Source organism: Brachycentrus maculatus, unplaced genomic scaffold, assembly GCF_059751285.1.
Source record: "Brachycentrus maculatus isolate JH-2025_06_01 unplaced genomic scaffold, ASM5975128v1 h1tg000386l, whole genome shotgun sequence".
NCBI lineage: Eukaryota > Metazoa > Arthropoda > Insecta > Trichoptera > Brachycentridae > Brachycentrus > Brachycentrus maculatus.
This window is the reverse complement of record NW_028281135.1, coordinates 812,847-957,025: the sequence shown is the minus strand read 5'-3', so window position 1 is coordinate 957,025 and position 144,179 is coordinate 812,847. Positions and strand designations below refer to the sequence as shown.

Here is a 144,179-nt window from a genome sequence, read left to right as displayed (position 1 = left end):
AATCGAACCCGGGACCTCCAGAACGGTAGCCGAGCGTGCTGACCATTAGACTACGGAGGCGGACGAAGTGCCAGTGTAGGCAATATAAAATTTATGAAGTTGAAACCTAAGAAGGGCCGGGCCACCTTGATTTCAGTCACTCATACGTTAGGTAATTAAAAATTCGCTGTTGACGAATTGAGGGCTCGCCACTGCCCTCTGCCCGCTAACATCCACGGCATTATGCATTCGCAGTGGGGAGTTATTAGACCAATAAACTGCACTGAAACAATGGATTTCTAAATATTTATGAAGTGAGACACTAGCGAGCCGCCACACCGCCACACCGCCACACCGCCACACCGCACGAGGCACCGCATGCTCAGTCATTGTTTACTTAATACAGTAAAATAAATTACAATCTATAGCGTAACTTTACAACTCTTGTCCGCCTCTGTAGTGTAATGGTCAGCATGCTCGGCTACCGTTCTGGAGGTCCCGGGTTCGATTCCCAGGGGGGTTTAATAAATATAAGTGATTTTAGCTGTTTGCAATCAGAAGGTAGATAGTACTTGAACATTTAGAAAACATAGATTATAAATTGATGATGATAAGGAAAGCAAAGGAAAAAGGAAGTTAAAGGAAGGAGGTAGACGGAAAAACGAATGGAAGAGGTTTGGTGGACAGTTAGGATTCTAATCATAAATAGTAATGTCTCAGGCGTTTCTTAAAAGTTTTATATTATTTTTATTTGTCCGCCTCCGTAGTGTAATGGTCAGCACGCTTGGCTACCGTACTGGAGGTCCCGGGTTCGATTCCCAGGGGGGGTCGAATATATATATAAAAGTGATTTTTTCACTCTAATATTTATTCAATATTACACTGGACTGGTACCTGAAGTGGAGGGCTGATCACCTTTCCTTCATGTGTAATCGATCGAGATAACACTGCGTTTATATGAAGCAGTGCCCTATGCACCATTGGGATGCGGTAAGGGATTTATTATTAACTTTACAACTAAGAAAATAAACGCACGCATTAATACAAAATGCCGGTAACTAACTTATAAAAAATTAAGGGTTTCTGATTTTGATCATGTGTAGTATTAGTAATTCACATAGGTAAATTAATTTTTTTCTAACCAACAGAAATATCGTTTAAGTAAAAATTCTAGATTTTTTTTTAAAAAATGTCAGAAATTTGTGAATGAATTAAAATGGATATTCTCAATATTATTAATATTTAAAGCATTTACATACTTTGTGGTTGGTCATTTTTACTTTTTATTTTTTTTTACAAAATTTTTAATAAAATAAGTATGTAACCACTCACCGAGATTTTTACGTCTACCGGTTTCGAGACGTACCCGTCTCTTCGTCAGGACAATCTTTTTTACAGGACAGGATTTTCTAGGTTACATCTCATATTTTCTAACAGTAAATTAACCAATGATATAGAAATACGTATGGAAATACGACAACGAAGAAATAGGATACAAAATGACTTATGACACATATAAACATAATGGCACGCATTTTACAAATTATTTTCTTGTTCTATTTTAAGGATCAAGTAATCAAATTTATTCCTGTTCGCGACCAAGTAATTGTTTGATCTAGGTACCTACTACAATATCTGACATTTGAACCCTTTTAGGTATCTGTGTCAGTAAGACATAGGGTTCCTTAACACTGTCGAGTAATGAACACTTCCCACTCATCGAACACAATAAATAAACACAAACAAGTACCTACAAGAAGTATATACAGAAAAACAAAGATATGTTTTGAGAATATAAAAAAAAGTTGTAAAATACCAGTTTTGAGTTTATTAATGTAAGACTTGTTTTGAGAACTGATTATAAGTCAATTTAACACTTAATAAGTATTTTCACCCTTCGAGGAGAACATGTGCAGAACTTATTTTGGAAACTGCAAATGTTTTTTGTCAACATATGGAAATATTTTGAAAAATCTGTTGTTGAGAAAAATCTGTAGTTCTCAAAATTAGTCGTGTTTACAATATTCATCTCAAAAGCAGTCTTATACAAGTGTTTTTATCCTGAAAAAAATTGAAAATCTCTCAAATTTTCCAAGTAGAATATTATTTACCAACTCGTATTTTTTAAACGATTTTTGCTTTGAAGGATGGTAATAATATATTGTCTTTTTACTGGCAGTTTTGTCAATTATATAGCTACTTTTTGACTTACTTTATTATTTAAAAGGTCACCTAAATTTAAAACTATTTTACAAAACTCATAATTATATTAAATTATGTACATTAAAACCACTTATTAAAAGTGACACGTGTTTCGATGCACGCAATTTCATTATCAACCATTTAATGATAATAAATGACCTTTTAATATATATATATATATATATATAATATATATATATATATATATATATATATATATATATATATATATATATATATATATATATATATATATATATATATATATATATATATATATATATATATATATATATATATATATATATATGTATATATATATTATATCTACTGCCAGTAAAATGACGATATTTATGAATAACATTAAACTATGTTAGTGGTAAATTCTATCGAAATTGAAATGAACCTACCTCCTTTTTAAATAATCCATTTCATGTTATTGCTGTGTAAAGTTCCGTTTAAAAGTTCCATAAGCCGATCCAACTGCAATCACATTTCACATTATATACTTTCCGTTCGTAGTTCCACGACAATAGTTTGTGTGTTTGAAAGAGATAAGAAACATTTTGTATAGAGATGTTCAGAAGGAAGAGGAATGCGACAGAGAGAAAAGAGTGTTATAGAACTTTGTAGAACCCACCACTAGAATGAAATTGTTATAAATAATTGTTATAAATAACTGCCATAATATGGATTGCGATGTTACTCAAAAGTAAATTATAATTAAAACAGTGTTTTTTTACCACTCGAGTATTATATTTTAAGGACTTGTTTCGGGAGCTGCGGGTTTGAATATACAATAAAAACTAATTTGAAGTTTGAATATATAAGTTTTATTTCATATTATAAACCGTAGATGGAATGCATCTGTAGCTTCTGAACTAGTTGTCAAAATATGATACTCAAGTGGTAAAAATAAAGTGTTTTATTTATAATTTAATAATGTCTTACCAAAAAGTGAATGCTGAAACAATAAATAGCATTGCTCAAAATTAATACGACTTCAAATGATCAGCATTGTTTTTTTTCGGTTTTGATATCAGGTTGTTTTTTAATTTGAATTATCTATAATTTTCAGGTATGTGAAATACGGTCGGACACTGATTTTTGAGTACACCAAAGAAAAAATGACAGTTTGATTATAAAATATTGACAACCACACTACTCAAATTCTAGGAAGTAATACTTCCAAGAATTTGAGTAGTGTGGTTGTCAATAATGGGTAGAATTGGTGAATGTTACACGTGTTAAAGTGATCACTTAAACCAGCCTAAGACGGTCGTCATCCCCGTAAATGCCCAGACTTCCTTATTCTTCTTCATCTTTGATGAGATGTCAAAAAATAATATGAAAATAACTCCTGTAATTGGAGATAATCCAGATTTTGTGAACAAGTATTTGGACACACTCAAAATTTTGTGAATTTATTATTATTATTGTTTATTTTAAAATTAATTATATTGTAAATTTATGTGTTGGTCCCGTGGTTAGTGTCGCGGACTCTCAAGTCAGAGTTTCTCGGTTCAAACCCATTCCACCACAATCTGATACCTATTTCTAATAATGAGCCGCTGAGGCTCACAGAAATAGTATGAAATTGAAATATTTGTGTAAATAATAAAAACACAAATATTTCTTTTTTTTATTTAAAATTAATTTAAAATTTAATCAAACGCTGGATTATTCACCCTACAGACGATATACGAAAGAGTATGAAAATCTGAGCTTTTCAGAGCTTACGACCTTGCATTTAGCTAGCTAAAGTGATTACTTTATGCACGTATGTTTAGAAACCATAGATGCTTCGTTCAGTCAAAACATATATAATATGTATGTACATATAAAAATATTAAAAGAGAACTTGAAGACGAAAAAAATCTAAATTTAAATATTATTTGATGTGGCATTAATATGAGAAAATTTTCAATATTAATGGTAATTTAAATTTAAAAAAAACAGTTTTTAAAATATATACATAATATTTACGCCTTCTCGCGGTAGATTTACAAAGGTAGTCAGTCGGTAAAGTTTGGAAATCACTGATATCGTATGCCGTTGTAAATAGATTGACGTACGTTGTGAAATCTGCATAATTGTGATTCAAATAACCTACAAATTTCTAGAGAAATTTAACAAAATGAAAAATGACATTATTTGTCACGATCTTCACTTTTATATTTGCCTGTTAAAACCAACAGATCTAGATTTTAAATTAAAGTAGGTGAAATGCCATGTCATCTAGATACGTACACTAGATACATGTGATAATTCTATAATGTCCGCCTCCGTAGTGTAATCGTCAACACGTTCGGCCACGAGCTCGGAGGTCTCGGGTTCGACTCCCAGGGTGCTAATTTTTTGACACCATTTTGTGGAAAATTACCCATTCTTCTTCTTCTTCTAACCCTTGTCCGCACCCAATTCATAGGGCACTGCATCGCATTGACGCAATGTTATTTTGATCGTTAATTATATGAAGGCAAGGTGATCACTCCTGCGCTTCAGGGACCAGTCCAGAGTAATATTAAATTAATATTTTAGTGTAAAATCACTAATATTTATTCTCACCCTCTCTGGGAATCGAACCCGGGACCTCCAGTCATATAAACGCAGTGTTATCTTGATCGTTTACACATGCAGGAAAGGTGATCAGCCCTCCGCTTCAGGTACCAGTCCAGGGTAATATTGAATAAATACAACAGTGAAAAAATCACTTATATTTATTTCACCCCCCTTGGGAATCGAACCCGGGACCTCCAGAACGGTAGCCGAGCGTGCTGACCATTACTCTACGGAGGCGGACGAAAAGATAACAGATAATAGATATTTTTTTATTTTAATGGTTGTTTTAAACGTTAAGTAAATCCTACTGGAATTATTCCAGTTAATTGATTCTATTTAGAAATATTGTTGCAATGATATGATACCAATCAATTTTGAAATGCAGTGTCCTATGCGCTTATGAGGTACTAAGTACGAAACGTGGTCATAAAATTAGACCATTTACAAAAAAAAAAAAATCTTTAAGACTTGAATGATGAGACAAGAAAGAAACCTGAAATCTAAGCAATACTGCATTATATGAAATAATTATTCCTTACAAATTTCATCAATATCAATGTGGCTTATGTATGTAATATGTTTTTTAAATAAATAAATAAAAATAATACATCCTTTTTTATGTTAGAAGAAACAAAAATCTACTAAATGATCTATAAACCTTGTACATAATCAGCAAGGTAAATTCATTCATTCGAACGCTTATCCACACCCCAATGGTGCATAGGGCACTGCATCATACAAACGCAGCGTTATCTTGATCGTTAACACATGAAGAAAAGTTGAACAGCCCTCCACTTCAGGTACCAGTCCAGGGTAATATGGAATAAATATAAGAGTAAAAAAATCACTTATATTTATTTGACCCCCCTGGGAATTAAACTCGGGACCATTACACTACGGAGACGGACACATACTATCATACTCCCAATACTATCGATAATTGTAATCGTAGAAAAATTATTGTTAGCGTTCAAATACATTTTCTGATCGTGTTTTTTAATTGTCACGGATCGGAAAGTGATCAATCGGCGCAATTAGTAGTAGCGTTCGTGAAACGTCCGATCGGTGCGACATCTCTCGGCGCGAATCCAGAGCGGCGAAGTGGGACACGCTGTATCCGGTAATATCGCCCGTATTCAAATTGGTTTTTGCACCAGTTACGGAAGTCGGTAAATAATCATATTAATGTCACTTGAATACTCACGCAAAACGGTTTATTTTTTGCATTTAAATGAATTCCTCAAATTAGTGGGTGATATTACAGTTAGGAATTCTTGAATACGTGATATTTTTCCAATCATTTGTAATCCCTACCGTCATAACTTGTTCATTTATCTTTGTTCCAAACCTTAAGGTCTTACAAATTACATTTTTAATTTTTTTTTAATTTTTTTTTTGTATACTTACATTTGTTTCAATCACAATTCATACATATTTAGAACTTTTTTTGCAGAGACCCACCAAGCCACGTTGTGTGTCTTGTCGGTGGAGTTCTTTTTTAATACATTTTTATTGTTTTGACGATTTTAACCTAATATAGACACAAAAAAGAGAAACAAATTAAGAATATAAACATTTTACAATTTTCATAAAATTAAGTCTTGTTTATTTACCCATTCCTTTATTTTGCCTTTGTTTCATATTTTATTTTGACCTCTAACATCCGTCGGCAACAAATTAAAAATATTGTATATTGCACGATATATTGGACGATATATTGCAGTGTATATTTATTGTCAATTCTTGGGACTATCCTTAATAATCCTGAATAACCTTAATAATTCTTTGGTTCAAGTATGTATAAGAGTTTAGAAACTAAAGGGTTGAAGGATTGCCTTAATTTTTGGCAGCGTTATCTTTTGATAATGTAATACATATATACACACTTAGTCATAGATTTTTGATGTCGATCCAAGTCAAGTAAGTACCAACGTGTTAAATCATATGATTAAGGTTAACAAGACTGGAAAACAAATAATAAGGTTACAAAAATGATTTTTTTTAAATATCCAAAACTAATACATGGCTAAATATAAAAACATTAAACAGGTATAATAAATAGGCATTAGAAGCATATTTAAAAAAAAAACCAGTCTGATGATGTCGGTAACGACGAAACCCGGTCGCTGGTCAAATAAAAATAAAGTGGAAAAGCTAAAAATATTGGTTTTAATCTAATAATATATTAAAATGCAATTCCATCACGAAGTGTCAGTGGATAATATAAATATATTATTTAAAAGAAATTAACGAGTAAAACATAAGTTTGAAGCATATTTAAAATAAACAAATGAGAAAATATAAAAAAATATTTATAATTATAATTTTCTTTAAAATTTATTTTCGCTTTATTTATATAATTTTTTGACATCTCAACATAGATAAAGAATAATATGGAAGTCTGGGCATTCACGGGGCTTAAGACCGTCATAGGCTAGTTTAAGTGGTCAGATTACACACATGCAACATTCACCAATTCTACCCATTATTGACAAACACACTAATCGAATTCTTGAGAGTTCTATATATATGATCCAATTTCGAAATATCGTCCGTGAATCACTAGAACTTCACTAGAGACATCTATTATCGTCCTTGAATCACTAGAACTTCACTAGAGACATCTATTGGTGAGATGAAAATAAGTTTAAGTGATCACTTTACACACGTAAATTATTTGGACATACTCAAAATGTTGTACTCCTATCAACATTTTGTATTTAAATAATAAACGAAATATTCTTCTTTGACATCTCATCAAAGATGAAGAAGAATATGGAAGTCTGGGCATTTACGGGGCTGACGACCGTCATGGGCTGGTTTAAGTGATTACTTAAATCAGCCTTTGATGGTCTTCAGCCCCGTATTTACGGACTAACATATTCTTCTTCATCTTTGATGAGATGTCAAAAAATAATATGAAAATAACTCCTGTTATTGGAGATAATCCAGATTTTGTGAACAAGTATTTGGACACACTCAAAATGTTGTAAATAAACGAAGTATTTATATGGTCTAAAAATCTTTGGGTCATATCCATGTTATTTAAGTGTGGTCTCGGGATTAAGAGATAAAAATGATGATTGTAGACCATAATCGCAACAGTGCTTTAGATAACATACAACATTAAGTTTATTTTATATTTTCCTTAATATCAGCTAATTTTTATTATTGTTGTTGATTTTTGTCCTGCTATCTCTATCTCGTCTTATATTCTTTATTTATTATCCTTACAATATATTTTGTTTGTGAAAACTTACATCACTCGTAATTGAGTGGAGGCTTAATAAAAAATAATAATAAAAACATACAACTGAATCTGAATAACGCAGTCGTTGAATCATCCGCACTTCGGGGTAAATAAATAAAAACATTAATAATAAAATCTGGCGATATATTTCGATAAAAATTTCTAGGATCAGAAGATTTGTGGTACATAATAGAATTTTGGAAGACGAGATCTAGCGATGTATTGAGACATCTGTACGTATCTGGGATCATAAGACATATGGTACATAACAGAATCTTGGAAGATGAGATCTAGCGATGTATTGAGATAAAATATCTGGGATCATTATACATATGATACATAACAGAATCTTGGAAGATGAAATCTAGCGATATAATGGGATAAAAATATCTGGGATCATAAGACATACAAACAGATTCTTAAAAGATGAAATCTAGCAATGTATTGAGAACAAAATATCTGCCCTGGATTTCCAAAATATGGAGAAAATGAATCAGCAAGACCCCAAGAAGCCCTCACAAGAGTTCCACATATGTTTATGCTACACAGTACTGAAGACCATGAAGGAGAAAGAATGAATGCATCAGTTGAAGATGCGATAAGGATGCTGCTTATATCTTAAGCTGATCACTAAACAAAGCCTCTATATCTTGGTAACTTCGTGTGATTTTAGCATATTGTAAACTCTAGAATCCTCGGGTAGTATGGATGTCAATGGCCTAGGAGAAGAATCCATGGAACAATTAATGTTTAAGGCAGAATTACAGACTCCAAGTTGCGTGGTCGCTCTCCCATATTCTGGACGGACCAAGTAAAGAAGTTTTATATTATTTTTTGACATCTCAACATAGATGATGAAAAATATTGAAGTCTGGGCATTTACGGGGCTAATGACCGTCATAGACTGGTTTAAGTGATCACTTAACACACGTGTAACATTCATCAATTCCACCTATGATTGACAACCACACTACTCAAATTCTTGGAACTTCTAAATATAGTATATTGTTCAAATTCGAAATATAGTGCTTGAATTCACTATAGACATCTGTGGTGAGATGAAAGACGCCTTTAATTGAGCAGAAACTCTTTCGTTTGGAAAAAAACTCTTAATTGGAGATAATCTAGATTTATGAACAAGTATTTATACACACTCAAAATGTTGTATAGAAGTTTTAGTTTCTGATCTGAACGAGTGGGAAAGACAGACCACGAAACTCGAAAGAAAATTATAATAATAGAATTCTTGGGCATTAACTGGGCTATTTTCTGGCATCGGCTGGTTTAAGTAATCACTTTAAATACTAGTGAAAAGTTCAAGATTTTTCTTCCTTGTTCGCTATTCTATACTTACATATCCCCTTCTCAACTTTTTCGTCTAAACAGATGTTTATAATGTCATTTCATTACAACCCCTCTGCGTATAAATCCAATAACATTTAAACGTAATTGCTAACTAACTAACTAACCATCACGCCGCACAACTGTAGGGGTAGGCAGAGAGAATAGAACGCCATACTACTCTACCTTACTACCGCGGTATGTATAAGGAGATGCATGGATGTGATGAATTCGTAATTGCAATCTTGTTAATATATCTGTCTATCCGCCTCCGTAGTATAGTGGGTATCGCGTTTGGCTACTATACTGGAGGTGCCCGGGTTCGATTCCCAGGAGAGGTCAAAATAAATAAAAGTGATTTCTCTCTCTAAGATTAATTTCATATCGCCTTGAGCTGATATATCTGAAGAGAAAATGAATATTTAATACCTTTTTAGAATATGGAGGTTTGGGTATTTACAGCGTTTACGACCGTTCATAGGTTGGTTTAAGCGATCACTTTATGTCTATCCACGATTGACAACCACACTGCTCAAATTTTAGGAACTTATGTATGTTGTTTATCATTCAATTCACACGTCGGTTCATGTGTGAGTTCGCGGCCGTATCTATGGTTGATATGAGTAAGCTTTTTTAATTTAGCATAGACCCGAATTTTTGCGTACGTTACATGAGAAAATTTAACGCGATTATCATAATTTTAACGTTCAAAAACAAATCTTAAAAAAATAGGCAGTATTGACTAAGGCAGTATTTCAAAGGGTTAAATCATGCAGTATAAGCATAGGGTTAGTGCAGGAGTAAAATACGTGCAAAGGGTTAATAATGAATACAGAAGACTGTCCACTGAGTAAAAATTATAACAAAAATATGGCTACTTCCATTATATATATATATATATATATATATATATATATATATATATATATATATATATATATATATATATATATATATATATATATATATATATTTATATGTATAATATATATATATATATATATATATATATATATATATATATATATATATATATATATATATATATATATATATATCGTGGATATACTGGCAAAAAACGTCCACTCGAAAGTATGAAATTTTGACTTAATGATGCATATTATAAAGTTTTCAACGTTCTATAAACTGACAAAATACACTAAGTAGTTTGAAATGCTATATTTATGTGGTTTTAAAAGTAAATTCAACTTTAAGTTCAATAGCGGGTATTTTATTCAGGCTAAAAGCTTTAAAGAACAGGGATTATTCAAACAGGGTATTTTATACCCACGATATATTATTATAAAGGGTGATGAAATCTAATATTACATTTTTTTATTTATTGATTTGGCGTTTAATTTTTAGAACTCCATTTTAATTGATGCATTAATTTTAAATCAAAGACAGATTTTTTGAGTCTACTAAGTTGTATTTTATTAACAAAAACACTTAAAAATAATTATATCGTGACAATTTTTGAATGTCACATTTTTTGCTAATTTTAATGGAAATTTCATTAGCCATGTTATTCGTTACACTCAGTGTCCAATGAATACAAAGATTTAAAGAAAAAAAGTACTCACAGGAGGATTTTTGTGATAGTGGCTTCGACGAAGTTTAGGATTTTGACGGTTGGGGGTGGCGGACGAGGGGAGGGGGTGTGTATAGGGGTAGGTAGGAGCTGGCAGAAGAGAGGGGGAATGATAAACTTGCAAAGTTTAGCAGTGGAAGAGAGTAGAGAGATCAAGAGAACCTCGCTGAGAATGAGGGTATGTAGAAGTAATAGCTCTCTCTCGCATCTAGGTCAGTGTGATACTTGCGATGTACAGTCATCACAATGCACTCCACTCGCGCTGGGTGTACGTTTTACATTTCCCGCACAAACTCACACACGGTTTTAATATGTACAGATCTAATTTATATTAACTCTGATTATACATATATACACTGATTCGCGATTTCAAGTGTCGTGTCCTTGGTCAATTTCCCACTGTTATTTTGCATGCTATGCCCGACAATCGGGTTCAGTTTCAAGATACTGTTTCAAACAGGGCAACCGATTAAACTGTTCACACGCGCACAATCCAAACAAATCTACAAACAGTTTGCATTGAAAATTTGATCACAGTAGCGCCTCGTTCACGTCCGAATCAGAAAAAAAAAAGAAATCCAATTCGTGTTCCACTTTAAAAAAATCAATCCGTGTTTATTTTTTTAAATCACTTTTTTTCAGTAATAGTAATATGTCACTCGATCACAAAAAATCACATTAATCCTTGTTAAATAAAAGTGCGATAACTAATAAGCTCTATAGAATATTTTTCTCGACTGGCGAAACCGCGATGAATATTTTTTCTCGACTGGCGAAACCGCGATGAATATTTTGCTCGCCTGGCGAAACCGAGTTTCGTGTTCGATTTTCGAAAATGTGGCGCGGAAGCGGACCGCTTCCGTATTGGGCGGCGGGAGGAAGGACCGTGGCGCTCCCGGCGAGCGACGAGAGGTGACTGAGCCCGCTGAGGCGCTGCGCCGCCACAGAGGAAATCAGTGCCATCGGGTATTCCGTACTCCGCATGGATCGCGCTCTAGACGGAGAAATGGGATGCTTTTTAAATTAAATACAATGTAATCATAACAAATAACATTGCTTGATTACTTTTTGTGAATGAGGAAAAACAAATTATTTCCGATTTAAGATTTAACTGAAAATTAAAAAAAAAACAGATCTAAGTAGCTTCTTCTTTTAATTTATAATTCATAAAGTATATGGATACTTATTGTTAACTTTTTTCATTTTCATTTTTTGTTTTTGTTTCCTGTTAAAATCAAATATTTGTATTTTATTTTAGAACTTTTTGTCTTTATATATTTTGTATTCTTTTCAGTATACTTTAATAAAACCTAAAATAAAATGTATAGGTACCCACACTCGGACCATGCCTTTGTGGGATCTTTTTTATATTATTATAATATAATATTTTGTACTTGTAATTATAGGCCAATGTAGTTCACATATATTTTAAAGTAACGACTTGCTCCTCGTAATCTGCTTATAAGTAAAACATTTAACTTTCTTTTTACGAAGTTTACATATATAGAGCAAATATTTTTTTTATGGAAACAAAATAAAATTTATTTAAAGAATTGAAAAACCATGTTTATTTGAATAAATATCACTTTGTTTATATTGATTAATACACTTTAAAAAGTTAAGGAATTATATTTATTAAATTTATATCGTTTCTTTAATTGATTTGTCATTTTGATGGTGTTAAGTTATCCAGTATTAGTTAAAGTCTTTTGTGACACGTGTATCGATGCGTTCTGCATCCTTTTTTCGCTTTTCACTGTATTAGAAAACATACGTCCCAATAGATATTAAGAAATACCAAAAAAAAAAATAGATTAAATTGTAATATTAAAGAAAAAAACTAAACATTTATTTATAAAAAAATATATATTTAAAAATATATTATATTATTTACAATAAAAAGCATTTCTCCAAGCTATTACTTGCAGGGTACAGACTTACCAAACTGTCTTCGCATTTCTCCGTGGCCCCACCCCGCTCACTTCCTCCCACAGCATACTTCCTAAAGCCTTGAAACATCAACACTGGGTCAAGCCGCAAACCCGAACCGACAAAAGGAACAAACCCACCGTAATGCAAGCCCCGAACCACCCATACAAACGACCAAACCTTTATACTACTTGTCTCTATTTTACTTGCATGTATTGTGCGAGTTGGTGAATTAAGTCATATATCATTTTCCAAGCGTTTCTCATCAGATGACTATGAATTAAAATGCATTTCTAAGTTTAGAAAACCCGTGGCATAATGGATTACAAGATGTGTGTGTGAACATTGTAGTGTTTTTCTTTTTTCTGCGTTACGACGTTTTGTCTTGTGACCGCGATTCGTAAATAATTGATGATTGACTTGTAATTTACTCCTGTTTGTATTGTAGAGTTTGGTAAAAATGTAATACACACTTAAATAATACTAATATGCTCTTTAAAATATTAATCTTTTATGTATTTCTTGAATGTTTTCCTCAGATACTTTGTGGCACATTTTATAATATCTTTTAGGATTTTTCACATTTAGGATTTTTACGGAGTGTGTGGAAGTTTTTGGTGAGAGTATTTTAACGTGTTTAATGTTTTTGATTAAAAATTAACCCTGATGATGACAAGGTATACTTAAACCGGTTAAATTGTATTTATAAAAAAAAGTGGTGAAAACAAAGTTAATTAATTTTATAAAGATATTATTTGTATTTTATTATACTCTATTAAGTAATTATTTCTTTATATTTTTGACATCTCAAATACATGAAAAAAATATGGAAATCTGTGTCTTTACAGATTCTATGACTTGCCATAGGCCGGTTAAGTGATCACTTTTTACACACGTGCAACATTTGCCATTCTACCCATGATTGACAACCACACTACTCAAATTTTCGGATCTCCTGGGTTAGAACTCATATCGCTGACTCCTTTCAAGAACGTCATAAATCAAAAAAACTATCAAGTAAAAAGTAGCAAGCCACTTATTGAACTATTTACTGTGCAACAGACCTTTTTAGGTAAAACCTGAAGGTTTTTTCTCCATTTGAAAAATTTTTAGTTTATTTAAAAAATAATTAAACTACACATTTTCTTCAAAATGCAAAAACAATACTTTCTTCCCTGTAGCGGGTAAATGTTAAGTTAAAAATAGGCATTACATGACATTCATTTGAAAATGCCATAACTAGGCGAAACAAAAACTAACTAACTAACCATTACGCCGCTTCTCCGCAGGGGTAGGCAGAGAGAATAGAGCGCCACACCACTCTGTCCTTGCAAACATTCTTCGCCTCTTCCACGTTCATGCATCTCCTCATACATACCCGCCGATTGTTACGACTCCTAACCTGACCACTTTCAAGTATTAGGCATACCTGATCGTACCATGTTTTTCTCGGTCTTCCTCTGCTTCTTTTCCCGCTAACATTCGCCTCATAAATTTGTTTTGCCGTTCTGTCCTCACTCATTCGTTCTACATGTCCAAACCATCTCAACACACCTTTCTTGATTTTATCGATAATGCTTATCTCAGCTTTGCATTCCTTCCTACTATGTACTTCCTACTATGTACTTCCTATGATGTACTATTCGTACATCTATCATTCATCGTTTTGTCGCACATTCTTCTGAGAGATCGCATTTTGACTCCATTCAGTCTATTTTCATCCTTCCATAACTAGGCGAAACAATTGTCACATTATTTATTTTTATGTGTTTTTTTAACAATAAAATACAACTTAGTAGACTCATGATATCTGTGTTTGATTTGACATTTAATACATGAATGAAAATGCAGTTCTACAAATTAAACGCCAAATCGATAAATAATCTCATTTTATTTTTTTATTTTATGTTCTAATGTTTATGTATTTTTCATTGCATTTTATGTCATGTCTAAGAGGCTTGCCACAAAGATAAAATAAATTAATAATAAACAAGTACAATTGTGGTTTATTTACTTAAATTTATACAAATTGAACTGCATGTGATTTATGACGAATGAATAATCTAGATGGAATTTTCAATTATCATTTTAGAAATGAAAGCTCCCAAACACATTAGGACGGTTCACACATTATAAAACCTATTTACCTTATCAAACATACCCTTTATTATTGTATATGTACATATAAACACTACATGTGCAGTGAAGGCTTCCAAAATATCATGTGGTTCTTGAAAGACATGAGCATTCGAATTAACAATCGAATGAAAAATAAGTCGTTTCATACTTCTATTTTTGCAATCGATCATTTGAAACTAATCAACAACTAATGAGTATTTCTAGCTCCTGTGATTACCGCGTTTGGCTATCGTACTGGAGGTCCCCGGTTCGATTCCTAGGAGTGGGTTAGATCAATACAAGCGTTTTTAATTTAAATTTCACTTGGTTAATACCACTTTTTCTTATAATCTACTGTGACAGGCGTTTTGATGCATTTCGCATTATTTTCAAACTAAAGTAGTATTTGGTTAGAAGAATATATTTGTCATTTTGACATAAAAAACTTACTTTTTTTCAGACTTCCATAACTTCTTCATCTATGTTGTGATATCAAAAAAAGATGGAAAAAAATAACTCCTAATGGGAGATCATCCAGATTTGTGAACAAGTATGTGGACACACTCAAAATGTTGTATCAAAAAGTTAAACTGGAAAGAAATAAACCGAGTAAAAGTAACGAATGCCATCCAATCGGGTACTTGAATATATAACGATTATTCGTAAGTCACATCTCTAATTCCTACCCAAAATAATCATTAACCTCACAACCGAAAGAAAGTCGACACTTATTAATTTTGCTCAGCACTCATCACGCTGTTTCTCCGCAGGGGTAGACAGAGAAGTCAAAACTCTACACCATCCAGTTTCTGCAAACATTATTCGCCCCTTCCACATTCTTGCCTCTTGTATACATAAGAATGTATACATTCTTACCCTTATCTGATCCCATAGGCGCATACAGCACTGCTTTGTTTGAAGCAGTATTATCTTGGTTAATAAATATATAATAATAATAATTTTTGATAATTTATGTAGCGCCATTTTCTAAAAAAAACTACCTCAAGGGCACATAGACATGAATTATATTATGATATGAAAATCATAATAATAATTTTTAGATGACCAACTATGGTAGGTCATAAGCCCTGTAAACACCCAGACTTTCATATTCTTCTTCATCTATCTCGAAATGTCAAAATGTACAAAATATACTTACACTTATTAGTTATTATTAAAAAAATAAATTAGATCACAACATAGACGACGAAGAATATGGAAGTCTGAAAAAAAATTTTCATGTCAAAATGACAAATATATTCTTTTTTTGACATCACAACATAGACAAAGAAGACTATATTGTACTACTTTATTTAAAAATAATGCGAAATGCATCGAAACGCCTGTCACAGTACATTTAAAGTACATAGTATTTAGAAGTGAAATTAAAATATTTACACTTATTCACAAATCTGGATAATCTCCAATTATTGGAAATATATATTTTTTTCATGGGTGGAATTGGTAAATGTTACACGTACGTGATCACTTAAACCAGTCATGACGGACGTAAGCCCCGTAAATGCCTAGACATCCACATACTTCTTCACATAGATGTAAAAAAATAATATAAATTTTAACCTGCTGCTAAATTTTAACTTTAACCTTTGTTGTTCTCATCTAATTGATGGAAAACATTCAAACAATTTGTTTTGCACTGTATTTCATTTATTGTATTATTTTTATTGTTTGTGAACCATAAGTAAATAAAAAAAATTAAAAAAACGAACATAAATTTTAATGAAAAATATATAATTTTATTGTTTTAGGTACCTTATTACAAATATTATTAAAACGACGTCATATCCACCTTTTAGTAGCCATATAGAATATTATTGATGGTAAATGAGATGACTAATACTCACATGTACCTCATAATACCCAAATAAGTATCAAATGGTGTCTTTTTGTAAGAAATACAATAAATAAGTATGTAGACACTTGATGATTTTTGTACTTACCCCTTTTGTCGTGTTTCCTAATCGCTACTTCCGAATTTACCTTGTCACAATAATGACGACACCGGAATAATAAGAATTCAGTAGGTACCAACTAATGCTGGTATATGATCACACAAAAATCATGACTCTTGTTACTTTAAAAAAAAAAAAATTGGTTTATTTTTTCATTCGAATTTTCGTGTAAGCTTTTGCTTACTTGTAAGCTTTTCATTAATTTTATTAAGCAAACGAGAGGTTTACGTAGTAATAAAATAACAAGAAACTAACTAACTAACCATCACGCCGCTTTCCCGCAGGGGTAGGCAGAGAGAATAGAACGCCACGTCATTCTGAAAAAAAAATAAACACATTTAATTCAACATTCTCAACATCTTTAATTCAACATATCGAGAATAGATTAATGTAACGGTATATACACGGGTCTACCAAACAATAAAATGACTCGACTGCAATCAGTGTTAAACGCAGCAGCGAGATTAATTTTTGGAATTTCTAAATTCAGTCACATCACCCCACTACTTCACAAACTCCACTGGTTACGCTTTCCCGAAAGGGTTGAGTATAAACTCTGCCTACTCATACACATAATAAATATAATCAATACACAATATGGCTCCAGAGTATCTTAAGGAGCTAGATGAATTGGTTGATAGACGTCTCACGCTTCGATCGGCTACAACATCTGCAATGGGCAAAGTTATCTTACCAGCTCGCAACCAACGCACTAAATTTGGCGAGCGTGCCTTTGCTGTTGCAGGACCGACGGCGTGGAATGCTCTTCCACCAATGGTTAGAAATAGTGAAAGTGAGATGATCTTTAGAAAAAGACTAAAAACACATTTGCTTGCTAAATCATTTCCACCATAATATTTTCCCCTATTCATTCACCGTGAAGCGCCCTTTAGGTATTTTTTTACGAAAAAGGCGCTATATAAGTTATCCAATTTTATTTTTTTTTATTATTATTCTTTCATATTAATATTTATTAAAAAAATAGAACCTTTTCTACGGCTTATAAAGTTTTTTTTCGTGTTCTTTTTACTGATAAAACTATTTTCGTGCCTAGGGCACTTCATCACATCTATGTTTTTTTTTTTATTATGTGGCAAAGCATGATACAAAATCAATAAAATAAATAAAAAGTTTACAAAACATGTTTATTTTTCCACATTAGTCATCGAAATTTTACACTTTTTTTAATAACTTGTAAATATTTCAAATTGAAAAAAAAAACAATGAACATGATTTTTGTGCCAACCTGTACGGGCGTATTTCCTAGAAAAAAGGTTTTAATAATATATTTACAAACTTTATGCGGTATTCATAATATGAAGTGACATTGTTTAAAATTGAAGGTCCTATCTCGTAATATCTGACGCACCTAAGTAAAAATTTCCATTTTCAATAAGAGTTTTACTCAGTAAATACCACTATTTCTCAAAATGTATTTCGACACGTGTTTCGATGAATTCAGCATCGTTACCAAACACCGTATCGTATGATGAATGATGCTGCATGATTTTAAATAATAACAAAAAAACTTACTCAACTCAATCTTAGATGGTGCCTCATATGTGAAAAAAAGTGTCAAATAAAGGATATATCTGGATAGCCACACCTTAACGACAGGATTTAATTGATAACACGATACCACCTAATGGATCTTTGTCAGACGGGAGGAATATCTAATTTAACATACTCAACATATAAACGATTGTATTAGACTCGTGAAGTGTTTATAACAGCCGATTTAATTTATATTTTCATTCATCATTTTCTTTTGGAAAATTCGCCTTCGAAAAAACGTTATTTTCGTAAGTTGGCAATGAATGAAGTCACAGAAACGATGGAGTTATTTTAATGTTGGTGTCATTGCTAAATTATTGGGGTCTCTATTTGTTGATGTCTATGGTCCACCTTCCCACCCCTCCCCCCTCCCCTCATATTTTTTTAACACAAATGGTAGTGTAGTGGTAAACAAACGATCCACACTATTACTATTACAGCTTTACAAACCATAGACAATAAACCATATGACATCATTAAACGTTCGGTGACGGAAATTTGATGACGTATGCGAACGCACGTTTTTCGTTTTATAAAAATATCTAATTCCGTATATCTAAATACGTCCGCCTCCGTGGTGTAATGGTCAGCGTGTTTAGCTACCGTGCTGGAGGTCCCAGGTTCGATTCCCAGAGGGGGGGGTGAAAATAAATATTAGTGATTTAACACTGTAATATTTATTTCATATTACCCTGGACTGGTTCCTGAAGCGCAAGAGTGATCACCTTGCCCTCATGCAAGTAATGATCAAGATAACACTGCGTCAATTTGATACAGTGCCCTATGCACCATTAGGTGCGGATAAGGGTTATGAGTAATAAGTAAGTAAAAAATATCTTGAGTTGAACCTTCATATATCCCTTATTTCTCTACATATTTCAATAATAATGCTACCTATTATTTTTTGACATATCATCAAAGATGAAGAAGAATATGGAAGTCTGGGCATTTACGGGGCTGACGACCGTCATAGGCTGGTTTAAGTGATCACTTTACACACGTGTAACATTCACCAATTCTACCCATTATTGACAACCAAACTACTCAAATTCTTGGAAGTTCTATATATATGAACCAATTTGGAAACCTTGTTCTTGAATCACTAGAACTTCACTAGAGACATCATTGGTGAGATGTAAAGAAGCTTTTTATTAAGCAGAAACTCTTATATTAGTATGTGAGATCCGAATCCTGGATTATAATCACACACATGAGAAACGCCAGAAAATACCATTTTCATTTTTATTATTAAGCTTATAATTTGACCAGATAATTTATTTACAACATTTTGAGTGTGTCCAAATGCTTGTATTTGGACACACTCAAAATGTTGTAAGAATGCTACCTTGTGATATTTCATATTATTATATTAGCTAATAATCACACATCGTGATATTTATCCATTGATTTAATAGTAAAAAAAAACGTGATAATACCCCATCATGAACTATATCATGTAGATTCTAAATACTAGACAAGCAGTGTAATGCACTCAACCCGACGCGTGCACACATGTAGTAGCTGGCTGCATTATCACTTCAGTATATGCAGTCGAGCGAATAGTCGCGTGCTATGCCATACCTACCTATGTAAAAACTAGTGCTGTTACGGAAATATGATTACCTTTTGAGAATTACTAAATTCCTGCTAGCGAAAATTAATATAGTATGCAAAAATCTTGGAAAAATATATTCTAATTTTTCAGAAATAAATTTATTGATGTAACCTTAACCACTTTTATTTTTGGTACCTTTCTCGACCGATTTCAACAACCACCTTGACATCTTCAGGGATGAATATGTGCCAAACTTTAAACTGTAAAATATTGATAGTTAGGTAAATGGTATTGCCCATATCGCTCACTCCTTTCAAGAACGTCATAAATAAAAAATCGTCAATTTTGAGTTGTGCATGTTTTCGTAATGCCCAGAAAATGTTCTATATCCCAGCAAAAGCGGCATATTTTAACTTAATATCTACCCGCTACAGGGCAGAAAGTGTTATTTTTGCATTTTGAAGAAAACGTATTGTTTAATTATTTTTTTAAATATACTAAATATTTTTCGAATGGAGAAAAAATATTCAGGTTTTACCTAAAAAGATCTGTTGCATAGTAGAAAGTTCAATAAGTGGCTTTATATTTATTTTTAAAACATTGTGTTATATTTTTAAAGTTTAAAAACGTTCTCCAGAAAAATCAAGTTTTTTGATTTATGACGTTCTTGAAAGGAGTGAGCGATATGTCATCTAAAGTTTTTTACAAATAAAACACTTGTATAACACTTCTATTCTAAACCCTGTAAATACCAAGTCTTCCACATGCTTCCTCATCTATGTTGAGATGTCAACATGTTAAACCATATAATTAATACATCACTTCAGTTAATAGTTCACGGTAGTGTCAAAGTTTGATTTAAGTAAGCTTTTCATTTAGCAGAGAATTAAAAAAAAAACGTATATCGTAGTCGTACAGAAGAAAGTGACCAACTAACAAAAGGTAAAATGTTCAGGAGGGCCACTTAAATCACTTTTGCTTGCCAAGAAAATAAAATTCAATGCAGTTAGTCATTTTCAACAAGTCAATATATTATACTTCCAAGTTAAAAATCCTTTGGGATGTTTTCAGGGCAATATTAAGCTAGTAAGATATCAAATAATCAATGATCACGTTTTTGTAAAAAATTCACTTGGTCACGTTCTCCTGTATTACTACGATACGTTTGCAAGAATGTTTGAGGGACAAGACAGTTTGGATGCCAACCCCTAAACGTTACGTTTTTCTTACATACGTCATGATTTCAGATTTCAGACCGGAGTAAAAGCGCTTGTGCACTACACGGAATTTTACTGTCCGGCAGTCCAGTTTTTTTCCCCTCTAACATTTTTTTGCACCCTGCTTATATATGCAAGGTCATGTTACGGGTACGGGATTCTTGCACTTTTGCTTTAGTGCTTTCGGGTATGCATTATTTGGGAGAGAAAAAAAAGAGGTTAGAGCAGCGTTCAGCCGCTTCACTCCACTGCATTGAGTTCCGTAAGTATTATCCGGCTCCGACGTTTATTCTCCTTCATTGTAGTTTTTCATCTTCACAACTAAACTTTCCAGGTAGTCCAAGTACATCTTGGTGACGACTTCGCTTCTTAGCATCTCCTGCGGGTTCAGGGAGTCGATGTTGTAAGCATCACACTCCATTTGGAGAATCCACCTGTTTCGCTCAAACATTGGGCAAGATCTCAGTACGTGTTCCACAGACTGAGCAGTGGCAGTCCAGTTAGCATGATAAAACGGATGATTGGCTTGGATTAGCTTGTGCTTTTGTCTTTCTTTCTTCGGATTAGTGCGTGATCAGGTTGCGCGTAAATTCAATTACGCTAAACTGTCGTATTCGCTTTTATTTTTCAAAACCGGACTGCCGGACGGTGAAGTTCCGTGTGGTGTACAAGCGCTGTAAGGGTGCCTAATTGCATCCGTGTCCTTGGTAGCTGCAGGGTAACAATAAATGTTTACAGGTAAATATTGCACCCGACAATGCGGTATCTGTACAACATACTGACAGGTGAATAACAGACAGTCCGAAATTGTAATATACAACTCACCTTCTGTGGCCAACACTACAATAAAGGCATCACTAAATGTCTCGGTTCCTGCGTAACTAATTTCAAAGTATGTATTTTTTTTTTAAATATTGTTAAATATAAATTGTACAAATAAGCTTCTCATAAATGAATTCTTTTAGAGTGCAAGTAAACTACCTACTGTATATTTTATGTATCTCCTGATATCGCTCACTCCTTTCAACGTCATTTACATTATAAAAATCGTCAATTTTCAGCTGTGGATGTTTTCGGATTGTCCAGAAAATGTACTATATTTCAGCAAAAGCGGCATATTTTTAACGTAATATTTACCCGCTACAGGGCAGAAAGTGTTGATTTGCATTTTGAAGAATAGAAGAAGTTTAATTATTTTTTTTAAATATTCTAAATATTTTTCAAATGGAGAAAAAAAATTCTGGTTTTACGTAAAAAGATCTGTTGCACACTAAAAATTTCAATAAGTGGCTTTATATATATATATTTAATACATTTTATTATATTCTTAAACTTTAAAAACGATCTCCTGAAAAATCAAGTTTTTTGATATATGTCTTTGTTGAAAGGAGTGAGCTATATATTTAAAGTTCTGTTGGAATTGTTTGGTATTGCATTTTGAATTGACATGACGATTTGAAGAGCACTTTTGAGTTTATTAGTGTAAACACGACTAGTTTCGAGAACTATAGATGTTATTATCAACATTTTCTATTTTAATGAGAACATCTGTAGTTGATGATATCGGCGATGATATCCTCTCGATAGCGACTGATACGTCGACCATATAAGTACAGAATTAAATAAACTAAAATTAAATCTAGTAATAAACCTGTTAATTTATTTTTTTAAAATTAAGTACTTGAAATAACACTTTGATGAGTTTTATTTATATATACGACTAGTTTCGAATACTTACAGATGTTTTCATCTTCTGGTAAAAATTAAAATATTAATATCAGGTTTATTACTAGACTTATTTTTAGTTTATTTAATTGTGTACTTATATGTCTTTCCACAAAGTTAATGCCGAATCAATAAATTAAATAAACCTGTTTAACATAAATATGAAAAAGCTTAGTGCTCGCCACTCAAGGCGTGCTTTTTTGTTTAATGTAGTCTAAATTTGCGGAGGTTTTATAATTCGTTATTTATGATCCTGTGGAACTGAAACGGTAGCCAGGATATTGTTAAACTCAAAAACAGTGTCCTCCACACCGTCCTTAGAGCTTTTGTTTAATTTTTAGGCGTTTGTTTACTAGAATGTCTACGTGGGATTCCTTTTAACTTATTGCATAAAGCACACCTTTAAATATAAAAAAATCTTCCCAGGTTAAAATGGACTTTTGTCACAAAAAAAAAACTAATACAGGTAAATTTTTAGTAATTTGGTTTGTTTTTAACTCTTATTTGTGTCCACGGTATTTTTAATATCTACACTTTTTATCACTGTGCCCCTTAAAAAATACCTAATGAACTTTAAAAGCTAGCACACTTGAGCTCAATGTGAATACAGAGAATAATAAATGAATAATTAAAGTGTCTGGTAACCTACCAATTTCAATCATGAGAGCCGCCTGCAAAAAACTATTTTCTGTTGTTACATGTTACATATCGACGTGCCCTACGTAAAGTGCTCTAACTACATTTTTGCCAATTTTGAGATATCTGGTAAATGTTATCAACTGACCGTTATCTACAAATATAAACAAACAAAAAAAAAATATTTCGAGAAATAAAAATACTTTGTGTTCTGATCCAATCACATTTTTATTAACCAACTAGTTTCTCTAGTGAAGTTTTAGTGATTCAAGAACAAGGTTTCTAAATTGGTTCATATATATAGAACTTCCAAGAATTTGAGTAGTGTGGTTGTCAATAATAGGTAGAATTGGTGAACTTTACATGTGTGATCACTTAAACCACCCTATGACGGTCGTCAGCCCAGTAAATGCCCAGACTTCCATATTCTTCTGCATCTTTGATGAGATGTCAAAAAATACAATATTTTAGTCACAGACGAACTTATCTACAGACATTGTCTTGTGCTCGGCGAATGGTGTCGGTCACAGGTAAACAGTGGGTGCGTTCACAAAGCTTCGGTCTCTTGTGCTCTCATTTCGGAACCCAAATATTTATGTTGGGTCTACACGCAAATTAGGACGTAATAAAACGGACCCCGTCCGCAGAGAATACACCCATGCCAACTCATCTTGCGGTAGACTTTGTTAATTTTCCGCTTGTAAATTATTACCCAACAATACTGTTTCGTTCTATGATTGTGTCACTTCCAGTACAGGACTGTTTTTAGTTCTGATATTTCAGCATATATGAAGAAGAATATGGAAGTCTGGGTATTAAAAGGACCTTATACATGTCGCTCACTCCTTTCAACAACGTCATATGACAAAGTCGTCAATTTTCAGTTGTGCATGTTTTCAGAATGCCCAGAAAATGTACTATATCCCAGCAAAAGCGGCATATTTTTAACTTAATATTTACCCGCTATTTAATATATATATTTTTTAAATCAAACAGGTATTGTTTGATTTAAAAAATATAAATATTAAATATTTTTCAAAAGGAGAAAAAACATTCAGGTTTTACCTAAAAAGATCTGTTGCACAGTAAAAGTGGCTTGATATGTATTTTTAATACATTTCATTATATTTTTAAACTTTAAAAACGAGCTCCTGAAAAATCAAGTTTTTTGATATATGACGTTGTTGAAAGGAGTGAGCGATGTGTACATTCACCATTTTCAACATTTTGAGTGTGTCTAAATACTTGTTCACAAATCTGGGTTTCTCCACACAGCAGTTATTTTACATTTTTATTTTATTTTATTCATTCAAAATATTGTGAATTAAATAATTGGTCTAATATAAGCTGTATAAAAATTGAAAATCAGGTATTCAAGCGTTTTCCAGCATTTAAAATAATCCGGATTCGGATCATGGATACAAATGAAAGGGTCTCTCTAAATCCAATCATAGATGGCTGTTGTGAATTCAATCATGGAAAGTCATGATATGTGTATGTATGTATGATTTTCAAAATGTGAGTAGTAGAATTATGAACGTTGCACGTGTGTAAAGTGATCACTTAACCAGCTTATGACAGGTCGTAAACCCTGCAAATACCCAGACTTCCGTATTCGTATTCATTTATGTTAAGATGTTAAAAAAATACCATTCTACCCATGATTGACAACCGCAATTCACAATTTTTTAGAACTCATTTCATACATAATACATAATTCACACGTCGCTTGAGATGTGAGTTCTTGGCAGTATCTATGGTTGATTTGAGTAAGCTTTTTATCAAGCAAAGACGAGATTTTGGATACATGTTTGTTCTGGCTACAGTTAGATATTGAAGTCAAGAAAATAACCAAGGAAGAACAAAACACTACACCCCTTAGAACATATATTATTTCGTATATATCTTAAGCTGACTTTGTGAGGAATGAAGAGATAAGGCGTAGGACGCAGCAAATCTTGGTCACAACTCGCTCACTCCTTTCAAGAACGTCATAAATCAAAAATCGTAAATTTTCAGTTGTTCATGTTTTCGGAATGCCCAGAATATGTACTATATCCCAGCAAAAGAGGCATATTTTTAACTTAATATTAACCCGCTATAGGGCAGAAAGTGTTGTTTTTGCATTTTGAAGAAAAGGTATTGTTTAATTTTTTTTAAATATACTCAATATTTTTCAAATGGAGAAAAAACCATCAGGTTTTACCTAAAAAGATCTGTTGTACAGTAAAACGTTCAATAAGTGGCATGTTATTTATTTTTAAAACATTGTATTATATTTTTAAACCTTAAAAACGTTCTCCTGAAAAATCAAGTTTTTTTATTTATGACGTTCTTGAAAGGAGTGAGCGAACTGTCGTCAAGAAAGGCGATTCAGTTGGCTTTGCCATGCACTCCGCATGCCTCCCGAGAGCCGCCATCAAGCTTGCCTCTTTTACAAGGCAATTGACAATTCGTCGGCAGTTCTCGTCAGAACTTTAAGACGCGGATCTGACTTGGGAGGATGCAAGGGAGCTGGCAGCCGACAGATAAGCCTGGAGACAGTTTGTGGACTCCATATGCTCCACCTAGGGAGCGGATATGGTTTCATAATATAATATATATCTTAAGCTACACTATGCGTATTTAAAAAATATATTTATTAGTTGCCTTAGAAAATTATCTTTGCCAATAGGCAAAGATAATAATGTGACAAAAAATAATAATTTAAAGGATATTTAGTTTATATGTCTTAAAAATGATAGTGGATGTGTCATCATCATCTTCTAAAGGCAGCGCCTTGTTGTGTCAGCCACTTGTCTCTGTCAGTCGCCATCCTCTTGAGCTGCGAATAGGAGGAGACGTCCATGAGCCGCTTCAAATCCTGGAAGTATGAAGTTCTTGGGCGGCCTCTTGTTCGTTTTCCCAAGATTCTTCCTTCGAAGATGTTGCTAAGAAAGGTGCTATGTCTAATTGAGTGCCCTATTAGCTTGGCCTTCCTCTTCAAAATATGATTTATAAGCTCTCTTCTTTCTTTTACGTCCTGCAACACCTTTTCGTTGGACTTCCTTACGACCCATGATGTCTTGGTCATCTTCCTCCAAACCCACATCTCAAATGCTTCAAGCCGGTCTTTTTCGTACTTTTGGATGGTCCAGGTTTCACACCCATACAACAAAACACTCCAAACAAAAGCCTTTATGAATCCTTTTCTTACTTCAATTTTTAAATGTTTGTTTGATAGGAGGCTGTACTTTTTCATAAAAGTTTGCTTGGCTAGCGTTATCCTCTTTTTTTTTTTTTTTTCAAAAGAAGTGGATGTGTACAGTTCAAAATAAATTAATAACTTTGATCCCTTAAAACAATACAATAGACACAATGGATTCAATATCTTAGATCAATCAAGAATTGTCACATAGCTCATTGAATTGTCGTATTCGTCTTGTCATATTTTCTACATCAGACACCACAAAATCTGATAGATTTTTATGTCCTATTACCTCATAAGTTTTTTCAACTGCGTACCTACTTCTGCACATTCTGTTTCCAATTGAAATCATTTTTTTCATGTCAGTTTAAAAAAAATGCTAAAATTTAGAAAAAAAAGGTGGACGCTATTCAGTAAGTATTGGCAGCATATTGATCGTATATTTCAAGGGTGAACAACAATTTGCTTCTGATTTTAACGGTACATCAGAAAAGGGTTGTTTTTACCATCTTCAATGTCCGACGTGGAGTTTTTGCGTCATAAATATTACAAATAAACGAATTCATACAGAACGTAATTTGTTATACACTGCCGACTGCAAAAAGGGTGAAGGGGAAATAAATAAATAAAATTCAAGTTTTATTGAACGTTTCATTGTTTTATTAGTGCAATATTCCTAACAAGTTTCCACAAAATGCAGATAAGGTTTAAAATTGTAACCGTGTCACAAATGTACTGTGAAATATGGTATGTAGGCAAATCCAAAAGCCAAACAAAAAATATCTGTATTTATTGATTTGGCGTTTAAATTGTAGGAATCCATTTAAATTTAAGTATTAATTTTAAAATCAAACACAGATTTCTTGAGTTTACTATGTTGTATTTTATTGTTAAAAAAGTATATAAAAATTAATATTGTGACAATTGTTTCGCCTTGTTATGGTATTTCCCAAACAACTGGCAAAACAACTGTCACAATATATTTTTTTATGTATTTTTTAACAATAAAATACAACTTAGTAGACTCAAAAGATCTGTGTTTGATTAAAAAATTAATACTTAAAAAAACAACAAAAAATATGCGTATATCTAACTAGGTAACTAACCATCACGCCGCTTCCCCACAGAAGTAGTTAGAGAAAATAGAATGCCATACCTACCACTCTGTCTTTGCAAACATTCTTCGCTTCTTCCACATTCATCCGAAAATTTTATGTTTACATATATGCGAACCAACAAATTTTGTAGCTCAATTTGTTCACAACATTTTGAGAGTGTTCGTTATACATTTGTTTGGCTTCGGATCTTGCACACAAATAAAAGAGTCTCCAATCATAGATGGCTGTAGTGAACTCAATCACGAAACGTCATGAGATGGATCATATATGTATGACTTTCAAAATTTGATAAGTGTGGTTGTCAACCAAGGGTAGAACGGTGAATGTTACACGTGTGTAAAGTAAAGTAATGTAAACACCCAGTAAAAATCTGTAAATATACAGACTTCCGTAATCTTTTCTCAATAAATGGTATACCTAGTAAATACCACTATTTCTTAAAATCTACTATGACACGTGTTTCGATGCATTCCCATTTTATACCATACCCTTTTTTATCTCTTAATGTTTTTATAGTTATTATAACATAATTTATTATTAGATTAAAACCAATATTTTTAGCTTTTCCACTTTTTTATTTGACCAGCGACCGGGTTTCGTCGTTACCGACATCATCAGACTGGTGAGTTCAGTTCAGACATCCAGTCTGATGATGTCGGTAACGACGAAACCCGGTCGCTGGTCAAATAAAAAAGTGGAAAAGCTAAAAATATTGGTTTTAATCTAATAATAAATTAAAAATGCAATTCCATCACGAAGTGTCAGTGGATAATATAAATCTATTATAACATAATTGTGGAATTGTTAAATTGGCTTTATTTTTATTAATGTAACTATTTTTGTTAATGTAATGTAATTTTAATTATTGTTAATGTTACCATTGTTTATTATATACTTTTTTTAAATGTAAAGCTGTACTATTCCCGAACAAAAAAATAAATAAATTTATAAAATAAATAAATAAACTATTTTTAAGTTAAATGTAACAGGACTAAGAAGGTATTTAAGACAGTGATAAATCCTGTTATAAAAGTTTTTACACAGTTTCTATCTGAGTCTATCTCCCGTCGGCATTTTTCAGTCGGCCCACGTGACGACCCAGGACTATCGGGATAACTGTTACAGCAATAAAATACTCACAGGACCTTATGGTCAAATTGTCCCATTAAACTTTGCCGTAAGAATGCGAACTTCTTGGTAAACAGTTATACCGTAAGGGACAAAAAGTCCTATCGTAAAATTGCCCTTTTTCGTACAGTTCTATTACCCAAAGGGTTATCGAATTTTTTATAGCATCTTGTGCATTTTGTTTTGGTATCATAAACCAAGCTAGGGCACAAAATGCCGAGGCCTTCTAGTGGAAAGGAAGATCTGTGAATGACAGTCTAAATCCGGCTTCTCCTGAGGAGTTTTACATGGTTTCCTGCCAGCAATGAGCAAATGCTGACAAGTTCCTGATTAGCCCACACTAGATTATCCCTCCTGTTCCCAACACAGATTAAAATAAAATATGTTTTTTTTTATATATCTAGAATTAACATATTTTATATGAGTCTTTGGGAACAGGAGGGATAATCTACTGTGGACCAATCTAGTCAGGTCAAAAGTCAGAATTATTGGCATGTATGGATGAGGACATGCACGAATGTGTAAGAGAAGACGAAGACTGTTTGTATAGACAGATTGGTGAGGCGTTCTATTCTCTCTGCCTACCCCTGCGGAAGCGACTTAATTAGTTGGTAAATCAATCCATGTCCACCTCCGTGGTGCAATGGTTAGCGTGTTTAGCTATCGTGCAGGATGTCCCGGGTTCGATTCCCAGGGGGTTGAAAATAAATATTAATGATTTTGCACTTTAATATTTATTTACTATTACCCTGGACTGGTCCCTGTAGCGCATGAGTGATCACTTTGCCTTCATGTAAGCTACGATCAAGAATACACTGCGTTAATACGATGCAGTACCCTACATAGTAGTAATGTATGAGGTGGCGAAAATTGTTGCCAAAGACGAATAGTTGAGGAGTTCTATTCTCTCTGCCTACCCCTACGGGAGGCGACTTGATGGTTAGTTAGTAATCAAATTCTTATAACGCAGAAAAGGTTGATTACGATTAGCAATTTGCTATATCTGTTATTATCGACCCGGAGCCCATAACATCGCAGGCGGTCTTATTCTGTTCGATGGTACAGATAGATATTGGAAAAAAAAGTATGGTAGAGCGATCGCACCCACGTTGTCACGGTGAGCGCGCAGAAATAATTCCGAAACGAGTGTTCCGCCGTGAATTACGATCGGTTGGCTAATTGGCGATGCATGAGCGTCTGTGAAGCGAGACGGCCTTGCAAGGCTGCGACTCTTCCTGCAGGAAGGCAGCTTGCCACACTACTGCCAACCTCATCGCCGCGATTGCGGAACTGCTAACTGTTTGTTTACTTTTGAGAACATACGTACTTTGAGAATCACCCTCTCATCTCAACAATATCACACTATATGAATATATATACGGGACAACTAAATCATTAACACAGAAGCACATCAAACAGATTCACCCACAAAATTAAACAATAACACTCTACATGTCACTCACTCCTTTCAAGAACGTCATAAATAAAAAAAACTTGATTTTTCAGGAGAGCGTTTTTAAAGCTTAAAAATATAATACAATGTATTAAAAATAAATATCAAGCCACTTATTGAACTTTTTAGTGTGCAACAGATCTTCTTAGGTAAAACCTGAAGGTTTTTTCTGCATTTGAAAAATATGAAGTATACTTAAAAAAATAATTAAACAATACTTTTTCTTTAAAATGCAAAAACAACACTTTCTGCCCTGTAGCGGGTAAATATTAAGTTAAAAATATAGTACATTTTCTGGGCATTCCGAAAACATGCACAACTGAAAATTGTCGATTTTTTATTTATGACGTTCTTGAAAGGAGTGAGCAATATGGGATCGAATGCAGAACAGACACCGGAGTAACAAAACACGCGCTAACAGTGTCAGAAATAAAGTCTCTAAGAAGCATATCTGTCAAGAGTCTACGAGATAACATAAGGAATACCAGGATAGGAGAAATATGCGAGATCGCAGATGTCGTTAGGTGGGGAAGCCAAGGAAGAAGACAACGGTATGCGCATGGGAAGAGAATGGAACCATCCAGACTCCCCCGCATTGCATTACATAGAATTTTCTGAAAGTCTTACCTATGCATGAACTCCAACAGTCGCAGTTAAGGCTGAATTGAAAACTAAATTAAAAATTTATGTAATTAAAATGTAACTTTGTTTAAAAATCACTATATATATTTTATTATAACTTAATTATAATGTAACCGCGGTTAGCTTCGAAACCGGTTGACATTATAATTAAGTTATAATAAATTATTTACTGTGATTTTAAAACAAAGTTACATTTTAATTATAAAATGGAAAATCACAAAGTTAGTGCTTCAAATATAAAAAGAAAATTTTATAGATATTACCACAAAGTGACTGCCGAACCAATGAATATAAAAAAATATTTGAAAAAATATGACTTTGAGTGATGAATATTAATTAATTTTTCATCCATGTATGTAGTTTTTTTTTTCATATTTTAATATACCTTGTACTGACAAAATAATAGATGTACGTATCACCGTGTCAAAATGTGTCTATCAAATGCTTGATGAGAATTGAGAGCAGTCGACATAATATGGAAATAAAACGACCCTTTTTACAAAAAGTTCCGATATTGCTTGCCAATTTTTTCACACTTTTTTGTGGAAAATGGCTCATTAATCGTATTGAATTTTCTATCCAATTTATTCAATACAACCTTATGGCCATTTCTTACTTAAATACAATATCAAAAATTGTTTTTTTTTTTCAAATCCTCGTCAGTGTGTTAATACAAATAAAGATAACAATACGTGAATGTTACACGTGAAAAAAGTTATTACTTAAAACTACCCTTCAGACAGGTCGTGAGCTCCGTAAATACCATACTTCATATACTTTATATTATTAATACTTATATTATTAATACTTTATATTATTAATTGATTCGGCAATAATTCTGTGGAATGACATATTAATTTTTTTTAAATAGAACACTTGTATAATATCACTTATTGAGCTTTATTTCACTTTGACATCTCATCAAAGATGAAGAAGAATATGGAAGTCTGGGCATTTACGGGGCTGACGGCCGTCATAGGCTGGTTGAAGTGATCACTTTACACACGTGTAACATTCACCCATTCTACCCATTTTTGACAACCACACTACTCAAATTCTTGGACCCTCTATATTTATGAACCAATTTTGAAACATTATTCTTGAATCACTAGAACTGCACTAGAGACATCTATTGGTGAGATGAAATATATTCTCATGTATTTGATATATTCTTCTTCATCTTTGATGAGATGTCAAAAAATAATATGAAAATAACTCCTGTAATTGGAGATAATCCAGATTTTGTGAACAAGTATTTTTAGTTTGTCACTCAAAATGTTGTAGACATCTCTGATCTCGATAATATTTTTTTTAAATAATTCTCTTGTGTTACAAAATTAGCCGACACCTCACCGTGTTAAGTCGGTATATCATTGAATGTGGAATGTCTAACCTGTAACGTTTCAGTGAGCTTACTACATACATGTACATAACATACATACCTGTACATGTGCATACTAAACACATAAGCCAACATCATACGGCGATTAACTCGTGGCTAGTACGGAAACATGTCATAATGCTTCTTCTCTCGCTCCTAGCTTCCTGTTGCAGTCGGCCAATTATGGACATGGTCCAAATATGCCGGACCTTACCCTAAATATTCTACCCTACAACCGATTTTATAATACAACATTTTGAGTGGGTCCAAATACTTGTTCTCAAAATATGAATTATCTCCAATTACAGGAGTCATCAAAGATGAAAAGAGTATGGAAGTCTGGGTATTTACGGAGCTGACGACCGTCATAGGCTGGTTTAAGTGATCAATTTACACACGTGTAACATTCACCAATTCTACCCGTTATTGACAACCACACTACTCAAATTCTTAGTTCTATATATATGAACCAATTTTGAAACATTATTCTTGAATCACTAGAACTTCACTAGAGATATCTATTGGTAAGATTAGAATTGGTGAATGTTACACGTGTGTAAAGTGATCACTTAAACCAGTCTATGTCGTGAGCCCCGTAAATGCCCTGACTTCCATACTCTTCATCATCTTCGTTGAGATGTCAAAAAACTCTTAATTAATTTTTTTATAATTACTTCTTTAACTAACTTATATTTCACTAAAATAGTATATAAAGATCAGCATATTTAATTTTAGTCTCTTTTTATAGATAAACAGTTGAGTTCTTCTCTAATTTTTTTCCATATTATTATATCTATTTTTCTTGAGCACAATTGGAGATAATCCAGATTTGTGAACAATACTTTGATGATCAATCATCTTTGATGAGATCAAAAAAATAATATGAAAAATAACTCCTGTGATTGGAGATAATCCAGATTTGTGAACTAGTATTTGGACACACTCAAAATGTTGTAAATCAATATTTTCATTCATCATTTTCTTTTGCATAATTCGCCATCGTTAATACGTTGTGTTCGTCAGTTGTTAACGAATAACGTCACAGAAACGCATCCACATTATACTATTATAGCTCTTTAAAGCAGATACATAAAAGAATACGCCCCATAATACACCCGATGACGTAAAATTTGATAACGTACAGCCGTGTCCGTTTTTCGTGTTATTCAAATATCTAATGTTTAAACCTTCATATCTCTTATTATCTACAGATTTAATAAGAATGTTACCGATAGTCTTGTGATTTTTCAAATTAATTTATTAACTAATAAACCAACAACCAATGTTGGAAATATGTTAAAAATTTGTTTAAAGATATGTTAGATAAAATATGTTAGAAAGAAGGGTGTGTTGAGATGGTTTGAACATGTGGAGCGTATGAGTGAAGAAAGAACGGTTAAACAAATTTATGGAGCGAATGTAGTTGGAAAAAGAAGCAGAGGATGACCGAGGAAAACTTGGCACAATCAGGTATGTCAAATACTTGAAAGCGGCCGGGTCAGGAGTCGTAATAATCGTCGGGTATGTATGAGGAGATGCATGAATGTAGAAGAGGCAAAGAATGTTTGCAAACACAGAGTGGTGTGGCGTTCGATTCTCTCTGCCTACCCCTGCGGGGAAGCGGCGTGATGGTTAGTTAGTTAGTTAATTTGTTTACATTCACCCTTATTGCGCTCACCACCCTTCGTTCAAAATACGGTCAAAACAACCCCCAAATGTTTTTTAAATAATTGTTTTATGACCTTAAATTTTTGGCTTTAATTTGAAGTACTATTCACACACTTTTTGTGGTATTGTTTTCAATTCTCTTCGATGCATTATTTTTTAAGAGAACCACAATACATTGTCTATCCAGTATGAAAACATTACGACATTTATTTCTTTAAAAGTTAAGGACTTTTGACATGTGTTATGATCAGAGCATTGTGAGACTACAATGTCGGGACATAATGTCAAAAAATGCCAAAAAACAATATGGTAATGGTTATTTTTTCTAAGAAAAGCTACTTTTAAGTTGTGCGCGTGACTTTGGGCACTCGAATTTTTACTTTATTTTTTATTTTATTTATTATGTATTTTTTAATTAGTAGATATTGGCAACGTCCTGTGCTAGTGCGAGTATTCTAACCCTTACACTCACCCAATGGTGCATAGGGCACTGCATCATATAAACGCAGTGTAATCTTGATCGTTAACACATGAAGGAAAGGTTATCAGCCCTCCACTTCGGGTACACCAGTCCAGAATAATATTGAATAAATATTAGAGTGAAAAATTACTTATATTTATTTGACCCCCCCTCGAAATCGAACCCGGGACCTCCTGAACAGAAGCCGAACGTGCTGACCATTACACTACAAAAGCGGATGTGGAGGCTAGTACGAGTACCAGCATGCAACCCCGAATGCCCTAGCCATGTGTGTGTGTGTGTGTGTTTGCATGTATATATGTATGTATATACATATATGTAAATGATCCACATTTTAATATGATTTAATTATTGTAGAAAAAATGATTTATTTTTTATTTTACTTTCTTACACCTTACCTAACTTACCACTTACCACTTACCACAATCAAAAAACCCTTTCTTCTTTTACTAACTAACCTATTCGATTACCAACATTTTTATTTCACGTTACCATTTCTTCGATTACCAACCTTTTCACCATACCTTCCATCAAAAACCCTTTCCTTCGTTGACTAACCTTTTAACATACTCGATAATTAAGATAGGTACCCCCTACATGCCTCACAGTGTACTTGCCTACTTACCTCACATACTAAAACGATTGCCGACTGGTACATAGTGCTTTGCGCATATGTATGTAGGTACTCGTATGTAGGCCCGAGACCTTTACGATAATAATTACCTAAGGATGGTACCTCCAGTACGACAAATTGCCACAATCATACCTTTGTTTTACTCTGATTGGCAACAATGTTTATATCCACAGGTTCTCAAACTATTTATATAATATTTTTACTTTTTTTGTACAAAAATGGAAGTAATATCATTAATTGGTTGATTGTCACCTTATGGTTATATCCAGGGCTTTTTTTTAAACAAAAAAGGTACCGGAACTTACTTCATGTCAAGCTTTTTACTAAAAAAATAAACTTATATTCAAATATCATTTAAATATTCATGACCATATTTTATCATTTTAACGAGTATATGTATATACATTAGTATATTACGTAGTATATTACATCAGTACAAGCACTGTATCATCTAATTGATTTTGAAAAATATATATATCTGAAAAAAGGTGCCGGAACGCTGTTCCACAGCGTTACATGAAAAAAAAGCCATGGTTATATATGTTTCCAGGGCTTTTTATCATAATATCCATTAACGTAACAGTCTGGCTTCTCCAGAGGACTTTTGTGTGCTTTTCTCCAAGCAATGAGCAAATGCCAATAAGTATCTGACTGGCCCACACCAGATTATCTGTCCTGTTCCAAACATTACATTTAAATTTAACATGATTTTAGCTAGAAGAAACAAAAATCCACTTAATGATCTCTAAACCTTGTACATAATAAGCGAGGTATAAATGCAACTCCCATCTAAAAAAAATAACAAAAAAGACAAGATGGTCCGACGACATTAGGAAAGTGGCGGGCTTGCACTGGAACAGAGTCGCTTCCAACGGACAACTGTGGAAGTCCAAAAGTAAGATCTTGGTTCAATACTAGACATACATATAGAATCGAACAGTATTGAAACAAAACTTTTTGTTGTTGTTATATTCGTAAAAAGTTTTGTAAAATCTTTTATTTATTAGTTATCACAAATTAATGTTTAATATGATATCATTTGGGCTCATTCAAAGATTTTACTCTTCTTGGCATCTATTATATAAGGTTTTGGCAAGTGGATGCCATTTTGTCGTCTCGAAACCGTGCCAGAATTATGGACAAAATGAGCTATTCCACCGTAGTGCAATCAATTATGGAGAGCCGATTCTTACAGATTGCCGATAGATTCTCAATTAGTTTTATGTCTGGCAAAATTCTTGACCAGTCCACATAATTTATCGTTTTTGTGTGAAGAATTTCATATTTTTTTTGGATTTTTTTGGATTAAATCCTGCTGAAATATTCCATTACCATTTGACCTTCGTTTTTGTATCTCTGGTAGTATCTTTTCCAGCATAATTGGGTGATACTTCTCGCTATTCATCATCTCAGTCACTGAAAGAAGCAGCCCTGGTCCATAATACGAGGAACACCCCCAAAACATTTGTTTAGAGGGTGTTTTGTTTCGTTTCAATTAATCTGTTCGATACTGTAAGAAGAAGGCTGAAGTTAGTAAGTATTTGGACATACTCAAAGTGTTGTGAATAAAGTGTAATGCATTTAAAATGTTTAATGTTCCGGCAAGCATCGCGTGTTGGACTGATAACATCAACACCCTCTCGCTGGTTCGGTACATGTAAGGGAGGTTGGGAAATCGGCACTTCACCTTGCGGGCCAGTGGAGTGGATGTGTAGCAAGTCAGCCAGTTTCTCGGTCAGTGTGCCACCGCGCCGGAGTCACTCTGCGCCAGCCATTCGATGTAAGGTACACGCTGCAATCTCAACATATCGCTCACTCCTTTCAAGAACGTCATAAATCAAAAATCGTCAATTTTCAGTTGTGCATGTTTTCGGAATGCCCAGAAAATGTACTATATCCCAGCAAAATCGGGATATTTTTAGCTCAATATTTACTGGCTACAGGGCAGAAAATGTTGTTTTTGCATTTTGCAAAATTTGCATTCAAGCTTAATTTTGAATCCAATATTATACCCAAATATTTCATTTCGTTACACTTTCTTAATTATTGTCTCGTTATCCATTCGCTCCACTTATCCAAACTTTTAAGAACTTTTCTTTATCCATTTTAATTATCCTTTGTTCAGCCTCACATTCCGTCTAATGTCTATTTTTAATTTTATCTATATAGTATATATTAAAATTGACTCACCATCAAGCCGATAAAACTTTACGTATATTGGGTGCAGTGCCCTATGCACCATTGAATCGGAATAAGGGTTGGAGAATAACACGAAAGAAACCGTAGAAAAATTAAAAGTATCTGTATTTTTATGTTACAATACCATATCTCATGCTATAGAAGTAATTGATTTTTTAAACATATATTATCATGGGTTGTTAAGCGTTTCACATAACGAACTTGCTCCTAACGAATTAAGTACGTTTTGCGAAGCATCACTGTATTGTGATGCATAGTGTAAACTAATGTTTAGTATTAAAATACGATACACTTAGCAAATGTTTCAATAGATTGACGTAAATATCAAATTAGTAGATATTACGAACAAATTTGTTGATCATCTAAATTTAAATACAATCCTCCTTCAATTAATATCAGGATATATAAGGAGATGATCACGTGACTCACATCCAAGGAGATCAAAATTCATTACTTAAAAAGAGAATATGAGATTTATGATGATAATTCAAATGATATATTTGTGTGAAATATATTAAAATCCTAGGAAATACTTCGTATTCAATATTATTATTTTTTAATTAATTAACGTAATGCATATTTATGTAGGTACCTGCGTATTTATTTGCTCAAAAATATTTCATTACTTCCGCATTCCACTTCATTTCAATAATAAGTTAAATTTTATACCTTTTTTATGAATTTACATTCAGATAATTTAATTCCGACATTTTCATCCAAAAATAAGTAATTTTAATTAAGAATAATTACGCTTTTCTCAACACGACGAACTGTCAAACATACAACTGCTTAGTTATAGTGCTCCTAGTTTTTTGTGTTTAAAAATAATATAATCGAAGTTTTGTGAACCAAATGTTATCGTAGTTTATTAATTATATAGTTTTGCATTAAAACTATCGTTTTCTGTGCCCTTTATTTATAAAACTAGAGTCCTTTTAAACATTTCAAGTTATAAATCATTTTTTTGCAACAATAATATTTTTATTTTTTTTTAATAATTTTTTTATATATTTTTTTTGTTCTTTATATTTAAAGTCTTTTACTTTAAAACTTATTAAATATGGAGGCAGGTGAAAAACCTCCAGATCCCCCAGATCCTAGATTTGAAGATTACTCCAATGTGGGTTCGCCCATTATTCACCCAACGGTGAGGTATAAGCGAAACCTTAAGGCAGATTCTTTTGAAGAAGGTCCTCCACCGTCAAAGCAGGTAAGTATGAACACTCATTCGAGAGATGAAACAATGAAAAATTTGTATACAGAAAAGGATGTCGGTCCTTTTATTGTTTATATTCAAAAAATTGCAGAAAATTCCTCCATCAATAGCTTAGAGGTAGGAAAACTCCTTTTTAATAATAAAATACAGGAAATCATACCTCGAGGTGGTATACGGGCTATTGGCCGCAATAGGATTGCCATAGAACTTAATTCATTCGAGGCTGCAAATAGTTTTGCAGAGAAACAAGGTATTCTCAATCAAAATAATTACAAGGCATACATCCCATATCATATGGTGTCACGCATGGGTTTGGTTAGGGGCATTCCGACAGAATGGTCCCATGAGGACATTCTGGAGAATGTGACCCTCCCAGATAATTGCGGTAGAATTATCAAATCTCGCCGTCTCTCTCGGAAAGTAACATCTCCAGACTCTTCTAATCATACATGGGTACCGACCCAAACAGTCGTGCTTACGTTTCAAGGACAAATTCTCCCTAAAAAAATTTTCTTTTTTTACTCCGCTGTAGAGGTGGAATTTTATATGTTTCCCACAATGCAATGTTTTCAATGCTGTAGATTTGGTCATTCGAAACCAGTATGCCGTTCCCAGCCTCGGTGCTACAAATGTGGATCCAACCACCTAGGAGAGTCATGTTCCGCTTCCTTAGAAAACGCCAGCTGTATACACTGTTCTGGCAACCATTTTTCTACCAATCGTAATTGCCCAGAGTTTATACGCCAAAATTTGATTAAGAAAAATATGTCAGAATTAAATATTTCCTATTTTGAAGCTTCTAAACAGACGTTTAGTAAGGGGAAATCCTATGCGGATAGCTTAAAATCCTCAAATAAACATCCTTCTCAAAACATTTCAAAATCCTCTTTAGATGGTGAAGCTACACTCAATTCATTACCCGCCACAATTACCGCTCCCCAAAAAAATCGTGCCAAATTTACATACAAAACTCCCAGAGCTCCTCTTATTCCCGGCTACGACCGATCCAACCATAACTCCCTTCTCATCCATCCCAATGGCTCGGTAAATTACCAATCACCCGATGGATGTGCTATCAATCAAAGCTCTTCTCCAGCCATCAACTCCAACTCTGCTGAAAGTTTATCACAGAGTCTCGCCTTCTCTAATGAATCTTTCTCTAAATCCATTCTAACCATATTACTTGATCTCTTACTCTCCCAAAAATCCTTACCGTCCAACGTTGCTATTATTATTCCTGTCCTTCAAGCTTTCATACAAAATGGCCCAAATCACTTCAATTAATTCTCTTTCGATTCTCCAATGGAACTGTCGTAGCGCAGTATCCAACAGAGATGACATCAATCTTTTAATCCGCTCTCACAAAATTGATATTGCGACCCTATCTGAAACCTGGTTCTCTCCGGGTTCAGTTATCTCATTCCCTGGCTATTCTTGTGTCAGAGACGACCGCCTTGACGGAAGGGGCGGTGTAGCTATCTTAATAAAAAATAATTTAATTTTCGATTTGATTCCACTTCCATCACATCCCAGAATGCAAATATTAGCCATAAAAATTCTAGATTTATCAATTGTTTCCGTTTACTCAGCTCCCAGAAACGTATTTAAGCAATCATACTGGAGATCTATCGTGAGTTGTCTCTCCCCAAATTTCTACATTTTGGGAGACCTTAATGCTCATTCTACGTCCTGGGGCTGTACGTCGTCCGACACTGCAGGAAGGGCCATCGTTGATTTCATGGAGGAATCAAACTTATGTATATTGAACAATGGTGATCCAACGCGTATTGCTCCGGCTAATCATAGCCAAAACGCCTTGGACATCTCAATCTGTTCCTGCAACCTGGCAAGCTTGTCCTCTTGGAATCTATTGAGTGACCCTTTCTCCAGTGATCATTTCCCTATCATCATCAAAATGATTAATTCCTCAAATCACAGTCATCATAAACCCAAGAGATCTAACTATTTGATCGGTAGGGCTGACTGGAAAATCTTTGAAGATTCATTGAATGCTAAGTCCAAGTCCCTGTCGATCGATGGTGACAATAACAACCCCAACACAATAGCTAACAAAATCCACGAGTTGATAATCGAGGTGGCCAACGTTGCTATCCCCATATCTAAAAAGGTTTTGCACAAGTACTCCCCTCCTTGGTGGGATAAGGAATGCACGGAAATGGTTAAAAATAGAGCATCCAGTATAAGAAAGCATAAAAGAAATATAACTTCTGACAACTTTTTGGAGGTTAGACACGTACAGGCCCTAACTAAAAAATTTCTTAGAAAAAAAAAAAGACAGGGTTGGCAAAATCTCTGTAACTCTTTGTCTCCCGAAACCCCGCTCGGGGATGTCTGGGATTCAATAAGAAGATTCAGAGGATCATACTCTCCGAAGGTGAACACTTCCAAATGTACATCCTGGATAGAGGATTTTGTTGGGAAACTTGCTCCATCTTACGTTCCCAGTATTTCCGAACTCCCTAGAGAACCCCCAATCCTTCCAGGCGCTGACTACCTAACATCTCCGTTTTCACTCGATGAATTATCGATGGCAATCCAATCTTCTGGAGATTCTTCTCCGGGCCATGACATGATTCCCTATTCCTTTTTCAAACACTTTCCTAAACCATTTATGATCCTAATCCTAAAAATGTATAATCTCATTTTAAAATCTTGCACAATCCCAGACTCCTGGAAAAGACAAATCATAGTCCCGATCCCCAAACCTGGTAAGGATATATCCCTTGGAACTTCATACAGGCCAATTGCCCTCTCATGTTGTTTTCTCAAAATTCTGGAACGCATGGTAAAGACTAGGCTCGAGTGGTTTGTAGAGAGAAATAACCTCCTACCGCACTGGCAATTTGGTTTTCGAAAAAATAAATCCTGCATCGACAACCTAAGTGTACTAGTTACTGATATCCATGTTTCACGGTCCTGTAAAACCGACTTAATCGCCTGCTTCTTGGACGCAAGTAGTGCTTATGATAATGTCCTTCTCCCATTACTGCTGGAAAGAATGAATGCCCTCGGGATCTCCAGTGGTGTTGGCTGCCTGATATTTAATATGATGTGCAATAGAGATATTACCATAGATACTCCAAAAGGATCCGTGATTAGAACGGTGTACAAAGGTCTGCCACATGGATCGGTATTGAGTCCACTGTTATTTAACATCTACACTCAGGATCTTCAAACACATATTCCCCCTGAAATCTCCATTTTGCAGTATGCGGATGACTTCGTGCTGTATACATCAGACAAATCCACACCTCGCGCTTCGAGTGTATTGAATAGGGCACTGGAACCCGTCGGGGCATGGTTCGAGGAAAGTAATTTGGAATTGGCTCCGTCCAAAAGCCAAATAGTAGTATTTTCTAGAAAGCGTAACATCCCCGAGTTAAATATAAAATTGAGGAAAATTCGGATTCCTGTGAAGGACAATGTAAAATTTTTGGGCGTCACATTGAATAATAAGCTGTCATGGAACAAACACATTGAAAACATTGTGGCTAAGTGTGAAAAGAATATTAACATCCTACGGGCAGTTTCAAGAGTGTGGTGGGGTGCCCACCCGACTACAATGAACATGCTTTACTGCGCTCTTGTCCGAAGTCATATTGATTATGCGTGCTTTATAATGGACCCTCTTCCAAAGTATCTGCAATCTAAATTAGATAGGATACAATATAAATGCCTCAGATTAATTTTGGGAGCAATGAAATCATCTCCTGTGATTGCCTTACAAGCGGAGTGTGTTGATATGCCGTACTCTTTGAGGAAAAAACTATTATCCAACAAATTCATCCTCAATAGGACTAACGATAGTAATCATCCAATTTTTCCGAGGCTTCAACTTCTTCATGCTTTTTTTCAATCAACCTCAAACAAAAATACTGACAGTCCTCCTATTCTCTGTAGATCCTGGCATCACATTGTAAACACCATGTCATGTCCTCTTGAAGCCACTCTTCCGTTATATAACATTTCATATGAAGCTGCTATTTATAAACCTGATGTATTTCTTTCTATTGGAATAGATAAGACCTCGTTGGTTCTTAATGCCTCTTATGTTAAACGATTATTCATACAAAAGTTGGAAGAACTTTGGCCTAACCACGTTGCAGTATATACTGATGGCTCAAAAAGTGCCGTAGGAGCGTGTGGTGCTGCATTATATATTCCTTCCCTTAATATAGAAGAGCAATTCCAATTACCTCGTGAAGCATCCATATTTACAGCGGAATGTGTGGCCCTTAGAGAGGCTCTGAGAATAATTATTAAACAATCCTTGTCACCGACAGTAATTTTTACTGATTCTCTCAGCGTTGTGAACCTTTTATCTTCAAATAATAATCACTCTGTCCTTAAGAATAATCATATTCTTTGTGATATAAAAAGAATGTTATATATGGTTAATGTTGAAAATAAAATTGTCTCGATAGTTTGGATTCCATCTCATATAGGAATTACAGGTAATGAGAGGGTGGACTCCATGGCCAAGGAAGCCCGGGACTGTGGCGTGGTTCCCAGTCTATTCACCCTTCCCATTCCTGACTACCTTAGTGGGCTCAAAGCTGGTGCAAGCGAGGAATGGAATGAAATGTTCTCCATAACATCCACTGGATCCTATTACAAGTCAATCCAACCCGTGATACCCAAATCCCCTTGGTTCCGCAAAGTTAGGATTCCCAAGCTGAATGTGTCCCTTCTGTGTAGGCTGAGGATCGGACACACAGTACTTGCATCCCACCTCAAAAGGATTAATATTCTAACTTGTTCGTTGTGCGCGTGTGGACAGGAGGATGAGACTGCTGACCACGTATTTTTCAACTGCCCCTTACTCCCTAACCTCGAGTTCATTCAGGACATTCGGTCTGAGGGTTTGTCCTTCCCGCTGAATGTCCAACACCTATTGTCAATGAACTCGAAAAATGTTAACGGTGCGATTATTAAACATTTAAAAAAGTATAGCAAAAGCGTGTGACCCCAAAAAAAATCAATAAAAAAAAAAAATTATTTAAGTATATAAAATCACTAGTATGGCAGGTATCACCCAAAATTGGGTGCTTTGCCAAAAATAAACAAAAAAAAAAAAAAAAAAATTACGCTTTTATTATTTTATATAAAAAAATACGTCATCACAAAATATCGTTATATTATTTTATTATATCTTCTTCTTCTTCAAACCCTTATCCGCACCCCAATGGTGCAAAGGGCACTGCATCATAAAAACGAAGTGTTATCTTGATCGTTAACACATGAAGGAAAGATGATCAGCCCTCCGCTACAGGTACCACAGTCCAGGGTAATATTGAATAAATATTAGAGTGAAAAAAATCACTTTTATTTATTTGACCCGCCCTAGGAATCGAACCCGGGACCTGCAGTACGGAAACCGAGAGTGCTGAACATTACACTACGGAGGCGGACAGTAATATAACAATGTTTGAAAATTTATCACCAATCAGTTATGCGCTTCATAGGCCAGTCAAAGGTGACATGATTAATATATGAAGATGAAGATGAGAAAAATCATGACGTACTAGGCGTCTACCTACCTATTATTGGTCATCATAATAACTGAATCACTTAATTTTTTATTTAAAAAAAAAAAATAAAAAATATACATGTATATTCATTTTGACACTTACTAGTAGAGCATCTATTGTAACATTTTACAACTACTTTGTTGACGATCTACTACTCAATAGATGTCAGTAATTCGAAGAAAAAATATACTATTAATAGCAAAATATTTCATCAACAGATGGCCGTAACAACTCATTTACTTCACAGCTACCGCTCATTTGAGCTTTGCAAAAAATCCGCTAGGTGGCAATCTCAAGATTTTTCGACCAACAACAACTGGAATGTCGGGTAAGGATATTTTTCTAGAAAGTACATCGCGCGGTACCTGCGATAATATAGTGCACAGGTGAATGGGGACCGAGCATATCGTGGGAAAGGAATGTGGTAGACGCACACACACAATATTCTAGCCAAAGAAACGCAACACCGGCCGACAAACTCACTGCACTTTGTAGCAATGTGCATCTTAACAGATTACTAGTAATACCCACGAATACTAGTAATAAGAACATTTACACGTAGTTTCCTTTGATATGTTATGCCTTTGTGTGATACTATTTTCCGAATCATACCTTTATTATAACATTTAAAGTATTATTTATTTTGTAAGACCAAATATACTACGTTTACTCGTTTGCATTGAATGACCGTTTAAATATTAAAGTTCCTACCTATATTTTACCTTACGTTCGAATGACTCAAGCACTAAAATCTAGCTGCGGCTTATGCAACACCGCTTTTCATGGCCCTACATAGCTTTCAATTTTTTAAGTTTTATAGCGTATGCCTACTCGTGAGTGGATTTACTTTTGTGTGTTTTTAGTTACTATATGCCTATTAATTATACCTGTTTATTGATTTTATTTTTGCCATGTATTAGTTTTGGTTATTTAAAAAAAAAACTTTTTTGTTACTTTATTATTTGTGTTCCAGTCTTGTTAACCTTAATCTCATGTCCCAAAATGAGAAATAGAAATTACTCATCGGGAATATTAAATATATTATGACTTATGTATGTATAAATAAATGTTTTTAGTTAGGTACTAAAATTTCATGTAATTCATGAGTGAAAATTCTAGGCAAAAACACTCGCTTTACAGTACCTATATATGAGAGAACAGAACGAGGACGGCTGAAAAAGACCTGCTAAGATCAGATCAATCAGAACCTAAAATCTGATGGCGTCAAAAGCCTGCGTAATCGGAGGGCATGCATGACTTGATGTATGGATGTGAAGCAAGCGAGGAGTGTATTTCAGGACAGAAGAGTGTGATAAATTCATGTACTAAATTATTTTTATAAAACTCTTAAATTAAAAAATTAATTTTTATTGGAATTGTTTTAAAATAGTTTTAAATCTTTTTCTTCTTCTTACCCTTATCCGCACTTTATGGTGCATAGGGCACTGCATAGTATAGAAGGAGTGTTATCTTGATCGTTAAATACACTAAGGAAAGGTGATCAGCCTTTCGCTTCAGGTACCAGTCCAGGGTCATATTAAATAAATATTAGACTTAAAAAAAAAAAAATTATTTTAACCCTCTTGGGAATCGAACCCAGGACATCCAGCATGGTAGCCTAGTGCGCTAACCATTACACTATATATACACTATCAAATATCTAAGTCATTTAAAATCATTATCTATTGTTTATTTATTTATTGACTTGGCGTTTAATTTGTAGAACTCCATTTTAATTTATGTATTAATTTTAAATCAAACACAGATTTTTTGAGTCTACCAAGTTGTATTTTATTAACAAAAAACACATAAAAAATTATATTGTGACAATTGTAGACTCTATGTAAACGCTTGCATGATGCGTTATTGATAAACTAATAATTACATCTACATATAAAAATTCTTAAAAATAATATTACCGACAATTGTATTAAAATCTCTAAAATATGGCCATGTCAATAAATTCTTCCCTTCCCAGAAAACAAATATAAGGTTACATACCTACATCCCCCATTAGCGACTGTTGTCTCCCATAAATTATTGCTGCCCATGTTAAAACTGTCACATAGAATTGTATAGCTACATAAGGACCGTAGTCCATTTGATCTTCACATTCGTTTGATAATGCCCTAACAAGGCGAAACAATTGTCACAATATAATTTTTTATGTGTTTTTTGTTAATAAAATACAACTTAGTAGACTCAAAAAATCTGTGTTTGATTTAAAATTAATACATAAATTATCTATTGTAATGGGCATATTATGCAACGTTCGCTATCCGCGTGAATACGAACGTGTAGTACTTGAAAATTTGATTATAAATTTGAATTATTATTGAAAAGTAGTCATTGACTATTTAGTGCATAGTTTGATCGGCTAATTATAATCGATTTCGGTAATCCAAATTGCATGGATTCATTTACAAGGTCGCCTTAAGTATAGGATGTTTTTTTTTAGAGGTTTGATTTTTAAACTAGCAACATTGTTTCTAAAGGTTTGACAGTTGACAGTTGATTTGTAGTCGGTACTATATGCCATTTCACCATGAATAGACTGAATGACCATTATGCGCGTCGTAGGCTCGGTGAATGGGCCGAAAACAATATTCAGCTTGATCCTCTTTTTCAACGCAAACTTTTGTTGATCGATGAGGCACATTTTTGGTTAAATAACTATGTCAATAAGCAGGATTGCCGAGTTTGGAATGGAGAAAACCCAGTAGCCTTTGTCTAGACGCTTTTACATCCATTAAAAGTCAGAGTTTGGTGTGCTTTATGGGCAGGTGGAATCATTGGCCTATATTTTTTTAAAAGACGATGCCGGCCAAAATGTTACGGTCAATAGAGAGCGCTACAGAACCATGATTACCGACTTCTTCGTACCTCAATTGAATGGTATTGATGTGACAGAGCTGTGGTTTCAGCAAGATGGCGTAACTTGCCACACGGCGGGTGCCACCATCAATTTATTGCAGGAAATTTGAATTTGTATACCTCTTAAAAACACCCTATAGATATGCGTATATTTTCATCTATGGCTGTACCCAATATTTCGGCATGGTTGTCGATTATAAAAATTATATCTTACCTTGCGCTCGTTGCCTAGTGTTACCATAGAAGGTTTCAGGGGTGAGTCACATTTTTTCTATGTACAATAAAACCAGTGAACATAAAGTTAATGCTTTCAATATTAACAACATTTTAAGTGTCTCCAAATACTTGTAATAGTATGCAAGTATTTGGACACACTCAAAATGTTGTGAATAAATTATCTGGTCAAATTATAAGCTTAAATAATAAAAATGAAAATGATGTTTTCTGGCATATCTCACGTGTGTGATTATAATCCAGTATTCGGATCCACATACTAATAAAAGAGTTTCTGCGCAATAAAAAGCTTCTTTTCATCTCATCAATAGATCTCTAGCCGAGTGAAGTTCTAGTGATTCTAGGGATAAAAAACCTTCAGGTTTTACCTCAAAAGTTTTGTTGCACAGTAAAAAGTTCAAAAAGTGGCTTGATATTTATTTTCAATACATGTCGTTATATCTTCAATCTTAAAAACGGATCTTCTGAAAAATTAAGTTTTTGATATATGACGTTGTTGAAAGGAGAGAGCGATATGTATGTATATATTTAACAATAAATATTTATAAAATATGTATTAGTGACACAAAATAAAAATAAACATAAAAATTCAGACAGTAATATTTTTTTTTTATTTATTTATTGATTTGGCGTTTAATTTGTAGAACTCCATTTTAATTTATGTATTAATTTTAAATCAAACACAGATTTTTTGAGTCTACTAAGTTGTATTTTATTAACAAAAACACATAAAAAATTATATTGTGACAATTGTTTCGCCTTGTTAGGGCATTATCAAACGAATGTGAAGATCAAACGGACTACGGTCCTTATGTAGCTATACAAAACTGTGACTTAGAATTGTATAGCTACATAATGACCGTAGTCCATTTGATCTTCACATTCGTTTGATAATGCCCTAACAAGGCGAAACAATTGTCACAGTATAATTTTTTATGTGTTTTTGTTAATAAAATAATAAAAATGTTTGTGAAAACATAGGGTACTATGAAACGCCTTTCATGAAATATTTCATAATAGTTTCAGGAAGGATTAAACGTTTTCACCCTCCCCTAACAACAAGGGATTATATTTCTGAAATTAAATCATCGTATATAGGTCAGAAGCCTATCTTGTGTTTGGAAACTTGTTGCCATGCCTACAGACTTACAACTTTCGTGATGTAAAGTATTCATTCAAGTAATCCTCACAACATGGCACTTTGTAAAAGTTTATCTCTAATTCTATCCTTGGGGATTGTCGGGGAAAATTGCTGTTAAAACATTTCTACTACAGCCACATTCCCATCAGTCTAGTCGGAAAATGCAGTGAATTTTCTTTAGACGGTGCAATGGACTGGTTTGAATTTTAGATAATGCATGCTGATTTTAAATTCATGTGGTGTTCTTGCACGCGATCCTTTAATGCAATTTTTTAATGCAAGTGTTGTATTACGTATTTGTTCTGGATAAATATTCTTGTGGCCTAGTATTCGTTAAGTCGCTACTATTTTTTTTCTAAATCCAGGTAACATTTTACGTAATTCATTTTTTCTTGAAACATGGTTTTTGCATTGAATTAAATAAGTTTTTCTTCGAAGTAATTACAAGGTTTTGAAAAGAAAAGAGGTGTTAAAACATAATTTAAAAAAAATCTATATTTATATATTACGTTTTGACATCTCATCAAAGATGAAGAAGAAAATGGATGTCTGGGCATTCCATATTCATAAATATATATGTATTTATAAAAAAAAAAAAAAAATGGAAATAACTCCTGTAATTGGAGATAATCCAGATTTTGTGAACAAGTATTTGGACACACTCATAATGTTGTAAATCTATATAAATTGTAAAAAACAAAAACATATACAATGTGGTCTCCGGTAGAATGAATTCTGTGTTTGCGAATATCCCCTTAATGCATTTATTAGTATTGTATTAAATATTTGTTCTGGCTAAATATTAAAAAATAACAGCATGCCTTTAATAAACAATAAACGTTAAACTGAACTTCATTTTTAGAAATTTAGCAATTATCCATAACATTTTGTGTGTCCAAATATTTATTCACAAATCTGGGTTTCACAATCACAGTTTCTGCTCAGTAAAAAGCTTCTTTTCATCTCACCAATAGATGTCTCTAGTGAAATTCTACTGATTCAAGAACAGTGTTTCGAAATTGGATCATATATATAGAGCTTCCAAGACTTTGAGTAGTGTGGTTGTCAATAATGGGTAGAATTGGTGAATGTTACACGTGTGTAAAGTGATCACTTAAATCAGCCTATGACGGTCGTCAGCCCCGTAAATGCCAAGACATCAATATTCTTCTTCATCTTTGATGAGATGTCAAAAAATTATATGATATAAGCTTACTAAAGAGATAAATAAAAATTTTAAAAAATAAAAAATTTAGTCTTAAAATAGTCGTCCATTGGGCCACGTTGTGCTAACACGTTGTTTCGTTTTAGCTCCTTTTGGATTACGTGCGTACTTACTTTTTAATGACTGACTGTATGAATAAATACATATCGCTCACTCCTTTCAACAACGTCATATATAAAAAATCGTAAATTTTCAGTTGTGCATGTTTTCGGAATACCCAGAAAATGTACTATATCCCAGCAAAAGCGTCATATTTTAACTTAATATTTACCCGCTACAGGGCAGAAAGTGTTGTTTTTGCATTTTGAAGAAAAGGTATTGTATAATTATTTTTTAAATTTGACCATATATTTTTCAAATGGAGAAAAAACATTCAGGTTTTACTTAAAAAGATCTGATGCACAATCGAAAGATCAATAAGTGGCTTGATGATTAAGTAAAACACTTGTTTCTATATCACATGAGTTTTATTAAAGACTACTAGTTTCAGAAGCTAAACTTCCATCATTCAGGTCTGAATAAAAATTGAGTTTTTATTCAGACCTGAATGATGGATGTTTAGCTTCTGAAACTAGTAGTATTTAATAAAACTCAATTGGTATAAAAACAAGTGTTTTATTTAACCATTGTAACATGTCTTACCACAAAGTTAATGCCGAAACAATTAATAAAAAAGTGGTTTGATATTTATTTTTAATAGTTTTTATTATATTTTTAAACTTTAAAAACGATGTCCTGGAAAATCATGTTTTTTTATATATGACGTTGTTGAAAGGAGTGAGCGATATGTACTGTCCACGTTAGGTCGTTCCACATTATTGAATTACCTATGAGATAAGCTAAATATAGTAGCTGTGCAAACGCGACTCGGTCATACAAATACTTTGTTATTTCATGCACAGCAAAATTCATTATGTGTATACACAGTATTTACCATACATGGTAAATGAGACCATTCCTACAATTTCTGTTTAAATTTTATCACACTCCGAACGGATTCCTCTGTATTCAAATCTGTATTCTGGATTCCTCTGTAAATCAAAATATTTTTTATCGAATTTGTGGGGTCAAAAAGATATTGCTTAAGACGCAATATCGCTTGCTATCGCTTGCAATATCGCTTGCTACTATGGTGATGTCAGGAAATAGTTCTAGGCTGAGATAAGCATCATCGATAAAAATAAGAAAGGTGTGTTTAGATTTTTTAGGTTTGTACATCGAATGAGCGCAGCAAGAGCAGTAAAACAATTTTTTGAGGCAAATGTAGTTAGTAATAGAAGTAGAGAAAGACCGAGGAAAACTAGGCATGATTGTATTTGAAACAATTGGGCGTGGTTAGGTCAGGACTTGAAAAATCGGCGGGTATGTATGAGGTTATCCATGAATGTGGAATACCATAGGCGAAGATTGTTTGCAAAGACTGATTGGTGTGGCGTTCTATTCTCTCTGTCTACCCCTACGGGGGGTGGCATGATGGTTAGTTTGTTGTTTTTTTTTCTCTTCTCATTATTTTTTGATGGTTTTCAACCCGTAGGAAATAATCTAGCCAATGTAAATAATCTAGCAAATTATTGTGATGACTTGATACTGTCTCTGGCAGGCCGTAAGCTCTGTAAATACCCAGAATTTCATACTATGCTTCTCTATATTGAGTTATAGTTGATCTGTTTTGAGGTTATATATCGTGGATATACTGGCAAAAAACGTTACCTCTAAAATCCCCGTTTGAATAATCCCTGTTATTCAAAGCCTTTAGCCTGTATTAAAAAAAATACCCGCTATTAAACTTAAAGTTGAATTTACTTACCGTTCTGGAGGTCCCGGGTTCGATTCCCAGGGGGGGGTCAAATAAATATAAGTGATTTTTTCACTGTAATATTTATTCAATATTACCCTGGACTGGTACCTGAAGTGGAGGGCTGATCACCTTTCCTTCATGTATAAACGATCAAGATAACACTGCGTTTATATGAAGCAGTGCCCTATGCACCATTGGGGTGCGGATAAGGGTTTAATAATAATAATAAATATGTTTAAATCCAAAATCTTCTTCTACTTCTTCTGTTTGGTATAGCCCTTTTGGTCTGATATGTATATATATGACATTTCAAAGTACTGAGTGTATTTTTCCAGTTTATAGAACGTTGAAAATTTTATAATTTTCATCATTAAGCGAAAATTGCAGATTTTCGAGTTAACGGTTTTTGCCTGTAGGCACACATACATTTTACTATGAATTCGTAAAACATACATAAATGGTAAAATTTTCCATTTTTTTGTTAAATTCGGAAGAAAATGCAAAGTTATAATTTAACATGAAATGAGATGGTTCGAATAGGATCTCCTCGAATAATATTTTTCGCATTTTAGAATTTTCCACTCCATTAACTCAAGCCCTTGATTGTGCGCCGTAAAGTGCTCCCAGCTTAAAGCAACTCATGACATCAATCAATGATTTATAGATATATACTTATAAGGGTATTCGCAACTTTTCGATTATCCGGTTTCCGTATTATTCGTTGATTTTTCTCTGTTAATTTTTCATTCCATTTTCTTCGAGATTGGGTACAGAAGATGTTACCTGATAAGGTTTTTTGACTTGGCCACTTAAGAGGGTATTCGCAAACACAGAATCCATTCCACCGGAGAGGTCACATCGCTCACTCCATTCAATAACGTCATATAACATAAAACTTGATTTTTCAGGAGATCGTTTTTAAAGTTTAAAAATATAATAAAATGAATTAAAAATAAATATCTAGCCATTGAACTTTTTACTGTGCAACAGATCTTTTTAGGTTAAAACCTGAATGTGTTTTCTCCGTTTGAAAATATTTATATACTTAAAAAAAAATAAACAATACCTTTTCTTCAAAATTCAATAACAACACTTTCTGACCTGTAGCGGGTAAATGTTAAGTTAAAAATATGCCGCTTTTGCTGGGATATATGTAGTACATTTTCTGAGCATTCCGAAAAAATGCACAACTGAAAATTGACGATTTTGGATATATGACGTTGTTGAAAGGAGTGAGCGAAATGTACAAGCCAGTTTAAGATTATGTTTAAGCGAAAACTTGTTATTCGAATTAATAAAAAAAAATTCATTACATTTTGTTATTTTTGTAAATAAGTTTTCCAATAAATAAATAAATAAATAATTTATTTAAGGAACTCGTGCATATAACGCATTATTCTCACGTTGCTTCATGTGTAAGTTCACGGCAGTATAAAGTGATCACTTAATTCTATGACGGGCGTAAGCCGTGTTGTAAGGAATGGTGGTATGTGGGTGTGTTGGCGTCACATTGGTAACAACATATCGCAATCGTGACCATACCCTGAGCTGTCCCTTCTAGAAACTAGTCAGTCACTAAGAGCTACCTAGTAATTCTTTTTTTTCCTTTGTACCTTTTCTTTTAACCTTTATTCGCACCCAATGGTGCATAGGGCACTGCATTGTATTAAAACAGTGTTATCTTGATCGTTAAATACACGGAAGAAAGGTGATCAGCCTTCCGTTTCTGTTTACGCCCGATTTTTTTAAAGAATGAATATTGGATATATTTAAAAATATAAATACATACATATATATATTTTATAACTTCTTTCCTTTCAATGACTGTATTCCTGTTAAATCTATATAATTATTTCAAAATCAGTATTTTTATTGTTTTGACGTTTAATTTGTAGAACTCCATTTTTATTTATGAATTAATTGTTGATCAAAGACAGATTTTTTTGAGTCTACCAAGTTGTATTTTATTGTTAAAAAAACACAAAAAATTCATATAGCGACAATTGTTTCGCCTATTTGTGGCATTTTAAAACTATACAGTTTATTACTATACATTTTAAGTACAACAATTAAAAAATACTTAAAAAATCAATATTTTATAATTTGATTGTATATTTTAGAGAATACAGTATAAATTGAATTGTTTGCAAAGTGATGAGCATTGTTCTGCTGGTCCTGGTATAATTAATAATAGGATTTCCTCTACAGGAAGGCAGTGGGCTTGTGCGTGCTATCTCAGTATAAAATCAGTCAGTTTCCTTACTTATAATTTATTATTTATTTTAATAAATATTTATTTTTTTAGGAGGCTTATGTAAGTTCGAGCGATACTATCATCATATCCTGTAACACTACTAACCGAATTGGCGAACATTTGGCATTTTTAGGATAAGGTGTTAATAAATTATTATGTATACCATACAAGAATAGAACCACAATAAAACAGTTAATTTTAAAACCAACTAAACCATTTTCAAAAATTGACATATCAACGTAAATTAAGAAGAATACGTAAGTCTGGGCATTTATGGGGCTTACGACCGTCATAGGCTGGTTTCAGTGATCACTTTACACACATGTAACATTCAACAATTCTACCCATTATTGACAACCACACTACTCAAATTCTTGGAAGCTCTATATATATGATCCAATTCAAAAACATTTTTCTTGAATCACTAGAACTTCACTAGAGACATGTAGATTTCTCTAGTGAAGTACAAAAAAGTAGTTCAATAAAAAGCTTATTTTCATCTCAACACTATTGGTGAGATGAAAAGAAGCTTTTTATTACTACTTTTTAGTACTTCACTAGAGAAATCTATATGTCCATAGTGAAGTTCTAGTGATTCAAGAACAATGTTTCAAAATTGGCTCATATTTATAGAACTTCCAAGAATTTGAGTAGTGTAGTTGTCAATAATGGGTAAAATTGGTGAACGTTACACGCGTGTAAAGTGATCACTTAAACCAGTCTATGACGGTCGTCAGCCCCGTAAATGCCCAGACTTCCATATTCTTCTTCATCTTTGATGAGATGCGAAAAAATTATATTTATTATTTAATCAGTATATCATTCTATCATTTTATTTATTTTTTGACATTTCATCAAAGATGAAGAAGAATATGGAAGTCTGGGCATTTACGGGGCTTACGACCGTCATAGGCTGGTTTGAGTGATCACTTTACACACGTGTAACATTCACCAATTCTACCCATTATTGACAACCACACTACTCAAATTCTTCGAAGTTCTATATATATGAACCAATTTAGAAACTTTGTTCTTGAATCACTAGAACTTCACTAGAGACATCTATTGGTGAGATGTAAAGAAGCTTTTTTTTATTAAGCAGAAACTCTTATATTAGTATGTGAGATCCGAATCCCGGATTATAATCACACACATGAGAAACGCCAGAAAATACCATTTTCATTTTTATTATTAAGCTTATAATTTGACCAGATAATTTATTTACAACATTTTGAGTGTGTCCAAATACTTGTTCACAAAATCTGGATTATCTCCAATTACAGGAGTTATTTTCATATTATTTTTTGACATTTCATCAAAGATGAAGAAGAATATGGAAGTCTGAATATATTTCTTTACATCTCAGGAAATAGATGTCTCTAGTGAAGTTCTAGTGATTCAAGAACAAAGTTTCTAAATTGGTTCATATATATAGAACTTCGAAGAATTTGAGTAGTGTGGTTGTCAATAATGGGTAGAATTGGTGAATGTTACACGTGTGTAAAGTGATCACTCAAACCAGCCTATGACGGTCGTAAGCCCCGTAAATGCCCAGACTTCCATATTCTTCTTCATCTTTGATGAAATGTCAAAAAATAATATGAAAATAACTCCTGTAATTGGAGATAATCCAGATTTTGTGAACAAGTATTTGGACACACTCAACATGTTCTATCATTTTATCATTGGTAATGCAGATAAATGTGCCCTAGGACCTTCTTACTCAAATGGGGTGGTAAGTAACCATTGAACTTGTTTAAAATTCACTGACTCGATCAAAATAAACCACCCCTCATTACACCCGATTGCACACCATGGATGATATAATATTGGGATAGATTTATTGAACATCTGATAAAAAGTAGGTACTTACTTCATTACTTGTCCGCCTCCGTAGTGTAATGGTCAGCGCGCTCGGCTACCGTTCTGGAGGTCCCGGGTTCGAATCCCAAGGGGGGTAAAATAAATATAAGTGATTTTTTCACTGCCATATTTATTCAATATTACCTGGACTGGTACCTGAAGCGGAGGGCTGATCACCTTTCCTTCATGTGTAAACGATTAAGATAACACTGCGTTTATATGACGCAGTGCCCTATGCACCATTGGGGTGCGGATAAGGGTTTTATTATTTATTATTACTAACTTCATTACTTGTCCGCCTCCGTAGTGTAATGGTCAGCACGCTCGGCTACCGTACTGGAGGTCCGGGGTTCGATTCCCAGCGAGGGTCAAATAAATATAAGTGATTTTTTCACTCTAATATTTATTCAATATTACCCTGGACTGGTATCTGAAGCGAAGGGCTGACCACCTTTCCTTCGTGTTTTAACAATCAAAATAACACTGCGTTTTTATGATGCAGTGCCCTATGCACCATTGTTAAAACTATTAGTAATTCTTCATCTTCAAACCCTTATCCGCAGACAAGGGTTTGAAGATGAAGAATTACTAATAGTTTTACTATACACCTGTCGATGAAAACAACAAACATTTGAACATGCAATTATCTTATGATTATTTTTTTTCGTTCCTTCCTCTTTCTCATCTTGGTGTAGGCCTTGAGGTCTGTTTTTAAGATGGATTACCCTCTTGCGATGTCGATTCCCAGCTGTCGACCCATCTCTTGATGAAACGTCAAATTCGTCGTTTATCAAATAAAGGAGTATAATAACTGACAACTAAATCAGTAAAGCAATTAATAAAAATCCATAATAAATAACTAATTCATTTTACCTTCCACCTTTGAAAATATTCCCATTAAGATTCCTATATCTTCTTAATCTATCTTTCAATAACAATAATAATTTTTGGGTATTCCGAAAACACTAGTCATGAAGTAGTGTTTTTATGTGGTATTACACAAAGGGAATGTTGAATGATAAGGAGAGAGGAGGGAATATATATGTATATATAAATATATATATATATATATATATATATATATATATATATATATATATATATACATATATACATATATATATATATATATATATATATATATATATATATATATATATATATATATATATAAATATAGAATTATTGATATCTATTCATGAGACAATGACAGATCGACAAACGTTTGAGTCCTGTAATCACACACGGCAATCTTTATACTCGTATCAATCAAAATGCCATAAGTGGTACTTGTACAAACATCTCTCTTCCTAGGTTCAAAGTTGTATTACAAAAATTGCTTCCGGCTTTGGATAACAAGGCGAAATCACGTATGTAACAGTTGATGGGCAGACGCCGTGATTATTGAAAAATATCATATATTTTGCGGTATTCCGTACACGCGATAAAACGAGTAAATTACGTTCCTACGGATACGTTATGAATAATCTTCAGAACTTGAAATTATACGCTTTGAAGAACACGTCATATCCAATAATAATTATCTTTGAAAATTCATTTATATATTAAATGAATTTTAAATCAAACACTGATTTTCAGAGTCTTCTTAATTATATTATAAACATTTTAAGCATTAACTTTGTGGATAATAGTGAAATCTTATTTTGAGAAATAAAAAGACAATTGTTTTATCCACTCACATTTTTATTAACAACCAAACAGTTTCGGCAACAACCTGTTGCCCTCTTCAGGGTTTATAATATCAGTTTTTAAGTCATAAAATAAACCCTGAAGAAGGCAACAGGTTGTTGCTGAAACTAGTTGGTTGTAAATAAAAATGCGAGTGGATCAAAAAACAAAGTATTTTTATTTCTCAAAATTCTAAATTGTATTTTTTATTGTTAAAAATAAAGTAAAATAAAATCGGTGACAGTTGTTTCGCCTTGTTATGGGCATTTTCAAACTCATGTGAAGATTAAATGGACTGATGGTCCTTATAAAGCAGATCCGGGGAAAGGAAGAATCTATTGACATGGTATTGTGAAACAGTGTCATTATGAAAATAACCCTAAAGTGGAGAAACCCAGATTTGTGAATTGGACACACTCAAAATGTTGTTATTGTTTAAAACAAGGGTGTCTACTTGCGGCCCGCGGAGCAAATAACACATTTTTTTCTTCAGTGTACACAAAACCACCAAAAGAACATCCCATCGTGCGTAGTTCGTATCACATCCCATATATGGGAGTATTTCATTATTCTGACAATTTTAAGACCTATAATGGCGTCAAGTAGTAAAGACGTTGACTAAAGAAGAGAAGAGTAACAGAAAAACTGAGAAGTTTTTAAAACAGAAAGACTATAAACTATTTTTTCGTGGAATTTAAAACAAACCCAACATGCCTGATATGCAATGATTATGTTTCTATCTTGAAAAAGTATAACATTAAACAGCATTACTAGGCTAAACATGCAAATAAGTTAGAAAAGCACGTAATAAAGAAACTAATAAATGTTATATATATATATATATATATATATATATATATATATATATATATATATATATATATATATATATATATATATATATATATAAATACATATATTACAAATATCTTGTTTGCTTTTTTGTTTTACGGCCCGGTAGGATTATCTCATTTCTAAAATCTGGCCCGGATACTGAAAATGTTGGCCATCCATGGTTTAAAATGTTCACTATCACTCGAGAGTAACTGTTCTTGTCTTGGGCAGCTCTAAACAGCGCCTCGACGGTCCTGATCCCCATCCAATCTCGTATATTCCGGAGCCAGGAGATCTGCCTTTTGCCCACACCTTGTCGACCCTCTATTTTGCCTTTTATGATAAAATAAAACAATAAACCCAATAAATAAAACAAAAAATCAAATTAAACATGTTTTATTTGATAATAACATTTCATATGAGGCCAAATTCCTGCGCTAACTATATTACATATTCTATACAACATACATAAGCTAACCACATATTATGTCTATTTATAACACACAACATAACTAATAAAGTTTACAGGTAGTATATAATATATTTAAAACATAATATTTATTTCATGAATCGTTATCCATGTCAATGTGAACTATTTTAAGAGTAACTTCTTCGGTAAATAGACACAAATTGACTCTTAGTTCTCAAGAGTGACATTTCAATGATGCGTCACGTTTATGACACATTTCGTTACATGAGAGAGATGAAAGATTTAACGTAGAGATGAAGAGAAAGAGAGCTATATATTCCGACACCAACGTTACAAAACGATAGAACAAGATAGTGTCGCGTAGATCTGGGCATTCCAAATTAGATACAATCCTAGGCCAATCCAAATAGCTAAATATATTGGAGTATAATACTAAAAGATTTTAATATTTAAAGAAAATAGAAACGAATAAACATTTCGGGAAACCTAATAATAGTGACAGAAAACTTGTTGCCATTTGAAAAAATATTGCATTCAATTTGGGATGCTAAAAATATGAAATGATGTTATACGAAATAAATTGAGTAAAAAGTTATGTTGTCGTATTTCTTCCCTGATCATATTGTGAACCAGGCAATAGCCATGGATCTTCCTCAAAAGACATCTAGAGGAAGACCAAAGAATTAATAGATGCTGCAGAAAGAAAACATGATTTGAAGGTATTGCAAAGGTGACGTTGTCCATGATAGAAGGAACTGCAACCTGAGGACGAGGAGAGCTGATTCCAACAGTCTACAAAGACGATAAGTTGGGATGAAGCCAGGAAGAAGAAGAAAAATAGAAAACAATATAGATTAATATAAATGTAAATGTTAGTTTATTCAAAATCTTAAATCATCCAAAGCTATTTCAAAGATTGATTTTCGTATTTGCTGTAGATCAAAAATCCATGTTTTGGACAACCCTGAATAAGGCATTAAATGATCAAGTTATGATTAAAATAAATTAAATATTGATGTAACAAACAATTTAATTTATAGCAAATATAAATGAATATTTTGTATGAAAAAAACAAGTAAAAATAAATATATTTTAATGCAAAAATGGATGGAATATTCGACGTTTATTAAAGAAAGCTTTATTTATTTACTTAATAGAATATAGGTGCGAGAAATGTTCCTTGATGTACCCCACTAGTTTTCTTTAAACGATGAAATAAAACATAGAACTAATCTTGTGCTAAGACATTTATAAAAGAACCATATAAAATGTAGAAACACAATTAATAAGTTTTAGTACAATTTCAATATATTAACATTAAAACAAGTAATTCGATGGGGTTCTATTAGTTTAAATATATAATTTTAACAGACATTCAGAATACTTATATGTTGTTTACCTTTAGACTAGTGTGATAAGAAAATTCTCTAAGTGTTTTTTTGTATATATATTTCAAACGTATTTCTAGCACAAATAAATATATACACATTAAAATATTACTATTTTATATAACACGCTTATATTACTATCACAAAATATTTATTTTAGGATTTTTTTTTTCAATTTGAAATATTTTTTAAATACAATTCACATAAGCTTAGAAATAAATGAAAATTACTAGCAAAATCTAGTGAAAAATACAATTTAAATGAAGCTGAAAATTTTTTATTGAAAAAATCATGGGTAGCTAAGTGTACATGAAAAAATATGGTACTAAGAAAACAAAAAACCTTTTTAATAATAATAATAAAACCCTTATCCGCACCCCAATGGTGCATAGGGCACTGTGTCATATTAGCGCAGTGTTATCTTAATCGTTTACACATGAAGGAAAGGTGATCAGCCCTCCGCTTCAGGTACCAGTCCATGGTAATATGGAATAAATATTAGAGTGAAAAAATCACTTATATTTATTTTACCCCCCTGGGAATCGAGCCCGGGACCTCCGGAACGGTAGCCGAGCGTGCTGACCATTACACTACAGTGGCGGACTCGAAATTGGTCTTGCGCAGGTGTTTCAGAATCACCACATTGTATTTGGAATCCAGGTATAGGAAGTGTATTTTAAATGTTAATAACGTGTTACGCACATTAGCGTTAAAAGATTCTATCAAAAAATTCACACTTAGTGAAAAAAAAAGTTTGCATAAGACGCTAAATTATGTATAATTCATTACGGAGCGCACACATTTGGGTTACATAACGTCGCTACATACGTATTGGCAAACTACCTGTTCTAATAACTAAGGTTTATTGATTTAGGAGGTTTAAACATTGATTATTAAGAGGGCAGTCTTGTTTGCCCACGCTTACACTCGCACGATCAAAGAATGAAGACATATTGAGCGCGTGGACTCGCCTCTTAAGGCAGAATATTCGATAACCTGCCTTAAGAGGCGAGATAATTTTCTTTCGACGAATTAATTTTATTTCGACTCATGTAACATTTAAGGGGATATTCGCAAACACACAATTAATTCCACAGGAGACCACCGAAGTGGTCACATGTCTGTTCACGCCCGATTTTTAAAAGAATATACATATATTGGATATTTTTTTGTTTTTTAGAAAATATATAGAACAAATATTTTTATGTTTTTTTTAAACTCTTTACCTTTCAATAACTCCTTTCTTTTCAAAATCATAAGTTTTTTCAATACAAAAAGTGTTTCAAGAAAAAAAATATATTTACGTCAAATGTTACTTGGATTTTGAGAAAATTAACTAATACTGAGCCTTAAGGCGGGATATTCGATGGCCTGCAGCTTAATTTTCTTTAAACCCTGGTAACATTTATCGCCATTGAATTTTTCGCTTAAAACACCGTTTTTGTATTGATTTTTTTGTAAATAAATATATGGTTTTGAAAAGAAAAGAGTTTATGAAAGGTAAGGATTTTTAAAATATTTTCAATATAAATTCTAAAAAAAAAAATACATTTTTATAATACACGCCCGACTAGCGCGGCCGTTCGCGTTCTGGATTTCAACTTCACCTCCTTACATATTTTGTATATCAAAACCATTTTAACATTGCGGTTTAGTCGGTATTATCGGAGACCTGTACGGCCCCTCGCGCAGCCGGTCGCGTTCGGAATTTGTACGTTTGACAGTACACCCTTCAGAGGGCAGTCCTGGTTGCTCAAGCCGATGGACTCGCCTCTTAATTTTTTTATGTAATTAACGGAAATGCCTCTATTACACCGCTAGAAAATATTCACATGGAATAAAATAAAAATAAGAGGCGAACGCAATTACGTTAGGAAATCGAGAAAACCGGGTTAAGTTATTTTAACGAAAAAGTGAATTTACGTGTATGTGTAATGTAACCAGTAAAAGTTGTTAACCATAACTAATGACATGTGTAATGTGTGTTACGTAACAACATATTATAACCATAATGTTTTAAAACGAGACTCATTATATCGCTCACTCCTTTCAACAACGTCATTTATCAAAAATCGAAAATTTTCAGTTGTGCATGTTTTCGAAGTGCCCAGAAAATGTACTATATCCCAGCAAAAGCGGCATATTTTAAACTTAATATTTACCCGCTACAGGGCAGAAAGTGTTTTTATTGCATTTTGAAGAAAAGGTATAGTTTATTTTTTTTTAACAAACTAAATATTTTTAAATGGAGAAAAAAACAATCAGGTTTTACCTAAAAAGATCTGTTGCAGAGTAAAAAGTTCAATAAGTGGCTTGATATTTATTTTTAATAAATTTTACTATATTTTGAAACATTAAAAACGATCTCATGAAAAATTAAGTTTTTTGACATAGTATATTTTCTGGGCATTCCAAAAACACACTGAAAATTTACGATTTTTGATAAATGACGTTGTTGAAAGATGAGCGATGTAAGAGAATCATTCTATGAGGCAATTTTTTTTTAAGATGGCGGGTGTAAACAAAAAAATATTTTAAATTTTGTACGTTATGAATTAACCCGGTTTGTGTGCAAAAAATAATGGAGAAAAATTACAACTTCTGAAAGAGGTTTAACCTTGAACCCACTAATCGTTTCTGAGTACATTTATTATTATTAAAAACTCGACAAAAAGTAAACTAAACATCACATTTTTTAAGCAACAAAAACTATCATTACATCCGCATTTTAGTGTAGTGGTAAGCTCGTTATGCTATGATGAACGAGGTCCCAGACTCGATAGCTGGTCAGATCAATTTTGGTAAATATGAAAATACCTTTTCAATTTATTAGTTTTCAGTTAGTATTGAATTTATTAATAGAATTTTACATCTTTTACTTAGACATGACATGTAGTAATAATGAATTTTCGTGATCATTTTCAATATATTATAGGTACAGGAGAATGCATTAATTTTTACTTTTTGACGCCTATTATAAAGATATTATGATAATGACACTAGCCAACAATTTATACAACTTTTATTTTGTAACTGGCATGAAAATACCTGATCTTAATGCACTTTGCATAGCTGAATTTGAAAAAGAAAGCAAAAAAATGTAGCACGTCAGATTTTTTAGTTATGGATACTTTTAATTCTGATATAGTATAAAGTTTATCTTATTATTTATGTATAAATATATATAAACATATAATGCTATCGTATTCAATATTAATAAGTCAATATATGGTATTTCCACTGTTACTCCATAATTATCAATACTTTTTTTGAATACCTTAGACCTTAGACTAAAGCATGTCTAGATACCAACCACTATTACGGTTTCAACGTATGGGGACCATATAAAAAAATAATATGACTAACATCAAAACTTGACGTGATACAAGCTTGTGACTTTGAATAAGAACGATCAACTTAGTCCAAATCAGTCATTAAAATTTCAGTTACAAAATCATTGTTGGCCAGTGTGATTTCATTTCAATTACCATTTACACATATGCATTACATACCATTTTTTTTAAATTATGTATAAAAAAAATATAAAACCTTTTTTTTAATTTTAATAATTTGATTTCAAGATGACTTTTGATTTTTTTTGTAAGATTATCCGAGTAATAGTTGAGATTCTTGTTTTTATACACAATACATATATATTTTAAACCGAGATCACCTAATAATTCAATTTAAAATTTACGCTTAAACTAGTTGTACTTTTAAAACATTAAAATATTCATTAATAATGGTACAATCGTACTTTGAGTTAGGTTCCACTTGGTATGGCCATAGATAAACTTACGAATATACAAGAAGTATGCTCAAAGTACAAGATCACTGATCAATATTTATCACTAACTTTTATTAAATCATTTTAGATTACAAAAGTTAGTTAAATTGTTGATATTTATCGAAAGTAGACAATAGGTTAAAAGTATGTTTGGTTTTTAAGTGTACCTACTCATATTGATATACTTGGTTAAAAGTACGTTTGGTTTTTAAATGTACTCGTATAGACTGATATACTTGGTTGAAAGTACGTTTCGTTTTTAAATGTACTCGTATTGGTATACATACTTGGTTAAAAATACGTTCGGTTTTTAAATGTACTCGCATACACTGGTATACTTGGTTGAAAGTACGTTAGTTTTTCTAATGTACTCGTATACTTGGTTGAAAGTACGTTTTGATTTGAAATTTATTCGTATACACTGATATACTTGGTTAAAAGTGCGTTTGGTTTTTCAAATGCATTTTATTCATTTCGACTTTTTTATTGTGAATGTGTCGATACCATTTGAGGCTATGTGTATTCTGATGCAGTGTTGGCAAGTGAATAAAATACATTGCCTGATGCATTTTTTTAAGCGAACACCCATTTATTAGTAGCGAAAATAAATTATATTGATTTTTTTTATTTGTGTAAAAAATCGAATATTTTTATTAATCATGAATATTATTTTAATGATCTGAGCCAAAGTGCAATCAATTCCAACCCATTTCTAATCGTATATATATTAACTAACTATTGTAGAATACCGCTAAGCATTATTATACGTGATATATGGTTTACACGCCAGATTACTATAGGAATGTACACATTAATACTATCAATAAATAACTAAGTGAAGATCTTAGGTCTTAAATAATAGAGTGAGATTCAACAAATAACAAATGAATTTTAAAAAGTTCAAACAGTCAGCGACGCAGTTCGCAACAAGCGCGAAGTTTTGGTAAAGGTTGGCCTGCAGATGCTAATTCCTGCAAACACTAAGATTTTGGCAAATGGATTATACACAAACTGTGTTCCCTATCACACAATCGTGTTGACCACTGTCGGAGAATTCTGAATATCCAGACTCTACACTGCAGGCGCTATCGCTGTCTTCTTCTGCCTTTGCTTCCGTCTTCGTTTCTTTGTCGAAGTCCATGGATTGCCTTTCGGAAGCCCCGCAAACGTCTGCGTCCAGGGTTTCTTGGCTGTCGAATTCGTGACTGTCGAACGAGGAGACGTTGGCTTCATCGTCCGACGGTGGATACGTGGCGCATCTCATGAACGTCCGCCGGATGTCCGCGCAGTTCTGTTTTTCCCCTAATGGAACTAGATTCACTTCCTCACTACAACTAACAGCTCCCGAATCTGTGGATATGGAATACGAGAGGCTGTCGTTAGGGCTAGAGTAATCGGTGCCAGAGCTGTCCTGGGCTCTGAAACTCCCGCAGTTATAGCTGAAGCGCCTTTTGTTCCCGGATCGGAAATTCCTGGAAGAATTATTTCTTTCCCTGCTGAACAATTGCTCGAAGCTTTGCACTCTTTCGAGCACGCTTATCTTTTCAGTCTCTGGTTCGAACTCACCGTGCGTCAGGGTACAAGGAAGAGATGTCATCTCTATATCGGATGTTGTTACAGTACTGGCAGTCTCGCAGCCGCTGGATATGGAACCTTCGTCACTGTCCAAGACCAAGAAATCTGACTTTGCACACAGCTGATCTACATCTTTCGCAGATATGCCGTCATCGCTTGGTTCGTGGCTTTTCGCGGGATGGGAAAGTCTGTTTTCGGTTTCACAGTAAAACACGTCGTCTTCGGCGTCTTCGGAAAGGCTGTCGGAGCGATTTTTATGACTGTTTTCGCTGGAATCGGACATGTTTGAGAAGCTAAATGCTACGTGGTTCGTAGAATTAGCCACTCGACTAGAATACAGATAGCTTTCAGAGATAGTTTCATTCGGAATTTCACCTAGTTCACTTCCGTTGGTGGATTCACGCGGAGTGTCATCGCCGACAGTAACTTCCGTGAGCTTTTTGTTACCAATATTGATTTCGACACATTTTACAGGTCTTTTCGTTTTATCTGGCAAACTCTTTCTGCTGAACTTCTTATCGAATTTCCGTCGTCCTAAAGTATAGGATGGGAAAATATCTTCGGGGGTATAGCAAGCTTTGAGCGCTGATGAGTCTCTAGTCCAAGTGTTGATAGCTCTGTCACCATTCATGGTAGATTCTTCTTCATCTTCTTCGGAGCACATTTCTTCAATAGCCATAAGTTTGGGTGCTGACTTGGACCTTTCTAACGGTGGTTTATAATTATTACCTCCAACACTGAGGAGAATCTTCCTCCTCGGCATACTGGGGTTCTCGTATACGGAATTTGCTAGACTCAATCGAGCGTTTTGCCTGGATAGCTTGTCTCGTTTGAATTCGAAGAGAGCTTGCTTGATCTTGAATTGAAGGTCTGTGGCTATCTTCTTAGAGACTGATTCCTTGGTACAGAGGACGGCGTGGCACCTTAGTTCGTGCTTGAGCTTCCTTCCTTCGTGCCTGTAGACCCAGCAGAAGACCTTGGGGTACTCCGGAGGGCTCGTGCAGAAGGTGATGCGGTGGGCCCAGTACTCGGTGAGGCCGTGCTCCTTGGTGACGCCCTTCAGGCCGGAGTTGGTGATGGACAGCTTCATGACCACGTCGGGTTTAGAGGACTGGTTGTAGTTCCTCCACAGAGTTGCGAGAGGCCTATCCACGCATCCTTCACCTGGAAGAAGAAAATAAATATTAATTAATAAGAAAACAAATAGTAATAACGTACATTCCTTCAAACATAATCATGGTTACTGTAACTATAGATCTTTTTGACATTTCAACATAGATGAAGAAAAGTCTGTAAGTCTCGGCATTTACAGGGCATAGGCTTGGTTAAGTGATCACATTACACAGTGTAACATTCACCAATTCTAATGAAAAAGCCAAAAATGTAAAATTCAGAGTGAACAAGTATTTGGACACACGAAAAATCTTGCATATGGCAATTTTCATCTATAAATTAACATAAACTAAGTTACTGCTAACCCTGCATCAAATTTATAAAATGTTAATTTTATGCAGGAGAGGTGATGAGTCCTGCGCTTGAGGTACCAATCCAGAGTAATAATCAATAAGTTTTATAGTAAAAAAACACTTAAATTTATTTTGATACCCTTAGAAATCGAACCCCTCCAGCTGGTATCCAAATATGCTAACCACTTAACTATGGAGGCGCCAGTATGTAACGTTAGATTGTATTTTCACCAGTTGGATAATAACATCTGTAGTTCTCGAAGCTAATCGTGTGTACATTAATAAACTCAAAAGTGGTATTGTACAAGTGTTTCATTTTTACATTTAAATCATCACGTTATTTCTCAAAATCAATAAATATTATGGTAAGAGTAAATGGAATTGTGTGAAACATTAATTATAATTGTTACTTAAGACCAATCAATAAATCCGAGCCGATAATTGGTGTTTGATAATAAAATTTCCAAACACATTATGTCTAAATAATTTGTTCAAATTGACCAATTATTTATATCGGAAAACCATAATTGGTTTTAAAGAGAGACAAATTATAAATTAGCTTCATCACTCGGATTGCATTATCAAAGAGTACCTACATTAATTAATAGATCATTGTCAGACGGGAGGAATATCAAACATACTCAATCTATAAAGGATTGTTTTAGACTCGTGAAGTGTTTATAACAGCTGATATAATAAATATTTTCAATCATCATTTTCTTGTGGAAAATTCGCATTCGTAAATACGTTGTTATCGTAAGTTGGTAATGAATGATGTCACAGAAATGATGGACTTATTTTAATATTGGAAACATTTCTAAATTATTGGCGGCTCTGTTTGTTGATGTCTATGTCTAATTTTGAAACTCCTAGATACATTAAAAAAATATATTGAGTATTATGGTTGTCAATCATGGGTAGGATTGGTGAATGTTGCAAGTGTGTGAAGTGTTAATTTAACCAGCCTATTACAGGTCACAAGCCCTCCATATTCTTAAAGTCTTCCATATTCTTCTTCATCTATATATATATATATATATATATATATATATATATATATATATATATATATATATATATATATATATATATATATGTGTGTGTGTGTGTGTGTGTGTGTGTGTGTGTGTGTATGTGAGGTCTGAATCGTGGATTATAATCTCATACACGAGAAACGCTAGAAAATATCGTTTTCATTTTATTATTATACAGATCGTAAGCCCTGTAATTGCCCAGACTTCCATATTCTTTTTCATATATCGCTCACTCCTTTCAAGAACGTCATATGTCAAAATTCGTTATTTTTCAGTTGTGCGTGTTTTCGGAATGCCTAGAAAATGTACTATATCCCAACAAAAGCGGCATATTTTTAACTTAATATTTACCCGCTACAGGGCACAAAGTGTTATTTTTGCATTTTGAAAAAAAGGTATTGTTTTTTTTTTAAATGTACTAAATATTTTTCAAATGGGGAAAAAACCTTCAGCTTTTACCTAAAAAGATCTGTTGCATAGTAAAAAGTTCAATTAGTGGCTTGATATTTATTTTTAATACATTTCATTATATTCTTAAACTTTAAAAACTGTCTCCTGAAAAATTAAGTTTTTTGATATATGACGTCGTTGAAAGGAGTGAGCGATATGTTAAAATGTGAAAATGTACATATATCTGTATATGTTATAACAATCAAGTTAGGTTAGGTATAAACAATATACGTTAACAACAATTTTCATATCATCATTCACTGTGCATTCGCATGATACATGGAATATTGCATAATAACAGGAAATTAATTTCAAATTAGCAATCATTTGCATCGAAAATAACATAACGCGAGGGTAATTGACGATTCGAGCACGACCGGCATCGTCAATTGGCCGTCTGAAGATGACCTACGACAGCTGAAGTCAACACTGGACGTAGCCCAGAACAAAGTCGTCGTTAGCTGAAGGTCGCGATCGTCGTTGGAATAACAATCGCTGATAATCACCAGCTGACGAAACTTGACAAACAGAAAACTGGGCAAAAAGTGTAGGGGAAAAAATCTTTAGAATTTGCAAATCTCTCGGCGTCAACTTGCTAATACGGCTGTCCAAATTTAAAACACAGTAAGGGACATTTTTTTTGTAGTAGGTTTTTTTTGCATTTTTGGACTAAGTAGAATCTACTTAGTCCCAAAATGCAAAAAAAAAAACGTACTACAAAAAAATTCCTTACTGTGTTTTGAGTTTGGACAGCCGAGTTGTCAAATTTTGACAGGATGATTAGCGCTCCTATTATGTCGGGTCCGCCTCCATAGTGTCATTACCATGTCAGCACGCTCGGCTGCCGTTCTGGAGGTCCCGGGTTCGATTCCCAGGGGGGGTTAAATAAATAAAAGTGATTTTTTTCACTCCAATATTTATTCAATATTACCCTGGACTGGTACCTGAAGCGGAGGCCTGATCACCTTTCCTTCACGTGTTTACGATCAAGATAAAACTGCGTTTATACGATGCAGAGCCCTATGCACCTTTGGGGTGCGGATAAGGGTTTTATGAATGAATTTTATCAAGTTGTGGTCCCGTGGTTAGTGTCGCGGACTCTTGAGTCAGACCTTCTGGGTTCGAACACACTCTAATTCAATTTGATACTTATTTTTAATAATGAGCTCATTATTAAAAATAAGAAACTTAGGCTCACAGAAATAGTATGAACTAGAAGTATTTTTGTTAATAATACACCACAAATGTTTTTTTTTCAAAATCAAAAAAAAAGAAGATATTAATTAATTTGGCATCAACTTCGTAAAATTATTATTATGAGAAAATTAAAAAAATATTCAAAATACTAGATATTAAAGAGATTTCAAAGTGGTATTACACAAGGTGAACGATGAATTATAAGGAAAGTGTTATATTACCATACAAAAAAGATAATAATGCTTTTAATATATAAAATATCATAACATGATTTGAATTTATTATTAATTATTTATTATTTTATTTATTTCGTAGATACATATTTTTTTATACTATATGTATTACGGCTCTTTAGGCATGGCCTGTGTTGAGCCGAAATACTTACATGTTAATAATTTTTTTTTATTATTATTTAAAAGTAAAACACATAATATATAACACTATTTTTAAGTTCATTCATGTAAACACGACTAGTTTCGAGAACTTCAAATGTCCTCGAAACCGGCCCTTCTTCAATCATTTACATAAAATATACTATAGTTTAGCTATACATTTGACCTTTAAATGGCTAACCAAAGAAGTTTAGGCTATGTTAGGATTAATTATAACATATTGCCCATCGGCTCTGGGGAATTAAACGGTATTGACAGAGGATAGCATTTGAATAAGGCCTCGCATGGGTCGCGCATGATTGTTCTCACATACTGCGAAACTACACAAAGTATAGGAACAACCTTGTGAACATTATCCAATACGTGATCAGACTTATGAATGATTGGTGATTATATTTATATATATATATATATATATATATATATATATATATATATATATATATATATATATATATAAATATATATATATATGTATATATATATATATAATATATATATATATATATATATATATATATATATATATATATATATATATATATATATATATATATATATATATATATATATATATATATATATATATATATATATATGTGTGTGTGTGTGTACCCTCATCCGACACTGAATCATATAACGGTAGTGTTATCTTGATCCTTAAAGTCCAGGGTAATATTGAATAAATATTAGAGTTAAAAAATCACTTAAGTATATTTATTTGAACCCCCCGCTGGGGATTATCTAATAAACTAACTTTATGAGGAGAAGAACATACTGTGAACCAGGCAATCGCCATGGATCTTTCTCGATAGACATCTAAGCATTCATGGATGCTGCAGAAAGATGACATGATTCGAAGGCATGGCCTAGGTGACGTTGTCCATGACAGAAGGGCCCTAAATCTGAGGACGAGGAGAGCTGGCATAAACAGTCTACAAAGACGATAGGTTGGGATGGAGTCAAGAAAAAGAACTCTATGAGGAGATAGATTTAAGTGAAAGAGACGAATATTGTTTTACAGATTGGTGTGACGTTCTATTCTCTCTGCCTACCCCTGCGGTAACTCAATTATGTGTGGTAGCCAATAGAAAGTTTAATCATCACTTATTCAGATTCATATCATTAAATCTTCGAGGAAACAGAATAATTACAATAATTAATAATTGTTGTTTAATGCCCAGGTATTAAAGATTGAATAACTAATGGTTACAGAAGAGATAAACTATATATATATATATATATATATATATATATATATATATATATATATATATATATATATATATATATATATATATATATATATATATATATATATATATATATATATAAAATACCAGTCACGATAGAAAAGTAATTATATACAGTTTATACTAGGTACATTCTTTTATTAATGCATATAATAATACGTTGTATAATCACTGAAATAATGAATCGTGATGTCAAATGATGACTAATGTACATTTTTAAAATGCATAATGTTTGCAACGGTATCAATTAATTTATTAAATATAATGGTTTATTTTTATTTATTACAAACCTTGCAAATGTGAGCAAACCTATAAGGTTTACACACAAGTGTGTAAAATGATCACTTAAGCCAGCCAAATGCCAGGTCGTAAGCCCTGGGATGCTCAGACTTCCATCTTTTTTCATAAAGATGTTTCATATCAAGTTGAGACACCTTTATATTATTTAATTTATTTTAATAAAAGATAAATAATTGTGTTTTTATTATTTAAAAAAATACTTCACTTTCATACTATTTCTGTGAGCCTAAGCGGCTCATTTTTAGAAATAGGTATCAAAATTGTGATAGAGTGGGCTCGAACTGAGAAACTCTGACTCATGAGTTCGCAACACAAACCACGGGACCACAACCCGACACGACAATAATATTATAAAGGAGTTTAAAAATATATATTTATTCGCCACTTTCCAAATAAAATCGTGTGCGGACAACGCTCGTGACTTCTCGCGCAGCACCCTTAAGGCCCAGCATTCGTTAAGTCGCAATTTTATTTTCTCTAAATCCAGGTAACATTTTACGTAATTGTTTTTTTCCTTAAAACATAGTTTTTGCAGTGAAAAACAAGTTTTTCTTCGAAATAAAAAAAAATCAAGTATACATTCTTTTAAAAGATTTTTTTAAAGTGAATTTTTAAAATGAAAAAATGCAACGTAACGAATGCTAGCCCTTAAGGTAAGACAAATACTTAAGGTAAGCCCTTAAGGTAAGAAATAGCTTCAAGCTGTTATATGTATTATATTTGATTAAATAAAGAATTTCTTTTAGGACACCATGATATATATTTTTTGAATCAGTGACGTTAACATACTGAAAATCCATATCGACAGTCGTATAGAAGCGATAAGTATATCTTCGTTGTCTTATCGATGCGATACTATTCATAATACACGCTGCTCTCCTGGTGGCTATGTTAGGCGCTATCTGCACGGGAGACAATCCTTTCCGGTTTCCGACACAGACGTGATATTTCCGGTTGAAGACATTAAAATATTATAGCTATCTAAATGCTCAGATCGTGAAAATCATTAATACTGCCCAGACTGAAACGGAAGTGTGTCAATATTTTAAATATTAAACCCATTTAACCTAGTTTTATAGAAAAAACTTAAATTTAAATAAGTTTTTTGTATTATCATTAGTGACTGAAGATTCTGACACACTTACACAAAATCTATGCACATATCGCTCACTCCTTTCAAGAACGTCATAAATCAAAAATCGACAATTTTCAGTTTTGCATGTTTTCGGAATGCCAAGAAAATGTACTATTTCCCAGCAAAAGAGGCATATTTTTAACTTAATATTTACCCGCTACAGGGCAAAAAGTGTTGTTTTTGCATTTTGAAGAAAAGGTATTGTTCAATTATTTTTTTAAATGTACTAAATATTTTTAAATGGAGAAAAAACAGTCAGGTTTTATCTAAAAAGATCTGTTGCACAGTAAAAAGTTCAATAAGTGGCTTGATGTTTATTTTTAATACATTGTGTTTTATTTTTAAACTTTAAAATGTTCTCCCGAAAAATCAAGTTTTTTGATTTATGACGTTCTTGAAAGGAGTGAGCGATATGTAAATACAAAATTGTAATTTTTAGACATCTCAACATAGATGAAGAAGAATGTAAAGGTCTGGGTATTTACAGGGCTTATGGATTATCATAGGCAGGTTAAGTGATCACTTTACACACGTGGAAAATTCACCATTCTGCTCATGATAAACAACCACACTAATTAAATTTTTGGAACTCCTGCAAATATCATTCATCTCATGACACTGTGCATGTGAGTCTACTAGAGCCATCTATGGTTAGATTAGAAAATGTTTTATTTAGCAGAGACTTTATTTTATTTTAGATATTTTTATTTTATTTTCATTGGATGTATGCAAGATCCTAACCGGATTATTTTACATACCGGGAAACGCCTAAAGCAATCGCTTAGCCCTGTAAATACCCACACATCCATATTGTTCTACATATTTGATGAGTTGATGAATTTTGCAATTCATGTCGAATTTATCGATTTATTTGGTATTCTTTATTTTACCATAAAGATCCATGGGTTATATTAAAACTAGAAGACAGTTTTTTTTAATATTTAAAAGCACATAGTTTTTTTAGTTTTTTACTTGAGATTTGGTAGTCGCACGGTCTATTCGAATATTTTGTAAAAAAATACCATAAAAACCTATTTAGGAACTCGCACGCTAGCGTAGACAAGGTCATATCTATTTGTTTTTTTTTATTCCATTATTTTGTTAACTTCGACATCAAGGCCGAAAGTCATTCATCAATCGAAATGTATTCTTCTGGTTTTTAGCCGAAAAATATTGATATTAGAAAGAAAAATTGTAAAGTTGATTCGTATAATGTATACCATAGATTAAATTAAACTAACTAACTAGCCATCACGCTGCTTCCTCGCAGCTGTAGCTAGAAGAGAGAATAGAATGCCACACTGTCCTTAAACAATTTTCGCCTTTTCAACATTTACGCATCTCCTCATACATACTCGCTGATTAACCCGACTCCTGACCTGACCACTTTCAATAATTTATATACTTTATTTTATTTCTTGAATGTTAACCACAGATACTTTGTGGCACATTTTATAAACTTTATAAAATTAATCAACTTTGTTTTCACTACTTTTTTTAGATTAATACATTTATGATTTTTATGGAGTGTGTTGAAGTTTTTGGTGAGAGTATTTAAATGTTTTTTAATTAAAATAAACCCTAAAGATGACATTGTTCTTGTCGAAACTGGTAGGTTAAACTATTAATTAAAAAAAGTGGTTAAAACAAAGTTAATTAATTTTATTTCGTTTCTTTAAACCCAGGTAACATTAAACGTAATTGAATACGTAATACATACACCTTTTTGTATTGAAAAAATAAGTTTTTATTCGAAATACATATATGGTTTTGAAAAGAAAAGAGTTATTGAAAGGAAGGAGTTAAAAACTGAATAAAAATATTTTCGCAATATACAATACTTATATTCTGAAGAAAAAAAAATATTATTGGTAGTAATGCCTTAAAGATTTTGGATGAAAACAGACTTAATTTAAGATGGCTAACGCGACAGGGTTGGAGTCCCGAAATTCTGAATTTAAACTAACTACCCCCCCCCCCACTCAACGATTATAAAAGATAAATTATTGAATTTATTTTAAGTAATTTCGAAAAAAAAATTAACTGGATTAAGGGATAATCAGCTGAATATAAATATTTAAAAAAAATATGGTATTGATAAAATTATCCTGTAAAATGGGTTATTCGCAATTCGAGACTGCTTTCATTAACGATCATAATTACTTAAACAAAACACCATCTTTTTCCTACAAAATAATTAATTAGTAGACAATTTACTTACAAAATTACAAGGCGTTATTGTAACTTGATACTTTTTGCAAAGAACCTGTGGAAAATTTTCTCGTAAATTTAATTATGATTAGAGTCCTGGATCTATTTCAGGTATACACGCTCGAAGGATATTTATCCGAGTACTTAGATAATGTTAACATGTTTTAAAATAGCCTGAATATAGAAATAAAACGCAAATATACTGAACAAGTTTGATGGAAAATTTATGACAATAGTAACTGAAGAGGTATGAACATATGTCGGTACATATCGCTCACTCCTTTCAAGAACGACATAAATAAAAAAAAACTTTATTTTTCAGGAGAACGTTTTTAATGTTAAAAAATATAACACAATGCATGTATTAAAAATAAATATCAAGCCACTTATTGAACTTTTTACTGTGTAACAGATCTTTTTAGGTAAAACCTAAAGGTTTTTTCTCCATTTGAAAAATATTTAGTTTATTTAAAAAAATATATATATATATTTTATATATTTAAAAAATAGTTAAACAATACATTTTCTTTAAAATGCAAGAACAACATTTTCTGGCCTGTAGCGGGTAAATATTAAGTTAAAAATATGCCTGTTTTGCTGGAATATAGTACATTTTCTGTGCATTCCGAAAACACGCACAACTAAAAAATGACCATTTTTGATTTATGACGTTCTTGAAAGGAGTGAGCGATATGTACGTTTTTTTTTACTAAATAAAAACTTTTAAAACACATTAAGGGAGTACTCGCATCCATACAATTTAGTAAGCGTAGACGCCAGACGTGTCTCCGCGCACTTTACATTTGAAAAATCTATATTGGACAGATTTGTTTTAAAATATATTGTATATTGAAAAAAAAAATTATCACTTTGCAGAATTTATATCTTTTCAAAACATGTACACATTTATTTTGAGAAAAAAAACTTTTCTCTTCTATACAAAAACGGTGTTTTAAACAAAAAAATCAATTATTTCAATATGCTTTCGAATTTCCTTCTTTAAAGCCCAATATATGAGAAATCACAACATAATTTTCTTAAAACCCAGGTAACATTTGACGAAATTGCATTTTTAGCTTAAAACACCGTTTTTGTATAAAAAAACAAGTTTTTCTACTCCAGTTCTAGTTTTCCAACTCTAATGTATGGAAGTGAAACATGGAGTTGGCAAAAGAAGGATGAAAGTAGACGGAATGCAGTCGAAATGCGATCTCTCAGAAGAATGTGCGACAAAACGATGTATGGTAGATGTGCGAATAGTGAAATAAGGAAGGAATGCAAAGCTGAGATAAGCATTATCGATATAATTAAGAAAGGTGTATTGAGATGGTTTGGACATGTAGAACGAATGGGTGAGGAAAGAACGGTAAAACAAATTTATGAGGCGAATGTTAGTGGGAAAAGAAGCAGAGGAAGACCGAGAAAAACATGGCACGATCAGGTATGCCAAATACTTGAAAGTGGTCAGGAGTCGTAACAATCGGCGGGTATGTATGAGGAGATGCATGAACGTGGAAGAGGCGAAGAATGTTTGCAAGGACAGAGTGGTGTGGCGCTCTATTCTCTCTGCCTACCCCTGCGGAGAAGCGGCGTAATGGTTAGTTAGTTAGTTAGTTAAAATAAGTTTTTCTTCAAAATCAATATGGTTTTGAAAGGGAATAAGAAAAGAAATAATATATATGGTATTGAAAGGTAAGGAGTTAAAACAAATTGATAAAAATATTTTATTCATATTAAATAAAATAAAATATATATATTCTAAAAGAAATAGTGCGTGATGATAAGTATGGCTGTTCGCGCAGCCGGTCGCGTACTGAATTGTTTAATTACGAGTACGTCCTCAAGGAAATGTGTGTAGAAATGATACAATATATTTAGATAAGCTTATACAGTATGTTCTTTATTGTCATTAGATAAATTTTAATATTCTAATAACGGAAAGTTCAGGGAGCAAACGTCAGGACAATCGTAATTGTATTTTTATCAGTAAAAGCGGAAGCGACGATTGTAAAACGGGCTAACTTCTGATAATATAACCTAATGTATGGTTTGCTGGCTACTTTTTACAATATGTATTTGAATAAAGCTTAGCAAACAAAATCAGTTTAATCCTCGAATAACCTCGAATCACAAAGCAGAAAAACGTAAACGATTTTATATTTAATCTCGCTTCTTATCGCATGCTTGTGCTGAAACCTTTAGTGCATGTTGGACTTCGGGTCGACCAAAAATCGCATGTGTTAAACATTTTGTGTTGTTTTAAGTGTGTAAATAGTGCTATGGTAGTGAAGGGTAGTATTGTTTGCATGCTGTGGTAGTGATTGTCCTGACGAAGAGACGGGTACGTCTCGAAACCAGTAGACATAAAAATCTCGGTGAGTGGTTATATAATAATATTTATTACTTTTTTCTCTCTTAATATACAACAGTATGTGGAACATACATGTGGAATTATTTTATTGGTTTTTTATTATATTATTGTATATATGTTCAAGCTGTATAATTCCCAAATAACAAAAATCAAAAATTAAATAAAAAATAAACAAAATGCAAAGGCTACATGTGAAAATAATTGTTGGAACGTATTTCACAACTTCTGCCATAAAAATACTGTGCTAAATTTTATTACTTGCCATCTAATCCCAATACTACGACACTGAGAGGGCGGATCAAACCATATATAAAAATTAAATAAAAAATCACTGCAAAATTCCACGCAAGTTCAATACATATCGCTCACTCCTTTCAACAACGTCAAATATCAAAAACCGTCAATTTTCAGTTGTGCACGTTTTCGGAATGCTCAGAAAAAATTCTATATCACAGCAAAAGCGGCATATTTTTAACTTAATATTTACCCGCTACAGGGCAGAAAGTGTTGTTTTGCATTTTTAAGAAAATGTATTGTTTAATAAATTTTTTTAATGTACAAAATATTTTTCAAATGGAGAAAAAATATTCAGGTTTTACCTAAAAAGATCTGTTGCACAGTAAAAAGTTCAACAAGTAGCTTGATATTTATTTTAAAAACATTGTATTATATTTTTAAACTTTAAAAAAGCTTAGTCAAGCTGGAATAAAGAGTTATTATTTTTATTATATTATTATTAAAAAACGATCTCCTGAGAAATCAAGTTTTTCAATATATGACGTTGTTGAAAGGAGTGAGCGATATGTAATCCGACGGAATGCACGATTATAACTATTTACCAGACGCCAATTATCAACTCGAGTGTTATAATCAAACTGCAGTTAGCGGGGACGTAAACCTATGGATTAATTGGCAGATCACTGTTAAACCTTCGTTGAGAAATAACGTAGGTCATTCTCATTGTATTGTACGTATCCACTCTTAGCGAGAATTGGTTTCGTTCCGCATTCCAGAATATTACTTAATTATATACGTATTATTGAGTATGCTGTTCTACAAAATGGAACAATGTGGAATTTATGTACATATGTGCTAACCTGTATTGATTTTTTTGTATTGCTAATTTCAAATTGATTGGAGTTGGCAAAATAAGGATGAAAACAGACTGAATGAAAGTCGAAATGGTTTGGACGTGTGGAACGAATGTTGTGAAAAAAAACAGGTCTAATTATAAGATGCATAAAAAATTGATATCACGTTTTCAGGCGTTTCCCAGTATGTAAAATAACCCAGTTAGGATCTAGCATATATTTAAATTTAAAAAATCTTTCTAAACCAACCATAAATGACTCCCGTGAACCCAAACATGAAGCGTCATGCGATTTATGATGAATATTTTTAAAATTGGACTTATATTTCAATTTAATTGGTTATTTTTTAAGGGTAAGTTTAAACTTCATGTTTCTTGAATGTTTTCCGCAGATACTTTGTGGCACATTTTATAAACTTTATAAAATTAAACAACTTTGTTTTAACCACTTTTTTATTATAAGTACACTTTATCCAACCGGTTTCACAACAACCTTATCATCATCAGGGTTTATTAAATTATAAAACATTAAAAACATTAAAAACATTCAAATATTCATAATTACATTCCCTTATCCAAAATGTACTTTAGGATTTTTACTATTTTAGGAGTGATTGGAAGTTTTTGGTAAAGGAATATAATTAATTATGAGTATTTTAATGACTTTAATGTTTAAAAATTCAATAAACCTTGATGATGACAAGGTTCTTGTAGAAACCGGTAGGTTCAAGTGTACTAATAATAAAAAAGTGATTAAAATAAAGTTGTTTAATTTTATAAAGTTGATAATATAAATATACAAAATATATTCCTTCTCACGTTTGGAGCACCAAAACAGTCGCATTAGCAAGAAAATTACTCGAATTGATCAGTTGAGTGTCTCCTCAGATATAAGAGACAGGATATCGATGGGTGCCATAAAAACAGCCATCGAAATTCTACCATCGCACGACTAACTGTCAAACGGAGTGTTTGGTCGCTATTTGCAAACCAAACACTCGGGCAACAATGCGGCCGCGAGCCGGACTCGTTTGGCGATAGGCCGCTATCTTGCAACCGATTTTAACACCATCACTTTCGAAACAGGTTTGCCATTATTATTTGTTTATTTTTCATACTAACACACTATCTGCGGGCGGATTCGCGCTCATAATAGAGATAAACATCTCTGAAAAGAAGTGATAACATTTAACCATACTGTATACATCGATATGAGATCAAAAAATGCCGCAAAAGTCATGCATAAAAATAGGCGAGTCGAGTGAAAAGGTAAAATTACCCTTCCCGCCGTCGAACACCACCAGTCGAGTGACACGGTAAAATTCCCGCAGATAGTGTGGAATCATTCACTCGGATTAATTTTGTATTTTTCTATATTTTTCTTCTTGGTGTGCCTGTAGCTTGTTTTTGGGAGGGATTTCCAGCTGTCAATCCATCTCTTTGGTAGTCTGCCCGGGAGTCGTCTACCTTGTGGGGGAGTCTGGATGGTTCCATTTTCCTCACATGCGCATACATTGTCTTTTTCGTTGCCTTCCCCACCTAATGGCATCTTCGGTCTTGCATATTTATCTTATCCTGGTGTTCCTTATTCAATCTCGTAGACTCTTGCCAAATATGTTTCTTAGAGTCTTCATTTCTGACACTCTTAGCGCGTTTGTTGTTGCGGTTTCCGCTCTGCATCTGACGCCATACCATATTGTTCACTCCTTTCAACAACGTCATAAATCAAAAAACTTGATTTTTCAGGAAAACGTCTTTAAAGTTTAAAAATATAACACAATGTATTAAAAATAAATATCAAGCCACTTATTGAACTTTTTACTGTGCAACAGATCTTTTTAGATAAAACCTGAAGGTTTTTTCTCCATTTGAAAAATATTTAGTAAACTTAAGAAAAATAATTAAACAATACCTTTTCTTCAAAATGCAAAAACAACATTTTCTGCCCTGTAGCGGGTAAATATTAAGTTTAAAATATGCCTCTTTTGCTGGGATATAGTACATTTTCTGGGCATTCCGGAAACATGCACAACTGAAAATTGACGATTTTTTATTTATGACGTTCTTAAAAGGAGTGAGCGATATGTCATGATGGATCGCACACAAGTTTTACATATTTCATTTTTAATGCCGATCTTCATGCAATTTTCTATAAGCCTAAAAATATTATCCTTTATTATTATTATTATACTATAATTGTCAAATAATCCCGAAAGACATCTAGAGGAAGATCAAAAATATTCGAGGATACTTCGAAGTTTGAGTTTCATTTTTCACGTGTAGATGAAAACATCTGTAGTTATCAAAACTAGTCGTGTGTAATGAAATAAAGCTCATTAAGTGGTATTATACATGTGTTTTTTTTTTTTTTTTAAATAGTCAACATGTCATTCCACAAAGTTAATGCCGAATCAATAAATAATATTCATGAATGTATTATATATTGTATTATATATCTTGTCCGCCTCCATAGTGTAATGGTCAGCACGCTCGGCTACCGTTCTGGAGGTCCCGGGTTCGATTCCCAAGGGGGGTAAAATAAATAAAAGTGATTTTTTCACTGTCATATTTATTCAATATTACCCTGGACTGGTACCTGAAGCGGAGGGCTGATCACCTTTCCTTCATGTGTAAACGATCAAGATAACACTGCGTTTATATGACGCAGTGCCCTATGCACCATTGGGGTGCGGATAAGGGTTTAATTATTATTATTATTATATATTAGAAGAGGCGAGGATTGTTTGTAAAAATAGAGCGGTTTGGCGTTATATTCTCTCTGCCTGCCCCTGCAGAAGCGGCGTGATAGTTAGTTAGTTAAGTCCAGAGGCATCGCCTAACCCGGGTCATAAAGTCCCAACGAACACAATCGCACATTTTTAAAATTGAGAAATGAGATGGTGTTGTTATTTGCATATCAAAAGGTGCTGTAATTTTACCTGCTAGTGTTACCATAATAATGTTATGTGTTTTCTTCGTGTTACCAGCAACGACCGACTCGTGTGGCAACACTACGTGACACTTATGACCAATGCAAATGTCACGTGAAGTGCCTACTTAGCTTTTTATTTCAACCGTGGTATGTACGGCCATCTGTATTTTTTTTTGTATATATATATATATATATATATATATATATATATATATATATATATATATATATATATATATATATATATATATATATATATATAAATATATATATATGTCGCCCACTCCTTTCAAGAACGTCATAAATCAAAATACTTGATTTTTCAGGAGACCGTTTTTAAAGTTTAAAAATATAATACAATGTTTTAAAAATAATTTTCTAGCCACTTATTGAACTTTTTACTACGCAACAGATCTTTTTAGGTAAAACCTGAAGATTTTTTCTCCATTTGAAAAATATTTAGTTTATTTCAAAAAATAATTAAACAATACTTTTTCTTCAAAATGCAAAAACAACACTTTCTGCCCTGTAGCGGGTAAATATTAAGTTAAAAATATGCCTCTTTTTCTGGGATATAGTACATTTTCTGGGCATTCCGAAAATATGCTCAACTGAAAATTGACGATTTTTGATTTATGACGTTCTTGAAAGGAGTGAGCGATGTATGTATATATATATATATATATATATATATATATATATATATATATATATTATATATATATATATATATATATATATATATATATATATATATATATATATATATATATTTATATATATATATATATATATATATATATAAATATATATATATGTATATACACACATATATGTATGTGTGTGAATAACACAAATAATCAATAAAATTGTTTCGGCATTCACTTTAAGTATATTAGTTAAATTAGTACTAAATATACCGCCAGTGTGAATACCTGCCCACATCCTTTATCCTTAAGACTAGCAAGTGCGTTAGTCGTCAAGTTGGCAAGCCTGCCAGGCGCGCTGTCTTCGTCTGTGCGCGCGACGTGTTCTCAAGTTTTCAGACAAGATTTTCAATACTACTTTGTATCATGAGTACTACTTTGAATATATTTTTAGAAATTTAAATTTTCCATAAAATACAATATTGCATCTAATTTGTTTGGCAAAAAGTCTAATTTGTTTTGTAAAACGTCTAATTTAATGTATAAAAGCTGTATCGTATAAAAAAGGTCTAATGTACATTAATACAAGTATTGCTGAAATTACATGTTGACTATCAATTAAATTGTATATTCAACATACAGCAATGTAAATCAATAAAATAAGGACTTAATGATCAAAGAAAACACTTCGTTTTTTACCACTTGAGTTTCATTATAGACTACATGTTTCAGAAGTTAAACTTCCATCATTCAGGTCCGTATTATAACTAAAATAACATTGTTTATAGAACAATTTTATAGTTTATATTTTAGTTATTATACAGACCTGAAAGATGGAAGTTTAACTTCTGAAACATGTAGTCTATAATAAAACTCAAGTGATAAAATTTAGAAATCCAAAAAAACCTAAATTCTAATAATAATTTATTAAATAATATATTGTTTCAAAATTCTTCACCTTTGCTTTCCATTTTTCCTTTGTTTTCAAACTGCGTCCCTTGACTAACCCCTTCCCCTTACTTCCCCCTCTCCTTATTTATTGAACAATTTTATATTTTATATTTTAGTTATCATACAGACCTTCAGGTCTTCCATCATTCATGATGGAAGTTTAACTTCTGAAACATGTAGTCTATAATAAAACTCAAGTGGTAAAAAACGAAGTGTTTTCTTTAATCATTGTAACATGTCTTACCACAAAGTTAATGCCGAAACAATAAATAAAATAAAGACTTTATTACCATAAAATTTACCATAAACATCGATAAATTCCCATAATTAGCGAATATTTAATGAGTTGAAAAACCCAGAACGGAGTTTCTTAGAATCTTAGAATATCAATACTATTTTGGTGACATCATTTACGAAATATTTTTTCTGACATTATACGTGTTTTCATAGCTTAATAACATGTTTTAAATATTTTTTAAAACAGGAATATAAATCGGTTGACTTTTTTATAATATTAATATGTCAGCCAACAAATGTTTTATAAAATAATTAATAATAATAATAATAATAAATTTGGATAACTTATATAGCGCCATTTTCGTAAAAAAAATACCTCAAGGGCGCTTCACTGTGAATGAATTGGGGAAAATATTAGGGTGGAAATGATTTAGCAAACAAATGTGTTTTGTAATATATCTAACGTCCAAGTGACTGAAATTCGGCTACGGCTTATGCAACACCGCTTATCGCACACCACTTGGGCTCAGACTTTTTAAGTTTTATAACCTATGCCTACTCGTGTGTAGATTTACTCTTTATGTTAAAGTTACTATAATTTCATGTTATTCATTAGTGAAAATTCTAGGCGAAAACAAAAATAATTTGATAATACCATTCAATTTACTAAAAAACAGAGAAAATACTATTTTTGCAAACAATCTTCGCCTTTTCCACATTCGTTCATTTTCTCATACACACCGACCGATTATTCCAACTTCTTACCTGACCGCGTCCAAGTATTTGATATACTTGATCATCATAATTTTTCCTCGGTGAACCTCTGTTCCAATTTCCAACTAAATTCGCATCATAAATTTGTTTTACTGTTCTTTCTTAATTCATTCGATCCACACGCCCAAACCATCTCAACACACCTTTCTTATGCTTATCATATGGCACAACGTCTCCTAGTCGATACCAATTTCGGACCGTTTCTTGGACGAACTTGTTTCGATGTTCGAATGGTGATATAAGAAAATTGATAAGGCTTGGATAAGCATTATCGATACATTTTTGAAAATTGTGTTGAGATGGTTTGGACACGTGAAACGAACAAAAGAAGAAAGAATATTAAAATATTTTTTGAGGTGAATGTGGTTGGAAATAGGAGCAGACAAAGACCGAGGAAAAGTTGGCATGATCAAGTATTTCAAACATTTTGAGTGTGTCCAAATAATAAGTGTCAAAAATAACAAGTATTTCAAATACTTAAACGTGGTCAGGTCAGGAGTCAGAATAATCAGGGGTAATGTTTTTGTCAGCCTCCGTAGTGTAATGGTCAGCGCGCTCGGCTACCGTTCTGGAGGTCCCGGGTTCGATTCCCAGGGGGGTCAAATAAATATAAGTGATTTTTTTACTATAACATTTATTCCATATTACTCTGGACTGGTACCCGAAGCGGGAGGCTGATCACTTTTCCTTCATGTGTTAACGATCAAGATAACACTGCGTTTATATGATGCAGTGCCCTATGCACCATTGGGGTGCGAATAAGGGTTTGAATTTTATGGATGAAGAGATGCATGAAAGTGGAAGAGGCGTTGAAGAGGCAGAGAAGATTGTTTGCAAAGACAGAGTGGTGTGGCGTCCTATTATCTCCGCCTACCCCTGCGGAGAAGCGGCGAGATGGTTGGTTAATTGATGGAGTGAATGCGATTTGAGTTTTTATTAAATGGAGTACATAAAAACATATATTACGTTGTTAAAGTATTACTAACAAGACGTGCCATTAATGAGTTTCCGAAGCGACCATTATTGAGCTTCTGAGCCTAGAAACTGCAAACTGGTAATAAGCCATAATAAAATGATCTAACAACCGCCGTAAACGTTTGATTCGTAAGTAATAGGAAGTAGGAAATAAAAATTTATACAGATATATAAATAATAATAAACAGTGTGGTATTGTAGTTTACCTTTTTCAACATCTAACTTTGAAAAAATATAAACATTTATATCCGTAATAGCCTATAAAATCTACTTCTTATTCACTTTCTTCTTGGTGTAGGCTTTGTGGCCTATTTTTAAGAGGGATATAAGCCTCCTGCGATGCCGATCCTAGCTATCAATCCATCTCTTTGCTGGTCTGCCTGGGAAAAGAAAAACTATCTAAGAAAAAAATTAATATCCTAATTATATATACAACCATTTGGGCAGATTTAAAATATTTTTGGTAAAAATATATTCATTTTATCGTCTCGATGCCATACGATATATTTTTTACGATAGATCTTTTTAATATCCTAACAATATCTTTAAAAAAAGAAAAACTATCTAAGAAAAAAAATAATATCCTAATTATATATACAACCATTTGGGCAGATTTAAAATATTTTTGGTAAAAATATATTCATTTTATCGTCTCGATGCCATACGATATATTTTTTAAGATAGATCTTTTTAATATCCTAACAATATCTTTAAAAAAAGAAAAACTATCTAAGAAAAAAATTTATATCCTAATTATATATACAACCATTTGGGCAGATTTAAAATATTTTTAGTAAAAAGATATTCATTTTATCGTTTCGATGCCATACGATATATTTTTTGCGATAGATCTTTTTAATATCCTAACAATATCTAAAATAAAAAAAAGTATCTAAGAAAAAAATTATACCCTAATAATATATACAACCATTTGGGCAGATTATTTTAAGCAAAAAGATATTAATTTTATCGTCTAGATGCCATACGATATATTTTCGCTATAGGTCGTTAAAATATCCCAATAATATCTGCAACTGTGAATACAGGTTTTGGCATAAAACCCAATATTTACGAAGAATATCTATGTAAATAGAATAAACGTATCTTTCGTTACCAGCTTGCGTAAATATTATCTTTGTGAAAAGGAATTTCACAAAAATATGTGTAAACAATTCTTCTACGCCTCCTTTTTTAATGCTATTAGTACCTTGCCGTTATAAGAAATCCGTGTAGTCCTTCTGCTATACTAAGCAAAGAGGGGGTATCTTAAGAATTGATTAAACGTGAATTTTGGGTTTATTTATTGATTTGGCGTTTAATTTGTAGAACTCTGTTTTAATTTATGTATTAATTGTTTTATAAAACAGAGATTTTGAGTCTACTAAGCTGTATTTTATTGTTAAAAAACACATAAAAATTAATATTGTGACAATTCGCTCACTCCTATCAAGAACGTCATATATAAAAAAAACATCAATTTACAGTTGTACATGTTTTCGGAATGCACAGAAAACGTACTATATCTCAGCAAAAACGGCATATTTTTAACTTAATATTTACCCGCCACAGGGCAGAAAGTATTGTTTTTGCATTTTGAAGAATTGTTTAATGATTTTATTATTTCATATTTTATAATTTTTTTTTTTAAATACTAAATATTTTTCAAATGGGGAAAAAACGGGTTTTACCTAAAAAGATCTGTTGCACAGTAAAAAGTTCAACAAGTGGCTCGATATTTATTTTTAAAACATATTATTATATTCTTAAACTTTAAAGACGATCTCCTGAAAAATCAAGTTTTTTGATAAATGACGTTTTGAAAGGAGAGAGCGAATTGTTTCGCCTAGTTATGGCTTAACAGAATCATAAAATCTTTGATTTAACAATTGATACATAAATTCGTATATTTGGTCCGCGAAATACCTAGTTTATATTACGATTTGTTTCTATAAATAAGATATGACGGCCTTAATGCAGGTTACCGCTATGAATGGAGTATTGTTTAGCTGTGTCATTTGAAGGAATGAATACCATTAACTAAATCACAGTGCCATGGGTTCGATACGTCATGATAATAATACTTATTATTGTTATTCCAATACACGATACAATTCTGCAGAGTTTAAACTGATCCAATTTTTTTAATTACTAGAATCAATGAAAAATTGCAAGTATACTTCATCAAAAACAATATTTAACAAAGTTTTGCAACCGTATAAAATATAAACTTTATAAAATTAAACAACTTTGTTCTAACCACTTTTTTAAAACAAAGTTGTTTAATTTTATGTTTATAAATGTGGCACAAAGTATCTGCGAAAAACATTTAAGAAACGTATAAAATATGTATTAAAGTAAAAATCTTCTATTTTATTTGTCCATAAATTTAAATCTTTAATTTCTTCTTATAACCCTTATCCGCACCCAATGGTGCATAGGGCACTTCATCATATTGACGCAGTGTTATATTTATCGTTATTAACATGAAGGCAAGGTGATCACTCATGCGCTTCGGGGACTAGTCCAGAGTAATAATAAATAAATATTAGAGTGTCAAATCACTAATATTTATATCACCCCCCTCCCCTTCCTGGGAATCGAACCCGGGACCTACAGCACGGTAGCTAAACATGCTTACCGTTACACCACGGAGGCGGACACGTTAATATAATCACTTATCATATCGCTCACTCCTTTCAAGAACGTCATAAATCAAAAATCGTCAATTTTGAGTTGTGCATGTTTTCGTAATGCCCAGAAAATGTTCTATATCCCAGCAAAAGCGGCATATTTTTAACTTAATATTTATCCGCTACAGGGCAGAAAGTGTTATTTTTGCATTTTGAAGAAAAGGTATTATTTAATATTTTTTTTTAATTTACTAAATATTTTTCAAATGGACAAAAATATTCAGGTTTTACCTAAAAAGATCTATTGCACAATAAAAAGTTAAATAAGTGGCTTGATATATATTTTTAATAAATTGTATTATATTTTTAAACTTTAAAAACATTCTCCTGAAAAATCAAGTTTTTTGATTTATGACGTTCTTGAAAGGAGTGAGCGATATATTTATTAGTATATTTAAAGGATTGTTAACTTTGTGGCATGGTAACATACACTCATATCATTCATCATCCACTTTGTGTAACACTTAAATTTTTAATGGTATTACTCTTATACTTTAAATGGTATTACTCTTATACTTTGAAGTTTGAAAATAAAGGAAAAATGGAAAGCAAAAGTGAATAATTTTGAAGTAATATTATTTATTAAATTACTGTTAGAATTTAAGTTTGTTTGGATTTCTAAATTTATAAGTATAATAAATATAAAACTCATGTGATAAAAGTGTTTGCTTTTAAATTTTATCGTGTCTTACCACAAAGTGAATGCCGAAACAATAAAAAAAATACTGGAATGATATACCTAAAAGTATTTATCTTTGTATTTTTTTTTTCAATAAACGTAGTCATAACAATAGCACAATAATTACAATAGGCATTTCATGTATTTTCAATAATTTTAATATCTTCTATTTTTTTATATCTGTAGGGATTTTTGTGAATCAAACATCACATACCTAGACTCAACATTTTTATGCGTTAGAAAAATAATTAATTACCATTTAGTTGCTTCACAGAGAAGGCACCAGAAAATATTCAATTGAATTTCAGTTTTTATAGATGGAGAAATTAATCTCAAGCAATTATTGAAATGTGTGCATTTATCTGAGCATTAATATAAAACATATTATGAAACTCGTGTGAATATAGTTAAATCACGTGGGAATAATTTCTTTAATAATTCATACATATATGTATCTCTAACTTTCTTCAATGGAGGAGAAAATGATTCAGGTATCAATCATTATGTGTAAATTTAATTTACGCCATTTTCCACCTAAATCATTACAAATATTTTATTCAATGAACAAAAAACTATAATTAGCATAAACGTACAGATTATATCGCGGGTGTACTGGCAAAAACGTTAACTCGAAAATATGCAAATTTGAATTAATGATACATATTATAATTATGACCGCCTCCGTGGTGTAATAGTCAGCACGCTTGGCTACCGCGCCGGAGGTCCCGGGTTCGATTCCCAGGGAGGGTGGTCCAATAAATATACCAAGTGATTTTTTCTCTCTAATATTTATTCAATATTACCCTGGACTGGAATCTGAAGCGGATGGCTGATCACCTTTCCTTCATGTATTAACGATCAAGATAACACTGCATTTATATGATGCAGTGCCCTATGCACCATCGGGTGCGGATGAGGGTTTAAAGAATTATAAACTTTTTAACGTTCTATAAACTGGCAAAATACACAAAGTAGTTTGAAATGTCATATTTATGTGGTTTTAAAAGTGAATTCAACTTTAAGTTTAATAGCGGGTAGTTTATTCATGCTAATAGCTTTATATAATAGGGATTTTACAAAAAGGGATTTTAAAGATAATGTTTTTTTTTTGCCAGTATATCCACGATATAAACATTTTTTTAAATTAATTATTTCCTTCTTGAATGTTTTTTGCTGATATTTTTGTAGCACTTTTTATAAACTTTATAAAATAAAACGCAAACTTTATTGTGATAAAAGTTGTATAAAGACAAATTTTAAGACTTTTATAAAATTATTTATTTCTTTATACAGGACTCAAACGCCATAACATAAAATAATAGTAAATAAATAAAAATATACAAACTCTTAAAAAATAATTCATCATAAAGGCCGTATATTGTAGATATCTTAATGAGTGGAATTATACGTAATATACAAGCTATCAATAAAATTATTTGAAGACAAAATTATGAAGCTAATGTAGGTGGAAATGAGAGCAGAAGAAGACCGAGGAAAACCTGGCATGACCAAGTATTCAAATACTTGAAACTGGTCAGGTCAGGAGACGGAATAATCGGCGGGTATGTTTGAGGAAAAGTAAGGAAGAGGCGAAGAATGTTTACAACGACAGATTGATTAGCGTTCGATTATCTTTGCCTACCTCTGCGGGGAAGCGGCGTGATGGCTAGTTAGTTAGTTACTATAATAATATTGATTAATTAAATATCGCTTCAATAGATTTCTCAACATTATTTTTCAGAACCATTCATCATTCATCGAAATTCCTCGAATGATGGTTATTTAGTTGATTTTAAATTTACGCTAGAAGTAGGTAAATAAATTTAAAATGTTTTTTGTTTATTTGATGTTTTTACTATATTTTTTAATCTTTTTTATACGTAATTTGAAGAGGACAAATATACATATGATGGACGAACCACCATTTTCAATTCCACAGATATTCATATGTAGATTCAGTTGACTTTTTTATTTTGCATGTGTCCTTCATACATATAAAACATCAATCACAGTCTTTATATCATTTAATTAAATTCAATGAGCATTTATGTTTTAATTAAATTCACTGAGCATTTATGTAATTAAATTTACTTGACAGCAGAACTTCCTAGGAGAAGGAAATACATTTCCATATTCAGCGCACTATGTAGCCATAATATTAAATGTTTATAAGCAAGAAAACACGTTTGATTGATGTTTTATATGTATGAAAGGATGAATCATACGTAAAGTGCTATAAAATACAGGGTGGCGCAAAATGAATCACCCTATAGGAAGACGTGATAATTTTTGCAAATGGTGTCGTTCGTCCATCATATTTGACATTTCGCTCACTCCTTTCAACAACGTCACGTATCAAAAATCGTCAATTTTCAGCTGTTTTCGGAATGACCAGAAAATGTACTATATCCCAGCAAAAGCTGCATATTTTAAACATAATATTTGACTTAAAAGTCATAAATTAAACCCTGAAGAGGGCAACAGGTTGTTGCCGAAACTAGTTGGTTAATAAAAATGTGAGTGGATCAAAAAACAAAGTCTTTTTATTTCTCAAAATAATATATCAATATGATCCATAAAGTTAATGCTTTCAATATTCAAAACAATTAAGTAGACTCAAAAAATTAATAAAAAATCCCTTACCGCACCCCAATGGCGCATAGGGCACTGCTTCATATAAACGCAGTGTTATCTCGATCGTTTACACATGAAGGAAAGGTGATTAGCCCTCCACTTCAGGTACCAGTCCAGAGTAATATTGAATAAATATTAGAGTGAAAAATTTACTTATATTTATTAAACCCCCCTGGGAATCGAACCCGGGACCTCTAGAACGGTACCTGAGCATGCTGACCATTACACTACGGAGGCGGAAAAATTTTAGTGTTTGATTTTAACATTTAATATATTAATTAAAATGGAGTTCTATAAATCAAACGGCAAATCTATAAATATATTTTTTTTTAAACTTTTTTAGTCACCTACATCTACATATATGTATAAGTTAGAACCTTGTTAAATCAGGTAGTTTAATTACATCTCTCAGTACCGACGATTACCATATATAATGAATAAACTCGTACATATATTACAATTATACGACATTAACACGCGTTAGCTAGGTTAGTTCTGCGAATAATTCATTATTGGTAATTAGTAATTAAGTTGCAGATGTAAGTGTATGATCATGTGTTATTTTTATTATTTTTTTGAATACGAACTAAATATTGAGTTTATTAATGTAAACACGATTAGTTTTGAGAACTACAGATGTTCTCAACAAGCTCCGGTAACAGATTTATTAACGGTCTAAAACATTAACATCTATCTTTGATAATAGAAAAATGTCACAAAAATTGTGTGAATAGTAATATGAGAGAAAAAGTACATGACATGAAAAAAGGTACATTTTTATAATAATAATATTAATAATACCCTTATACGCACCCCAATGGTCCGTAGGGCACTGCGTCATATAAACGCAGTGTTATCTTGATCGTTTACGCATGAAGGAAAGGTGATCAGCCATCCGCTTCAGGTACCAGTCCAGGGTAATATTGAATAAATACAACAGTGAAAAAATCACTTATATTTATTTTACCCCCCTTGGGAATCGAACCCGGGACCTACAGAATGGTAGCAGAGCGTGCTGACCATTACACTACGGAGGCGGACATTTATACATTTTTATGCTTTTTTTATCCTTTAAAACTTTCTGTTATTTTCTATAAATTGTTTTTTTTTTAATATACATATTTATTTATATATATATATATATATATATATATATATATATATATATATATATATAATATATATATATATATATATATATATATATATATATATACATATATATATATATATGTATATATATATATATATATATATATATATATATATATATATATATATATATATATATATATATATATATATATATATATATATATATATATATATATATATATATATATATATATATATTAATTTATGTACATTGTAATTGGCTTTGCTGTCATGTACATATATATTTAAATATATAAATAAATTACATTAATGTGCAAATATAGGAGTAATATCACGAAAATGTGTCGGGTTGTGGTCCCGTGGTTAGTGTCGCGGACTCTTAAGTCAGAGTTCCTCGGCTCGAACCCACTCTACCACAATTTGAAACCTATTTCAAATAATGAGCCGCTCAGGCTCACAGAAATAGTATGAAATTGAAATATTTGTGTAAATAATAGAAACACAAATATACATCTTGGAAAAAAAGCATGAAAATGTAAATATGAGAGAAAAAGCACATGACATTAAAGTTTAAATATAGGAAAATGTCACTAAACACCATAAAATGCACCAACGAGTAAACTAACAAACTAACTAACTAACCATCACGCCGCTTCCCCGCAGGGGTAGGCAGAGAGAATAGAACGCCACACCACTCTGTCCTTGCAAACATTCTTCGCCTCTTCCACGTTCATGCATCTCCTCATACATACCCGCCGATTGTTTTGACTCCTAACCTGACCACTTTCACATATTTGGCATACTTGATCGTGCCAAGTTTTTCTCGGTCTTCCTCTACTCCTTTTTCCAATTACGTTCGCCTCATAAATTTGTTTTACCGTTCTTTCCTCACTCATTCATTCTACAAACACAAACTAAAAAAAAAATAGCTTGAAAATGTAAATATGAGAGAAAAAGCACATGACATCAAAGTTTAAGTATAGAAAATGTCACTAACTAACTAAAACTAACTAATCATCACGCCGCTTCCCCGCGGGGGAAGGCAGAGAGAATCGAACCCCACACCACTCTGTCTTTGCAAACATTCTTTGCCTCTTCTACATTCATGCATCACCTCATACATACCCGACGATTATTACGACTCCTGACCCGGCCGCTTTCAAGTATTTGACATACCTAAAAAGAATGTAAGGCTGAGATAAGCATTATCGATAAACTTAAGAAAGGTGTGTTGAGATGGTTTGGACATGTGGAGCGTATGAGTGAAGAAAGAACGGTTGAACAAATTTATGAGGCGAATGTAGTTGGAAAAAGAAAGAGGCAGAAAATGTCACTAAACACCATAAAATGCACCAACGAGTAGTATATTAATACAATCATATTTAAATGTCGATGTTAGAATTTTAACAAGACCTATTCTGAACGCTTAACACTTGATCTAGAAATTTAAACGATTTGTTCCAAGAAGTCTTAATCTCAATTCCACACATTATGAAGTGGAAGCAGATAACCTCCAATGCACCGTTACTCTGCCGAGATCTTTACACTACAAAGTAAAGCGTATATCAGGCGTCAACCTCACATATAACGACGTCGATAATTACGAATGCTTGTAGATAAGTACTCATTTTCATTAAGACGGTGATATCACGCTGAGAAAATGTCACCAAGTGCGGAGAAGCCACAGATCTAGGCTCGATAGAAATATGATACACATTGCAAAAGATTTCATAGCGTAATTTCCGGAAAATTACATTTTATTTCTACCAATATGATCAGACCATAAAAAGTAAAGGTTAACTTAAATTATTTATTGAAAAAACAGATCTCAGTTTCTTTTTCTTTTAGACGCATCACTCATGTAGTGCAGGTGTGCTAACTTTTTTTCTTTTTCATCTTTTTTGTTTTCTGTTAAAGTCAAGTATTTGTATATATATATATGTATATATACATATTTTTTTTGAAATCCCATAAAAAATATATATATATTGTAAGTATTGTAGTTTTGAACAAAGATAACGTCATTTTGTAGATACGTAAGTACTATACAATAAGTTAGGTACTACAAATTCGAAAGTGTATCAAATGCGGTTTTTTTTTAATGAACGGACATGGCACGATTAGATTCAGTCGTTTTCAAATGGAAATAATATACAAATAATAATATACTTCCTCAAATGGAAACGTTATAAAAACGACGGATACATCGGAATAATACAAAGCTATATATATATATAATACACATTTAAGAAAAAACCATGTAAAATGTATAAAAGTGAGAAAAAAATGCAATGAATTTCAAGCAATTTTTACAAAAAGGACATTTAAATTTACATTTTAGAAACTTAAAAAACATTAAACTGTTTAAGGAGTAGAGGTACCCCATGAAATAAAACGTCAACCGTAATCTAACCCTTCTTATTCCTTTGTTTGTGTCATGTCAGACCCCCTGACGTAGACTATCACTTGAGAGTAATTGTCCTTGTCTCTGGCAGCTCTAAACACCATCTCGACGGTCCTGATCCCCGTCCAATCTCGTATATTCCGGAGACAGGAGATCTGCCTTCTGCCCACACCTCGTAGACCCTCTATTTGGCCTTTTATGATTAGGATCAATAGCTCGTACTTCTCTCCTCTCAGTACATGCCCCAGATAGGACACCTTCCGGACCTTGATATCAGTCAGCAACTGTCTCCCTGCTCTTGCTCTTTGGAGCACATTTGCATAGCAGACCATATCGGTCCATGGATAACCCTGGAAATGAAACCCTGGAAAATATAATCCTGTTTGAGTCGTATTTTTATGTACGTTTCCATTTCACTCATTTTTCATAGCTCCAAAACTGTTCAACTTATTCTACAAAGACTATTTGTTAGATGTTAATTCCCTAAGTTTGTGTAGATTTAAAATTTTGCATTTAGATTGTTTATTGAAGAGACAGATTTAAGCTCCTTTTTTTGTAGTACATGCTTGCTAACTTTTTACTTTTTACTTTTACTTTTTTATGTTTCTAAGTTTTTAATTTCTTTTTTTTTAAATGTTTTCTGATAGTCAAGTATTTTCTGCATTTTATATTAACACTATTATTCTAATTCTACTTATAATACCTATACCCTTATACCCTTTACTATGACTAAATTATATTGGATACCCACACACAGGCCATGCCTTTGTGGGATCTTTTTTTGTGTTCCTATTTTTTCGTATTTTGATTTATGTTATATGTTATATAATGCAAAAGAATTTAAAATAAAGAAAAAATCAAAAAAGTTTGTTATTTGTGATTTATATGCTTTGCTGGGAGGTGTTTCAATCGGCCGTGTGTACCATAAGGTAGATTGGCGAAGGACGAAATAAATTAATCCATTGACCCTACACAAGAGAGAATCCATAGATAAGCAAATAGTCCTTATAATAATGTAAGCAGGAGTAATCGTGAATCACCCGTGTTTCGACCTCTAATACGACCACAATGTTTAGAGCTCTGTGGTTTCCTGTTTCCGCTGAAAAATCGTATATTAACCGTTTTGTGCTGATATATTTTCTAATATGTATGCTGTTATTGCTGAAGACATTTTTGCAAAAATGGTCCATGACAAATTAAAAAAATAAAATAAAAATAAAAAACAAAAATATATACATATGAACGTACTGACGTAGAGACGGGTATTTCTCGAAAACGGTAGACAAAAATTTCGGTGAGTGGTACCTACATATGTTTATACTAACATTAGTAAAAATTTTGTAAAAAATTAAAAAGTAAGAATTATATTTAATTTAAAACGTAAAAAAAAAAATAGCTAACTTATCACACCGCTTCCCCGCATGGGTAGGCAGAGAGAATAGTACGCCACACCAGTTTGTCTTTGCAAACATTCTTCGCCTCTTCCACGTTCATGCATCAGCAACGCAAATGAGCTCCGTCGAACCCTTTAGATAATTGAATAAATCTGAGAGTGAAAAAACGCTTGTATTTATTTTGACCCACCTGGGAATCGAACCCAGGATCACCAGAATGGTAACCAATTGTGTACCACTACACTATAGAGGCGGATATCACTAATTGTTTTATTTAATACATAGTAACAAGTCAAAGAGATAATTATTTAAAATTATTATTGAATCCAGAACCTCCCGTGTTCCTATTCAACGTGCTAATCACTTAGCTACAAAGGCTGTCAATAAATTAGAAATAATTATAATATATGAATGTTGAACTAATGATAGTATTCAAAACAAAATAAAAAAATGCGTAAAGAAATATTAAAAAATAAAGGGAAGTTTTTACGAAATAACAAAAAATAATTGACTTTGTGACCACAAAAATGTAAAAAGAAGGTGACATTTGAGACTTTGCATCACAAACAAATTGTGTGAAAAAACGACAGCTAGTACAAAAGTCAATATTGTATTCAAACACAACAGTACGTATAAAAAATCGTGGAAACTAAACAAGAAATATGAACACACATCGTTTAGTGTATTTATAGATAAGCTACCAGTGTTCATCGAAAGCTGTCTACAAGTTACTGTGAAGAAAAACCAATAAATATATATGAAGAAGACTATGGAAGTCTGGGTATTTACAGGGCTTATGACCTGTCATAGGGAAGTTTCCATAACGTTAAATGTTACCATAAAAATCATTCCATAACGTTAAATGTTACCAGGAGTTAAAGAAAATTAAGTTGCGATTTATCATATGTAGAGCTTAAGAGTAGAATGTACATATCGCTCACTCCTTTCAAGAACGTCATAAATCAAAAATCGCCAATTTTTAGTTGTGCATGTTTTCGGAATGCCCAATAAATGTACTATAACCCAGCAAAAGCGGCATATTTTTAACTTAATATTTACCCGCTACATGGCAGAAAGTGTTGTTTTTGCATTTTGAAGAAAAGGTATTGTTTAATTATTTTTTGAAATATACTTTATATTTTTCAAATGGAGAAAAAACCTTCAGGTTTTACCTAAAAAGATCTGTTGCAGAGTAAAAAGTTCAATAAGTGGCTTGATATTTATTTTTAATACATTGTGTTATATTTTTAAACTTTAAAAACGTTCTCCTGAAAAATCAAGTTTTTTGATTTATGACGTTCTTGAAAGGAGTGAGCGATGTGTTCACAACATCCATGTGTGTTGGATTGAGAAAGCTTTTATTTTGCAGACCCTTTTATTTGCATGTATGCAAGATCAGAGCTCCGGATTATTTTTACATACTAGCAAACGCATGAAAAAATTATTTGAAATTTTTTATGCACCGTATAATTTGAGAAATTATTTTTATTGCATGTGAATGTTGCACGTGTGTAAAATTATCGCCTAACCAGCCTATAAGACGGGTCATAAGCCTTGTAAAAACCTATAATTCCATATTCTTCTTCGTCTAAGCTGAGATGTCAAAAAAAATATTAAAATAAAAATAATAATAAAACCCTTATCCGCACCCCAATGGTGCATAGGGCACTGCGTCATATAAACGCAGTGTTATCTTGATCGTTTACACATGAAGGAAAGGTGATCAGCCCTCCGCTTCAGGTACCAGTCCAGGGTAGTATTGAATAAATATAACAGTGCAAAAATCACTAATATTTATTTGACCCCCCTGGGAATCGAACCCGGGACCTCCAGAACGGTAGCCGAGCGTGCTGACCATTACACTACGGAGGCAGACGTAAAATAACTCACGTTAAAATAACTCAACTAAATGCTAAAATAATATTCTAAATACTTTTTTACAGAAATTGCAGGCATTGTAAAGTCGAAAACGATAGGGTTTTTTAAAATATGTATCATATTTTTTAATTATCTAAAGCATATTAAGAATAAATCAACCAGCCTGTAGCAGGTTCATGAGTTCTGTGAATATCTAGACTTCCGTATTCTTCTTCATCTATGTGGAGATATTAGAGAATTAATAATAATAATAATAAAACCCTTCTCCGCACCCGAATGGTGCATAGGGCACTGCGTCATATAAACGCAGTGTTATCTTGATCGTTTACACATGAAGGAAAGGTGATCAGCCCTCCGCTTCAGGTACCAGTCCAGGGTAGTATTGAATAAATATAACAGTGCAAAAATCACTAATATTTATTTGACCCCCCTGGGAATCGAACCCGGGACCTCCAGAACGGTAGCCGAGCGTGCTGACCATTACACTACGGAGGCAGACGTAAAATAACTCACGTTAAAATAACTCAACTAAATGCTAAAATAATATTCTAAATACTTTTTTACAGAAATTGCAGGCATTGTAAAGTCGAAAACGATAGGGTTTTTTAAAATATGTATCATATTTTTTAATTATCTAAAGCATATTAAGAATAAATTAACCAGCCTGTAGCAGGTTCATGAGTTCTGTGAATATCTAGACTTCCGTATTCTTCTTCATCTATGTTGAGATATTAGAGAATTAATAATAATAATAATAAAACCCTTCTCCGCACCCGAATGGTGCATAGGGCACTGCGTCATATAAACGCAGTGTTATCTTGATCGTTTACACACGAAGGAAAGGTGATCAGCCCTCCGCTTCAGGTACCAGTCCAGGGTAGTATTGAATAAATATAACAGTGCAAAAATCACTAATATTTATTTGACCCCCCTGGGAATCGAACCCGGGACCTCCAGAACAGTAGCCGAGCGTGCTGACCATTACACTACGGAGGCAGACGTAAAATAACTCACGTTAAAATAACTCAACTAAATGCTAAAATAATATTCTAAATACTTTTTTACAGAAATTGCAGGCATTGTAAAGTCGAAAACGATAGGTTTTTATAAGATATGTATCATATTTTTTAATTATCTAAAGCATATTAAGAAGAAATTAACCAGCCTATAACAGGTCCATGAGTTCTGTGAATACCTAGACTTCCGTATTCTTCTTCATCTATGTTGAGATGTTATAGAATTAACAATGTTTAAAATAACTCCTAAGCGGAATAATCCAGATTTGTAAACAAGTATGTGAAGATGAGAGAGAAAGATTTAGTTTCATTTGGTCTGGGAGTTGTGATTTCATTTTCACATATACCGTTTCTACCTGCAGACAAGCCTCTAAAAGTAGAGGCTTTACGGGTTATTCCTTTAAAAAAGAAGAAAAAGCTGTATTTGGACACACTTAAAATGTGTGTGCTATTACAATGATTAAGGAAACAATTGAGTTTTATTAAAGACTACTAGTTTCGGAAGCTAAACATCCATCGTCAGGTCTGAATAATAACTGTTATTGTTATTATTCAGACCTGACGATGGAAGTTAAGCTTCCGAAACTATTAGTCTTTAATAAAATTCAAGTGGTATAAAAACAAGTGTTTCCTTAACTCTTACCACTCTGTAGGCCAGACATTCTGGCCCGTATGATTCTAGTAGGCAGCTCCGTGGGCCACAATGTCTGGCCCGGCGCAGGTATAACTTTAATCACTGATTTCTCTATCACCCAAGTATATTCTACCAAAAAATATTTCAGAAAAATACAGTTCATCTTAATTAACATGATTTATTATTAGATTAAAACCAATATTTTAGCTTTTCCACTTTTTTATTTGACCAGCGACCGGGTTTCGTCGTTACCGACATCATCAGACTGGTGTCGGTAACGACGAAACCCGGTCGCTGGTCAAATAAAAAAGTGGAAAAGCTAAAAATATTGGTTTTAATCTAATAATAAATTAAAAATGCAATTCCATCACGAAGTGTCAGTGGATAATATAAATCTATTAATTAACATGGTCATACGAATTTCCAGACAGTGTCCCAAAATTAGAGAACCAAAATATTTATTTGAATGGTAGAAAAACGTCGCATTTTTTTATCAGAGTAGCTGATCAGTTATGAGAAAAAATGATCAGAGTGGAAAGAGTCAATCATTGTAACATATCTTACAACAAAGTTAATGCCGAAACAATAAGTAAAATATTTTTGCTATTAGATAGTCTTGAAATTCGAAGCATGTGTAAGACGGAGGATATCGTGAGGTGGGAACGACAAAGAAGCGATACTGGAAGGAACATATAAACAGAATGTCAGAAGACAGACTTCGCGTATCGCCCTCCAAGGCAACCCTGAAGGACGCAGACCCCCAGGCAGACCTCCGAAAACATGGAAAGACATCTGGGAGTCGACATCCCAAGAGCGACATGCGGAGTCACAAACAGATCCCTAGGATCTACATAAAGAAGAAGAAGAATATAGTCTTGTTGGTATTGGATCTTGGGGCCGATATTTGTGTAAGTTTAACTTGTTACGGACAGGTTTCTATGATAGTAGTGTCAATGCAAACTGCAGCTGACTCACCTTCCGTGTATGGTCAGCAGAACCCACCTCTTTGCAACAGGACTATACCTAAGCGCAGTAACTACTACAAATTGTAATGAAAAGGGTGTCACGAAATTCATCATACGTATACAGGTTTTTCAAAAAAGAAGCCTTGCATACAAATAGAAAGAGCCTTGCTTAATAAAAGTTTTCCCTTTTCCAACACAAAATTTCGTCCGCCTCCGTAGTGTAATGGTCAGTACGCTCGGCTACCGTTCTGGAGGTCCCGGGTTCGATTCCCAGGGGGGGTCAAATAAATATAAGTAATTTTTCACTCTAATATTTATTCAATATTACCCTGGACTGTTAAAAATGTTAAAAATTACTCTTAAGCGGAGATAATCCAGATTTGTGAACAAGTATTTGGACATACTCAAAATGTTGTAAAAAAATATCTGACTAGAAAAAAATAATGTTACACGTATGTACGTGAAGTGATCACTTAACCAAGCCTATGACGGTCGTAAGCCCTGTAAATGCCCTGACTTCCATACTTTATTCATCTTTCATGAGATGTCAAAAATGTAAAAAATAAATAAATCCTAAGCGGAGAAAATCCGGGTTTGTGAACAAGCATTTGAACACACTCAAAATGATAATAAAAAATGTTCAACTGGTAAAAAAACTTATTAAAATTTGTTTTGAATATTGAAAGCATTAATTTTGTGGATCATGTGAGTGGATCAAAAAAACAAAGTCTTTTATTTTTCAAAATAATGATTAAACTTTGACCGTTAGTTTTACGGTATCCTGTAGATTCACCTACTCGCCACTGAGAACTCTGCCTGCGCGGCCATTGGTCACCATGCTCCAAAGCCTGTGAGTCACTTTTTGTTTACAATTCAAAACCTGATTCATCCATATTCGTGCCCTTACAGGTACACAATAAATAATATTTGTTATTTCTTTTTACTACCCCTTTTGTGCACATGATTTATTTTTAATTGCCGTTTGAATTTGAACCCCTATCCTACTAAAAACTTACAATGAATCATCCCTCAATATAAAAATAATAATAATAATAAAACCCTTATACGCACCCAATGGTGCATAGGGCACTGCGTCATATAAACGCAGTGTTATCTTGATCGTTTACACATGAAGGAAAGGTGATCAGCCCTCCGCTTCAGGTACCAGTCCAGGGTAGTATTGAATAAATATTACAGTGAAAAAAAACACTTGTATTTATTTTACTCCCCTTGGGAATCGAACCCGGGACCTCCAGAACGGTAGCCGAGCTTGCTGACCATTACACTACGGAGGCGGACAAAATAAAAACACCTTGCTAAAACTTCGTGAACCATTCCAATCCTCAGGATTTACAGAGCTGACCCCAATGGATTTTACTCATGACGTTGTTTAAATAGCTAATATTTTTTTGACATCTCATCAAAGATGAAGAAGAATATGAAAATCTGGGCATTTACGGGGCTGACGACCGTCATAGGCTGGTTTAAGTGATCACTTTATACGCGTGTAACATTCACCAATTCTACCAATTATTGACAACCACACTACTCAAATTCTTGAAAGTTTTATAAATACATGAACCAATTTTGAAACATTATTCTTGAATCACTAGAACTTCACTAGAGACATCTATTGGTGAGATGAAAATAAGCTTTTTATTGAGCAGAAACTCTTTTATTAGTATGTGAGGTAGTGTGGCGTTCCATCCTCTCTGCCTAACCCTGCTGGGAAACGGCGTAATGGTAGTAGTATAAGTAATAATATTATTATTTCAAAGAAGAGGTCATATCATAACGTAGGGTCAAGCTGTAGGAATTTTAAGGGTCTATCGGACAAAAATCATTAATCATTATACACAGAATTTTTAAGAGGTGAGCCTTGCATAAAATCTAACATCATCTGACTTCACTATTTTCTTATTATATCCAGGTAGTAAAAAAATACAATCGTATACAATTGCAATAACTAAAATTTTAAATATATATTCGTAAACAGATTCAATATTTCAAATACAACGAGAAAAAAATTCATGTATATTCTAGATTTTATTGTTGATTTTATTGTTAAAACACAATGATTAATATTACTACACAACGCGCAGTATCTCAACTGTTCATATATAGCGTCTGACGCGTACATATACAACTCAACACTTCTCATTCTATCACTTTGTATCGTTGGTGTCGGAATGTATAGCTTTTTTCTCCTTCTAGAGACGTTATATATTTCTTCTCTCTCATGTAACGAAATTTGCCTATAAACTAAAAATCATTCTCGATTCTCTTCCAATTATCGATTATCGAATCTTCGACTAAGAAGTTTCATAACACCCCTTATCATACATCGTTCACTTGAATAATGTGTAATAACCACATTAAAACTCACAAAGTGGACGACGAACGATAAGGAGTGTGTTATATTACCATACCACAAAGTTAACAACGCATTTAATATACAAAGTATAAAAAAAAGTTTCTATACTGGAGGCCTAGAACTGGACGTAGAAGCGTGAGTAGGCCCCAGATAAGATGGTCCGATGGCATTAGGAAAGTGGTGGGCCTGCACTGGAAGAGAGTCGCGAACAGACAACTGTGGAAGTCCAAGAGGAAGGCCTTTGTTTAATACTGGACACAAGAAGAAGGCTGGAGTAAATAAGTAAAAAGTTTCACTTAAAAAAATCATAAAGTAAAGAAAACCTTGCCAACTCCCTGTTGAGCATGATTTCAGGTGCTAAAAGACTGCCCCCTTAATCAAAATTCTCGTTTTCAAGGCTGCGTATTGACGCACGCGACATATTTGTGAGGTGGCGCAAGAAACGCAGTCACCTAACTCCATCTTGCCGGCAAAGTACCTACCTACCTGTATGGTAGCCGAACGTTACTCACTTGGCGCTTGTATTCAATTAAAAGGGCGCTATTTTATAGTACCTGCAAAATGGATACAGCACGCACTATTAAAAAACTCAATTAATTTGTATTATTTTTTGACATCTCATCAAAGATGAAGAAGAATATGCAAGTCTGGGCATTTACGGGGCTGACGACCGTCATAGGCTGGTTTAAGTGATCACTTTACCAATTGTAATATTCGCCACTGATGTCCTTCGACGCATGGCAAAATAATGGGAAGCTTACCACGCATTCATATTGATGAGTAACGATCAGACTAACACTGCATCGATCCGACGCAGTGCTCCATGCACCATTGTGAGAATACTACATGCCAAATATGAATATTTGAATGCAATTCCAACTGTATTTTAACACGCCATTTTTCAAATATAGGAAAAAAATAAAACAGTAATACTTAATGAAGAAAATTCGTAATATGGTACAACGGATTAAGAAAAAAATCAACCAGCTTTGCAAAAAAGTGATTTGAGATTTAAGCTAATGGGATCGACCATTCTGTCGTAAGTAAAACCAGCTGTTACAAGATATCCAGTGGCGTACGTTCCATGTAGGCACGTAAACAGGGCCTACCCTAATTTAATACCCAGAACAAAAAACGCGCTTAGAGTGCCAGAAATGAAGACTCCAAGGAGCATATCTGGCAAGAGTCTACGAGATAGAATAAGGAACACCAGGATAAGGGAAATATGCGAGATCCGAGACGTCGTTAGGTAGGTAAGACAACGAAGAAGACAATGATATGGAACCATTCAGACTTCCCCACATTGCACAGTAGACCATTGTTCCACCGCGTGTGTGCCGCGGCACACTGGTGTACCGTAGTGATTAGTTGGTGTGTCGCGGGAAAAACGTCTAGTTTTGTGAAAATAATACAATTGCTACAAATTTTGATTGCCTGTGCTCAGTAAAGTAGGCTCACATTTCGCATTAAGCATAATATGTTAAATATGTTACCATAATATGGTAAATATGCACCTCTGAAATTACTTAATTTGGTAGGTGTACCTTGAATAGAAAAAATGTTTGCGGAACACTGCCGTAGACGACTCCGGGCAGACCACCAAAGAGATGGATTGACAGCTGGGAATCGATATAATAATAAATAATAAAAATATAATACAATGTATTAAAAATAAATATCAAGCCACTTTTTACTGTGCAACAGGTCTTTTTGGGTAAAACCTGAAGGTTTTTTCTCCATTTGAAGAATATTTAGTATATTTAAAAAAATAATTAAACAATACCCTTTCTTCAAAATGCAAAAATAACACTTTGTAGCGGGTAAATATTAAGTTAAAAATATGCCGCTTTTGTTGGGATATAGTACATTTTCTAGGCATTCCGAAAACATGCACAACTGAAAAATAACGAGTTTTGATATATGACGTTCTTGAAAGGAGTGAGCGATATGGCAACACTGACCCCGAGTACAAACTACGTGCCCGCCACTGATGGACATCCAACACGACCATGCTTGTTATTTTCATCTCCTTAATTGAATTTCCTCCTCCTCCACTTAATATGTAACTTTGCAATATTTGATCACCTCGTGGAGAGGTCATCGAACTCGGAGAAAGTTATTCATCTCTGTTACTCTTACGCGCACCACACGCCACTCACTTCCGGGCGAGAGAGATGCAGCACTCATCTTGCGCACTCCCTTTCACTCGTTCTTTGGCCTAAGTGCTAAAGATGTTGGTTAAATTTCTTTAGTTACATAATTTGACAAAATACTTTTGAAATTTGGTGTAATAGGACAGTGGTGGGCAAATTTATTAGACAAAGAGCCAAATATGAATTTTAAACGAATATTTTTTTTCTTGTGAATCCGTTTGCAAAATCTTTTTGCAATTCTAGCAGGTATACGTTGATATAATATAATGTATTATAATATCTGTACCCGACGGATTCTCCAGTTCTTTGGACACGTTGCGCGTGGCAACGAGGATAGCCTGGAACGACTAGTTGTGATCGGTAGCCTGGAGGGAAAGAGAGGGAGAGGAAGATCCCCACACGATGGACCGATCAAATTAAGGCAGCAGCAGGCACCTCAGTGGTTGGAGCGCTACGTGCAGCGCAGTCAAGGGATAACTGGAGAAGAGTCATTGCTTCTGCAAGGGTCACAACCCTCAGCAATGAGGATTAAGACGGAGAAGAAGAATATAATGTATTATATCAACGTGTCATAATATAAAAACATCAAAGATAACTAATATCAATTTATTCAAAATTAAACATTGTATTAGATCACTAATTTTTAGAGTTTTACTTCATTAAACGCGAATAGTTTCAAAAACTACAGATGTTTTCAACGACAGGTGATCACAAAAAATTGAGAGCACGATTATAAAGAAAACTTGTTTTCTGTAGAAAATCATAAAAAAGATTTTTTAAAGGAAGTATTTGTGTTTTTATTACTTACAACAATATTTTAATTTCATACTATTTCTGTGAGCGCTTGTGCATTACTCGGAATTTTACTGTCCGGCAGTCCGGTTAGCATGAAAAAACGGATGATTGGCTTGTGCACTTGTCCGTCTTTCTCTGGATCGCTTTTATTTGAAAAAAACCGGACTGCCGGAAAGTAAAATTCCGTGTAGTGCTCAAGCGCTCTAAGCGGCTCATTATCAAAAATAGGAATCAAATTGTGGTAGAGTTGGATTCGAACCCAGAATCACTGACCCAAGAGTCCGCGACACTATCCACGGGACCACAACCCGACACGAAACACGGCGATAATTTTAAAAGTCATCATTCCCTGCCAATCTCCTCCACGTTTCTCCACCATCGCACGCCTCATCTGCCCTTGGCTGTATCCGACATGGCTTCCGGTTCATCGCCGGCCGGAAGCGAGGTCTTCCTTCCGGTCCGGCAAGACGAACATAACTCACAACATATCAATAACAAAATTTACATTTTTCGACGATTATATCTTCGGAAATTTAACTCACATGGGAGGCCACATGTCCAAGGGCCGATTCACTAAAATTATCTATGTAATTACCTTTAAAGAGGACGATATAGTATAATATGTATGGAATTTTATTATTTTTTTAATATATTCATATTAACACCATTCGTATGTGAATAAAAAGGCCATAAAAATTCTATTAACCTCTCCAGTACATATATTGTGATTATTATCATTTCATACAGTGCAGTGGTTGGAACACATATTTATTTAAACGTTTTACATACATAAGGCACATAAATTGTGTCGGGTTGTGGTCCCGTGGTTAGTGTCGCTTTAATTCAGAGTTTATAGGTTCAAACCCACTCTACCAAAATATGATTCCTATTTCTATTAATGAGCCGCTTAGGCTCACAGAAATAGTATGAAATTAAAATATTTGGGTAGATAGTAAAAACACGATAGTAAGCAGACTGAATGCAGACTGAATGCAGTCGAAATGCGATCGCTCAGACGAATGTGTGGCAAAACGATGTTTGATAGATGTTCGAATGATGAAATAAGGAAAGAATGTAAGGCTGAGATAAGCATTATCGATAAAAATTAAGAAAGGTGTTTTGAGATGGTTTGGACATGTGGAGCGTATGAGTGAAGAAAGAACGGTTAAACAAATTTATGAGGCGAATGTAGTTGGAAAAAGAAGCAGAGGACGACCGAGGAAAACTTGGCACAATCAGGTATGTCAAATACTTGAAAGCGGCCGGGTCAGGAGTCGTAATAATCGTCGGGTATGTATGAGGAGATGCATGAATGTAGAAGAGGCAAAGAATGTTTGCAAAGACCGAGTGGTTTGGCGTTCGATTCTCTCTGCCTACCCCTGCGGGGAAGCGGCGTGATGGTTAGTTAGTTAGTTAGTTAGTAAAAACACAAATATTTATATTAAAAAATAATAAAATATGTGGAGGTCCTCATCAAATGGTAACATTTCCAATATTGCACAAACAATACTTTAAATGCAAATTTGTTCTGTTGACTGTATTCTATCAAAATCTTAATTAAAGTTGCGTCAAAACGTGACCAATCCTGTGTTAAACCAATATGAAATCATTGAATCGCATTAAAACGTAACAATTTTACAAGCTAGAATTCCTGATTACTTAAAGTCATTTATTCAAAAATTGACCTCCACAAATATAATAATTAAATGTATCTCCGAAAGTGATGAAATTACCGAAGGGGAGAGGTGACATGGTTTGTCAAACAATGACGCGCAAATATTTTGCACCTGATAAAATGAGAACAAACATAAAAATAATCTTTAAATGCAGAAAAAGGTGGCACGCACTAAACAGACTGATTAGTCGGAAATAGGATCAGAGCTAGACCAAAGAAAACTTGGCACGATCAAGTATGTCAAATACTTGGGCGTGGTCAGGGCAAAAGTTAGAAAAATCTGCGGGTATGTATGAGGAGATTCAGGAATGTGAAAGAGGCAAAGGTTGTTTGCAAAGACAGAAAGGTGTGGCGTTCTATTATTTCTGCCTATCCCTGCGGTGACGGTTAGTTTGTGTTTTTATGTATTTACATAATAGCAAGGGATTTGACTTGTATAATTATAATAATAATTTATTGTATTTTATTATATACATTCATTTAAAATGTTGAGTATTTCACGCGTGTAATTATCTAATGCTGTTAGAATTCTTCGAAAAAGACGATCTCAAAATAAAATAAAATTAATATGCTTGATTTGAATATTTAAATACTTTATGTTAAGTATATTATTATGTATATTTATATTCTTATTTATTGGTGAAAAGATATACATATAAATATTAGAAACCGGTCAAATAACACAAACATGTTTTACGAGATAATTTTCAAAAATGGTTAAATCCATTATTCAGAAAATATAAGAAAAATATTTCAATTTAAATTTCACGCTGTAATAATATATCATCTTTAAATCTCATCAATTTTTTCACAAAAAAGATTAGATTTAAAAAAAAAATAGATGATGAAGAATATGGAAGTCTGGGCATTTACGGGGCTTACGGCCATCATAGGCTGGTTTAAGTGATCGCTTTACACACGTGTAACATTCACCAATTCCACCCACGATTGACGACCACAGTACTCAAGTTCTTGGAACTTCTAATTATATTGTTTAATTTCGAAACTAACTGTTTGAATTAACTAGAATTTCACTGGAGACATCCATTATGAGATGAGAGAAGTTTTTTTTTAAAGTAGAAATACTTTAATTTGTATGTGAGGTCCGAATCCTGGATTATATTCACATACTCGAGAAACGCTAGAAAACACCATTTTCATTTTTTATTATTCTTAGCTTATAATTTGACCAGTTAATTTATTGACAACAGTTTAATTAATTTTATTTGGACACACTAAAAATTTTTTGAAGAGGATTTGTCCATTTTTGAATATCAGTCTGATGCATATTATAATCACATGTAAAGGATTATTATTATAAATTAAAATAAGAACGTAATAAAATAAACTGGTTTAAAATATTTGATGCGGTCTCGTCTTGTTTACAATTTTTAAAACCCAAACAACTATCAAAATCAATAATTATTCTCATGAAAATATTTTGATTTAAATATTTCGCACACTTTTTCAGTGCGTCCAAATCCTTGTTCACAAGTGTGGGTTTTCGCACGCAGGGGTTATTTTAATATTGACACCTCAACATAGATGGAAAAGAACATAGAACTCAGGGCATTTACAACAAGGCTTACGACTTATCACAGGTTGGTCTGAGTGATCACTTTATACACGTGTAACATTTACAATTCTACCTGTGATTGACACCACACTACTTAAATTTTGGAATTCACATAAATATTCTTCTTCTTCTAACCCATATCCGCACCCAATGGTGCATAGGGCACTGCATCGTATTGATACAGTGTTATCTTGATAATTGGCAAGATGACTTATATTTATTTTCAATTGGAAATCACTCAAATCTGATCCTGATAATCACTCAAATCAGCCTATGAATGGTCGTAAACCTTCCAAAAACCCCGACAGCATATACAGCACGGCTGTCCAAACTTAAAACACAGTAAGGGACATTTTTTGTAGTACGTTTTTTTGCATTTTTGGACTAAGTAGATTCTACTTAGTCCAAAAATGCAAAAAAACGTACTACAAAAAATGTCCCTTACTGTGTTTTAAGTTTGGACAGCCGAGCATAGACAGCAAATATAATATTCTTCTTCGTCTGTGTTGAGATATCAATATTACAAAATAACTCATAAGTTGAAAAAAATCTAGATTTGTAAACAATGATTTGGACACACTCGAAATATTGAGACATTTCAATTCAAAAAGGGTTATGCCATAAGTGTTTCAGCCATTGGATTGGGTCGTTATCGGCGTGACGTCATCCATTCTAGTATCAAACCATTACTTAAAGGAATTTATGAATGGTCGTTTTATGAATCACGAATTCTGCAGAATTGTAAGATAGTGTAAAATGGTTCATATTTGTATAGGAATATAACATTTAAAGAAACTATTAATGTCTACTTATTCATAGAACAAAACAATGAAATTCTAGAATAATATATATTTTTTTTAACTTTCTTTCATGTATTTATTTTAAATCAAACACAGATTTTTTCAGTCTACTAAGTTGTATTTTATTTAAAAAAAACACATAAAAAATTATATTGTGACAATTGTTTCGCCTTGTTAGGGCATTATCAAACGAATGTGTATTCGACTTAGAAGACTCAAAAAATCTGTGTTTGATTTAAAATTAATATATATAATAATAAAACCCTTATCCGCACCCCAATGGTGCATAGGGCACTGCTTCATATAAACGCAGTGTTATCTTGATCGTTTACACATGAAGGAAAGATGATCAGCCCTCCGCTTCAGGTACCAGTCCAGGGTAGTATTGAATAAATATGACAGTGAAAAAATCACTTATATTTATTTGACCCCCCCTGGGAATCGAACCCGGGACCTCCAGAACGGTAGACGAGCGTGCTAACCATTACACTACGGAGGCGGACATAATACATAAATTAATTAAAATTAATACATAAATTAAAATGGAGTTCTACAAATTAAACGCCAAATCAATAAAAAAATAAAATAAAAAAAAATAAAATAAATAACTTTCTTATTTGTGTTTCAGTCTTGTTAACCTTAATTCCAATGTCCCAAAATGAGAAGTTCATATTTAATTATTTATTATTGATTAAATAGCATGAGTTAAACATTTTGTGTAGTTTTATGTGTGAAGGATGGTATTGTTTGCATGCTGTAGTAGTGATTGTCCTGACGAAGAGACGGGTACGTCTCGAAACCGGTAGACATAAAAATCTCGGTGAGTGGTTATATACTAGTATTATTAACATTTTTGTAAGAATAAATAAGTAAAAATGACTAACCACAAAGTAAATGCTTTAAATATTAATAATATTGAGAATTTTATAAATGCATATTACTCATCGGGAGTATTATATATAAGTATATTATTTATTTACTTATTTATTTATTTATTTAAACTTCACGTACAGAAAAGAAAAAAGTACACTGGAGGGCGTATTGCTAAAAAGCAATATTTTCCAACCAACCAAAAACAGGCTAGTGATATTTGTCATAACGTTTGATACCATATATACACGTAGATGTTTGCAATCAGAGAGTACATAGATTGTACTTGAACACAAAAAAAAATTTGTTCAAGCACACAACCATGATACACGATTTGACCACAACGAAGGTTTGATAGTCCCAAGAATTATCGATAAATATGGGAGTCCAACACTTCAATACTTATATCGTTTCAAATATTTTTATTTTGTTGCCAACGGAAGTTAGATGTAAAATAAAATATGGAACAAAGGCAAAATAAAGAAAAAGGTAAATGATCAAGAATTAATTCAATAAAAATTGTAAAAATCGTTTTTTCCTCCTTTTTTGTTAAAATAGATAAAAAACAATGAATAAAAAAACGTATGTAAAAAGAACTTTACCTAAAAGACACATAAGGTGGCTTGATGGGTCTCTGTAAAAAAACTTTAAATATGTTAACAGTTTACGTAATAGTAATAAAAAAAACAAAAACCATCAATTAAAAATTGATATTAAAAAGGAAGGCAGAGGAAAAGGGGAGTTAAGGGAAGGAGGTAGAGGGAAAAACTAAGGGATGAGGCTATGTATGTAATATGTTTAAAAAATTAATAATTTAATTAAAAATCACGTCTATACGTTATGTAGGATTCCACTTACGCCTAACATATTTACAGTTTAGGTCACATACATACATCATTGTTGATCTAGTCACCCTCAGAGCTAATTTCGTGATCAATTGACCTAGAAACCGACGGAGACAAGCAAAAAACATGTTTATCGGCGATCGTCCTCGACGCATGTTCTACTCTCCTGGTCGCCGCTAATCACGGAACAGCTGATAACCGATGCGAACCAGAGATCGCAGCATCACGAGACGTTGACTCATCTACTCATCCACTCATCTCGCCCACCTTAGGCAGGGAAGAACCATTCCAGAACTTACTCAACGATAATTACAGCCAATTGACTATGCGTTTAAAAAGCATTCTGGGAAAATGATTCAAGTACGGATTATATTTTTGAATTGAAACTTTGCAAATGGCGATTCAATAGTCGATAATTGGACGAGAATTTTTTTATTTACAATTTAATGCATATCTCTCACTCCTTTCAAGAACGTCGTAAATCAAAAATCATCAATTTTCAGTTGTGCATGTTTTCGGAATGCCAAGAAAATGTACTATATCCCAGCAAAAGCGGCATATTTTTAACTTAATATTTACCCGCTGCAGGGCAGAAAGTGTTGCTTTTGCATTTCGATGAACAGATTTTGTTTAATTATTTTTTTTAAATATCCTTAATATTTTTCAAATGGAGAAAAAACATTCAGGTTTTACCTAGAAAGATCTGTTGCACAGTAAAAAGTCCAATAAGTGGCTTGATATTAATTTTTAATACATTGCATGTATTTTTTAATTTTAAAAATGTTCCCCTGAAAAATCAAGTTTTTTTATTTATGACGTTGTTGAAAGGAGTGTATGACTTGTGTATGTAATATCGCTCACTCCTTTCAAGAATGTCATAAATAAAAAAAACTTGATTTTTCAGGAGAACGTTTTTAAAGTTTAAAAATATAATACAATGTATTAAAAATAAATATCAAGCCACTTTTTGAACTTTTTACTGTGCAACATATCTTTTTAGATAAAACCTGAAGGTTTTTTCTGCATTTGAAAAATATTTAGTATATTTAATAAAGAATTAAACAATACCTTTTCTTCAAAATGCAAAAACAACACTTTCTGCCCTGTAGCGGGTAAATATTCAGTTAAAAATATGCCGCTTTTGCTGGGATATAGTACATTTTTTGGGCATTCCGAAAACATGTACAACTGAAAATTGACGATTTTTTATTTATGACGTTCTTGAAAGGAGTGAGCGATATGTTTTGAAAAAAAAATTGTTTGACTAAACATGTCACCTTCCCTCCGTTTTTACTTTCGGGGATACATTTAATTGGTATATGTGGGTACATTTTTTTCAAACTTATATGCGTATGGGTTAAATACTAATTTAATAATACATAAAATGATCGAGACTTGTAAATGTCAGCAATTTTGTAGTTTTATATTACGAACACAAATATCCTGTTCAAAATACTATATTAAAATGATAATTTGCGATTTGAATATTATCTAATAATGGCATACGAATCATTATTACTAGTTTTTTATCCTTCTAAAAAGTTAGATTATACTATAAAGGAAAAATACATTTTTATTATGTAAGATTTATTTCGAAACAGTCATCAAGGATTTTAAATATATAAAACCTCAAGTTTAAAAAAATTTTATAATATATAATAGGTATGCATATTAAGTGATGTAATATAAAATTTGTATAATACATGAATAAAATTGTTTTAATTTTATATGTTATGTATTCTTGAAGACTAACATCAACATTTATTAAAAGAAGACTAACATCAACATATTAAAAACTAAATATTATGACGCTTCCCCGCAGGGGTAGGCAGAGAGAATAGACCGCCACACCAGTCTATCTTTGCAAACGTTTGTCGCCTCTTCTACATTCATGCCTTTACTCATACATACCTGCTAATTATTTCGACTCCTGCTCTGTTTTTTTTCCAATATTTGAAAAACTTAATCTTGCCAAGTTTAAGATTTTTACAACATCTTGAGTTTGTCCGCCTCCGTAGTGTAGTGGTCAGCACGCTCGGCTACTGTTCTGGAGGTCCTGGGTTCGATTCCCAAGGGGGTAAAATAAATATAAGTGATTTTTTCACTGTCATATTTATTCAATATTACCGTGGACTGGTACCTGAAGCTGAGAGCTGATCACCTTTCCTTCATGTGTAAACGATCAAGATAATACTGCGTTTATATGACGCAGTGCCCTATGCACCATTAGGGTGTGGGTGAGGGTTTTATTATTATTATTATTATTATTTGAGTATGTCCAAATACTTGTTCACAAATCTGGATTATCTCCAAGAAGAAGTTATTTCTTGACATATCAACATAGATTTAGTAGAACATGGAAGTCTAACATACTTCACATACGAATGGAAAGAGTCTCTGCTTAATACAAGCTTTCCTCATCCCACCATTAGTTTTAAAAAAAGTATGGGCATTTACGCGGCTTACGACCGTCATAGACTGGTTTAATTGATCACTTTACTCACGCGTAACATTCACCAATTCTTCTACCCATTATCGACAACCTCACTACTCAAATACTTGGAAGTTCTATATATATGAACCAATTTCGAAACATTGTTCTTAAATCACTAGAACTTCACTAGAGACATCTATTGGTGAGACGAAAAAAACTATTTTTGAGCAGAAACTCTTATATTAGTATGTGAGGTCCGAATCCTGGATTATAATCACATACGTGAGAAACGCCAGAAAATTTCATGTTCATTTTTTATTATTTTCGCTTATAATTAATCTAATATAATAACTAATAATCTAATTTTGTCCGCCTCCGTGGCGTAATGGTCAGCGTGTTTAGCTACCGTGCTGGAGGTCCCGGGTTCGATTCCCAGGGGGGTGAAAATAAATATTAGTGTTTTGCACTGTAATATTTATTTAATACTACCCTGGACTGGTCCCTGAAGCGCAAGAGTGATCACCTTGCCTTCATGTAAGTAGTGATCAAGATAACACTGCGTCAATTCGATGCAGTGCCCTATGCACCATTGGGTGCGGATAAGGGTTACAAGTAATAATCTAATGGAGATAATCCAGATTTTTGACACAAGTATTTGGACACACTCAAAATGATGTAGCATATATCACCATTTGTATCACCATTTGATCATCTATCATCGTTTCATCGCACATTCGTCTATATTCCAATCCTTTTACTAAGTCTGTATGTATAAACAAATAATCACAAACATACCAACTGGCATCACAACCATCATACCCACCGCAATTTGATTACAAATTGGACATAATTATTATATAGGGTCCGCCATCTAAAGTTTTTTTTTCAACTAGTGCTTATTTCGTGAATGGTAACACTTAGCTCATGTCTGATTTGACAGATAATTAGTTTTATCCTTCCGCTGAGCGAATATGGTTGTGTATACGCTTGAACAACGCTGGGAAATATTGCGACATTCGACTTACAGAAGATGCCGATTTTGCCAAAAAAATCATCTTTTCGGATGAAGCTCATTTTGATCTTGGCGGGTATGTAAACAAGCAAAATTGTCGTATTTGGGGCACAGAAAACCCGCACGCATACATTGAAAAGCCGGTACACCCAAAACGAGTCACTGTTTGGTGCGGATTTTGGTCCAGAGGCATAATTGGGCCATTTTTCTTTGAAAATGAGCAAGGAGTGGCCGTTAGTCAATGGCGATCGTTATCGGGCCATGTTGAACGGATTTTTGTTCACAAAAATTGAAGAGGAGGATATTGGCAACATTTGGTTTCAACAGGACGGCGCTACGTGCCACACAGCCGAAGCTACACTCGATGTTTTGCGCCCCATTTTCAAAAAAAAAATGTTATTTGGCGGACCCTTTATATGCACCAAGTAAAAAATAAATATTTTTGTTATTATTTATGTGGTTTCATTTTTACCTCGCACAAAATTAGATCAAATAATATTGACAATGTTATTATGATTCAATAAAACAGACACTGAATTATTCACCATACAGCCGCTTGTGCACTACACGGAATTTTACCGTCCGGCAGTCCGGTTTTGAAAAATAAAAGCGACTTGTTTAGCTACCGCGCTGGAGGTCCCGGGTCCGAATCCCAGGGGTAGTCAAAATAAATATTAGTGATTTTACGCTAATATTTATTTAATATTACCCTGGCTGGTCCCCGAAGCGCAGGAGTGATCACCTTGCCTTCGCGTAAGTAACGATCGAGAAAACACTGCAACAATGCGATGCAGTGCCCTATGCACCACTGAGTGAGGGTAAGGGTTTGAGAGAAACGTATGGTCAATCTAAGCGCCCTTGATGTAGTATCTTACAAAATAATAAATAAATTATCTAAAATTATTATTATTATTAACCCCTAAGTTTAGGGGTAAGGGTTTAATGCGACTACCCTACCTATGCGGAGGTTGACAATAAAGCTCTCATCATTAAAACAAGTCACGTACTTCATAAAGTAAAGTCGTAGGTCACAAAGTTATACGCTTAATTACAAAAATGGTTTAAACGTCAAATTGACGGAGGAAATAACTTAGTGGAAGCCTCACTAGCGATCCTTATCGTCGAGACGACTGACAAATAATTAACGATTGAACAACGTTTTGATTCAATGCGGTGCTCTATGCACCGTCGTGCAAAAAGCAATAAAAAATATTGATTTTCTTGAATGTTTTTCGCAGATACTTTGTGGCACATTTTATAAACTTTTTAATATAAAACAACTTTGTTTTAAAAAGTGCGTGTAAGTTTTTGGCATCGTAAGGGAAGGGTAATTAGCTATAACCTAACTATGAGCATTTCAATGTTTTAGAATTAGTACATTAACCCTGATGATGACATGGTTCTTGTCGAAACCGGTTGGAAAAAGTGTACTAATAAAAAGTGGTTAAAACAAAGTTGTTTTATTTTATAAAGTTAATATTTATTTTATTTAAGAATATGGCATTATCATGGTGAAATAACACGGTGATTTAGAAATAAAATTTAAAACACTTTACAAGACCAGTTGTTTTATTTTAATATTTAAAGTATTATATATTATTTTTTAAAGTATAGATACCAAATACTATGTCTTTCTGTTTTTAAAAAAATAACTTCATACAATATTATTTTATATATTTTTAAAAATATAATATCTTTTTTTAAATACTTGTGCAAGGCTACTTTCGAGTTCATTAATGAAACACAACTAGATTCGAAAACTACAGATGTTTTCGTGTACGGGTGTATTAATATGAAGATTTTTTGTTTGTATAATGTTTATATATATATATATATATATATATATATATATATATATATATATATATATATATATATATATACATATATATATACATATATATATACATATATATATATATACATATATATATATATATATATATATATATATATATATATATATATATATATATATATATATATATATATATATATATATATATATATATATATTATATCATAGTCGATGTTATAAGCAACACATTTCCTTGAAATAAAATACATTTACACAGGTAAGTTTTTTTATTCAAAGAGATATTGTTTAAATACCACCGCAATACAGATGGCAGTAGAAGTGCTATTTTAGATATAAATGTCACCGGGCTTTAATTACAAGCGCGGCCGTACATGTACGGCCATAAGCATTTGAGCAAAGTTTTGTATGGCTGTATATAATATATACGACCATACTCCCGGACAGGTTAAGACACTCTCAATAGAAATGTCTAGTCAATAAATTAAAACGTAATATTAGTTGCAACAATATTGTAACGATACATGAAACTCGTACTAACTAAGCAAATACCTCTTGGATTCATATGGATATAATGAATTAATAAAGTCAGTATGTGAGTTTGTAACATATGGTTATCCGAGCGGTATGCCTTGATAAGTCAGATACGGAGCCGCGATGTGACTCCTGACCTCAGAATACAACTAATTGACCTCACGTCACGTGGCGAAAAGTCGACAAAGAGACAATTAGATTTGCAGCAAACCGCCAGGGGCGTGCCTTCCATATAGGCAGAAAACCAGTGCCTACCCTAAGTTACCCGCGTGACGTATAAAAATGCAACCAGTACCTACCCTACCTTACTAAGGAAACACGGGGCGTGCCTCAACCAGAGCTTTGCAAATTATGCTTCATAATAGTTGAATCTTACAAAAATTAGGATGAAAAAAAAACATTATTCTTTCTGATTCTCTCTATAAATCGCATGGTGGGAACTAAGTGTATAAAGTGATCACTTAACCCAGCCAAATGCCGTGACGTAAGCGTTAACTTTATTAAAAAAAAACACTTGTATATGACCACTTTTTTGAGCTTATCAAAGTAAACACGACTAGTTTCGAGAGATACATATGTTCTTATCAACAGGTGAATGTATGTACTTTTTTTTACCTGTTCATAAGAACATCTGTAGTTCTCGAAACTATTCGTATTTACATGAATATAATCAATAATGTAATATTATATATACGAGTGTTTTGTTTTTACTTATTTGTATGTATATATATATATATATATATATATATATATATATATATATATATATATATATATATATATATATATATATATATATATATATATATATATATATAAATTTAGAAACTAATCATTACAACACTTCTCCGCAGGGGTAGGCAGAGAGAAAAGAACGCCACACTAATCTGTCTTTGCAAACAATCTTTGGATCCTCTACATTCATACCCGCCGAGTATTCCGACTCCTGACCTGACCGTATTCAAACATTCGACAAACTTCATGATGCCAAGTCATACATACATATATATATATATATATATATAGTCTTCATATATGCTGAATCAAACAATAAAATCTAGATATTAAAAAAATATATTATATGAACAACTAAACGTTGAGAACCCCTGACTCAGTGATAACCAAACCGAACGGCCAAGTCTGGGAGAGGTCAGTAAAATAATGTCAGAGAACACAGAAGAGCAAACAATGAAATAATCTTGTTGTTGTGTTGCAAGTTTTGTTGTTGTTTTGTTTTTAGCGCATGCGTACCATGATGCAGCATCGAGAAGAATGAAGATATTCAGTTATTTTAGATATGAAGTTTTTTTAGAAAAAAAAAATCGAATGTATATATATTTATGTATTTATATATATATATATATATATATATATATATATATATATATATATATATATATATATATATATATATATATATATATATATATATATATATTCATTCGAACCCTTATCCGCACCCCAATGGTGCATAGGGCACTGCATCATATAAACGCAGTGTTATCATAATTGTTAACACATGAAGGAAAGGTGATCCGCCCTCCACTTCCGGTACCAGCCCAAGGTAATATTGAATAAATGTATGAGTGAAATTTATTTGACCCCCCCTGGGAATCGAACCCGGGACCTCCAGTACAGTAGCCGAGCGTGCTGACCATTAATTACACTAATGCTAGAATTTTTTTTATATTTTTTAACTCCTTACCTTTAAAAAACTATTTTCTCTTCAAAACCATATAATTATTTCGAAGAAAAACTTGCTTTTTCAATGCAAGAACGGTGTTTTAATAAAAACAAAAAAACAATTACGTAAAATGATACCTGGATTTAGAGAAAATTAAGTTGCGACTTAGCGAATGCTGGGCCTTAAGAAACTCCTTGTGTTTGATGCTACAAGACGGCATATACTTTTATTATTGAATATGCAACACATAGTTTTGAAGCATCCAAAGTCCAAAGAATAATGAAGGACGCTGTTAATGTACCGAGAAGTCGGTGAAAGCACTTGTCTATACATAAATATTTTTTTTTATACACCGGGTATCGATTCGGCGACCTTGAGAATGCCAGACAAGAACGTTGCCTCCAAACCACGCAGTTTGATAGGTAGGGTAAAGTGTAGAGTAATTGGCCACTGGCTAATAAATATCATACTAGTCAATCCAGTTACCTATATTTACTGGCCAATAATAAAAAAAAAACACATTCTGTAACGATAACTTCAATTTGACAAGCTAGGACACAAAATGCCGAACCCTCTTCTAGTGGAACTGAAGGTCTGTTGACGACAGTCAACAGACCGGTTTCTCCTGTGGAGTTTTACGTGGTTTTCTCCCAGCAATGAGCAAATGCAAATGAGGAAGTTCCTGATTGGCACACATTAGATTATTCCTCCTGTTCCGAACACAGATTGAAATAATAAAAAAATAGTTAGAAGAAATATAAATCTACTCAAAGATCTATAAACCTTGTACATAATAAGTTAGGTAAATAATAAATGAAACTTTTTTCTAAAAAATCCTCAATCTGAATGAATTAATGAAACTTCGCAAATAATGGTTAGATCCTGTAATGTTATTTTTGATATGGAAGTCTTGATATAGAATATGGAAGTCTGGGCATTTACGGGGCTGACGACCATCATAAGCTGGTTTAAGTGATCACTTTACACACGTAATAATGGGTAGAATCGGTGAACGTTACACGTGTGTAAAGGGATCACTTAAACCAGCCTATGACGGTCGTCAGCCCCGTAAATGCTCAGACTTCCATATTCTTCTTCATCTTTGATGAGATGTAAAAAATATTATGAAAATAACTCCTTTAATTGGAGATAATCGAGATTTTGTGAACAAGTCAGTACTTCTATGCGGAGTTGAATCGTGGATCCTGAAGATCACCTCTATGAACTGGTTAGAGGCATTCGAAATGTGACTTAATCGTAGAATACTAAGCATCCCATGGACCGAAGTGGTCAGCAACGCAAATGTGCTCCAAAGAGCAAGAGCAGGGAGAGAGTTGCTGACTGATATCAAGGTCCGGAAGGTGTCCTGTCCGGGGAATATGTTTAGAGGAGAGAAGTACGAGCTATTGCATCTAATAGAAGGCAGATCTCCTGGCTCCAGAATATACGAGATTGGACGGGGATGAGGACTGTTTAGAGCTGCCCAAGACAAGGACAATTACTCTCAAGTCGACGTCAGAGGGACCTGACATGAAACGCACAGAAAAGGATGGTAAATTACAAAGGATGAAAATCGACCTAATAATCTCTTTTTAATGGATTTTACGTTTTAAGGTAAAATTATAGTGTTAATAGATAATTTAATCGATTTCTCGTGAAGGTCATAAGTCTTAGTCGCAATTATTATGCTTAATTTACTGATACAAATAAAGGTCAAGTCATGAATAATTTTAAAAATTTAGAAATAAATAAAAAATTTAATTCAGATAAAACGTTTATTAATAATATACTGTTTCAAAATACGTCACCATTATTATTAATGTTTACTTTAACAAAAAATCTTGTTCCTGAACCCCCTCCTTCCCTATATTTATTAACCTATATAAACCCCTAAATATATTTTTTGTTCGTTAGTTTTAATTTTTACCAGAAGATGAAAACATCTGTAAGTTTTCAAAACTAGTCGTGTATATAAATAAAACTCATTAAAGTGGTATATTCAAATGTTTAATTTTTTTTTAAATATACAACATGTCATTCCACAAAGTTAATGCTGAATCAATAAATAATATAATTTACTGATAGATGACTGCAAATTTGTCAACTTAAATAAACCATCAATAAATATTGTAAAAAATAAAGTACAATATGCAGTAACAAAAATAAAAAGGACAGATGATATATAAATGAATATTTGCGCAAATATTAAATTAACATTATAATTAATTAATTAAGTGTTTAAAAAAGTATTTAAAAAAAATATAATTCCTCACTAGATACGAAAAAACCTTTACCTTTTTTGCTAATATTATAATAATAATAATAAAACCCTTATCCGCACCCCGATGGTGCATAGGGCACTGCGTCATATAAACGCAGTGTTATCTCGATCGTTTACACGTGAAGGAAAGGTGATCAGCCCTCCGCTTCAGGTACCAGTCCAGGGTTATATTGAATAAATATGACAGTGAAAAATCACTTATATTTATTTGACCCCCCCTGGGAATCGAACCCGGGACCTCCAGAACGGTAGCCGAGCGTGCTGACCATTACACTACGGAGGCGAACAATATTATAATTTATTTAAATCTTAATAGAATCACGATATACAGATATGCGCAGTTTCGTATTCAAGTGTAAGGTATTTTTAAATATGTATTAATTTTAATTTATGTATTAATTTTAAATCAAACACAGATTTTTTGAATCTACTAAGTTGTATTTTATAAACAAAAAACACATAAAAAATTATATTGTGACATTCGTTTGATAATGCCCTAACAAGGCGAAACAATTGTCACAATATAATTTTTTATGTGTTTTTTGTTAATAAAATACAACTTAGTAGACTCAAAAAATCTGTGTTTGATTTAAAATTAATACATAAATTAAAATGGAGTTCTACAAATTAAACGCCAAATCAATAAATAAATATATTTTTATATATTTTAAACATACTTTTGGGCAATATCTATCATACTCACATACATATATGGTTGTGAGTTCAAATATCAAAGTGGTGCGAAAAAACGATTTTGTAAAGAAATATGACATGGGTTAAAAACGGTGTCTCAAAACATGAACCGTATACTTAAAATGTTTCAGAAAAAACCCTTTTTTAGTCCCTGAAAAGGGTGGAAAAACTTCACATTCTTAAGGCGGGATAATCGATAGGCCGCAACATAATTTTCTTTACACCCAGTTAAAATTGCACGTAAATGAGTTTTTTTTTATTAAAAATAACGTTTTTGCATTGAAATATTTTTTTTTTCGAAATAAATATATGGTTTTGAACAGAGTTATTGAAAGGTAATGAGTTTAAATAAATATATAAAATAAACGTACGGATAACCTGTGATGAAAATGTAAGTACTTAAGTCTTTTTAAAAACATAATTTAGCAAAAATATCAAATAAAATGAATTTCATTATTTCAATTGGCAGTCACTTATGTGGTAATATCTTATAGTTTTTAATTAAAATTTTACACGGTTAATTTCTGGTTAATAGTGGTGTTTACTAAGTAAAATTAAAAATAAAAATAATTCCAATTTCTATGTATCGCATATATACTACTACACACACATTACATGCACCCGATGGTGCGTTGGGCACTTTATCAAATTTGATAGTTTTTTGTATACTTATATGAAAAAAATCTAAGGAATTTTATCAATCAGCATATTTTTAATGACAAAAACATTGTCACAGGGTAAAACGTAAAAATCACACCAGAAGAAAAGGATTTTTGCTATTTCACCCTGAGAAAAATGATCATTAAGGAAAACAAATTGTCATTTATGACATTTTATGGTAATTTCGGACATTTTTTTACGTGAATCTGAAGTCATGGAGTTTGGCAACACCGTTTGCATCGACACGATACCGGTTTTTTAAAGCATTCATGGAAGGTGATTCAGAATTCATACAAACACAATAACATCTAAATATGCATCGTACTATTATATATATTATATTTATCCGATACGGCAAAATTTAACTACTTTGTTTTCATTTTATTGAATAAATACCTACTGCTTTAAAATCGTAATTACCATCAATCCGCGAAACCAGTTTCGTTAATATAAACATTTGTCTAATATCAAGAAGACAACTCTCTTACTTTAAAAATAATAGTGGTATTTCTGTGAAAACATTTACCATCTAAATAAATAAAAACATTTTGAGTGTGTCCAAATTCTTCTTCACAAATCTGGATTATCACAAATTATGAGAGTTATTTTTCATATTATTTTGTTGACATCTTAACATAGATGAAGAAGAATATAGAAGTCTGGGCATATACGGGGCGTACGACCGTCATAGGCTGGTTTAAGTGATCACTTAACACACGTGTAACATTCACCGATTCTACCAATGATTGACAACCACACTACTCAATATTTGTAACTTCTAGGAGTTCTATCAAGATATTCTTCACAAGCATTGTCTAATTACACACAAAAATGTGTTTTTTTATTTATTTATTATTTCTTTCTTTTCCATTTCACCTAGACTGAGCCGCAGGAACGCCATCTTGCAAATACAACTTGTACTTAATAAAATCATGATAACTTCAATAAACCAATTAATTTACATTAAAAAATACAAGGAACTAACATAAATGCCTTTTTGGGCAACATAGGTCAAATCAACAATATTTCCTTATTATACACAAAAAATAAAGAAGAAAACGCCTCTCTGCACACAATGGAATCATTAATTCTAATTCGTAAAATTGAATTGTTTCCTTATAGAGTTTATTATTTTAAACATTGCTTATATTAGGAAATTCAGGAAAAAACGTGTGTATTTAACATAACCCATTTATGAATAGCTCTTTTATATTATTAAGTTTCTATTTTTAAAGACTATATGGGTAATGGAAACAGGTCTTACAACCTTATTTCATAGTAATCAAAGTTCTTATGACCAAAAAATTTTTTTGTTGAAAAATTGTTTTGTCTGCCTCCGTAGTGTAATGGTCAGCACGCTCGGCTACCGTTCTGGAGGACCCGGGTTCGATTCCCAGGGGGGGTAAAATATATATGAGTGATTTTTTCACTGTAATATTTATTCAATATTACCCTGGACTGGTACCTGAAGCGGAGGGCTGATCACCTTTCCTTCATGTGTAAACGATCAAGATAACACTGCTTTTATATGACGCAGTGCCCTATGCACCATTGGGGTGCGGATAAGGGTTTTTATTTAATTTATTTATATGACCAAAAAAGGTTTTGTTTGGTGTGTTTCTGTAAATCGAAATTTGTAAATTTTATCAAGTTTTACTTGATAAAATTTTTACTTTTTTGCATACTGGAATGCGTCGAAACACGTGTCACAATAGATTTTTTTAAAAAGTAGTGTATAAACTCAAATATCAATAAGTATTTTTTATTATCATTAGTGAATGAAGATTTTTACACACTTACACAAAATCTTTATAAATAATAACGTAGTTTTTTGACATTTCAATATAGATGAAGAAGAATATGGAAGTTTAATTTAAAGTTCTACTTAGTAAATACAACTAGTGGTATTTACTCAGTAAAACTTAAATTAAAAAGTGATAAATATTACCACAAAGTGACTGTCGAATTAATTAATGATTTTTTAATGATATGTATAAAAATCATTTACTAGACATTTCTACTTTTAACATATCTTATACTGGTAACGCTGTTCCTATAGCAATTGTTTAAAAACTGTCGATTAAAATCCACATGTGCACTGAGAAAAAATGTCGTAAAAAGATATCTTCGTACAAAATGGCTTTCAGGAAAGGCAGTGTTGCCAAAAGCATACAAAATGCACTGATGATTGCGTGACCACAATGTAATTAACACCTCCATATAAATTAAATACATTCATTTATCACTTCATAGTAAGAAAAAGAGGATTAAATTTGAATATTGTCAATTTCATAGGGTAGCCATAATAAATTGTCATACGACTGTATTTAGATAGATATATCTTTCACTCCTTTCAAGAACGTCATAAATCAAACAACTTAATTTTTCAGGAGAACGTTTTTTGAAAGTTTAAAAATATAATAAAATGTATTAAAAATAAATATCAAGCCACTTATTCAACTTTTTACTGTGCAATAGATCTTTTTAGGTAAAATCTGAAGGTTTTTTCTCCATTTGAAAACTATTTAGTATATTTAAAAAAAATAATTAAACAATACCTTTTCTTCAAAATGCAAAAACAACACTTTCTGCCCTGTAGCGGGTAAATATTAAGTTAAAAATATGCGTCTTTTGCTGAGATAAAGTTCATTTTCTGGGCATTCCGAAAACATGCACAATTGAAAATTGACGATTTTTGATTTATGACGTTCTTGTAAGGAGTGAGCGATATAAGATCTACGATATATTATAGACAGATAGACGATAGAAATTTGAAAAAGCTAACAAACGTTTAAAATCTATAGCCGCGTTTCACATAATCTTTAAACAATATGATTTGGTTTGTTCTAGGTACGTGCATTTGATTAATATCATAATAACCTTCAACACCCACAGCAGGTAGAGTGGAGAGCAACACTGGCTAGTTCTAGTAGATCGGTAACTAGTAACCAGTAACCAGTAACCGACTCTTACCGCTTAGTGATATCTGTTACGAAAGAAACGAGTTTTCGTAACTCATCCACATGCCGACTTTTCGACTGCGAAGGGCTTTCGAAAATAATTCATTCACCGACATTGTTGGTTTTACGGCAACCTGATCCGAGAGACGGTCGTTAAGAATTTCAAACAAAACTTAAGACATTCTATTGTGATTCTTGAACAAACTGAGACGTTCTTTTGAGAATTTCGAACGTTCTTTTGAAAATTGTGAAAACTTAAACGTTCTATCGAATGTTTAGAATGAGCCAAGACATTATATTTAAAATTTTGAACAAAATAAGACATTTTATTAAAAATGTTTATGAAACTAAGACGTTCTATTGAGAAATCTGAACAAATTTTGAAATCATTTGAGTAGATTAAGACATTATTTCGAGAATTATGAACTATCTAAGACATTCTATTAAAATTTTTGAACAAAATAAGACGTTATATTGAAATTTTTGAACAAACTAAAACGTTCTATTGGGGATTTTGAACAAGCTTAGACATTTAATTGAAATATTTGAACAAAATAAGACGTTCTGTTGAGAACGTCGAACATTCTTTTGAAAATTTGAACTTAGTAAAACGTTCTTTCGAGAGTTTCAAAATAAATTAAAACATTCTATTGGAAAATTTCAACAAAATAATACGTTCTTTTGAGAATTTTGAATATTCTTTTGAAAATTTTAACTTACTAAAACGTTCTTTCGAGGATTTCAAACAAGCGAAAAAAAACAAGTCTTAGTTCATTAAAAAATCAATAGAACAAACTATTTTATTGTTTTTTTTTTTAAATAAACCTTTTTGAAAGACAATTTGATAAATATTAAACCTTTTTTCAGACAGCCAAAACAGAGCATTGATTATTTATTGCTTAAAACAAGAGCTATCAAGTAATCATTCAAACCTCGTTATTATTGTGTAATTGTAAAAACGTTTTGTATTTTATATGTAGCGGGTTCATCATTTTTGGATTTCCAATAATCCGTATCAAAAACGTAAATTATTCTTCAGAGATTTAAAATATTTTATAGTTAAAGATAGTACCTTACTCGGTTTTAGTATCTAATCAAGTAATTGAATTTAATATAATTTACTTCTGCAAAGCTAGCAGTTTTTAGGTATGCATACCTTTAGTTATGAGATATAATGTAAATGTTTGTACTTTCCTATCGTTTAAGCAAATCCAAAATCAAACTACACTACTTATCGCGTTTCTGCTTAGGTATATCGAAGCTTATCGCTTCAATATGTACGTTTCTTACTCGAAAATCGCAGAAAAACCTTATTTAAAAAACGTGTCTGAAATATTTCGATGCGCTTCTTTTGATTACACGTTTTTGATTACGAAGAACTGTAGGTGTTCAATAGGTGAGCTTTATTCGTGCTATATCTTTCTTAAAAGGTTCTGGATATTTCGTGCTTTTTTTGTATTTCCAATCGGTGTTATGCTACCAAAATACATGTGAATCATGCATACTGCCAGTGAATACATATGCATTGGAGACCATGGCTCGATAAAAAGAAATGCAGAATGGCTCAAATGCACACAGCGATCCATGCTTGAAATAAGTCCAAGAGATAAAATAAGAAATGAAGAAATTAGGAGTAGAACCAAAGTAGCAAGACTCAAGTGGTTATGGGCAGGACATGTTGCGAGACAAGATGGACCCCTAAAATTTTAAGATGAAGACCCTTGGAGAGTAAAAAAGGCATCAGAAGACCTCAAAAAAGATGGTCCGACAACATAGCCGCTGTGGGGGGTAAAAACTGGCTGCAAGCAGCAACCGATAGTAAAATGGAAGGATACGGAAGAGGTCTATATTCAGCAGTGAAGAACAAAAGGCTAGAGAAGAAGAACATGAATATCTCAACAAAGGTGAAGCTTGGTACAGGGCTTACGACCTATTATCGGTTGGTTTTATATCCAGCAGAGAAGGACAGAGGGCTAAAGAAGAAGAAAAAGAAGTTATGATACAATATAAGACTCGTCATACCTTTAGCCCAGCCAGTTAGCACGTTCCCCAGGTAAGCGACCTTGTACACGGGGTCCGGTTCGCTGATGTTGATGCTGCTGTGTCTCTTCAGCAACCTCCCGAGACCCTTGGACAGGGTCCGAAAGGTCTTTAACTTGAAGTCCTTGTTACCTAGTATAGGATCGGCGCTCTCGACACTTTTGGACATGGCCCTCCCCTGTTCGGTCAACTTCTGTCCGATCAGCTTTGGAATTATCGGCAAAGACCTCCGCCTTTCTGACAGTACAGTTTTGGCTTGAAAGACGTTGTAAACATTCGAGTTTTTCTTGTACGGATGCAAGCTAGCAGCCTTGATCATGTCTACGATGTCTTCCACATCTTTGTCTTCATCTTCGAGGTCTTTAGATCTGTTATTAGCGTCGTCGCTTTCGTTCGGTGTTGTTTTATCGCCTCGCTCATTTTTGTAACAGTCATTCGTCCCTATCGAGACTGTGACGTTTATTTCTAGCGGTTTAGCGATAAGATTGTTATTTAATTTGTCAGAGTCTGTTTGGAGTCCTACGCCATCGTAGAGGTAAGACGAACTCAAGCATTTGCCTTTTCTTAGCGTCGAAGTCTTCAGCATGAGGTTCTGCTCGCTGGAGCTTCTGGTCTTGAGGATGTGGACCTTGCTGATGTTGTTGATGGCTCTGTCGGTCTCGTCGACTCCGACAAACCTTTCGGTGATCTCCGTGAGATCCCCAGACGATGCTGGAGGATCTGGGACACTGTTGTCAGCCGTTCCCTGCATATTTTCGCTGTTTTCTCCAGCGCCTTGCTTGGTTTTGACTCGCCTGACGTCAGACGCAGTCTTATGGGCCATTTTTCGCAATTATCGAATAAGAATCCAATGGTATTGCATCTCCATCATCATATCAACATTCTTCAGGCGATTTGAACGCACGGAGAATACATATCAGCCGTAAGACTGCAAATTTACATCGACACATCGGACATGTATGGCTGAGGACGTAATATCTCGCTTGTAATACAGGATCGAATCCAACAGCAAAGTTGTCGCGGACTACAAAGAATCTAGGTCACTCAAATAACTTCCGAAAAAGCGGTATTTATTAAAAAAATTATATAACAAAAGTTAGAAAACTGGCCGCGGTCGAGCTTACTTACTTACACCTACTTCACATTTCAACCGACATAGTTTCGAATAACTTCACGTTTATATCGACAAATCTTATCCGAAACACTTAAAACTAGTCGTCAAAGTAGATTTGTTATATTAAACACACTTCACTGATGCTTTGCAGCATTTGTTGTAAACAAAAACAGAAAACAACGAAGTTTTAGAACTCGTTTTGTTTGACACGAAGCACCGTTTCGGTCGGCGGGTGAGCGGGAATTGGCGGCGGTTGTATGACCAGTACGAACTAGGCGCAATGCCCGCCGCGAGCTGGCGGAAGCGGCCGAAGCCTCCCGAAGATTGCCGAAGCGCGCCGAATCAGGTAGAGTTGTACCTGAGAAGGCGCGCTTGTGCGATGTGTGTTCACGAAGTTTGATCGCAATTTAAGCTTTGTTTTATAATGTCCATTATCGGCTGAATTATTATTTTCCTTTGTAGAAAGTAGTTAGAAAGTGGTACCTAATGCTACTTTATAAGACCAATAATTGATTTATGATACAAACTGTAGTATTATGAACGCTTTTCTTCAATCTCTAAATGGCATGTACCTATAACATTGCGTACCAGTCATAAGGCCCAGCATTCGTTAAGTCGCAACTGAATTTTCTCTAAATCCAGGTAACATTTTAGGTAATGGATAAATTTCACGATATGTGATTATTGGCTAATAAATTAATATGAAAAATCACAAGACTATCGGTAGCATTCTTATTGAAATCTGTAAATCCTAATGGAGATATTAAGGTATAAACTTTAGGTATTTGAATAAAACAAAAAAAGTGCGTTCGCAAACGTCATCAAATTTCCTCGATCGTTTTATGACGTCATATGGTTTATTGTCTATGGTTTATAGAGCTATAATAGAAGTAGTGTTGATTGTTTGTTTACCACAACACTACCATTTGTGTTATACAAATATGAGGGGAGGGGATGGTGGGAGAGTGGACCATAGACATAACAAAATAGTCATTTAGCAATGTTACCAATAATAAGTCCATCGTTTCTGAGACATCATTCATTACCAACTTACGAAAACAACGTATTTACGAAGGCGAATTTTCCAAAAGAAAATGATGAATGAATGAGATAAGCCTTAATCAATTTAAACCCATATATGTTTACACAATTCATTTTCATAAAATCCTTACAGCACCCAGATGGTGCATAGGGCACTGTAGCTAATTAATAACATAAAGATAAAGCGATCAGTGCGTTATATGAAAAATTAAATGAAAGACAAAAAATTACTTTCGGATCTTGCATACAAATAAAAGTGTCTGCCAAATAAAAGCTTTCTAAATTAAATCATAGATGGCTGTTGTGAACTCAATCACGGAACGTCATGAGATGGATCAACCACCATATTTACCTGCTACAGGGCAGAAAGTGTTGTATTTGCATTTTGAAATTTACTAAATATTTTTCAAATGGAGAAAAAACATTCAGGTTTTACCTAAAAAAATGTGTTGTATGGTAAAAGTTCAATAAGTGGCTTGATATTTATTTATAATACATTTTATTATATTTTTAAACTTAAAATCACGACTTCCTGAAAAATCAAGTTTTTTTAAATATGACGTTGTTGAAAGGAGTGAGCGATATATGTAAGATATATATAGCGATATATATAGCCTAGAATTTTCACTCATGAATTATATGAAATTATAGTAACTTTAAACATAAAGAGTAAATCCACTCACGAGTAGGCATAGGCTATGAGACTTATAAAGTTGAAGCCTGAGTAGGGACATGATAAGCGGTATTGCATAAGCCGTATCTAGATTTCAGATTCACTTGGACGTTAGGTAATTTAAAAAAATCAAGTGTTTTTTTTTTAAAATATGTTTGACGTTGTTGAAAGGAGTGAGCGATATGTAGTTTTACGTTAGTAATATGTTTTTCAAATAAAATAAAATAATAATAAATAAAATAAGATTTTTTTCTTTTCTTAGAGCCCGACAGAATACAAAACACAGCCAGTCCATTGTACCAGCTCGGATTTTTACGTGTCGAAAAAAAAAGTTAAAGAGCTGAACAGATTTGTAGGCATTGTCTCGCTCGTCCATGGGTGTTTGCATGGGACGAAGCGGTGCGGAGATACCGAGGACAGGTATGGCTGTTTCCTGTCAGGTGGCACGCCAGAGTAGGGGGTTCGCATCCTCTGCATACTCCTCTAGCGTGAAGGTCTTTGTTGATTATGATTGAGCTGTTGTATTGAATATTGCATCGCACGAAAAAAATATCAGGAATCGTAAATGTGTGTCGGTAAAAATCCAATACGATGACGTTTCATCTATTTTTTTGTATAGGCGGAATTTTTGCTATGAAGCAATATCTTCTAACCTGCCACAAACAGACTAATATGTTTACGTAACACTCTCTTTATCAAGTCCGCCTCTCTTGAGACTAGTATGTCGGATAAGTCCTCACCCAGGCTCTTGCAATGCGCCTCGAATTGTTGTCTTTGGAACCTGTAAAGGAGGCAAAGCGTCAATAGGTGAGGGACAGTTTGTATAAGTTAATTTACAACATTTTGAATGTGTCCAAATACTTGTGTAAAGTATTTGGACACACTCAAAATGTTGTAAAAAAATTATCTGGTCAAATTATAAGCTTAAATAATGAAAATGAAAATGATATTTTTTGGCGTTTCTCATGTGTGTGATTATAATCCAGGATTCGGAACTCACATACTAATAAAAAAGTTTCTGCTCAATAAAAAGCTTCTTTTCATCTCACCAATAAACGTTTCTAGTGAAGTTCTAGTGATTCAAGAATAATCTTTCAAAATTGGTTCATATATATATAGAGCTTCCAAGAATTTGAGTAGTGTGGTTGTCAATAATGGATAGAATTGGTAAATGTAACACGCGTGTAAAGTGATCATTTAAACCGGCCTATGACGGTCGTCAGACCCGTAAATTCCCAGACTTCCATATTCTTCTTCATCTTCGATGAGATGTCAAAACAATATGTATAAGTTAAAATCGTATTTATTACGAATATTTTTTTAAGTCGCACTAAATCCAGATTTGTGTAATGTCGTATAAACGTACATATTAAAACATGTTCTAACATATTCATATGTGGTATCCGGTTTCTGATTTACGAAGTCACTGATTTTTTCCTCAATAATACATGTATGCATATCCATAGAAGACTACATAGGAAAAAGGTGAACGCCCAAACGTATTCCGAAACGAGTTTTTAATATTTTTACATACCTAATTATTAATGTCAAGCCGGTGTTGTATCATAGATAATGTAACTTAATAATATACGGCACAATACTGTATGATATAATTTTATGTAAAATTGTAGATCTCTTTTTCAAGTATTCAAGTAGGTACTGTAAGTATTTCTGCATTGTGATTGTTCAAAACGAGCAGAACTTACGGCCCAACTTACATACGTTAAATCGTGACTTAATTTTTCGTTAATCGAAAAAATAAGTTTTTCGTAATTTTTCGATACAAAAACGTATTTTTTTGTTAGTAACATTTATTAGGTTAAAATAGATAAAAACAATAAAAAGTTTTGTTAAAAGAACTCCACCAACAAGACTCACAATGTGGCTAGGAGGATCTCTGCAAAAAAAGTTAATTAATTTTATAAATTTTTAAATGAACGTTTATATGATATTGTTTTAAGACATCTCATCAAAGATGAAGAAAAATATGGAAGTCTGGGCATTTACGGGGCTGATGACCGTCATAGTGATCACTTTACACACGTGTAACATTCACCAATTCTACCCATTATTGACAACCACACTACTCAAATTCTTGGAAGTTCTATGTATATATATGTGAACCAATTTTGAAACATTGTTCTTGAATCACTAGAACTTCGCTAGAAACATCTATTGGTGAGATGAAAAGAAGCTTTTTATTGAGCAGAAACTCTTATATTTGTATGTATTTGGACACACTCAAAATGTTGATTTTATTTTTAATTATTTTTTTGTGTGTATATTAGGTTAAAAAAGATTAAAAAAAACATACAAAAACGTATGTAAAAAGAACTCCACCGGCAAGACACACACGGTGGCTTGATGGGTGTCTGCAAAAAATGTCAATTACCTATGTTTTTATTTTTTTAATGAATATATATATCACTCACTCTTTTCAAGAACGTCATAAATCAAAAATCTTCAATTTTCAGATGTGCATATTTTCGGAATGCCCAGAAAATGTACTATACCTAAGCAAACGCGGCATATTTTTAACTTAATATTCACCCGCTACAAGACAGAAAGTATTGTTCTTGCATTTTGAAAAAAGGTATTGTTTAATTATTTTTTTATACATGCAATTTTTTTTCAAATGGAGAGAGAACCTTCAGGTTTTACCTGAAAAGATCTGAAGCACAGTAAAAAGTAATAAGTGGCTTGATATTTATTTTTAATACATTGTATTATATTTTAAAACTTTAAAAAACGTTCTCCTGAAAAATCACGTTTTGTGATATATGACGTTGTTGAAAGGAGTGAGCAACATGTGGAACGAATGAGTGAGGAAAGAAAGATAAAATAAATAGTTGGAAAAAACATAAATTATTTTTCTACATCTCAACATAGAAGAAAACGCTCTCCTGAAAAATCAAGTGTTTTTTTTTTATTTATGACGTTGTCGAAAGGAGTGAGTGATACGTATTTTTGTTTAAAAAACCTTAGAGTGAGGTTAAGACGAGATGTCAAGCCAAAATTCCCGTATGATTTTGAGATATCGCTCACTCCTTTCAAGAACGTCATAAATCAAAATACTTGATTTTTCAGGAGAGCGTTTTTAGTGTTAAATATTATAATACAATATATTAAAAATAAATATGAAGCCACTTTTTGAACTTTTTACTGTGCAACAAATCTTTTTAGGTAAAACCTGAAGGTTTTTTCTCCATTTGAAAAATGTTAAGTTTATTTAAAAAAATAATTAAACTATACCTTTTCTTTAAAATGCAAAAACAACACTTTCTGCCCTGTAGCGGGTAAATATTAAGTTAAAAATATGCCTCTTTTGCTGGGATATAGTACATTTTCTGGGCATTCCGAAAACACGCACAGCTGAGAATTGACGATTTTTGATTTATATTTATGTTCTTGAAAGGAGTGAGCGATATGTCCCTTTAAATTTTGACTCTTATCAATAATTTATAGTGTGTGTCTAAATCGACTTGGTTAATCGTTTCGTATACTCCACACAGGCTGAACAAACAAACCCAAATGCCATTTCGATTAGAGAATAATTGCTTTTGCAAATGGCTGTGTAAATACAAATATGTCGGTAATAAAGTCGAGCTATAAAACGGTAATCACACTCCACTCGCGGATGTGTAGTAAGAAAAAATACTAATAGGATTTCAGATTAAAATTAATAACGCTAAAGAGCGTAACAAAACTTGTAGAAACACTGGTTTTATTTTTGGCAACTTAACGGTGTATTCTCAAATATAAAATTCAGTACGCGACCGGTTGCGTGAGTAGCCACACATGTATCCACGCACAAGTTTAAAAATAAATATACATACTCGTAAATGGAAAAAATATTTTTATAGTTTTTTTCAACACCTTACCTTTCAAAAACTCTTTTCAAAATCATATATTTATTTTGAAGAAAAACTTATTTTTTCAACACAAAAACGGTGCTTTAAGCAAAAAATCAATTACGCCAAATGTTACCTGGGTTTAAAGTAAACTAAGTTGCGATTTATCTCAACAATATTTTTTTAAAAAGTGAAATTTTAAATGAGCCAGAAAACACGTCCGACGTCTAGCGCAACCGTCCGAGTTTTGAATTTGAAGATTTGGTGTTCTCCCTTAATCATTTCAACACACCTTTCTCAATTTTAACGGTAAAGCATAAGTATTACCTGAGATAACTGAACCTTGCATTCTTTCTTTGTAAAAGTGTGAATGGTGATACCATTCACACTTGTATCATACATTGTTTTGACGTACTGAGAGATGGCATTCCGACCGCATTCAGTCGACTTTCATCCTTCTTTTGCCAACTCCATGGTCCTAACCCTCACTTCCAAACATTAGGTTTGATATCAGAACTCTATTATGCACTGCCAGCTTAGCTTTCGCTGATAGGGTTTTATGTGCTTTATCTGATTTCAGTCCACCATTCACTCTGTTCACAGCATTCACTCTCCTCTTTATCATTATCAGTCTCAATATCAAATATTAATATGGCAACAAAATGACTATAGTCAACGTTTTAAAAGATGGTGGCATATTTCAACAAGTTACGACATAAGGAAACCCAGGGGCGTGCCTTTCATATAGGCAGAAAAGCAGTGCCTATCCTAACTTACTCGCGTGACATATAAAAACGCAACCAGTACCTACCCTACCTTACTAAGAAGTACCTAGCTTACCTTACTACCTACCTCTACTGCCTACCCTAGTAAGTAGTACATAGCTTATCTTACTACCTACCACTACTGCCTACCCTAGTAAGTAGTACCTAGCTTATCTTACTACCTACCTCTACTACATACCCTAGAAACTAGTGGCACCTTACCTTACTATCTACCTCTACTACCTACCCTAATTAATTCTCTGAGCACGGAACACCATGTATATAGCGTATGTAATATTGTTCATACCTTTTTATACTCAATGGAAAAATCTTTTAAAAATATTGACACTCTTTCGGCATTGAAAATTGCACTTGTTTCAATATATCACAGGCTAACTGATAACTAATCATCGATTTAAAAATTATACATGTGTATATTATGTATTTGAAACCTTAAATTTGAAAATACAAAAAAAATTGGCGGGTGTGCATGAGGAGATCCGTCCCCCTCCGTAGTGTAATGGTCAGCACGCTCGCCTACCGTACTGAAGGTCCCGGGTTAAATTCCCAGTGGGGGGTGGGTTAAATAAATATAAGTGATTTTTTCCACTCTTATATTTATTCAATATTACCGTGGACTGACACCTGAAGCGGAGGGCTGATCACCTTTCATTTATGAGTTCATATCGACGAGTGCTCTACGCACCATCGGGTGCGTGTTTGATGATGATGATATATATATATATATATATATATATATATATATATATATATATATATATATATATATATATATATATATATATATATATATATATATATATATATATATATATATATATATATATATATATATATATATATATATATATATATATATATATATATATATAAATATATAATATAAAATCAAACATACAACATATTTAATATATTTTCACTATGAAGCGTGTATTTTTTCAATTAATTGTCGCTTTTACAGTATTATGAGCGTCAACTTTTCCGTATCGCCCTCAATCTGCGTTGCCATTCCCATTCACACTTTCCTATGCACATTACAAACCGCAGTTTTCATTTTCTTCACAGAACACACTTACCTAAATGCGTACTTGCAAATTTACCTCATATCATTATTTATGAGAGAGAGTTTAGTAATATACATGAATTACAATATTTGCCGGTTTCATGGTGTAGCGGTTAGCGCGCTGTACACACGTTTAAGAAGACCCGGTTTGAGCAACTTTTCAATACTTCTTCCGGTATTTTTTAATTTAGACCCCAGGGTGTAGGATGTTGGAAGCAAATGCGTCAATCTCCAAACGAAAAAAAATCAGAACGCACGTAGACTGAAGTATTGTTAATTTATTTCTTAATATCGTTAAACAGTCAATCGTGGGTATAATGGTGAATATAACACGTGTATGTTGAAATATTATTATTTGACGTCTCAACAAAGATGAAGAAGAAAATGGAAGTCTAAGCATTTACGGGGCTGACGACCGGCATAGGCTGGTTTAAGTGATCACTTTACACACGTGTAACATTCACCAATTCTACCCATTATTGACAACCACACTACTCAAATTCTTGGAAGTTCTATACATATGAACCAATTTAGAAACCTTGTTCTTGAATCACTAGAACTTCACTAGAGGCATTTATTGGTGAGATGTAAAGAAGCTCTTTACTAAGCAGAAACTCTTATATTAAATAACCACTGAAACCAGCCCATGACGGTCGTCAGCCCCGTAAATGCCCAGACTTCCATTTTCTTCTTCATCCTTGATGATATGTCAAAAAATAATATGAAAATAACTCCTTTAATTGGAGATAATCCAGATTTTGTGAACAAGTATTTGGACACACTCAAAATGTTGTATGTTGAAATGTCTAAATCTTATTTTATAAATACTCATCTTTCCACTTATTTTACAGATAAATTTAACTTTACTTTTTGACTTTTACATCAGGTATTTTGAAACTAGTCGTCACTCAAAATCCTCCACGGAGACTATGACATATTGACGAAGATACTGTATAAAATATTATGTCCTCGTTAAAACTCCATTGAGGAGTTCTCATATCTTAATAAGCTACTTTTGTACTTAAATAATTCATTGCTTATTCATGTAAAATGTTTACAGCAGATGATGCTCATATACAGGGCTGTCCAAAACACGAGTAGCTCATGCCGAACACTCCTTCAGTGAACGCCAGGTCCGCTAATATGCGCCAACAGTCTAGCTTAGACATCACTAATGTATGAAGCAATATATCACAAATTGTGCTAGTGTAAGGTCCAATATATCACAAACTGTGCTATTGATTTGACCAATTTGTCAATGTAAGTACCAAAATATCCAATATGTGGTCAATTTAGTGAAGTCTATTGGTAAAATGAACCAAAGCAGAACTTTAAACTCTCAAAACACCAGTTTTTAGATGAATCAACGTCAAAAGTCTAGCTTCTACCCACAATCAGTCTAGCTTCTACCCAGTATCAGTCTAGCTTCTACCCACTCCAGCAAGTACCAACATATCACAAATTTTGCTAATGTAAGTACTAACATACCACAAGCTGTGCTTATACAAGTGACAACATATTACAAACTGTGCGAATGTAAGTACCAACATTTCACAACATATGGTCAATGTGGTGAAGACTATTGATAAAATAAATCAAAGCATAACTCAAAACGCTCAGTTACGTTCTAAACTCCAGTTTTATTAATGAGTCAACCTCAAAAGTTTAGCTTTTAGCTAATATCAACTCCAGCAACAGCACTGTAATGTAAGTACCAACATATCACAAACTGTGCTGCATTCAATCTGTTCTCATCCTTCTCTTGCCAACTCTGCTTCACTTCCAATTAGATTCCAATGATTTACTTTAAATCTTTTTCATTTGTTAATCTAAATTTTTCTTTTAATTTGATAGATTAGCATTTTACAGCAGATTTTACGTAATTTATTGATTTGGCGTTTAATTTGTAGAACTCCATTTTAATTTATGTAATATTTTTTAAATCAAACACAGATTTTTTGAGTCTACTAAGTTGTATTTTATTAAAAAACATAAAAATAATTATTGTGACAATTGTTTCGTCTAGTTATGGCATTTTCAAACGAATGTGAAGATTAAATGGACCGCCAATATTAAGATAAGGTCCTTATAGGACCGGCAGTCCATTTAATCTTCACGTTCGTTTGAAAATGCCATAACTAGGCGAAACAATGGTCACAATATAATTTTTTATGTGTTTTTTAATAAAATACAGCTTAGTAGACTCAAAAAATCTGTGTTTGATTTTAAAATGATTACATAGATTGTAGGTCACCTTAAATCGTACAGCCCTATTCTACAAAATTGTGTACGAGTATAATGAACGGTGATTAGTCTTTATGTTGTTAGGTACTAGGCAATCATATTCTGTATTGCGAATTGTATTTACCAAATGTATTGTGTAAATTATATATTTCAGCTTTCAGTTGGGTCATATCTTCTTGAAGAGAATTTATAATTACACTGGCCAAAAATGATTTTGTAACTGAATTTTTGATGACTGATTTGGAATAAGTTAATCGTTCTTATTCAATGTCTATATGGTGACAAGCTTGTATCACGTCAAGTTATGATGTTACAGTTATATTAATGTTTGTATGGACCCCATACGTTGAAACCGTAATAGTGGTTGGTATCTAGACATGTTTTAGTCTAAGGTCTAAGGGATTCAAAAAAAGGATTGATAATTATGGAGTAACAGTGGAAATATATTCACTTATTAATATTGAATACGATAGCATTATATGTTTATGTATATTTATACATAAATAATAATAAGATAAACTTTACAATGATTAAAGAAAACACTTCGTTTTTTACCACTTGAGTTTTATTATAGACTACATGTTTCAGAAGTTAAACTTCCATCATTCTGGTCTGTATAATAACTAAAATATAAAATATAAAATTGTTCTATAAATAAGGAGAGGGGAAAGGAAAAAGGTCCCTTGACTAACACCTTCACCTTCCTTTCCCCTCTCCTTATTTATAGAACAATTTTATATTTTATATTTTAGTTATTATACAGACCTGAATGATGGAAGTTTAACTTCTGAAACATGTAGTCTATAATAAAACTCAAGTGGTAAAAAACGAAGTGTTTTCTTTAATCATTGTAACATGTCTTACCACAAAGTTAATGCCGAAACAATAAATAAGATAAACTTTAGTCAATATCAGAATTTAAAAAATCCATAACTAAAAAATGCTACATTTTTTTGCTTTCGTTTTTGAATTCAGCCATGCAAAGTGAATAAAGATCACGTATTTTCATTTAGGTTACAAAATAAAAGCTGTTAATTGTTGGCCAGTTTAATCGATGAATTTTTATGAGTTTTAAATGAGCGTAACATTTTAAAATTGTTTTACTTAAGAATACAGATAAAAATACATGTTTTTCAAAAACCGATTCAAACTAGTTTACATAACAAATTGAGCTTGCGAGTCAAAGAACGGGGATACTTTGGATGGCATATGGAGGATGAAAGTAAACTGAATGCAGTCAGAATGCGATCTCTCAGACAATGTAAGGCAAATCGATGTATGATAGATGTTCTAATGTCGACGGTTGCTTCTCGTAGGAAGGGACATGGTAGAAAGTGAATTAATTAAGTCCAGGTGTAATTATTTTATTGAATTATACTGTGAATTGTTATTGTATCTATTGTATGTAATGTATATAATCTAATAATAATTAAAAATAATATATAATAATAATAATAATAATAATAATAAAACCCTTATCCGCACCCCAATGATGCATAGGGCACTGTGTCATATAAACGCAGTGTTATCTTGATCGTTTACACATGAAGGAAAGGTGATCAGGCCTCCGCTTCAGGTACCAGTCCATGGTAGTATTGAATAAATATTACAGTGAATAAATCACTTATATTTATTTTACCCCCCTTGGGAATCGAACCCGGGACCTCCAGAACGGTAGCTGAACGTGCTGACCATTAAACTACGGAGGCGGAAAAATAATATATAATAAAAAATAAAAAATTGTATTAAACTCTAAGTATTTCGGCTCAACACAGGCCATGCCTAAAGAACCGTAATACATGTAGTAAAAAATGTATATATCTATGAAATATTTTTTTTTTTAATTATAAAAAAAAAGAAAAAAAAAAGTAATAACTTAATAAATAGTAAAAAACTAAAAAATAAATTTATTAAAGAAAATAATAATAATAATAATACATTTCATTTTTACATTTTACATTTTTTTACATATTTTTTCATTTCAATATTATGTTCTACTCGCTGGCGCCGAACATCCCCACTTTACGTCATTGATTCAAAGACTTGAATAATTTGAATAAATTGCCATTTTTGTTACTTCAAATAAATATAACATTTTGAGTGTGTCCAAATACTTGTTCACAAAATCTGGATTATCTCCAATTACAGGAGTTACCTACTAATATAAGAGTTTCTGCTTAATAAAAAGCTTCTTTACATCTCACCAATAGATGTCTCTAGTGAAGTTCTAGTGATTCATGAACAAGGTTTCTAAATTGGTTCATATATATAGAACTTCCAAGAATTTGAGTAGTGTGGTTGTCAATAATGGGTAGAATTGGTGAATGTTACACGTGTGTAAAGTGATCACTTAAACCAGCCTATGACAGTCGTAAGCCCCGTAAATGCCCAGACTTCCATATTCTTCTTCATCTTTGATGAGATGTCAAATAAATATCATTTGACTATTTCTTTTAAATATATGTATATTGAACAGGAAAATATCAGTTTTATAATCCTGTGTTGCATTATTTTTTTATATTCTATACAAAGATAATCATCCTCGTATATTTATCAAACGTCCAAATTTCCAAACGTCCAAACCATCTCAATATACCTTTCTTAATTTCATTGCTGATGCTTATCTCAGCCTTGCATTATTTCCTTATTTCACCATTCAAACATTTATCATGCATCATTATGCCGCACATTCATCTGAGGAATCGCAATTAGACCGATTTCATACCAAGTTTTATCTACTTTCGTCCTTCTTCTGCCAACTCAATGCTTCGCTTCCATACATTGGATTGGAACCAGGACTCGAAATTTCATTTTTTTATAATATGGAAGTCTTCACAGACTTCCAAATTCTTCTTCATCTTTGATGAGATGTAAAAAAATAATTTGAAAATACCTCCTGTAATTCCCAGACTTCCATATACTTCTTCAACTTTGATGAGATGTCAAAAAATAATATGAAAACAACTCCTGCAATTGGAGATAATCCAGATTTTGTGAACAAGTATTTGGATACACTCAAAATGTTGTAAATAAATTATCTGGTCAAATTATAAGCTTAAATAATAAAAATGAAAATGGTATTTTCTGGCGTTTCTCTGTGTGATTATAATCCAAGATTCGGACCTCACATATTAATAAAAGAGTTTCTGCTTTATAAAAAGCTTCTTTTCATCTCACCAATAGATGTTTCTAGTGAAGTTCTAGTGGTTCAAGAAGAATGTTTCAAAATTGGTTCATATATCTATATCATATATTTGGAAGTTCTATAACTTCCAAGAATTTGAGTAGTGTGGTTGTCAATAATGGGTAGAATTGGTGAATGTTACACGTGTGTAAAGTGATCACTTAAATAAGCCTATGACGGTCATCAGTCCCGTAAATGCCCAGACTTCCATATTCTTCGTCATCTTTGAGATGTCAAAAAATAATATTACGTGAAAATTTTTTTGGGGTAATGGTTAAAATGTTCCCCGACCGCTGTGATGGAGTAATAATTTTTTGCCACCCTGTATAAATAACACCCTATTCGGAAATCATTAATCTTTCTTATAGTTTGGAGGTTGACCACGACTGTGACCTTTGGTGGCAAGTTGCAAGTACAGGCTGGATGAGTCGCTCGAATATGGGCAAGCATGAGAAAGTTGTATGCTGTGAAGTAGGAACCAGTTGCACTTGCGCCGTGATCTATCGAGGGTCACCCGAAGGTCGCTGGTGTCTTGTTTCACTGTATAAAGTCGTCCGTTAGTGCGAGACGCTAGACGTGACAGAATCTACAGTGGGAGGACTCTATATTGTAGCTAGAGATGGAGAGTATGGTGGAATCTCAGAAATCCGAACTGATTGGGGGTGTGGCCTATTCGGATTTAAAAATGTTAAAAACATCCAAGAATTTGAGTAGTGCGGTTGTCAGTAATGGGTAGAATTGGTGAATGTTACACGTGCGTAAAATGATCCACTAAACCAGCCTACGACAGTCGTCAGCCCCGTAAATGCCCAGACTTCCATATTCTTCTTCATCTTTGATGAGATGTCAAAAAATAATATGAAAATAACTCCTGTAACTGGAGATAATCCAGATTTTGCGAACAAATATTTGGACACACTCAAAATGTTGTAAGTAAAACTAAAGTTAAAAATGTATGTAATTGAGTGATAATCGGTTATTTCTTGGTATTCCTCTGTTAGCGTTCGGTTTCCATTATTAACTTATTTTCTGTCCGTACACAAAGTCATCTGGCAAATGTGGATATAACTTTAATCGAATCAATGCGGTAATGCGCCGCTCGCATTAGCACTTTCTGCTTGTTTTATTATTATATGTTTACATTCGAAATAAACTCGGGCGGAAAAGCGGAAATGGTTTCCGTCAAGCGGGGAGAATTCGCAAAATTGAACGTAAACTGAAATGCGCTTTTTATAAACAAACATTTGTCCTGTGTGTAGATTAATCGTGCATACAAGACTGTGTGTGTCTGTGTGTGTGTGTGTGTGTGTGTGTGTGTGTGTGTGTATGTGTGTGTGTGTGTGTGTGTCTATATATATATATATATATATATATATATATATATATATATATATATATATATATATATATATATATATATATATATATATATATATATATCCAACATAGATGCCTGTTGTGTACTGTGTCATGAGTTGATCATATGTATAAGAATTCCAAAAATTTCTAGGGTGTAATAAAGTTGTATATTTTATTTGAAATAAAATAAAAAAATAATAATTCGTGGCAATTGTTTCGCCTTGTTAGGGCATTATCAAAATACTGTCAGCAGTTTGATAATGCCTTAACAAGGCGATTTTTATTATTTCTATGTTTTTTAGGAATAAAATATACAACTTAGAAGATTCTTAAGATTTTAGTATTTGAAATATAAATTATGGATTTCTGAAAATTATACCCCAAAATAATAAATATCCTTATATTTTATATATTTTTTAAATGACTTTATGGATGAGGGAAGCAGATCGAAGCGAAGGTTGAATAATTCACATTACAAATTCTCCCTTCAAGAGTTGCTACCGGCCAGTGAGCCCGAAGATGGAGTGTCGCAGTGACTGAAGCGCCGAACAAGAATAATAACAATGGTAATGACGTCACGGTAGTGCGCAGACACACGATATCCTGACCAGCGGCGCGACCACACGACCATGAACACGAATTTGTGAACACATTAAAGAACATGGGATGTGTATCCTTACATATGACACTACACATATTATTTTGAGAAATAAAAAGACTCTGTTTTTTGATCCACTCACATATTCATTAACCAACTAGTTTCGGCAACAACCTGTTGCCCTCTTAAGGGTTTAATTTATAAAAGGGTCATAAAATTAATCCTGAAGAGGGCAACAGGTTGTTGCCGACACTAGTTTGTTAATAAAAATGTGAGTGGATCAAAAAACAAAGTCTTTTTATTTCTCAAAATAATTTATTAATATAATCCATAAAGTTGATGCTTTCAATATTCAAAACACACTACACAAACTAAAGTCGTCATCTTAATCTGAATCAGCCTGTAAATTCATGGAAAATAACTATTTTAACGCGTGAGGTGGGGACGACAACGAAGGCAATACTGGAATGAGCATGGGCCACAGAATGTCAGAAGACAGACTTCCACGTATCGCCCTTCAAGGAATCCCTGAAGGACGCAGACCCCCAGGCAGACCTCCGAATAGGTGGAAAGACAGCTGGGAGTCAACATCCCAAGAGCTACAAACAGATCCTTAGGATCTACAAAAAGAAGAAGTAGAAGAAGAAGAACGACAATTTAGGATAATTAATACGGTCGAATCTCGGTAAAACGAACTTCACGTGACCAAAAAAATATTTCGCCATTATGAAAATTCGTTACATCGGATGTACAGGATATGACACATTTTAAATTTATTTTACCGCTATATTATACTTACTCTTATTAGAAAATTAAAGTTAGTTATTACTGTTATACTACACCCGATCTTCCGGCCA

At 32.9% G+C, this 144,179-nt stretch overlaps 1 protein-coding gene across 1 annotated transcript; it reads right to left on the bottom strand.

The window, feature by feature from the left end:
* Positions 1–63,595: 63,595 nt before the first annotated feature.
* On the bottom strand, positions 63,596–128,772 carry LOC148303128 (uncharacterized). The gene is made up of 2 exons (XM_088270434.1): positions 127,393–128,772; positions 63,596–66,547 (listed from the first exon to the last, which is right to left on the bottom strand). The coding sequence occupies exons 1-2, from the start codon at positions 128,231–128,233 to the stop codon at positions 64,809–64,811; spliced, it is 2,580 nt and encodes an 859-aa protein (XP_088126560.1). The 5' UTR covers positions 128,234–128,772; the 3' UTR covers positions 63,596–64,808.
* Between the last annotated feature and the right edge of the window lie 15,407 nt (positions 128,773–144,179).

Coding starts and splice junctions, on each gene's coding strand:
- LOC148303128 (XM_088270434.1), bottom strand. CDS start 128,233: ATGGCCCATAAGACTGCGTCTGACGTCAGGCGAGTCAAAACCAAGCAA. Junction 66,548..127,392: donor GCTAACTGGCTGGGCTAAAG/GTATGACGAGTC, acceptor TTCTTCTTCCAG/GTGAAGGATGCGTGGATAGG.